Raw genomic sequence first — 144179 nt, forward strand, 5'->3', positions numbered from 1 at the left:
ATCAGCATATTAGAATGATTTCTGAAAGATCATGTGACACTGAAGACTGGAGTAATGATGCTGAAAATTCAGCTTTGATCACATTTTAACATACAGTACAGTCCCAAAAGTTTGGAACCACTAAGATTTTTAATGTTTTTAAAAGAAGTTTCGTCTGCTCACCAAGGCTACATTTATTTAATTAAAAATACAGTAAAAAACAGTAATATTGTGAAATATTATTACAATTTAAAATAACTGTGTACTATTTAAATATATTTGACAAAGTAATTTATTCCTGTGATCAAAGCTGAATTTTCAGCATCGTTACTCCAGTCTTCAGTGTCACATGATCCTTCAGAAATCATTCTAATATGCTGATTTGCTGCTCAATAAACATTTATGATTATTTTCAATGTTGAAAACAGTTGTGCACTTTTTTTTCAGGATTCCTTGATGAATAGAAAGTTCAAAAGAACAGCATTTATCTGAAATACAAAGCTTCTGTAGCATTATACACTACCGTTCAAAAGTTTGGGGTCAGTAAGAATTTTTATTTTTATTTTTTTGAAAAGAAATTAAAAAAATGAATACTTTTATTCAGCAAGGATGCATTAAATCAATCAAAAGTGGCAGTAAAGACATTTATAATGTTACAAAAGATTAGATTTCAGATAAACACTGTTCTTTTGAACTTTCTATTCATCAAATAATCCTGAAAAAAAATATTGTACACAAATATTTCGTACAATTGTACACATTAAATGTTTCTTGAGCAGCAGATCAGCATATTAGAATGATTTCTGAAGGATCATGTGACACTGAAGACTGGAGTAATGATGCTGAAAATTCAGCTTTGATCACAGGAATAAATTACTTTGTGAAATATATTCAAATAGAAAACAGTTATTTTAAATTGTAATAATATTTCACAATATTACTGTTTTTTACTGTATTTTTAATTAAATAAATGTAGCCTTGGTGAGCAGACGAAACTTCTTTTAAAAACATTAAACAATCTTAGTGGTTCCAAACTTTTGGACTGTACTGTATATTCACACACAAAGCAGTTATTTTACAGAATTTTTGATTAAATAAATGCAGCCTTGGTGAGCAGAAGAGACTCAAAAACATTATATATATATATTCCCCAAGTTAAACTTCTCTATGCGTGAGCTGCTGTTCAAATGTTTGTAGTTATGAACTGTCAGACTATACGGTTCTGTGGAAGAAGGGTGCGGAATAGAAAATGATAAATAAAACATCCATGTTTCACTTCCTATATCCTGTTTAAAATGACTAAGGAAAAAATAGATCTGCAAGAGAAACGGCAGTGGACAGAAGAGAGATTCATTCATTCACTCAGCGCCGGTAGACACATGGCCGGAGCGTTTAATAACATCTCGGCCTTCACAGGTCGGTGTCAGTAAACAGGCCGAGATCCTCGAGATCCAAACTTCTGCAGACCTGCAGTCTGATGAAATCACACCGTCTAAAAGAGCAAAGAATAGGGAGACTCACTGTATATATGACAGTGTGACCCTCTGGTGCTGTTTGGTCATTTTTGACCGAAAAATGTCAGGTTTTGTTTTTTTAGAATCAGAAACTTGGTAAAGGTTTTGGCACTTGCTATGTGAAAAAAAATCATGGACATGATTCGAAAAGGTTAAATGATTCGAAAAAATTTATTGAATGAATGGAAGATGAATTTCACGTAGTGGAAACCTTTGGTACTGCGGCAAAACAAAATCTTACTTAAAGCTAATTTCTTGATATATTAACCTCAAATTTTTTCTATAGCAGTTTTAGAGTAAGAAGTGTTTTGGAAAATATATATTTCATATCAAATTTAAAAATAGTCAAGTATTTTTGTGCATTTTTCATAATAATAATCAATTTTTAAGTAATAATCTGCCAAGTGTCTTCTTTAAAAAGAGACTAAATTAAAGGCACAATATGTACGATTTTTGGTGCGCCAAAAAAACAAAACAACGACTTATATAGTTATGGCCGATTATAAAACACTGCTTCAGGAAGCTTCGGAGCATTATGAATCTTTTGTGTCACGTGATTTCAGCAGTTTGGCGGTTTGACACGCGATCTGAATCATGATTCGACACAAAAGATTCATAACGCTCCGAATCTTCCTGAAGCAGTGTTTTATAATCGGCCATCACTATATAAGTCGTTATTTTGGTTTTTTGGCGCACCAAAAATATTCTTGTCGCTTTATAATATTAATATTGAACCACTGTACTCACATGAGCTGATTTAAATATGTTTTTAGTACATTAATGGATCTTGAGAGAGGAAATGTCATTGCTCAGGCCTCACTGATCCATCGGATTTCAACAAAAATATCTTAATTTGTGTTCCGAAGATTAACGAAGGTCTTACGGGTGTGGAACGTCATGAGGGTGAGTAATAAATGCCATTATTTTTATTTTTGGGTGAACTAACCCTTTAAACTGGAAATTCAATTTTCAGGTCTATGCTCAAAAAGTGGTTAAAAGGCTAATAAATGGATCATAACTTTTCCACAAATATAATTTATTACCATAAAATCCTCTAAAAATACAATATTAAATTAAAAAAACATGATCAAACCTAACCCATGAGAGCAGCATCAAAGGGTTAAATCAGTGTTTATTTATTTGCTCTTAAAAAGTAGTAAAGGTTCAAGTTAGAGCTAAAATGGGTTTAATAGCTGGATATAGCTGAAGCTTTTAAAGATCTAATTCTTCAGAAAATCAGTATTGACCCAGAAACCAACACACTAGCTTTACCCCGGGCCATCGTCGTTTTAAACCCCGCTTTTAACCCTGTGTAAAGGAACGTTTCACACAAAAAATGTAAAATGGTGACAGAAAACGTGATTATTGGAGTAAAGAAGATTTTTCATTCTTGCCTTTATATTACGAAAAGTCCATTCAGTATATGCTAGAGCTTTTATGTTGGTCTAGGTTGCGTGCTGCGTTCATTCAATCAATGACGCCGACACCACAAATATGCAAATAAGGACGTTAACCCAGGGTTTAGGAATTTACAGTGTGAGACTGCATCATATGAATACCTTGATAACCCGGGGAAATTATGAGCAATGTGAAACGTGAAGCAAGATAGCCCAGGATTCAGTTCAGAATGACCCAGGGTTAACTAGCCTATTTCAAAAGTGAAATCTCTAAATTGAAGAATAAATAAAGTATTAATTAGCCTATTAATGATATTAATCTTTAACAATGTTTAGTATTGTAAGAAATTATATTCATTATTAACATTTCTCTCACCTTGTCCACCATTTAAACTGATTTTTTTTTTTTTTCACAATGATGCGTTGCATGAGTTGAAATGCATTCTGGGATTGCCACCTTTATGCACAGGTTGTTTGTCTTCAGAGTAGGTTAAATAATGGGGCGAAATGCATGTAAATAGCCAGAAAGATGACATTTTATCCTATTATAATCAGTAGAAAATGTGGTCAAGAAGGAGAAAATGCTGCATCTCAGAATGTGCAAAATAAAAAGCTGAAAATGATTAAGTGTCCTATTTATAAACTTCATTAGGAAATATTAAATATAAACTATTTGTTCCAAAGTCATAATAAGAGGGAAAAATCTCCCAACCCACTTTCACCCAAACAGTTCCACCCAGTTGAATTTTTACTCTACTCTACAGTAAATACCAAGAAGAAGTATTAAAACGTCTCAGATGTCTTTGGCTCGCTTTAATCTCTCATTCCACGTGCCTGAGAATGTTTCATCCCACATCTACACTTCAATAATGCCTTCATTCCCGTTTAAACATTTCAACTGATAGCTCATTTGAACTTTACTGTATTGAATGCACCCGTGATTTAATGAAGAAGGAGTTTAGAAAAGAACCACAATCCATTTTCTGTATTACATTCTCTCCATTTTTGTTTATTGCATATCAAGCCACAAACGACTTCGTCCATCCAAGTCCGGGATTCATGGAAAGATTCTTATAATCATGGCAAAGAAGCAGCAAAGCTTTTCAAGATGTTTAAGACACTGCACTGAAATATGGGCGGACACCTGGAAAACCAAACCTTCTGAATATTTCAAGTGTATATCTTACACTAGTGGTCTGCGCTGGAGGAAAACACTCAACCACTATGAATTCACCATCTAATAACAAAACGTCCCTCGATATGAACTTAGATGCTTATATTTTTTATACATAATCTATGTAATAAATACAAACACTAAAAAGCAACATACTAATCTAGTCATTTAAAATAAATGTTCTATTAAAATGCAAACATCACAAAAACAATGACTTAAAAATTGCAACTGTACGTTTTCCCACTTGCACTAGGGCAAGACATCAAACTCATCTAAAATAGATACAGTACGTTTGTCATTAAATATTATTCCAACAACTATAAGGAATGTTTCAAGTTACTGATAAAGCTTTAAATTAAATAATTTTTTATAATTAAACCTATTATATAGGCCTTTAAAAATCAACTTGTTAACCCGACCCAGGGACTTTAACTCCTGTGGAAGCAGGAAGAAACAAAGAGTGGATTATTGCTCTGATTACAATATGCAGAATGTGCAGAAAATCAATAAAAACACATTTCCTCACCCAGTTATGATGCAGTTTCTTGTTTGGATGTAAATGCCCGTGTAAACGACCTCACATCGCACAACGTTATTGGAGAAGTCCGACTCGGGCACCAGGAAGTCTGGATTGACAGTGACCTGCACAGGAAAACGAGACAGCATCCGTTTTAGAAAGCCATTATGTCAGCATCGTCTCCACACCGAGAAACCTTCTCGAAACCCCATCATACCTTAAGAATGTAGTTCCCAGGGGCCACGTCTGTGATGTCGATCCACTGGCAGTCGATGTTGGCAGCGTATGTGTCGTGGCAGCCTGGGCTCAAGCCCTGAAAATACATCAGAAACCGAAACACTAAATATGGCAGAAACGTTTGCAATAGTTTTAGTTTTAGTTCATCAGTGCGTTCGTACCTGTGTGTGTGCGGTGCACGCGTATCTGCGGTGAAATCCAGGATCGCAGCCAGTATCTTCCAGACAGAAACTGGCCTTGTGTCCCTCAGCGACCTTCCGTCCGGTGTTGATGTCCAGGAGATCGTAGTGACTAAATGCATCCATGCTGTGATAGTGCCTGCATGTGGGATTCCACACAGTTCGGACGGATGAGTCTCATAATGCACTTTACATGTGTTTTGATAAGCACTACTATTGCTATTGCTCGTACTTATGCATAATGATTTGAACAAACACCCCGAGCAACTGAAATGCATCACTCACACGCTGTAAAAATGATCACATTTTTTCTTTTGTAAAATCAACTTAATAATAATTAATGTGGTTTAGATAACATAATTGATTAAATCAATCGCCTTCATTGCATTAACTCAAATTTTTAATTTCAATGAACTCAAAATTTTAAGGCAATCGTAACTTACTTTTTAAAGTTTTTTTTACCTATCATACATTTTATAAAACAGATAGTTACGATTCTAAATTCTAACTGCATGAGACGTGGTGTGAAATGAACTATCTTATATTAATGTTTATTTTTTAATACTAATAAACAACTTTTTATTGAACTTTTAATGTATTTTATAATATTGCTGTTCCTCCCACTTTATAAATGCAAGAGGCATGAGCTGCAGTGATTGTACCACAGTAAAGTATCATCATTTATAAAAAATAATATTTAGCAAGGCATTTAAATGCATCACATAAAATTCATAAATCAAATAGTTCTGAATCAAAATTCTAATTGCATCAACTGTGGTGTGAAATGAACTATTACATGGCAGAAGCACTGTTTATTCTGATTTTTAATACTAAGAAATATTGAAAATTACTGTATTTTATAATATTGCTGTTGCTCCAGATTTATGAAAGCAAGTGGCATGAATTGCAGTGATTTTATTACAGTAAAGGAGGTTTTAGTACTATAATTTCATCATAATTTATAAAAATAATAATTAGCAAGCCATTGAAATGCATCACAACATTTATAAATCAAATAGTTCTGTTTCTAAATTCTGATTGCATGAACCGTGGAGTGAAATGAATTATATTACATGGTGGAAGATCTGCTGATTTTTTTAAAAATTGTTTTTAATACTAATAAATGTAACTTTGTTATTGATCATAATATTGCTGTTGCTTCCACTTTATAAAAGCAAGATGCATGAAATGCAGTACAGTAAAGGGGATTTAAGTATAATTTTATCATAATTTATAATAAAAATTAATGATAAAATTAGGAACTACATTTTTTTAACTGTGACTAAAGTGTCTAAATACTTTCTGAGGTGGATAAATCTGATTCTAAATTCTAATTGCATCAGCTGTGTTGTGAAATGAACGATATTACATGACAGAAGCACTGTTTATTCTAATTTTTAATACTAAGAAATATTCAAATTTACAGTATTTTATAATATTGCCTTTGCTCCAGCTTTATGAAAGCAAGAGGCACGAACTGCAGTGATTGTTCCACAGTAAAGTATAATAATTTCATCATAATTTATAAAATACAATATTTTGCAAGCCATTTAAATGCATCACATAAAATTCATAAATAATATAGTTCTGATTCAAAATTCTAATTGCATCAGCTGTGGTGTGAAATGAACAATATTACATGGCAGAAGCACTGTTTATTCTGATTATTAACACTAAGAAATATTGTAAATTACTGTATTTTAGAATATTGCTGTTGCTCCATCTTTATGAAAGCAAGTGGCATGAATTGCAGTGATTGTTTTACAGTAAAAGTGTTTGTAGTACTACAATTTTTATCATAAATTATAATTAATATATTAATTCTAACAGTAAACTCAGACTCACTGATGACAGCTGTGCCACTCCCACTGATGTCTGGGTTTGACCGGCAGAAAGTCAGTCGTCCCCATGTTTCTGACTTTCTGTGGGAACCGAAGGAGAACCCTGAAGTCCAGGTCTCTGACCGTGGGTCTGTACGCAGATCTGAGAGACGAAAGACAGCGGAGGATGAGCTCATGGATCACAGGGTCACAAGAGGTCATGCAACCACCAATACTGATGACCCCACCTCACAAAATAAGTTTGGATATATTTGTACACTATAAAAATGATTTTCATGATTTATCACAACATCTTCTCTTTTGCCAAATCAACTTAAATAATTATTGTGTTCAGATAACATAATATGCATTAACTCAAATGTTTAATTTCAATGAACTCAAAATTAAGGCAACCAGGTAACTTACTTTTTTATTTATTTATTTATTTTATTTATTTTTTAAAAGTTAAACCAACAGTGTAGTATAATAGACCAGACCACATAAAAAGCTCTCACTAATATTCAAACTATGCAACATTTATTTTCAGGCTACACTGAGCTATTTAACATGATAAGAAAGATACAAATAATGCATTATAGGTAAGAAAATCGACATTGAGACATTTTTAAGTGCGAGTTAAGCATTTAAATACTTTTTGGGGACGCTGTAAATCTACACAGATAATAATTCATAAGAAAATCTGTATTTACGCACCGCGCCAGGCAGTTCTCCTCCGCCGCGCATCGGAGCGCGTACATCTGGACGCGCTGGATGTATGAGCCCGCCTGGATGGAATATGGATCTGGCACAAGGTCCGGAAGACCTGCACAACACGATCATACTGAAAACACGCCTTTTAAATAAATACCGCACATTGCCACATATGTTGAGGTTAAATTCGTGCTTTACGCACAGCTCACCGTTCTGGAAATACCTGGTGCCATACCCGGTGCCAGGCGGCGGTCGGCGGGGGATGAGCGTCCTGCCGCCGGGTGGATAGACGTTGTAGAAGACCGTATTCCTGTTTCGTGGATCATCTCCTGCCATACTTTCAGACGTTGTTCCCTGCTCGACTGGGACATTCGGAGCTTGCGCTCTGGGGAGAGCCGCTTCATTATAGCTTCCATGATCTGAACTTAAGGTGTTTGAATTCTCCGTGGGCGCGGTCAGCTGTTGGAAATTGGCAACCGCTGGCGCCCTCCGTGCGTTATTCCCCCCCTGTGCCGGGGTCCTTCCACCGCCTGAGTATTCAGACAGGACGGTGCTGTTAGATCTGGTTCCGGGAGGACCTCTGAGCCTCTGGCGCACCTGCATTTGTCTGGCACCAGGTGCGCGGCTGTTGGCCACTATATACTGCATGCGGTCGGGGCCCAAAAGCGCGGTGCTGCTGTCCGGTACGCTGTTAGTGGGTCTCTCAACCGCTTCCACTCGAATTCGCATGGCCCTGTCCCGGGCAGCATCTCTGCTGCTGCTCATGTAAACCCTGGACTGTCTTCTGGACACCACCGGTGCGTGATACTCTGAGCCAGTGCTCATTAAACTGAACACCTGGCCGTTATTCACCCACTGGATCCGGTTCCTCCAGGGCGCGGAACTTTGCGCGCTGATAAAGTTATTCAGTCCTTGAAGTAAATATAAAGCCAAAATCAAATTTAGCATCTTGAGACACATTTTAAAGCTGGACAGTCACTGATATGGTTTCCCAGCACAGATGTTCCTCTGCGAGCGGATGTGGGACTCTGGAGTGCGTAAACGGCATAGTCCGAATCTTCCGCGAGCCAATGGAAACGGACAGAAGAGCAGCGGACAGACATTGATCAAACTGTGGGAGTTCACGCGCGCATGCACAGTCAGCAACACTCGCTCTTAACTCTTTCCTCGCCGAACACATTGGTGTCTCGATACTTTTGTTCAAGCACTGCAGGCAAAACTCCAGGCGCTTTGGAGAGAGTTACACCTTTGATTAATACATCTACATAAAATGCATAAATGTTTCAAACACATCAATGTAGCCTGGGGTGAAAATCTTTTATTTAAGTCTGTTTCATAAACAGAAAGTTTCAGGATTTTGGTAAAAGACAGATTTAAACCCATGTGCTGTGTTTAAAATCCTAATTTAGTGCTCTTTTAAATTGCTTGTAAATCTCTCATTAAGCTATATTATCATCAAATAGTGAATTCAGTCCTTTTTGCCATCTTGTGGCAAAATCTTTCAGTTAGCACAGGTTTTGTATTTATTTTTGGAACTGATTGATCACAGGCCTCACTGATCTGACACAGGTTCCCTGAAGAGAAACATGGATTGTGAAGCTGTTGAGCATTGTACTGTAATGTCCACAAGATGGCAGTGTGCGCTAACAGAAACACACACAGGCTGATTTAGATTCACGTCATCAAAATTCCCAGTTTATTTCTCTTGCAGTGATTTTGGATGTTGGTTCCAATTGCAATAACAACACATGGACATGCATTGAGAAGAAAATAATGAACTTGGAAAAACCTTGAACTGTTTTTTTCATGACAAGAGTATTTTTCACAAATGTCAAAACAATGGTCAAAAGAAAAAAATTTGTCTTCAAAGAAATTCACTTTCAAGGTCACACACACACACACACACACACACACACACACACACACACACACACACACACACACACATATATATATATATATATATATATATATATATATATATATATATATATATGTTCAGATTCAACCCTAATCCAACACTTGTTTGTAATTATCAAGTGCTCCTGAAGATCTTAAAGGGTTAGTTCACCCAAAAATGAAAATTCTGTAATTTATTACTCACCCTCATGTCATTCTACAGCTGTAAGACCTTCATTCATCTTCCGAACACAAATTAAGATATTGTTGATGAAATCCGATGACTCAGTGAGGCTTGCATTGAGAGCAAAGCCATTCAAACTCTCAAGGTCCATAAAAACATATTTGAATCAGTTCATGTGAGTTCAGTGGTTCTATCTTAATATTATAAAGCGACAAGAATACTTTTGTGTGCCAAAAAAGCAAAATAAAGACTTTTCAACAATATCTATATGGGCCGATTTCAAAACACTGCTTCATGACGCTTCTGAGCTTTATGAATCTTTTGTTTTGAATCAGTGATTCGGATCTCCTATCAAACGGCTAAACTGCTGAAGTCACGTGACTTTGGCGCTCCGATTCACTGATTCGATTCGTAAAACTCCGAAGCAGTGTTTTGAAATTGGCCCATATAGATATTGTTGAAAAGTCTTTATTTTGTTTTTTTGGCGCACAAAAAGTATTCTTGTTGCTTTATAATATTAAGATAGAACCACTGAACTCACATGAACTGATTTAAATATGTTTTTAGAACCTTTATGGACCTTGAGACCTTGAATGGCTTTTCTCTCAATAGAGGCCTCAATATGAGCCATCAGATTTCATCAACAATATCTTAATTTGTGTTCTGAAGATGAATGAAGGTCTTACAGCTGTAGAATGACATGAGGGTGAGTAATAAATGACATTATTTTCATTTTTGGGTGAACTAACCCTTTAATTAGCTGGTTCAGTTGTGTTTGATCAGAGTTGGAGCTGAACTTTGCAGGAAGGTAGATCTCCATGAACAGGATATATATATATATATATATATATATACAGGTGCTGGTCATATAATTAGAATATCATCAAAAAGTTGATTTATTTCACTAATTCCATTCAAAAAGTGAAACTTGTATATTATATTCATTCATTACACACAGACTGATATATTTCAAATGTTTATTTCTTTTAATTTTGATGATTATAACTGACAACTAAGGAAAATCCCAAATTCAGTATCTCAGAAAATTAGAATATTACTTAAGACCAATACAAAGAAAGGATTTTTAGAAATCTTGGCCAACTGAAATGTATGAACATGAAAAGTATGAGCATGTACAGCACTCAATACTTAGTCGGGGCTCCTTTTGCCTGAATTACTGCAGCAATGCGGCGTGGCATGGAGTCGATCAGTCTGTGGCACTGCTCAGGTGTAATGAGAGCCCAGGTTGCTCTGATAGTGGCCTTCAGCTCTTCTGCATTGTTGGGTCTGGCATATCACATCTTCCTCTTCACAATACCCCATAGATTTTCTATGGGGTTAAGGTCAGGCGAGTTTGCTGGCCAATTAAGAACAGGGATACCATGGTCCTTAAACCAGGTACTGGTAGCTTTGGCACTGTGTGCAGGTGCCAAGTCCTGTTGGAAAATGAAATCTGCATCTCCATAAAGTTGGTCAGCAGCAGGAAGCATGAAGTGCTCTAAAACTTCCTGGTATACGGCTGCGTTGACCTTGGACCTCAGAAAACACAGTGGACCAGCACCAGCAGATGACATGGCACCCCAAACCATCACTGACTGTGGAAACTTTACACTGGACCTCAAACAACGTGGATTGTGTGCCTCTCCTCTCTTCCTCCAGACTCTGGGACCCTGATTTCCAAAGGAAATGCAAAATTTACTTTCATCAGAGAACATAACTTTGGACCTTTTTGTCTTTAGCCACTTCTGACGCTGTCTGTTGTTCAAGAGTGGCTTGACACAAGGAATGCGACAGCTGAAACCCATGTCTTGCATACATCTGTGCGTAGTGGTTCTTGAAGCACTGACTCCAGCTGCAGTCCACTCTTTGTAAATCTCCCCCACATTTTTGAATGGGTTTTGTTTCACAATCCTCTCCAGGGTGTGGTTATCCCTATTGCTTGTACACTTTTTTCTACCACATCTTTTCCTTCCCTTCGCCTCTCTATTAATGTGCTTGGACACAGAGCTCTGTGAGCAGCCAGCCTCCTTTGCAATGACCTTTTGTGTCTTGCCCTCCTTGTGCAAGGTGTCAATGGTCGTCTTTTGGACAACTGTCAAGTCAGCAGTCTTCCCCATGATTGTGTAGCCTACAGAACTAGACTGAGAGACCATTTAAAGGCCTTTGAAGGTGCTTTGAGTTAATTAGCTGATTACAGCGTGTCACCAGGTGTCTTCAATATTGAACCTTTTCACAATATTCTAATTTTCTGAGATACTGAATTTGGGATTTTCCTTAGTTGTCAGTTATAATCATCAAAATTAAAAGAAATAAACATTTGAAATATATCAGTCTGTGTGTAATGAATGAATATAATATACAAGTTTCACTTTTTGAATGGAATTAGTGAAATAAATCAACTTTTTGATGATATTCTAATTATATGACCAGCACCTGTACATATACACACACAATCATATATACTTATATATAAACATACATATGCACTCACACACACACTTTTTTAAATAAAGGTCAGTTATCAAATACAAATGAGCTGGATGTTATATTCTCTCTCTGTCTGTATATATATGCACTACTATATATACTGAATATAACCAATCTTAAATGGATCAGCAGTTAATTCATAATAACACATTTCAGACCATAGGGGTGATAGTCGTATGTGTCACTGAGTCGCGGGGAATCACAGCGAGGACCAAATATGGCAAGAGCTGCTGAGAGTAACGTGACACTCCACCAGAAATAGACGAGAAGAGACGCGGAAACACCCCTGAGCACCTCCATAAGAGCCCGGTCCGACAGCAGCGCAGACACTCACACTCCCTCAGCAGAAGATACTAAGATACAGTTTAGACTACAGTAAGTATCAAACATTACATTGAGTCTTTACTTGTGTGTCTAAAAGTGCAAAATGTGTAAAACAAATCACAAGCAGAAGCGTTGCTTTCCACCAGGTTTGGACATTGTATGTAAGAGAGCGAATAGCAAATAAAATCTCAGTGTCTTTGGCGCTCCTGGTTGTTTCACTGTTGGGTTTGTTGAATAAAATCTTCCCCGTGTTTCCTCCCGACATCAAACTAATGCTGCTACGCTTTGAAATTATTTCATTCGTAAATCTAGGTGTCCAGAGCTGCTCTGATCTTTGTGTGATTTTACGAAGATGGTCTTTAATGGTTTGAGCACAAGATTTCCCAAAAGGAATATATTTCCACACACCTGATGCCACGTACAGAAACATTATTCTTCTTCAAGGAATTGCCATCTAAATGATAGTGCCTAAAATAAGGGCTGAAGGTCACCTTTAATTTACTGCTGGAAACAGGTGAGAAAATGCATTTTTGCCTTTCAAGGAGCTTTCCATCATAAACGAGCTCTTGGGCTTTTGTGGATCATGGAATATGTCACTTATACTGGGGAGAAATTTCGACACGGACCGCCAGAATGGATATACATCAATACTGATCTATAATTCAATAAACAAAATGCCTCATTCTGTAATATCAAATGTGCGCGTAAAGCGCGCGTCTCCAAATGCGCACTATTAATTTGTTGCGCTCGAGCGCGCTGCGAAAATGATAACATACTGAAACTGGAATTGTACGAATAACTGCATCTGTTATATATATATATTGCTAGGAGAATTTCAATAGAATTTACAATTAAAGTCTAATAAACAACTGTCCCAGCTGGGTAAAAAAAAAGGAAATACCCTTTCTCAGTATCATTATCTTAGTACCATTTCTTAGTAAGGCGTTTGTAAGGAATTTGATCTTGACTTGAACTAGTAATGATGGTCATAAAGCGATATTACTGATTTCACTTTGTGTTTTATGATCGAGATATGGAACACGTGTCCTTGCGCTCGTGTTCACAAAAACTCGCACATGACCGAAATTCCCGCTGACACTGGTCTCCTGAAGGATAATGTCCTTCAATTTCAACACCCAAACTTGTTAATGTGCATATTCCCTAATTTAACATGGGATTCGTGGATGTGTCGTTGAGTCACGCGTTATGGAGATCCATATGTCTGTGGTAATAAACCCGAGACGCCTATCTAAAAATAAAGTGTGCTGCCCAGCTAGAAACGGAGAAGGATATGTTCTGTGTCTGCTGGAAAAAGAAACCCAGTTTGAATTGCTTGCTGGTTCAGAATGGCTCATACCCACTGACCTGTCGGTGAAGCAGACAGGCCATTCTGATCGATTAAGCTGGTCTTGCTAGTTAAACTAGTGAACTTTGGTCTGTGATTAAACAGCCTGGTTGGAAGAAACCAACACAACACCACCTAGTGTCCAAAACTCAACATAAAACGTTTTATTGGCTCATCAGCATGGAAATCCATTTATTCATATCTTTCATTATAAAGTAGAATATAAAGTATTCAACATTTGCCTATTTATATTTAATTAGAATACATAAAGATTTAAGTTTAAACATTTAGACAGATAATTAAAAAAATATATATCTACAAAATTATTAATAATAGCCTATATCAGATTTCCACTGAATCTTTGAAAAAACTCTGGACAAGAAAATTTTTGCTTATTTTTTGGAGCTTTGGTGTGCCAACTTTTTTCCTGTTTTTATAATAATCCAGGACACAAATAAAACATTAAATAATAAGAGAACATTATATTTTTTATGCGAATATAAATTATGAAACATTTGCCTATTTATAATTATGAATTTACGTAAAGGTATACAATGTAACTGTAATGATTTCCACAAGTTCCATAAAGTATTTATTTTAGTAAATGTATTTACATTATTTTGTTGTTATTTGCAAAAACCAAAAAATAAAAATAACAAACTGAGTCAAGATGCAGTTAATTAGTAAAATATATTATATTTATATATAAAATATTTACATTTATATATAATATACTTTATATACTGTGTGTATATATATATATATATATATATATATATATATATATTCATGTAAATATTTCTTAAATATATGTACATGTATCTGTGTGTATTTATATATACATCATAAATATGCACAATACACACATGTATATTATGTAAACACTGGATGCGATTAATCGCGATTAATATATATATATATATATATATATATATATATATATATATATATATATATATATATATATATATATATATATACACTACACACATACATACACACACTCACTCACTCACTCACTCACTCACTCACTCACTCACTCACTCACTCACTCACACACACACACACACACACACACACACACACACACACACACACACCAGTATTTGGAATATACTCAAGAATGCAAATGCTAGTAGCTCCTAATAATCCAAGAAAAAACAACAACAACATTAACCAATAAAAAAAAATAAAATAATAATTTTCATTGTTTGAGAGCTTAAGGCTCTATTAATAGACCTTTGACCAAACACAAAAAAATGAGGCTGTCATCTGGCATATGAGTGAAATGTCCCTCACACATGTACAGCTGCTGACGGGACGGCAGCTGCCGCTCTTCAGCTATCTCAGATATGAGGGTGTGTGGCAACAATTTCAGCCCACAAAAAGTCCCTCGCACACATGCATCACTTCCTGCAGGGTCACAGAGCGGCAGTTTTATGATTCAGCGACCTTAAAGAGTATTCGGACACTTGAATCCGTGAGAGAAAAGGATATGAACTTCAAGTCTCGACTTCTTCGCATTTAAACTAAAATAGGCCAAAATTTGATCTGCATCTCTGCAACTTTTTGAGGTCTTCGTGACAAACCATGACGTTGGAGACGTTCTCACCTTTCCCCCAGCCAGACCTCGTGGTCCAGGCACTTGGCTGAAGGTGTGACATCGCGACACGGGGTCACATGGCTGCGATCGAGGGGACGAACCGGTTCAAGATCAGAGCATGCGCTTCTATTTACATCTCACATAGGTCCTTCTCTCCTGACACTGAAGGCATGCAGCCTAAATTTAACACCTCACACATGTAACCGCGCTCTCAGTGCATCATGCAGGACTGAAATGAGATTAAATGGACAGCAAACAGACTCCTGCCAGATGTTTTGCATGAGAAAAAGACCACAGAAATATCAGTTATCTTCAGAAAATTGTGCTCAGATTTGCTAAGACAACAAATTGCCATTCAAAAGTCAGAGATCTCAGTATGAACTTTTGAGCTTCCGCAAAAACCAATGAGGTTCACTCATAAAAATGATTTTTTGATGCCGGTCACTTTATTTAAACAACTTATTTTGATTCAACATGTTTAATTGACTTGAAACGATTACTTTTTGACTTAACTTGATGTTTTCATATTAAAATAACATGATTAAATAAAATAAACCCGACCAGGACTCAATCAAACAGGACTTTCACTTGCCATCAGGGGCTGATCTGGGAGTGTAAATGTTGAAATAAAGTGTTATTTTAAGCAGTTTTAAAGCAAGATGAGAAAATTGAGAGACTTTTTAATGTTTACTTTCTATTATGTTGGTATTTAAAAGTTCCTGTTACGTTAATAGTTTTGGGGTTACCATTGTAGTGAAGTGTTGAACTTGTGCTTGGTTTGAGGACCTGCTAACAACAATTAAAGTTGTTTTAATAATGAAAAACAACATGCCACAGATGTAACAAAACCATTTTCTGGCTAACACCTTACAATAAACGTCTTTACAGTGTAAAGATTTTGTTACAGTATTATTCTAACTTTTGTAAAAGTTGTGAAATTTGTTCTTGAATGCATTCACTAAATGATCAATTAAACTGGATTACTTATTTTAATTTTTGTTTGATATTAATATAGTTTTGGACAAATTAAGAATGTTAACCTGATTGGAATAAATGGCATTGAATTGGCCTTATATAATAAACTTAAGTTTACTGAAATAAAGTTAATTAAATGCAACATAATCCTGTTATGTGGAACCTGTTGACATAAAAAAGTTATCATTTTTTCAAGTGTTTGTTTTCGTGTTATTTGAGCTGGTTTGGTTGAGTTTCTGTTTATGTTTGCTGATCAATGATATATGTGAATAAAAGCCTAAATTCAATCTGTTCATCATATAAAGTGATCGTGTCTCTTCGGAAAATTTGGACTTAACTGCTAAATTCATACGGATTAGTTTTACGATCCATATGAACTTTTTGAAGCATTAACGTGGTAGTTGTATGGACTGTCAATGGAGGGACAGAAATATCTTCACTTGTGTTTTGAAGATCTTACGGGTTTGGGATGAAATGAGGGTGAGTAAATGATGGTCTTCATGCCCACCTGAACACGTTGGTCAAACTCCGGAAGTGTGTCATGTGAGTTGACAAGTGCAAAGACCACAAGTGTGGGTATTCGGACAGGCCTAAAGCGTCCATTGTATGTGTGCTTCAAAATCTCGCCGGGAGAAGTAGGTCATCCGGGTACTTATTGCCTACTCTTTTATGAATACTGTGAATTCAGACATACTTGTCAAATAATGTTTCAACTATATAGAGAAGGGAATTATAGAGAAAATAATTCACTGTGCCATTCTGCTTTAGTATTTCTTGCAATAACACTCAAAAAAATGATTCTAGCTGCTTGTTCAGTTTATTTAAATAAAATAAGCTGAACCAACACAAATCTTTAGTTTTTTACTTAATTGGCATTTGCACTCAATTGTATTATGTTAAATGAAATTAAATTTGCAAAATGTTAGGTTAACCTAAACCATTTGTGTTGGGATGACATGAATCATTTATGTTGCATTGATTGAAACTGGGCAGTGGATTTCTAGTTCCCAGCATGCTTTGCGTAGGGAAAGATCAGGACAGTAAATGTTGAACTTAAGTGCTGTTTAATGTGTTTTTAGTAAAGGGAAATACCTTTTAAAGTTTGATGTTCAGTTATATTTGACATTTAAAAGAGTTTGTTATGTCGATTTTTTTGAGGTTACCATTATGCTGAAGTGTAGACCTTGTGGTTAGGCTATGGGTGGCTGCATGAAATAAATCTATGTTGTTCTCAACAAGCTTTAACTGTGCTAAAGCCAGTGATGAGAAGTTCTTTACCTGATCATTACTTGCATGCTATAAATGTTACTTAGCATATGAAAAAGTGATATTTTAGTTTAGTTTTTATAGAAATATAAATAAATTAGTTTGAGGGCCAGCACATAATTTACACAGTCTATATATGGTCATCAGCTTTATCCCTCTCAATGGTCATGAAACATGTATGTCTGTGTACAACAGCTATTCACAACCTAAGCACAAGCGCACATCTTCACCATGATGGTAACAACATTTTTTTTATATATATACGCTACAAACTCTTTTAAATGTTCAAAATAACTAAACATTAAACACTTAAACACTAACAGGTCTTTCCATTTCCTTAAAAGTGCAGAAAACTTGAGCAACACTGCACAAGGGCACCAGTCTGAATTGCAATAGCACTGGTTGGATCAACAAGAATGAATTATGTTCAGGAAACATTCACAGAATATGTCAAATGAAACTGGTGTGATCTCATTCAATTAGCATGAATTTTACTCATCAGTACAATTAACCTATCTTAAGTTCAAATAAATCAGTTCAACTGTGTGGAAATAGGTGTCATAATTGAATTAAGTTAGACCAACAAGTTATTTTTTTGAGTGAATGCATGAACATGCATGTTCATATTCCATTAAGCTAGTCTAGTTACTTGATGTTCAGATGATAAGGGGGGTTGTTGATTGTTTGTGTGCACTGAAAGTACTTCAATAAAATTAGCATTGACATTTCATATGAGTGTGGCAAACTATATATTACAGAAATGACCTTGTGTCTGAGTGCCGGTTATGTGTTTGCTTTCCTGTTTAATGGCAATGACTTTGAATAAATGTCTGATTAAACATAAAACCAGACCAACATTGCTGGAACACTGTGTAGAACATTTTACCTGAGCAGTTTTTGATATAATAGATACTGAGCCAATTAAATAAGCATATCATGAAATGATCAAATAAATAATGTTATTAGCAGTGTTGGGTTATAATTACTAGCTACTAATTACGTCTTAACTTAGATTACTTCACAAATTACTCTCTCTAAAAAGTATTATTTATTACAAATTACTTTCTAAATCCCATATCAGCCTCGACCAGTTGAACAATGCAAGGATAGATACGAAACGGCTCTTTTAATTCTTTCAAATAAATGATTTAAAATGGCAGAAATTATTCATAAAGTATTGAAAGGCAGAAGGTTACATTATTAGATGTTAAAGCCACTATTGTTTTATATAGCATTATTAATGCAATTTATATACTTTACTATTTTCAAGGGAAATGTGATGTATTACACCCAACACTGTATATTAGCATAAAAAAAACAAAGGCAAAATGAAATATTACACAAAATATGACATGAAATTTGGCATATTGGAAAAGCTAAATAAATTACAATGTATCATCAAAATTGAAATCAATGAATAAAAGTGCGACATGTATGCATAAATAAAATGAAGAATGACACAAAATATTACATGAAATTTGATATTCTGAACAAAATTAAATGAATAAATAATAATAAATCATGAAATGCTGTAATAAAAAAAATTCTGTATTTTTTATTTCGTGATTTCAACATTTTGTATTTAATGAATTCAATAAATATTCCACATTTTGCCCTTATATTTTGCAGTTGTAATGGTAAAGATTGTTTACATGTGTTGAGAAAGAAAACACAACACTGAAAGGGTTCAAATGAAGAGCTTCAGATACAGTAAAATGAAAACACATTCATATATACTGTTCATCTCTGGACAGCCCAGAGAGCAATGCTTGTTTTTAATAAAACAAAAGTTACATAGATACAGTAATATAAAATAATAGGCTCCTGCCATCAGTTTTAAAATAAGTTAGTACTTCATTATGTTATTTACAAAATTCGTCTAGTGGCTGAAGCCATATCCACGTATGATGCTATTTACAATTCTATACACACACATCTTCATTCCAACTGGAGATGCTGCAAAGAGAAAGAGGAAACGACTGATAAGAAAAACATCTTCATAATGAGGTAGGTCATGCTTATGTTTATAAAAGGATAGAGATTCTTACCTATAAGGCATTATTCAGCAGTGAGTTCTGAATGTCTTCATAAACTTGGTTATAGAGCTCCTCTTTCGATCTCATCCCATCCAGATATTCTGCAGATACAATCGTGCATGTGAGTTACAGATTACAGAAGTGAAATGTGTCGTGAATGCCATTTCGCCACTAGTCTAAGACTTACGGATATATAAGCTGCTGTTTTCCATCTCTATCCTGTGTTTCAAGTACATGGGCCACACGTGGCCATCAAACAGGCCAGGAGGGTCAGGAACGGTGTACGATCTTGTACTGAAAGGGAGGAGATGGATTTGTTAGAAAAATCATTGACCAAACCATCTGCAAACATCAGAAATAACCCTCACCTTCTTCTCCTTTTGCACTCCTCATATGGAATGGTGACATAGAAGCACTTGTTGTAGACATCAAGCAAAGGCCTGGAGGTGGAAACGAAACGATTAACGGTCAAATCTTTATGTTTAGCAAGTCAATAAGGCTTCAGTCAGAATCACCTACTTGTAGTTATAGAGAAGAAATCCCTCTACAATGAGTATGTGGATCTCGCGCTCCGGGTCCGAGCCTTCGGATGCGGCGGAAACGGTCACGCCATGGGAGCGAGCAAACTTCACCGGGTTCTCCATCCATCCTTTAATCGTGTTCACCATCGCATCCATGTCCAAGGAGGTAATCACTGCACACGGGAGACAAAAAAGAGAGGGCGTGTCTCACATGCTAGGATAATGGAAACATTAAAGTAATGAAATAAAAATGTTTTCTCTTCTTTTAAATTATTGTCCTTTCTCCTTTTTAGGGATGTTAATAATTAATATTATAGCTGTGAGTCAAATTTACACTAGCAGCCTAAGGTTTGGACACACTTATTCTTCTTAGTCTGTTTATAAAATGCTTTTTAAGAGTACACTCTTGTTAAAAACAACCCAAGTTGGGTTAAATGTTTGCCCAATGTGCTGGGCAGTTCTATTGTTTAAAAATGACTATATGTCTGGCTTAAAATGAACCCAAAATGAACATTTATTAATAAGCAATGTTTAATTATTATTCACTAAACTTATTAATAAATGTTCATTTATTAAACATATTAATAAATGTTAATTTCCAACATACTTTGGGTTCATTTTAAGCAAGACATACAGTAATTTTTAAACAATAGTTGAGTTAAATAAAACCACGTAGCAAATTTGACCCAACTGCTGGGTTTGTAAATTTTCAACCCAACTTGGGTTGTTTTTAACCCAGCATTTTTTAGAGTGTTTGATAAAACATAACTTTGGTTAATAAATGTTCAAAATGGGCTCTTAAAAATAAAGGCTCTTTATTGGCATTATTAGTTCCAAAAAGAACTTTTAACATCAACGGAACCTTTTTAACGCACAAAAGGTTCTTTATAGTGGAAAAATGTTCTTAAAGTTTTTCATCTAAGAAAAAATGGTTCTTTTAAAAACTGTTCACTGAAAGTTCTTACGGAACCATAAATGGAACCTTCATTTCTAAGAGTGTATCTGCTCCAATCTTAGTTTATATCGTCCAACAAAACTCATTTCAAGCGGACGTTTTTAGGTGTGTCCAAACTTTTGACGTGCAATGTAAGACAAAGAGCTCTGCTGGGTTTTAGGTTTATGTTACAGAAAAGCAAACAGATCAGAATGTTTATGGAAAGGTGGGAATACATTACTGTTTCTCTTCCCACAGCGAAAGCCACTCTTACCATCCCATTGTTTAAAGCCGTCCTCCCCGAACTCTATTTGATCTTGGGGCTGCAATAACAGTGACCAATAAAACAAAAAGGTGTAGATCGCTCAGGCAGTGCTGGTCCCACCTGGACATGTGACGCCAAGCACTCAGGCTATAACTTGAGGGGGCATAATTAACTTAATTTGGTTGCAATGCACTAAATGTGCACTTATGCATTCGTTGGGCTGAATTATCTTAATAATGCGATTCTTGAGAGGCTCCTTAGTGTAGAAGAGCCTCTAATGACAGTTAGGAATGTGTGATGCACTTAAGAGGTGTTACAAAATATTTCGATATGGGCGCTTGGAGAGCGTTTGGTGTGGTGAAGGCTTGCCAGATCCTCTTGCATGCCAATGCATGACCAAGAGAATGATATTAGTGCTGCAAATGAATGCCTGCTCAGCTGTACACCTCAAACGGCATTCATTTGTTGTGTCTTTGAGGTTGGCTGTCCAGGAGAACACCAGCATATGGAACCAACAATACGGACAATGGATCCATAAATACAATATATGATTAAGTCCTATGTCTTTACCTTTTCCGTCCCTTGTCATTAATTCTATTTTATGGTGGTCTATAGTCTAAATCTACACAATAAATATAAAGTATTTGGACACTTAAATCAAACTTAAAATGCATGAAACTAATTGCATTTGATACGTTGCAATGCAATAACATTCATGCATTCTTAAGTGTGGCATAAATGTCCAAATATTTCTAGGGGCCACATAGGCTATATATACTAAGTAGTAGTAAAAAGTGTAATTTAACAACTCCATACCTTGAAAAAATCATCTTGATGTACCACACAACAGTTTGGTAAGTTCTTTATGAGTCTTCCAGTCAAAGTTGTCTTGCCTCCATTGGTCACACTGTAATAAACACATTAAACACATATTAAACGACAAGAACACACAATAGATGGTCAATATAAGGATATAGTGGATTACTCACCCCCCTATTCCAATAATAAACTTCATTCTGATGCTTTTTGTTCTTGGTCTTCGCGGTAGGACACTAGCAAAGGAATCGCTTCCTTTAATTGCCAATACGGTCGGGAATGCTTTCAATCTATCTCCTTCCCCTCTCTCTCCCAGAATCTCCCTCTCTTTACTATTTCATTGATGGACTAGGCTTTCGCCTTCGTTATATAGGCGGCTCGGCTTTGCGTCACGGAGACGCGGATCGCTTGCGCTCTCTGGGAACCAATCAGCGATTGAGTCGTCTTGCTAATTTGCATACTGGCACCGTTCCACTGCCTCACCTGTCGCTCTTCGTCTGTCAGCAGGTCGCGCGCGCGGTGGGGGCAGATCGAGCTTTGCGCGGCTCCGAGTGGCAATTAAAGAGTGGAAATATACCACGAAATCACGCCAACTAACACACTTTGTGTTTAACACACATGACCACCGAAATGATAACGTGGATAAACACAGGTAAAGGAATAAACACTTAATTTACACAACGAACCGTTTACAGAGTAGTCACAATGTAACACAGTTGACATAAACTCATTTCTTGTGGATACAATGAAAGTTTTATAGTCACAATGTAATAATAAAGACTAAAGGAGTAAATTAAAGCGATTTTACAGTAATTTCACTTGTTACTTCACAGGTTAACCATGGTTTTACTATATACATTACACTGTGGTACAAACTAAAGTATACTACAGTATTTATTACAGTTTATCAGTTCACTATAGTTAATACTACAGTATGCTGTAGCATTCATTAACAAAGTGTTAATATATACATTAGGCCTATACTACAATTTACTATAGTATGGTTCAAAAACATTATAGTATTTACTATAAATTACTATGGTTTTACTACACTCACCATAGTTTAACCATGGTAGCTTGTTTGTCGTAAAACTGGTTATACTATACCCAATAGTTGTAGAAAACTTAGTACAGTATTGGATAAAGTAATTTGTTTATATTACTATAGTTGTTAAATTACCACAGCAACTATAGAATTACCACAACAAATTAATTCAAATACTTTACTATAGTATTTACTCTAAATTACTATAGTATTTTTTCATGTAGTAACCATGGTAGTGGAAAACTGACAAAAACACAAGGTTTTCTCGTCAATAGGCTAAATACTATAGTGTTTTTGAATCATACTATAGTAAATTGTAGTATATGCCTAATGTATATATTAACATATTGTTAATGAATGCTGCAGCATACTGTAGTATTAACTATAGTGAACTGATAAACTGTAATAAATACTGTAGTATAATTTAGTTTTTACTACAGTAAACTGTAGTATAATATACCCTAAAGTTGTAGAAACCTTAGTACAGTATTAAGTAATTAAGTATTAAGTACAGGATAAAGTAATTTGTTTATATTACTATAGTTGTTATATCACCACAGCAACTATAGAATTACCACAACAAATTAATTAAAGTACTTTACTATAGTATTTACTCTAAATTACTAGTGGAAAACTGACAAAAACACAAGGTTTTCCCATCAATATGCTAAATACTATAGTGTTTTTGAACCATACTATAGTAAATTGTAGTATAGGCCTAGGTAACACTTTATTTTACAGTGCCATAGTTACACGTTACTACATGTAAGCCTACTTACTATAGTAATAACAGTAAATTATGCATAATTACAAGTAACTAACCTTAAATCAAACCCTAACCCAAACTGTAACCCTATATGTAGTTAATTAATAGTACTCAGTACTTATTTGAGTAATTACAATGTAACTACGGCACTGTAAAATAAAGTGTAACCTAGGCCTACTGTATATATTAACACTTTGTTAATGAATGCTACAGCATACTGTAGTATTAACTGTAGTGAACTGATTAACTGTAATAAATACTGTAGTATACTTTAGTTTTTACTACAGTAAACTGTAGTATAATATACCATATAGTTGTAGAAAACTTGGATAAAGTCATTTGTTTATATTACTATAGTTGTTATATTACCACAGCAACTATAGAATTACCACAACAAATTAATTCAAGTACTTTACTATAGTATTTACTCTAAATGACTATAGTATTTTTTCATGTAGTAACCATAGTACAGTAGTGGAAAACTGACAAAAACACAAGGTTTTCCTGTCAATAGGCTTAAGAATTGTGGATTTTGGGTCAAAAATGAATGCATACTGTTAATGTAATTGATTATTAAATTAATGCAGTCAATTGCTATTATTAAACCCCTATTAAAACAGGCTACCAATAAAATAAAAAACCCATTAAAAACAATTACACTGAAAATTGATAATTTTTATCACTGATAATTGTTTATTATTATTTACGATATGTAGCCAGAACACCCAATAGTATGCAGTATATCTTCAGTATGTGTACTTTTGTCTTTATGCTCATCTTCTCACATCATTTCAGCTCATTTTACTCGGTGAACTCCAGTCTGGCCAGAATCTCACACGTGATCATTCAATTTCAACATCAAGAAATGATTGATCCTGAGAGTGCTGACTTTTGTTAAGATCGTTTTATGATTGATTTATATTTGCTAGTATGCATTTAGTTTGGATGCTTGTTAATTATTACGGTCACACACCCTCCACATGAATGGAAGCGAGATCACAGAGCCAAATGTTAAATAAAGACAGACAGGCGCGTGGTATCAGAGCATGTTTCCTCTAATGATACTTGACCATCCCGATTAAACTGTTTCCAATTACTTGACTTGTCTTCTTGGCACAGCGTGAGGGAACTTTTCTCCCCGCGTGAGGTGAAGCTCTCAGTGGACGAGGCCACGGCGCTATATTTGGCATGATGTCTATGTGACCATTCATCACGGTACAAATGCCTCTGACGCAACAAACATAAATACCAGACCATCAGATCAATAGCAATAGTTCTGTTCCAGTCCTTATCTAGGCAGCATCAAAATGCATAATAAAGCTGCCTATTATTTTAGCCAAATATAATGCACCATATCACACATATCCTCTGCATATATATAAAAAAAAAAAAGGCATCAAAGCAGGTTACTTGGTTTTGGAACCAAAACTGTGTCATTATTCATTGTCTTGATCTTAATAAAACTAAATTATGTTCAGAGTCCAAGTGTCCACGATGATACTAACATTTCACTTCCTTTTATGACTATTGCAACATTTAATATTCTAACAATGTATTCAAGTTACACTGCTTTATCTTTCAGTCATTCATCTGAGCTGAACTTCAGATTTTATCATCGTAAAACTCATATCTGTCATCCTGCTGAGAATTATAAACACAAATATAAAACACTTTGAACCTTTGGTTTTATGATTCAATAAATGACACAAGTCACATGTTTCCTTTTATGTCAGTAAACAAACATGTGAAGGTGTACAGCGTGTACTGATAACAATAATCACGTTCAGCAGTATAAAGACCTTGAGTAGATATGTACTTTAATACTATACTTCAGAAACATTTTGAGAAGTTTGTATTTTAAACTGAATATTTCCAATGCAAAAATCATGCTTTTTACTCTTGACTGCTAATATATATATATATATATATATATATATATATATATATATATATATATATATATATATATATATATATATATATACATACACACACACACACACACACACATATATATATATATATATATATATATATATATATATATATAGTTCTTAAACATGAGATATAATTCATTTTGGGTGCATAAAACGGGCAATCTTTGGTTGCATTAATTAATTTTAATATTGGGCTGTGTTAAATTTAATAATTTAATATTAAGGCTATATTTCCTTTAGAGCACTGCTTTTGTATGTTTGACTGAATTGTGCAATTTTGTTTATTTCCTGTTGTCATTTGTAATGGCTATTGTTGTCAATTTAAATATTGTTGTTCAATAAATATTATTTTATATAAATGATATGTTGTATTTGGTATTGAGAAAGGCTCCATTAATGTGTAATATGGATTGAGTGGCAAACTTGTGAATATATATATATATATATATATATATATATATATAGTAGTTTTTGTAGTGTTTAAATTTAGGTATTGGGTAGGATTAAGGGATGTAGAATAAGGTCATGCAGAATAAGGCATTAAATACTGTAGTGTTATTGAACCATACTATAGTAAATTGTAGTGTACTGAAAATATTATAGCATTTACAACACTTTGTTAATGAATGCTACAGCATACTGTGCTTTATAAGTACTAATAAACAGCCAATATAATAGTAATATGCAAACTAATAAGCAACTAGTTAAAAGTGAGAATTGAATCCTTAAATAAAGTGTTACCATATCTATTTTTTTTAAATAAAGAATAATAAGTACTGTAACTAATGTATTGCTCACTGTTAGTTAATGCATTAATGACACATTATTGTAAAGTGTTCCTCAAATGTGTTTCTTTGACTAAAAACATTGACACAACATCTATTCTTTTACCAATTTTGTGTACTTTCTACGGCTCAGCGTGGATAGAGATGAACAGGAAACAGCTAACAGCCGTTGTTAACTAGGTCAAAGGCATATAGCTTTGAAAATGATGAGTTCTTCCAAGATGACATGAGATTACAGACTCTGTGAGGTCAGGTTGCATTTGTTTATGATGTTTTGTTTCTGACATTCAGACATCAGATACATTACGAGTCATTCCAGAATCTCATGACTCACCTCATTCCTGACCCATGAACAGTTCACAACAGAGGCCTGCTGGGACACGCGTGACTGTCCGATACAAGATACAAGTTATTGAATTAAACACCAAATCCTGCTCGTCTATATCTGGCCTGAGAGCAATGCAAGCGGAAACTGGAAAATACAAGACTTGACAGTTATATTTACCTTTTATTAGTCATCACATTATCAATGTTAGCACTTATTGCACATCATATGATACAAATGATTTACACACAGTACACTGTTAAACAGTCTGATTATGTACATTATACAATAATGTGGCTGAAATGATCCCATCAAAATGCATTATGAGCACTTAGAAAATGGACTGTTCCAGTCCTGCATGCTGATTGGTCAATCCAGTGGAATGATGACACTAAATGAATGTGCTTTTATTGTCAATGTGAAATTATCAGGTAACACTTTAAAATAAGGTCCCGTTCATTTAACTAACATTAAAAGTGCAATTCATTTGTTATAATATTTATTAATCTTTGTTAATGTTAGTTAATCAAAACAACTATTAGTTCATGTCAGCTCAAGTCCATTAAATAAGATTAACAGATAGCGCTTTTGATTTAATAATGTATTAGTAAATGTTGAAATTAACTAAGATTAATAAATGCTTTAGACGTGTTGTTGTATCTGATATGACAGAGTACCCATAAGGCATTATGAAGGGAGGGATAACAAGCTCCGCCTCTCGTGATGTCATCACGGGACGTCAGTGTTGGAAGCGCACAGAGTCTATGTACATGGATAACTTGCAATGAATACAGACGGCTCACTAGGATCACCGCTCATGTGTTCTGAGAATCCTCCTATCATATTTCTACAGTATGCATATTGTGCACTGAATTTATTGCATACTGTGAATGAATACTGTATTCCACAATGCAATGCACTCAACTTGACCTTGATGCATGAAAAGAAAATCATGTCGGCCATGATTTTTATCATCATCTTGACTCTCAAAAGTTAAAACAGCATTAAAATGAGATTATAACTGGATGCTATTTGCAGAATAAAACATGCAATGCACTGCAAAATGATTTTCTTCCTCAGTATTTCAGTCTTGTTTTCCAGTACAAATATAAACATTCTTGAATCAAGATGCATTTACTGAAAAAGCAAAATGACTTGAGATATTAAGTCGTGGTTTCTAAAAAAATGTATCAAAATGTAGTAAGTTTACGCTTAAAACAAAGAAGAAATATCTGTCAATGGGCGCAGAAAAATAAACTTATTTTTCTGATCCCATTGGCAGATTTTTTTAAAGCATAAACTCACTTCATTTTCACTTTTCAGAATGCAATACTGAATAAGTCATTTTGCTTCTCCAGTAAATGTCTTGATTTAAGAATGTTTTGGGGTCAAAGATGCATCATAAGTGAATTGTTGTTGTTTTTCAATACATCAGAATGGGTCCTGTTTAATTTGTTTGTTTTTTTCTGAGCAAAAATTAGATGTTTACCATGATTTACAGAAGACACCCACTAAAATGTTATTCAGCGTAACAATCTTATCAGGGATATTTACAACAAAAATCTATTTATGCCATAAAAAGACTAATTACTTTTACCCCAAATGCTAATTACTAAGCTTTGCCACTATCCTAGGTTTTGCCCATTTGTCAGCAAGAATTTTTTACTCATTTAAAATGCAATAAAATTTAGTATGCTCACAAGTATGTTGTTTCAATTTTTACATAAATATGTGTTACAATGAATGACAATGGAACATTATTTCACCCACATTTTGACATTTGATTCTCCCAAAACTTATTTGAAGTCTTAAAAGTATATGTTTTACTTGCATTTAAAGGGTTAGTTCACCCAAAAATGAAAATTCAGTCATTAATTACTCGTCCTCATGTCGTTCCACACCTGTAAGACTTCGTTCGTCTTCAGAACACAAATTAAGATAATCCAAGGGTATCTGATCCAGACATACGTAGCAACATCATTGCACCTTATGACATCCAGAGAGGTAGTTGAAAACATGGTTAAAATAGTTAATGTGACTACAGTGGTTCAACCTTAATGTTATGAAGCAACGATAATACTTTTTGTGTGCAAAAACAAAACAAATCGGTTCAAATTGTTCAATAAAGTCATTATTTTTGTTTTGTTTTTGCACACAAAAAGTATTCTCATCGCTTCATAACATTAAGGTTGAACCATGTTGACTATTTTAACCATTTCTGGACGTCAAAAGGTGCAATGATGTTGCTGCCTATGTGTGGATCAGATACCCTTGGATTTCATCAAAAATATCTTAATTTGTGTTCTGAAGATGAACGAAGGTGTGGAATGACATGAGGGTGAGTAATTAATGACAGAAATTTCATTTTTGTGTGAACTAACCCTTTAATGTGCTATGTATATAAAATCACTTTTGTAAATTTATATTGATGCAGACATTGAAATGTCTTGGACCTTTAGATATTTGTTCTGAAAAACAAGACAAAAATTCTGATTAAGAAAATCATTGTGTGCGGTCATGTGACAACAATGTAGCAGTATGAAGTGTTTATTTTTGCATACTGTTTCAAATACTGTTTAAAATATGTTCTAAGAAGTTAAGTTCTGAAAGTTCACGAAAAGTCCAGTTTTGTAAAAAAGTTTGTAGGTTACGTGAACATTCCATTTTATCATTCTTCAAACATTCTGAAAATGTTACTTTTGAATGTTCTCTGAACATTCCGAAACAAGTAGTAACATTTAAAAAATGTTGGATGAACAAAAGCGTTCCATGAACGATGTATAAATGATGTTTTGAGAACATTATTGAAGACCAGATAACTTTGTTCATAACATTGAGAGAACCTTGCCTGAACGTTCCCTGTTAGCAGGGCAGCGGTATGTTAGTATTGCATTCTGAATCCTTATTAAAGACATTGATTACAGTCGCAGTGAACATGATGCCCAACGTGACCTGCTGCACACTTTACGAGGACACAACCTTCACATTGTCTGTTTATGTGCTTTACGTTTACTCAGATATGTTTGAAAGTCAACATGAATGTCAAGTTCATGTAAACAAATCCTTATTATTGCTGAGAACTTTATTACATCAGTGTTAACACTGACTGGATTTTAGAAAGGATGAATTAGCGCAGCCTTAAACAATGACTGGATAATTATTTGGTGATTGGTTAACATGATAAATAAGGTTGTTTTCAATGACAGTATGATTTCATGTTGACTTCAAACCTGTAAACTGCTGCATTATGTAACGGGCAGAATAGTTTTCCCATTGTGGAAGCGGTTGGCAGCTGTACATGGTTAAACTGCCAAGTCACGATATAATCCTGCTGGTATAAAACACACATCTGTACAACACAATGACTGATACACAAGATGTTTGAGTTTGCACAGATGTTCAGAAACTAAACAGGTATTAGAAAAGAGAGTCCGTGAGTGTTTGTTTTCTCTCTCGTTCACACTTACTCAGCTGCGGTCCGGTCGTGAAGTGATCCAGGTCAAAGGTCAGGGGGAATGAGTGGGAAAACTTCACTTGAGACTGAACTTCAAAAACATCATCATGGTTCTGCAGTGTTGATCAATCATGATTGTTCTTTAAAGGATCATCTTTGGAAAATGACATGCACAGATGAATCCCTGACTTCAGCTGTATCTGAGAATGAGAAGATAATATAATTCATGATCAGTGCATTCATAATTATCACCTCTTTTAGATTTTAGGATTATTTTCTTTTCTTTTTAATCAGCAGTTTTGCTTTCTAATCATGTGAATGCGTGAATCTCACAAATGTCCATCTATCTATCTATCTATCTATCTATCTATCTATCTATCTATCTATCTATCTATCTATCTATCTATCTATCTACCCACCCATCCATCGTTCTTTCTACTTTTCGTTCTATCTATCTATCTATCTATCTATCTATCTATCTATCTATCTATCTATCTATCTATCGTTCTTTCTACTTTCGTTCTATCTATCTATCTATCTATCTATCTATCTATCTATCTATCTATCTATCTATCTATCTATCTATCTATCTATCTATCTATCCATCCATCCATCGTTCTTTCTATCTATCTATCTATCTATCTATCTATCTATCTATCTATCTATCACCCATCCATCCATCGTTCTTTCTACTTTTTGTTCTATCTATCTATCTATCTATCTATCTATCTATCTATCCATCGTTCTTTCTACTTTTTGTTCGTTCTATCTATCTATCTATCTATCTATCTATCTATCTATCTATCTATCTATCTATCTATCTATCTATCTATCTATCGTTCTTTCTACTTACGTTCTATCTATCTATCTATCTATCTATCTATCTATCTATCTATCGTTCTTTCTACTTTCGTTCTATCTATCTATCTATCTATCTATCTATCTATCTATCGTTCTTTCTATCTATCTATCTATCTATCTATCTATCTATATATCTATCTATCTATCCACCCATCCATCCATCGTTCTTTCTACTTTTTGTTCTATCTATCTATCTATCTATCTATCTATCTATCTATCTATCTATCTATCTATCTATCTATCTATCTATCTATCTATCTATCCACCTATCCATCCATCGTTCTTTCTACTTTTTGTTCTATCTATCTATCTATCTATCTATCTATCTATCTATCTATCTATCTATCTATCTATCTATCTATCTATCTATCTATCTATCTATCTATCTATCCATCCATCGTTCTTTCTACTTTATCTATCTATCTATCTATCTATCTATCTATCTATCTATCTATCTATCTATCTATCTATCTATCTATCTATCTATCTATCTATCCATCCATCGTTCTATCTATCTATCTATCTATCTATCTATCTATCTATCTATCTATCTATCTATCTATCTATCTATCTATCTATCTATCTATCTATCTATCTATCTATCTATCTATCTATCTATCTATCTATCTATCATCTATCTATCTATCTATCTATCTATCTATCTATCTATCTATCTATCTATCTATCTATCTATCTATCCACCCATCCATCGTTCTTTCTATTTTCGTTCTATCTATCTATCTATCTATCTATCTATCTATCTATCTATCTATCTATCCACCCATCCATCGTTCTTTCTATCTATCTATCTATCTATCTATCTATCTATCTATCTATCTATCTATCATATTCATTCATATATATATATATATATATATATATATATATATATATATATATATATATTGTTTTGGGGTGAAGTGTTCATGTTCATTACAGTTTTTGTGAGATTCCTGTATTATCTATGACAAACAATTTAAATGATACTGATGACATAAAACAGATCAACATCTTGTGCATCATCATCATCATCATCATCACCACAGTGATTAATTAAACAAAAAACGACATCTCATTAATGGGCTACAACACTAGTTGTGCATTTGTTTCCTCTGCAGCGTTTGATTGGTCAAGCAGACGGTGGAACGGGAGAATATGCCATCTGCACATACTAGACATATCAGACGAGTCACAGGGGCACAGAGTGAAGTGCCACCCTTCACAGCGGGTACAGCGAGATATACGGCTGACCTGTGAGAGTGACAGGAGACGGGGCCAAAAATAAATCAGAGCGGATGGAGGAGAGATGAGTAGGTGAGAGAGAGAGAGAGAGAGAGTTAACATTACAAGAAAAAGGGAGAAAGTCAGTGTTGGGGAGGCTATTTAAAACTAGTCCCATTGTAGTTAAACTACACTATAAATGTAGCTAGCTATACTGAAGCTGTTTTAAGGCTTACATCTTTGTAAATAAATGCATTTTTCACACTAAGAGCATTTTTCTGGTACAAAAACACTAAGGTCATTCATATTCATGAATGCAAATATTTTTAACGACGCAGATCTATTTTAAGCTTGTCATGTTTTGAGAATCAGAAAGTATTACTAATGCATAAAGTATGTGTTGCATTCTCAGTGTTGTCATAGGGGGCGCTACAGGAGCCAGTAGTGTTAACTGTCTTCTTCTATTGTCAGTTTTATTATATATATATATATATATATATATATATATATATATATTTTTTTTTTTTTTATTTTTTTTTTATATGAAATATAAAAAATATATTAAACATTATACATAATAATTTTAATTATATATAAAATTATTATTAAACATAATAAAATTATATATTAAATATTGATCAAATATTTCAATATTTAATATATTTACATTTCAAGTCATCTGAGTTTATACAAAAAAGCTTCAGAAGAATTGACAGAAATTTAAGTCATTATTAACTGAAAATCTTCCTTTTTACTGTCGCTCTCAAATCAAACATGGCCGATACAATTCATGTCACGTCAGAGTGGACGTCAATGACACCATCATTGGTCTTCGCAGGTCTCATGACCAAACCTGACATAAATTTCAGTCTGAATCATATGGACTACCTTTATGGTGTTTGTCCTTGACACTGATGGTTGCAAACAATTGTGGATTATATGGAAATGAGCTTCAAGATTAAAAGAGTAAGAGTAAATAATTACAAAATTTTAATTTTTGGGTCAACTATCCCTTTCAGTTACTCCCCAACACTGAAGAAAGATGCACACCAGTGCCCCATGGGATATGGCCCTTGCACCGGTCAGTAGTCTGGTCAAAAATAGCAGTGATCGGGGCAGGGTCGGTGCGGCTGCTGTTCTGACGAGCGCAGCAGATGTGTTTTATGTAACAAGTGGCGCAACGGAGCTTTTGAAATGTTCCGACCCGGAGAGACGAGATGCTACTGCTCTCGCCATTCAAAGACGGTCTGGAGTTCCCCAAATATGGCATATCATCCAGAGGGAAATAAACCCTCCCGGCCGGCTACTGTTACTGTTACAGTCAGCTGTTTGCTCTCTTACCCAATGAGACGCGTCAGGGACAGGCCTCCGCAGCCACTGAGGGCGGCCTGCCAAATAATACACCAATCAGAATCAGACTCAAAACAAATACTGTAAATGCACATTAAACAATCACAGCAGATTCCTTTGCATTTGACATCAGCAACAAATTTTTACTTCCATAATTGTAAAAAAAAAGGGAAAAATAACTGGCAACAATGATTTGTGAGCAATCAGACCATGGACGTGCATTAAAGAAGTAAAGTAATATTTTGATTGCATCTTGACTTTAACACTGAATTCATGTTCATGTGCTCTAAAAAATATAAATGCATGATGCATTCTCAATAAGCTTTTGCAGTAACCTTGAAATATAAGTCTCTCTGATACAGGCAGATCGTGTGACGGCTGCATCCCAATTTGCACACTATCCATCATAATTAGTATGCGAGATAAAAATCAATCATGTTGAAAATGTCAAAGGTGCTCAGGCGGTTAACTATTTGCAGTGAAATCTTTGTGTGCATCCATCAATGTTTTTTTGAACTAATATTACCCATAATCTCTTGCACTGACAATTCTGGTTTCTGATGACCCTCCTTTTCAATTTTAAGAAATGGCAAAGAATGTGAAGATCAATACTTAAGTCTGAACTCAAAAATTGAATAATAATGAGGTTTAGGTAATTAATTTAATTTCTAACTCATACATGCATACAGTATTTGACAATGTGGGTCTGTAGTATGTAATAAGATCGTTATTATATAATTATTATATATTACTTATTATATAAGTAATTATATGTATATAATACAATCTTACACTTTTGTTCAAAAGCTTTAAGGGGGGGAAGAGTTTTTAATGTTTTTGAAAGAAGTCTCTATTTGGTCAAAATGCAGTAAAAAGGGTTAAATATTACAATTTAAAATACCCATTTTCTAAGTTTTCTAATTTTCTATATGTTAAGATGTAATTTATATCCTGTGATCAAAGCTGAATTTTCAGCATCATTACTCCAGTCTTCAGTGTCACATGATCCTTCAGAAATCATTCTAATATGCTGATTTGCTGCTCAAGAAACATTTCTGATTATTATCAATATTGAAAACAGTTCATATTTTTGTGGAAACCGTCATACATTTTATTTTTCAGGATTATTTGATTAATAGAAAGTTCAAAAGAACAGCATTTATTTGAAATAGAACCTTTTGTAACATTATAAATGTCTTTACTGTCACTTTTGATCAATTTCATGCTTCCTTTTGTTAAATTCTTACTGACCAGTGAAATATATACTTAATACGCAGTATGCAAATTGAGATGTAGCCTGTGACTCCAGACAGAAACTACTGCAATGTCACATACATCAAACACACCTCTCTGATGTCTTGTTCAGTTGTTCAAGCCTGTGAAGTTATAATCAAAGTAACATATTAATGCACAATCAAAGGCTGACATATATGAGCACATACTGTAATGTTTTGGGACTGACAACTTCATTCAAAGGCATGCATATATTCTTAGTATGCACATTTATGGATTATTAATCATCTATAAAACAGATTGCATGTGTGTGTGTGTGTGTGTGTATGGGTCAGACTGTAAGAGGAACTGCCCTGCTGTGGCCTATTTAACGTTTGAACCATGTAAAGGCCAAAGTATACTCGAGATCACCTAATGCCATACCATCCCACAAACCCTTGCAGTTTTACCTTTCTCTCTGCGCTTTGATTCGCTCCTCTTCACATCTACAGAAAGAAGAGAACAGAAACTCTGTTATCACACTGTCACACATTATAAACACTGTGCATTTCCGAAATCCGAAACTTTCAACACAGTGAAATCTACGACTGTGTTCGGAATTTCAAACTGCCATGGCACTCGTACTATTTTTATAGTATGCATAATATGCACAAGATGTAAATGGAATAGACAGATTATATACACATATTGCATAGTTTTTCTTTTCCAAAGGTTCAATAAACTGCTCCATTAAAAAAAGATTTTTCTGACTGTTATTTCATTTGTCAGGCTTTGCAAGGTTAATAATCATGCAACGAAAATGCAAAAATAATGTAGCATAATACTATTTGAAATGTTCATTTCTGCATAATGCATATTGTTTTTAACAAAAATCTATCCTCAATTAATGTGTAATTTAGTTTTCATGTACAAATGAAGCGACTGTAAAACAAAAGATGTCCCGATGTCTCCTCCTGCTGGTGACGTTCACTTACTGCAGCACACACTCGGGGATCTGCACATGCTCCATGGGAACAATCTGAGCCAGTTCCTCCAGACTCTGGACGTAACGGATCTTATCCATAAATTTCACACTGGAGAGAAATTAAAATGTATTAAAAACACATTCTACAAACTATTGAGTGATATTAGATGTCTGATGTTTTTTTTACCTGATAAAGGGCCGTGAGATGGCCAGAACTGTACGGATGAACCAGGAGGGATGCGCAATGATCAGACATTTGAGATTCTTTCTTAACCTGGATGAATAAAGAAACAGAAAATTATGACACTTAAAGAAGTAATGTGAACTCCCTCCCTTACCTTTTTCAAGGGTTATTCGTAATATGGGTTCTCAGCAATGTTTTCAGCTTTGTCTCAGCTTAAGTATCAATGTTATTCATGCATATATGATCTGTGAGTACCGTCTTTCTATCATCTGGTAGCATCTCTTGAGCCAGCTGATGCCTGGCATTCTCCTGCGTGGCGTGGCTCCGTTCAGATAGATGATCATGTAGTCTTCAGCTACCAGCAGCTCCAAACTACTGATCACGTACCTGCAGAGATAATAAAATAAAGCATTCAGATTAAATTCCAGAAAATATGCGTATTAGAGATTTGGAGGAAACTGAAAGTTGTGTGTATGTATATACATAAGTGCTGTCAAATCGATTAATTGCAATTAATCGCATCTAACAAAAGTTTGTGTGTATTAGTTCTGTCAAATTCATTAATTGCGATTAATTGGATCTAACAAAAGTTTGTGTATATGTATATATAAGTTCTGTCAAATCGATTAATTGCAATTAATCGCACCTAACATAAAAGTTTGTGTGTATGTTTATATATATAAGTGCTGTCAAATCGATTAATTGCAATTAATCGCACCTAACATAAAAGTTTGTGTGTATGTTTATATATATAAGTGCTGTCAAATCGATTAATTGCAATTAATCGCACCTAACATAAAAGTTTGTGTGTATGTTTATATATATAAGTGCTGTCAAATCGATTAATTGTAATTAATCGCATCTAACAAAAGTTTGTGTGTATGTACATATTAGTGCTGTCAAATCAATTAATTGCAATTAATCGCACCTAACATAAAAGTTTGTGTGTATGTTTATATATATAAGTGCTGTCAAATCGATTAATTGCAATTAATCGCACCTAACATAAAAGTTTGTGTGTATGTTTATATATATAAGTGCTGTCAAATCGATTAATTGGATCTAACAAAAGTTTGTGTGTATGTATATATAAGTTCTGTCAAATCGATTAATTGCAATTAATCGCATCTAACATAACAGTTTGTAAATATATATGTGCTGTCAAATTGATTAATTGTAATTAATCGCATCTAACAAAAGTTTGTGTGTATGTATATATTAGTGCTGTCAAATCAATTAATTGCAATTAATCGCATCTAACAAAAGTTTGTGTGTATTAGTTCTGTCAAATTCATTAATTGAGATTAATTGGATCTAACAAAAGTTTGTGTATATGTATATATAAGTTCTGTCAAATTGATTAATTGCAATTAATCGCACCTAACATAAAAGTTTGTGTGTATGTTTATATATATAAGTGCTGTCAAATCGATTAATTGGATCTTACAAAAGTTTGTGTATATGTATATATAAGTTCTGTCAAATCGATTAATTGCAATTAATCGCACCTAACATAAAAGTTTGTGTGTATGTTTATATATATAAGTGCTGTCAAATCGATTAATTGTAATTAATCGCATCTAACAAAAGTTTGTGTATGTATATATTAGTGCTGTCAAATCAATTAATTGCAATTAATCGCGTCTAACAAAAGTTTGTGTGTATGTTTATATATATAAGTGCTGTCAAATCGATTAATTGCAATTAATCGCATCTAACATAACAGTTTGTAAATATATATGTGCTGGCAAATCGATTAATTGTAATTAATCGCATCTAACAAAAGTTTGTGTGTATGTATATATTAGTGCTGTCAAATCAATTAATTGCAATTAATTGCATCTAACAAAAGTTTGTGTGTATGTATATATTAGTGCTGTCAAATTCATTAATTGCGAATAATTGGATCTAACAAAAGTTTGTGTATATGTATATATAAGTTCTGTCAAATTGATTAATTGCAATTAATCGCACCTAACATAAAAGTTTGTGTGTATGTTTATATATATAAGTGCTGTCAAATTGATTAATTGCAATTAATCGCACCTAACATAAAAGTTTGTGTGCATGTTTATATATATAAGTGCTGACAAATAGATTAATTGGATCTAACAAAAGTTTGTGTATATGTATATATAAGTTCTGTCAAATCGATTAATTGCAATTAATCGCACCTAACATAAAAGTTTTTGTGTATGTTTATATATATAAGTGCTGTCAAATCGATTAATTGTAATTAATCGCATCTAACAAAAGTTTGTGTGTATGTATATATTAGTGCTGTCAAATCAATTAATTGCAATCAATCGCATCTAATATAAAAGTTTGTGTGTGTATTTAGTAGTGCTGCCAAATTCATTAATTGTGATTAATCACATCAAACTTAAAAGTTTTTAAATATATATAAGTGCTGTCAAATCGATTAATTGCAATTAATCGCACCTAACATAAAAGTTTGTGTGTATGTATATATTAGTTCTGTCCAATCGATTAATCGCGATTAATCACATCTAACACAAACGTTCGCAAGTGTGTGTGTGTGTGTGTGTGTGTGTGTGTGTGTATACTGTATGTATATATTATACAAGCTTTTACGTTAGATGCAAATGCGATTAATTGCGATTAATCGATTTGAAAGCACTTCTTTCCATAAACCCAAAAGTTAGTTTGTGTTTATCTATAAAAATAAATTGCACTGACTAAAATGTGTGTTTGTGTCTTACAGGAAGAGGTTCTCCATGATGTAATTGTAGTCGGCACAGCCGCTGTCGGGCAGGTAACACGCAGCAAAAACGATAATAGCGTTCAGTCCTTCACCGTAGTAACCTGTGGAATATAAGAGTGTTGTTGGACTATTGAAAGTCAAGTTTAATAGTATGTGTAAAATGGCCTTGCACCAAAATACCTGTCACTATAAGGTCTTTTTAATAAAACAGGTCAAAAATTTAATCTCAAGATTTAGACCTTTCTAACTGCAGTTTTCAGTAAAATAAAATTATTAGTATTTTGGTGCATTTAAATCGCAATTTTTAACCAGAAAAATCACAAATACCTCCCCCCCCCCCAATTGTGCATCTTTCCCTTAAGTTCGCTTGCTATTTGCAACAAGAAACAAGAAATATTTGTCATTTAGTATGTCTATTTCCTTAAACAGTGTAGTTTTACCCTATATGTTCAGATGAATGTGAAGTTCATGAAGACTGACCTCCATGCGTGACGACGCGCAGGTACGGCCTGATCACCTGCATGTCTATCCTGTGTTCCTGATCGCCGATGATCACCGTCCTCCACAGATGACCCGTGCCGTCCCCATCACCACCACCCGGACCCTTCGCACTGGCCACTGGAGTGTCATCTGGAAAAAACAAGAGCTTCTGACTATGACAAAAAGTCTCCTGAGTCATAAAAGAGCAACATCTGAGAAGTTATTTGCATTTGATTTGGCAAACTGACTGACCTTCCCATTCCAGCTCGGTGCCATTGTTGATGGACCCGAGAGAGTCATCATCTGGCGTGTCCATGTCGTCCACGTTTATGTCCAGGTCGTCTGGTGTTTCCAGGAAGTCGTCAGAAAGGACTGAACCTTCACTTTTGTCCAGCGACAGGTTAATATCCGGAGCGACCAGTGTGCGGCGCTTTTGTCGGACAGATTCCACATGATCAGCCGTGAGAGCGGCATGATGAGCTGCAGAGAAAATTGAACAGTTACGAAAGAAGCTGTCAGACATCTAAAAGAAACTCCAGATAATGTTTCTCATGTATATACAGGGCCTAAAACTAACTTTTTTGACACACCTGTCAATGGCAGGTGAGAAAAACCAAAAAATTTTTTGATTATTTTTCAAAAATAAATAATGAGATTAATTCTCATTAAAGTTGCAAAAGTAATTCAGTCTAGAACAGTGAGTGATTTTTCTTTGTCTTTTGTTGTTTAAAACACAGACAGCAGCAGGAATATTAGGCTGCTGTCACTTTAAGAGCTAATGCACGGATTCAATATACTGTTACACATGCGTTTTCTTTCTCAACTGTTTACGTTCACTCAAGACATTATTTGCCAAGACGGGCATTTTAACAATTTTGTTTGAATATCTGTTCAAGTGCAAGAAGATGTGAAAAAGAACTCAATTCAGTATTCGCGCGCTGTCTTTCCCACACAGTGAATAATTAATTGAGTTCTCTTTCATGTCTTCTTGCACTTGAATATTTAAATAGGAAAGGCTTAAATTTTCGTGACGATGCAGCACATTTTTATCTCACAATTCTGACTTTATTACTCGCAATAATGACTTTTTATCACACAGTTCTGACTTTATAATTCTGACTTTATTACTCGCAATTCTGACTTTATATCTCGCAATTCTGACTTTATAACATGCAGTTCTGACTTTATATCACGCAATTCTGACTTTATAACATGCAGTTCTGACTTTATATCACGCAATTCTGACTTTATATCTCGCAATTCTGACTTTATAACATGCAGTTCTGACTTTATATCACGCAATTCTGACTTTATATCTCGCAATTCTGACTTTATAACATGCAATTCTGACTTTATATCACACAATTCTGACTTTATAACTTGTGATTCTGACTTTATTACTCGCAATTCTGACTTTATATCACACAATTCTGACTTTATAACTTGTGATTCTGACTTTATTACTCGCAATTCTGACTTTTTATCACACAATTCTTGAATATTTAAATAGGAAAGGCTTAAATTTTCGTGACGATGCAGCACATTTTTATCTCACAATTCTGACTTTATTACTCGCAATAATGACTTTTATCACACAGTTCTGACTTTATAATTCTGACTTTATTACTCGCAATTCTGACTTTATATCTCGCAATTCTGACTTTATAACATGCAGTTCTGACTTTATATCACGCAATTCTGACTTTATAACATGCAGTTCTGACTTTATATCACGCAATTCTGACTTTATATCTCGCAATTCTGACTTTATAACATGCAGTTCTGACTTTATATCACGCAATTCTGACTTTATATCTCTCAATTCTGACTTTATAACATGCAATTCTGACTTTATATCACACAATTCTGACTTTATAACTTGTGATTCTGACTTTATTACTCGCAATTCTGACTTTATATCACACAATTCTGACTTTATAACTCGTGATTCTGACTATATAACTTGCAATTCTGACTTTTTATCACACAATTCTTGAATATTTAAATAGGAAAGGCTTAAATTTTCGTGACGATGCAGCACATTTTTATCTCACAATTCTGACTTTATTACTCGCAATAATGACTTTTTATCACACAGTTCTGACTTTATAATTCTGACTTTATTACTCGCAATTCTGACTTTATATCTCGCAATTCTGACTTTATAACATGCAGTTCTGACTTTATATCACGCAATTCTGACTTTATAACATGCAGTTCTGACTTTATATCACGCAATTCTGACTTTATATCTCGCAATTCTGACTTTATAACATGCAGTTCTGACTTTATATCACGCAATTCTGACTTTATAACATGCAGTTCTGACTTTATATCACGCAATTCTGACTTTATATCTCGCAATTCTGACTTTATAACATGCAGTTCTGACTTTATATCACGCAATTCTGACTTTATATCACGCAATTCTGACTTTATATCTCTCAATTCTGACTTTATATCACGCAATTCTGACTTTATATCTCTCAATTCTGACTTTATAACATGCAATTCTGACTTTATATCTCTCAATTCTGACTTTATAACATGCAATTCTGACTTTATATCTCACAATTCTGACTTTATATCTCTCAATTCCGACTTTATAACATGCAATTCTGACTTTATATCACACAATTCTGACTTTATAACTTGTGATTCTGACTTTATTACTCGCAATTCTGACTTTATATCACACAATTCTGACTTTATAACTCGTGATTCTGACTATATAACTTGCAATTCTGACTTTATATCACACAATTCTGACTTTATATCACACAATTCTGACTTTTTATCACACAATTCTGACTTTATAACTTGTGATTCTGACTTTATTACTCGCAATTCTGACTTTATATCACACAATTCTGACTTTATAACTCGTGATTCTGACTATATAACTTGCAATTCTGACTTTATATCACACAATTCTGACTTTTTAATCACACAATTCTGACTTTATATCACACAATTCTGACTTTTTATCACACAATTCTGACTTTATAACTTGTGATTCTAACTTTATTACTCGCAATTCTGACTTTATATCACACAATTCTGACTTTATAACTCGTGATTCTGACTATAACTCGTAATTCTGATTTTATATCCCCCAAAACATTAAAAAACAGAAAAAAACAGCCCAAGAACACGGTTCAGCTTTCAACTTGACCTAGTCTCATCTTCATCTAATCTCATCTAATAAATTCTGTGGATCATCAGTGTTTTCATAAACATTTCAATACAGTTTCCGCAGTGAAAAACACAAGGATCAGATGCACTGAGATGCATTTAGAGAACTTACAAGTGTTGTCAGTGAGTCCATCTAAATCACCATCTTCAGGAAGAGGCCTGTGAATGAACCCAGAGACATTATAAATTCAACCACAACACCAAAATACACACATTTCTTCTGTCATTTATAGAGGCACTTCTTAAATTCACAGTAATGACACAAGTGAACATCAATGATAATTGGATGTTCAGTTATTTAATGTTTTCTCTATTTATTTTTTATTGTGAATTGTATGTAACAGTATTGCATTTTTTCTGCATTTTAGTGTTTTGGGTATAAGAAAGCTGCATTATGAATAAAATGTATTATTATTATTATTATTATTATTATTAAGGTGGTGATGAGGGTGTTCTGGGTGTTTTTAAGTGGATGCTTATTAGTCAACTGAAAAAAAGTAATGCATCCTCAATTCCCTGTGACAATTATATTTATTTGACCACAAACTACAACCTCATGATCATGATCATTATTTAAAGTTGGTTTCAGCTCTCACAAAGGTCACTGGTAAACCGCACACATAAATGATCCAGAATGCACATCTGTGTCGAACGACAAACAATAGCGGTTTCGAAACAATGTGTTTCACCAGGAGCAAAGGCAACATTTATCCCATCACTCATGGCATTTTGTTCAGGAGTGTTTGTGCATCCCGGAATGGAACGGGTGGTAGTCTAGCTGACAAACTAAACCCAACACGGCTCTTTGAACAAACACACACAGTGTGTAATTACCCAGCAGTCTGTGCAGTGTCAGGGACGTGCTGTTTAATAAGAGAGTGCGGCAGGAGAAATAATGAGGGTCTTCTGCACTGATATCTGTGTAAACGATTATCACCAGTATGGGGTAGTGTGAGCAAGCATTTACTTGTCTCACTTGCACAAAAACAGTATTCCTCAATATGAATAAAAACAGTGAAATGCAAACTCATGATTTAATTTGCAAACCTGCAATAATTCAATATGTTAAATTATACAAATATACTTTATAAACTACTATATTTAGATATGTACTCTCACTTTAATAACCAATGTCTTTGCTGCTGAGCTTCGATGATCCACTTCGACTTCACTTTTTACACGTACGGGAGGGTCAGCGTACAGTGCGCGTGACTCGAATTTCATCACTGTACACACACCGCCAGATTTTTGTAACCGCATGTGCTAATTAAATGCGCGGGTCGCACATGCGCATTTAATTTTTTTGCAGTAATTACTTTATCCACAAGGTGGCAACCATGTGGGCCGTTGATTAGGTAGTCGATGAAAAACTGCATAAACAGAACAGACAGGAACACATGCAAGCTACAGCGACAATGGAGGCCTACATAGACGAGAGATTGTGCAAAGTGGTTAGAAAAAGTACCCTCATCTGTACAACTCTAGCATGAAAGAATACAAAGATGTTTACATGGGTAACTCGTGGCAAGCGATTACTTAAAACTGCGCATGCGTTGAATGCCTGTGTATGCGCATGAGTCAAATAAAGTATTCTTTGCAAGGCTGTGCCTTCAACTGTGCGCATACGATCATGTACGCTTAAAAAACGAAGTATACTTTGGGCTTGAGGCTTATTCATTTCACTTGAGGTGTGAAAGGGCTTTTACATTTGCCAAAAATACAACTTATTTTTGTTATTATTAAAAAACAAACAAGCAAGCCCAGCCCAGGTGAGAAAAAGTCATGCAAAAGTAACATAACACATTGCTTTCCGTAAAAGTAACTAATGCAAGCAATTACTTTTTTAGGGAGTAACATAAGACTGTAACACATACTTTTAAAGGTTACTTTCCCCAACACTGATTATCACAAAGTAAGTTTTAGGGCCCTATTTTAATGATCTAAGCACATGGTCTGAAGCACATGGCAGAGCACAGGGCGTGTCCGAATCATCTTTTGTTAGCTTAATGTCGGAAAAAATGGTCGCCGCACCAGGTGCATGGTCCAAAAGGGTTGTACCTAGTCTCTTAATGAGTCATGTGTGTGTTTTGGGCATAATGTGCAAGAAACCAATCAGAGACTCGTCTCCCATTCCCTTTAAAAGCCAGGAGACCTTGCACCATGGCAGATTTGCTATTTACATGGCGGAATTTGCAAGCAGAAAAACTGAAGAGGAATCCTTTTATTTTTAATATTTATAAATGTTTCTGCTGCTGTGCGTCCCTGTGTGTGTAACAAGCAGAGTGTACGCACATTGTGCACCCGCCTAATAGGCGCATATTACTAATGCACCCTTTAAATAACAAACAAAAAAATAAATAAAATTGAAAAAAATACTGCGGCACTGACTTTAGACCAGGTTTTTGTTGGTCAATGGCGCAGTTGTTTTCAGTTGCCTCACAATAGCAATACGCCAACAATGCACCTGAACACACCTCATTTTCAGACCAGCACGCCAATGGGTGAACAGATGGACGCGAGTGCATTTGCTATTTAAACAACGAGGCGCCTTGGACGTGAAAATGATAACTGCGTCGAACAGAAACTAGCAAAAAACACTTGTGTTGTGCCTGGCGTCGCATTGCACCGGGTGTATGATAGGGCACTAATAAGACACTAATAAAAAAAGTACAATTTTTTGCACATTGTTTGAAATGCCTTTTAATTATAGTACATTAATATGGTAATCTTTCAGCACACTGAAAGTTGTTATTTTAACTATTTATTTGAACTGATCTGAGCCTTAAAGTAACCTTTCATAATCTAATGACTGATTAAATTTACATTTGCATTTATGCATTCGCCAGATGTTTTAATTCAAAGTGACTACACTGCATTCAAGGTCAGTTTGTCAGTTCATGCATTCCTTGGGAATCGAACCCATGACCTTGGTGTTGCTAGTGCCATGCTCTACTGCTTCAGCAACAGGAATACAATAAAATATTTGATATTATTTATATATTATTTTTGACTTGCACAAAACCAGTTACCATGTGAAGCATGTGTTTAGTTCACCTGACAGTACATTTCTTTTTACAGTGTACCATCAGTATATCAAAATACTGTGACATTTATCATAAGATCTCATGATGAATTAGGTTAATTTCATCAGAAACTGTGAGTAAAAGCTTAAATTATCAATAAATGCTAAAACATAATAAGGTTCATATGAGAAACATGTTATGCAGTACATGATGATAATTAAAAAACTTTTGTTCAGCACGGTTTTATAAGATAATGTGCTCTAGCACAGCGTTGCACACTCACACAATCAATTATTCACCACCCTGTATCTTTTACTACCCTCATTGTCATGGCAACACAGATGACCTCATATTTGCCCATAAATGGTAATGCATTATGATGTAAGAGGGGTGGGTCTGTGCTCTTTATGTCATCATGTAAAGTATATTGACCCACATGCATCACATCAAACACACCTGAAGAGTGAACTTGGACTGATTATGCCATGATTCACCTTCATTTCTCCTTCAAGCACAGCCCTCAGCTCCACATACTCTGTGGTCTAATATTGATCACACATTATTGATCAGATATCAAAGACGTCTGCACTGTGGATGAAAATAACTGATGCATAACAAGCCCCATGGGTACCATACATGTACATAGGGTTACATGGACATCGTCGTGCACAGTCAGCCGAGGAGTTAGTCTGCTTATTAGCAACCTCTGACTGCTCTGATAATACATGCCTCTAATGGGGCATGTAGTAAAATCGTTATAAATATGAACAATATATGGATCAATATATAGATCTATTCATATACGGTGCACAAGTATGCATACTGCAGGCATAGTATGAGTAGTATGGTAGTATGTTATTCTCAACCCAGCCACTGACACCAAATCAATGCTCATTTTTCACTCTAGAGCAGCTGAAGGTTAGTCAGACAGCAGGCTGAAGGGCTTACCGTGGGAAATCATCGTCCTGCCACTCATCTTTTACTTCCATGTTCTCCATGCGTAAAGTGGCTTCAGTGGTTCCCATCCTCTGCTCCCGATCACACTGATCAACAGAACCAATTACAGAAGATTAACACATTTAGAAGTGGCTATATAGACAAAAAAATACATTTCTTATTTCTTATTGAAAACATTTTTAAATAAGCAATTGGCATAAGTCATTCTCCTCAAGAGGACACATGATTTGAGGAAGACACATGATATTGAGCTAAATATTTAGATTCAATGATTTAAAGGGTTAGTTCACCAAAAAATGAAAATTACCCCGTGTTTTACTCACCCTCAAGCCAGGTGTATATGACTATCTTCTTTCAGATGAATACAATCGGAAATATATTTAAAAATATATTGGCTCTTCCAACCTATTATGCCCCTTTTAAAATATGTAATGTGTCTCCAGAATGTGTCTGTGAAGTTTCAGCTCAAAATCCCCCACAGATCATTTATTATAGCTTGTCAAATTTGCCCCTATTTGGGTGTGAGTAAAAACACGCCGTTTTTGTGTGTGTCCCTTTAAATGCAAATGAGCTGCTTCTCCAGAAGAGGGCGGAGCTTTAACAGCTCAACAACAACAAAGCTGGAGAATCTCACGCAGCCAAAATGAGGAAAGTGTTCAGCCTTACATTGTTCAAACCGGAGTCGACACTGATGGAGAGACTCAGGAAGAAGTTACAACTTTTAGACGTTTCTGAATGGTTAGTGGATAAATTGATGTAGTTGCTGTGGAGTTGATTCAACTCATCCACTAGCATGTGCCGTCATGTTCATCTTTTGTGTTGAATTGACCCTCGTTTGTGAAGCAGTCCGGCGTAAAATGACGGCATGACAACAACACTCTACTACAACAACTCTTCCTCTTCTCTAAAGCAGCCCGACATGGCCCCGCCCCCTTTGTTGTGTGTTCTTGGGGGCGGGGTTTATGTAAATTGTAGGGTTAGTGATGTCACTGACCCAGGAAGAAGCTCGTTGTAGTCCCTACCAGCCGTTTGTTGTAGTCCTTAAACAGAGATTTCTTTAAAAGAAAATATCTCTCTTTGCATTGAACTTTGAGCGTCGTAACTTTGAAGATGTTGTTTATGATCAAACAGCAACATTACACACTAACTAAAGTTAAAAAAGTGAAATCATAATCAACTTAATTTGTCTTTGAATCATTCAAAAGATTCGTTCAGAAACAATGATTTATCCAGTAATGAAACAAGTGAAGTATTTACGACGAGTGAGTCGTTGAATTATTCACTCAAACCATTTTTTTTTTAAATAATTCATTCAGATTAATTAAACATATTAAATCAACTTTAGCAATTAACATTCTGTCATAACCTCTAGTAAATTACACGTTTTTTTGTTTAGTTGTCTGTTCAGAATTGGGGAAGAATCGTGATCTCTATTTAAAACAAACAAACAAACAAACAAACAAACAAAAGAATCGTGATTATCAATTTATCCAGAATCGTGCAGCTCTAATTTCAGATAGTGGCCAGAAAAACATTTCTCATTTTCAATAAGTTTAAACTGATGTACTAAAATAACAACATACAAAAAATAAAAACTAATTCAAATGAATGAAAAAAGATGGATGCTACATCTAGACAGACACAGACATGTACAGACGGATGGATGGATCTGTAATATTTCATCAAAATATAGTAACTTTTGTTTTTATTTTTCACTGACATCATCTAATTAGCCCCTCCCCTCCAACCACCTGTCACATACAAACACTTGTCAGGATCCAATCAGTTCCACATGGAAAAAATCAACATTTTTCTCACTAAATGTCCCGTTTACTCAGATAATACTCACAACAGAAGAGAGTTTTCTGCGCAGGCTTTGATGTCTCTGTGTTCACCTTCAGGTCTGTCGATTTCTCAGCTCTTGATTACATCCATAGTGATTATCTTAGATGAGGATGTTCAAATCAAACTCTGTCATTCAGTGTAGACGTCTGTGGTTCTCCTCAGACAAAGAGAGGGCGTCTGGCAGTGCCACACCTGGGCGGGCGGATGATTTCAGGACAGTCCCCGAAAGAAGGTCTCAGTATCTTTGCACTGCCATTATTATCCAGAACTGATGACATACAGGTTCCCGTTGTGCAGCTATCAGGATTTTATTATTCATCCCTGAATCTCACAGAAGACCACCACATAATCCCGGTCCAGATTACGTAACATCACCTGGAGTCTCCGCCCCTTCTTTCCGTCGTTCTCTTTCTGTATCTCTCCCTGGAAACGCATTTATTTCCCTCCGTCATGAATTGAAATGCTTTCCCTCTGCTTTTGCTCTATGTGGAACAAGCTGCAAAAGATGGACGTCTCCTCACTGTTCCCTAGCAACAGCATCCCAGCCTCTCCATCCCTGTACGACACAGTCTCTCCTCTGTAAATTCCTCCCTCCTGTCATTCTCTCTCACAGCTGCTCGGCGCTCTGGACTGCGTCTGTGAACAGAGGCTCGTCCCTCTGTCTCCTGGAGCTCTGTGATTGGTGGAGACACATTTCCTGCTGCTCTCTGATTGGCTCGGGGTCTGTTTGATGATGTCATCTGTTTAGTACTCAGGAGGCTTGTGTATCATGACTCGCAGGCTTTGTGAAGTGCATGTACGTGCTTAGTGCATGTAATATGACATTTGCAATCTATATAGGCCAGAAAATTAGTCATGCGATGTTTCTTTACATAATAGTTAATAAAAGGAAACAGTAGAGGTTAAGCAAATATATATATATATATATTAAAAAATGTATTTTAAAAACTGCATCAGTTATTTTTATTTCATTGGTAAATTTAATACCAGTTATTTATAAATTGCATCTATTTTAAACCTGTAAAACAAAGGCAAATTCACTCCCAAAATAAGTGGCAAAATAAAAGGGTCAGTCTTTGTCATTTTTCCTATATTTTATTGCATACATTTTAACATTGGACCCCCAAATCTTTTTGAATGTAACATCATAATAAATTTATAATTTATTTAATATTTATATAATAATTTGTATAATAATAAAATATAATTAAAAGAGTAAATATTAAAATAATAGCTATAATGACAATAATTATTATTAAAATTAAATTTATATAATAATTATTATAATATTAGAACTAAAAATAATAATGATAATAATAAATAATAATATAATTACAATTACAATTATTTATTATTAATATTATTAATAAAATAATAAAAATATATAATTAATAACAATTACTATCATATAAAAAAACAATGCTGTTAACAATAATAATTAATAATAACATAATTACAATAATAATTATTTAATTTATTAATAATACCAATAATAATAATGACAACAATAATTATTATTATCATTACCACTAAGAATATAATATTTAAAATATACAAATAAAATAAGAACAATAACAATTATTAAAATTATTTATTTAATTAATTTTATTATTTAAATAATAATTATTATTAACATTATTATTATTAACAATAATAATTATTATCATTACTGATAATAAAATAAATGTAAATTAAAACGACAGTTATTATAATATTATAATGAAATAATAATGTTAATAATAATAATTACAATAATAATTATTTAATTTATTATTACTATTATTATTATTAATAATAATAATGATAACAATAATTATTATGATCATCACTACTAAGAATATATTTAAAATATATAATTAAAATAAGAACAATAACAATTATTAAAATTATTTATTTAATTAATTGTATTATTTAAATAATTATTATTAACATTATTATTATTAACAATAATAATTATTATCATTACTGATAATAAAATAAATGTAAAATTAAAATGACAATTACTATAAAATTATAAAACAGTAATGTTAATAATAATAATTAATAATAATAATTATAATAATAATTTTTAATTTATTATTACTATTATTATTAATAATAATAATAATAATAATGATAACAATAATTATTATGATCATCACTACTAAGTAGTGATATAATATTTAAAATGTATAATTAAAATAAGAACAATAACAATTATTAAAATTATTTATTATTATTATTAACAACAATAATAATTACTATAATATTAATACTATAATATAATTAAAAACAATAATGTTAATAATAATTAATAATATTAATTATAATAATTAATTATTTAATTTATTATTATTATTAAAAAATTACAACAACAACAACAATTATTATCATTACTACTAAGAATATACTATTTAAAATATATAATTAAAATAACAACAATAACAATTAATAAAATTATTAGTAGTATTAATATAACAATTATAATTAAAATAACAATTAATAAAAAATAACTATAATAATAATAATAATTTATTAGAATTAATGATCATCATTAACATTTAATATAAAAAATAATAATAATATATTACAATAATAATAATAATTATTATTATTTGTAACATTATGATCATTATTGAGGCTAAAATAATGCAGCGGTTTGGGGTTAGGCTTTGCAAGGCCATTAAAACACATCCACCCAGAATTTAAAAGTGCTTGTGGGGTTTGACGTGCTCTTCTGTACCGACTCAGAAAACGTCTGTCGATTGTATACAGCCATAAACATCATAAACTCTTTTTAAAATGGTCCTCAAATGGTTTTGTCAATCACTGAGAATACTTCATAATGGACGAGAGTGAATTTAGAGAGATGTTGTCTGTTAGAGACGGAGCCTGGGGTTTTCCTGTCAGGACAAACACTGACCTGAAACCTCAAAGACATCCATTAATATCCTCTCAATCATTTCAGGACGGGCAGCCATGTGGAATTCAGCACTGAGTGCTTTCTTAGTGTGTTTTAGCCTCTCATAGTTCATAAAATGTATGCAGTGATTCTTAAAATCAAAATGTTTATCTCAATGCTAGAAGTATTTTAAGTGCACACTATATACCAGCTGTGAAATTCTAAATTCTAAATTAATTCAACATCAGATCCCTTCTGCTACATGTTGTTTTCTTCAGAATGATGAACCTGATGTTCAGCTGTAGAGACTCAGTGCTGTACTTCACTATACTCACCACAAGATGGAGCTGGAGCTTAAATAATCCTCCATGAGGTTCCTGTCAACAGGCAGCAGAGCAGGAACAACTCCATCTTCTTGACTGATTAAAGAAAGAGAGAAAAAAAAAAAAGTTTTTCAACTTTATATTTATACTTCACATAGAGAAGAGTAGGGTAAGAAATAGCCAAACTTTACTTTCCTCTAATCAGTGTGAAATGAGGTTAAATTATACTGACAAAAACTGAAGTTGCGTCCCAAATTATGTACTTATACACTATTAACTCATCTGTAGTCAGTGATGGGTAGTAACTGATCACATGTAATCTAGATTACGTAATCAGATTCCAAATATTAAGTACTTGTAATTAGATTATATTACGTTTTAAAATACTCATAATCATGATTACATGTTATTCTCATAATGGCAGTAAGACTTTGAAAGACTTATAAACACATTAAAATGCACAAATTCACATCATTTCATATTTACATGCAATGCAGGTCTTTTTTGTCAAATCTATTTCCTTGAAGTTCCTCCTGAGATTTTAAGTTAAAAAGTTAGGTCAATAATAAAAGTCGTCAATAATAATAATAATAATGAATACAATTACACTCTAAAAAATGCTGGGTTAAAAACAACCCAAGTTGGGTTGAAAATGGACAAACCCAGCGATTGGGTTGTTTTAACCCAGCGGTAGGGTTAAATGTTTGCCCAACCTGCTGGGTAGTTTTATTTAACTCAACTATTGTTTAAAAATTACTGTATTGCTTAATTAAAATTAACCCAAAGTATGTTGGAAATGAACATTTATTAATGTTCAATGAATAATTATTAAACAATAAACATTTATTAAATTGCTTATTAATAAATTTATATTAATAAACTATTAAACTATTAAATTTATATTAATAAAATATTAAAGCTTATTAATAAACATTCACCTTTTGTCTATTATTGTTGCCTCTAATTGCATCTGGTTTTTAATTTCCCAACTATTTTGGGTTCATTTTAAGCTAGCCATATAGCAATTTTTACACAATAGTTGGTTTAAATAAAACTACCCAGCAGGTTGGGCAAACATTTAACCCAACCGCTGGGTTTGTCCATTTTCAACCCAACTTGGGTTGTTTTTAACCCAGCATTTTTTAGAGTGTAAGTTCACTGTTCTCTTGGTTAATGGTCACATTTCATGCAGGTAAACCAATAAAATGTGTTTTATTTTGATTGTTTTTTTATTATTAAAACTATTTTTAATGTTATATTTGTTGAGCTTCAAGTTGTTGATAAAGAATAGAATATATTTTATTTCTCTTTGTATTTTTATATCAATATTATACGATAACTTTTTTTTGTTGTGTGATATATTGTCCCAGAAATAATTGCAATAAACAATATTGTCATTTTAAGATCATTTTATGCCACTGAATATATAATCACAATATAACAGCATAATAAAGCAACAAATGACAATAACAGAGGTGTAAAGTACTCAAGTAAATGTAATTAGTTACTGTACTTAAGTATCTTTTTGGCTACTTTGTAGTTGTACTGAAAGATATTGGCAACTTTTACTCTCTACTCGTCTACATTTTTGAGCAAGTAAATGTACTTTTTACTCCACTACATTTGGGATGAGTAATGCAATTACAGATTACATTTTTCATGACACCTAACTTTTTCTGCAGCAGTTTATTTCTCCTATAAAGAAGCGATATCGCCATCTAAGGTCATTGAAGGTATTACATCTTGTGCATTTTGCCTTTACTCACCCAAAACTTGTCAACAAGGTTACTTTAAATGAATGTGAATGCATTAGCAGGTAGTTTCTGATCGCAGGTGTTTGATTTATTAGATGAGGAAATGACTGCAGCTGGTGATGAGGCTCAAACCAGCATGTACAGACTTTGACTATTTCATTTTACTTAACATTGTTTTATTTATCTGCTATATTGACAGGATATTGGTTTACTTATGGCCTTTCTGTGCACTTGAGCTCAACTGAGACTTAAATGGTTGTTGTGTCGACTTTGATTTATTGCATTATTGACGTGTTCAGTTTTATTTTGATTTTAGAAAATAAACTTGATTTCTTACAAATCAATTGTTTCTTATTTTCACTGGCATGTCTCTCAGGACATCTCTGAGCCTACATTCAGCACGAGTAAAATACTTAAGTACTGTTAAAATCACATACTTTAAGACTTTTACTCAAGTCGTATTGGAGTTGGTTACTTGTAACTTGTAGTGGAGTCATTTTCGATGCACTTTTACTCAAGTATGGTTTTCAGGTACTCTTTACACCTCTGGACAATAACCTTTAATTCTTTAGACCATAGAAATGAAATATCCTAAATAAAAAAACTTGAATAAATAGTAAATAAACAATTAAAAAAAAGTGCAAAATAACAAGTAGAAAAAAAGGCACACTTGCAAATGGACAAAAGGCACTTATGGAGACTTTAGATTTACAGATTTTCCCTTGTCTGTAAAGTAAGGATGCACACTATTGCTGTAAAAACAAACCTTACTTAGCAGTCAGATGTCCATACGAACAAATGAAGGCCATATCTGCTGTTAAAACTATTTTAGTCGCACCATTTTGCGCTGTGACGTTTATATTTGAATCAGAACAGTGGATTACGGCTTTGACATAACAGGCGATATATTGCATCACCAAAAATAATTGAGGTCATGTACATATATTGTGCGATAAGTCGATATATTGATTATTGCGACAGGGCTAGTACAATCAATCCTATTCAAATCAATGTGATAAACGAGTTAGGTGAAAAGTAATCTATCATTATCTTAACTTTAAATGTGCAATGTAATGGACTGCGTTACTAACTACAATTTTTGTCATGTAATTTGAAATCAAACTACAATTTGTAAGTAATCTCCAGCATTGCATGTAGTGCATGCATTATTTTATAAGGAGTCTGAAGCCCCGCCCCCTCTAAGGAAAGCTGCAACAATTAATTTGCAATTTTAATCAGGTTAATTAAGTATATCATAAAGGTATTTAAACTGCACTTTTTCTTTTTGCAATTTTCAGTGTGAACACACTCTTATACTACAAAACGTCATAGAAAAGAGCACAAGTATGCAAAAATTGGGACGCACATCATGTCTTTTAAAGGTGCACTAGTCATTTTCATTTGCTGATATGACAGTAGATTAGAAATACTCTATTCACAGGCATGTGTCACTCATTATTCATTTATTCTTCAACAGAAAGAGGGTCAGTAGAGGGTCAGGGTCAGTAAAGTCAGTATATCCCGCTGCCAGTCATGTGATCTCAACCTAATGTAGAATAAAACAGAACTTTGATTTTATCATTATGCCAAAAGTTTAATTTTGTGCACAAACCGCATGCCCACAAATACGAAATCCTAGTAAATAAATAAACGGATAGACATGTCGTTCAGAAACACCATATTGGTCTTGAGCTCAGGAGAGATGGAGTCTAATTTAAGAACAGGCGAACAGACGGGGGTCTTAATCTGAAGAGTGAGATTATGAAGATCTCACCTCCATGTCTCTGTCCAGAAGTTTGAGACCACAATGAAAATCTGGATTGTTTTCCTCCCCATTTAAACCTGGAAATAAACAAAGTTGTAAAGTTTTGGAAGACAAAATTATGGTACAAAGACATTTATGTGCACTAATTAAATGTATGTAAATGAGTGTCACTGACGTGATCTCTTTATACAGGTGCTCAGATTTTCTTCATCCACTGAAGCTCAAGATGCTCTTTAGACCTCAAATCATGCTGGAGATCATGATCATCAGGGTTTGTTCATGTAGTATCAGTTCTGCTGTCAATAAAGCAAAAGAGACTCACACCAATATTAAGACATTCACAATTTCACGTCAGTGATATATAGAGTTATTTATATACTATTACTATATATATATTATTTCATAATTTTTTATTAGCTTTTTTTAATGTTGCTTTGCATTTCATTTTTTTTTATTATTTTTAATATTTTTATTTTGCTTTAAATTATATTTATTTCAATTTGAGTACTTTAATTCAGTTAGTGAATTAAAATTTCATTTGAAAAATAATTAACTAAATAATTTTTCATTCAAATATTTATATTTTATTTCAGCTCTATTTCAATTTAGCTAAAATGATTTTATATAGTTTTTAGTCAACAATTTTATAATTTTAAAAATAATCAACTAAATAATTATTTTTCATTCAAATATTTGTATTTTATTTCAGCTCTATTTCAATTTAGCTAAAAAGATTTTTATAGTTTTTAGTCAACAATTTTATAATTTTAAAAATAATTAACTAAATAATAATTATTTTTCATTCAAATATTTATTTTTTTGCAGATTTATTTCAATTAGTGAAAACGATTTTTAATAGTTTTTTTAGTTAGCAACAATTTTATAATTGTAAAAATAATTATTATTTTTCATAAATTTTTATATTTTATTTCAGATTTATTTCAATTAATTAAAATGATTTTTAATAGTTTTAGTTAACAATTTTAAATTTTAAAAATAATTAACAAATGAATTTTATTTTCACAACAAAATATTTTTAATAGTTTTTAGTCAACACTGATCCAAGTTCATGTTTCAATTTAGCGTTTTACAACAATTTTATAATTTTAAAAATAATTAACAAACATTCAAATATTTATATTTTATTTCAGTATTTGTGGTTAAAAATGTGTATTAAAAAGGCATTTTCACTAGTTGTCTCAGACTTTTGGATGATACTGTACATCTTTTCTGTTAATAAAAGGAAGCAACACCAGCCACTAAAAAAAAAAAGATGTAGGATTTACTTTGAAACAATTTTCACTCAGAAATCACTGGTAAATTTCAAAAACACAGCAAGTAGCATTGAATTAAATGTGAAATTTGTAAGTATGAAAAACTGAAATGCCATTTTCTTGTAACACATACACCAATAATCTTTGCTTTATCATTATTTACTTTAAAAATCATTTTTTTCCTTTTAGAATATATTAATTAAGAGCACATTTCAGATCGCCAGTATTATGTGAGCTGCTGTAAGAGTATCAATAGCCGCGCCGTCCTTGGCCCAAGGTGAGGCCAACACAGGTTTTGATGGGGTTTTATAATAAGCTAATCTCTTGAGCCGTTTTCATCACACCCTCATCTTCACCTCAACAACAGGTGCCAAATCTGAAACTACACCTCTATTGTCTTCATATTCTTATTGTTGCTCCAAAATATAAGCTATAAATAGCGTCAACGCCTGCATTACTGAACTGGAAAGGTTACTTCTGGAAAGCTGTGGGTCAAATACATGAACTAACTCCACAAATTAAGTCAATATTGGATAGTTAATCTATTCTTCAGGTCTAAAAGCAGAGAAGATGGCATTCCTCCTGCAGCAGATGTTGGGGGACAAACTGAAGAACATGACAGGAGGAGCCGAGGCTGCAGACGTGGCCGGGGAGGAGAAAGAGACGGCGGCGTCTAAAGGAATGAGCCGGGAAGAGTTCGAGGAGTATCAGAAACAGCTCATCGAGGAGAAGTGAGTGAAACTTTCCATGCATGAGAGCGACCGCCGTATCATGCATTAGTTGTCATTTTGATGCCGAAACTGCAGATTTAACATTTTCTGATCCATTTTAATGATGTCAAACTGTGAGTTTACGAGTAAAACGTGACAACCTTGACCACACAATGTCCTAATCAAAATAAGCAACAAGCAAAGAACATTTTGTCATTGCTTGGTTTATATTTTAGTTGCTTACAATGAATCTAATTGGTGCACAATACGTAACTTTTGGCCCTCTAGTGGTTAAAAAGCAAAACTGCATGCATTTTCTGGAAGAACATTGTTTTGGTTGTGCTTTGGCTCTGTGTGACTGTAACAGAAATGTGCTCCGACTTGCTCTGATGTCATGTTGACGTATATCGACGACTCTCACGACGGCGTGGCGGCTGTGCGGGATTACGCAGTCGGGAGCAGTTGCTTTCAATGGGAAAAGACTTTCTGACGACGACACAGCTTAATGCGAATTGGTTTAAACAATCGTGATGTATTGTTCTCTTCTAAAATGTTTGAGTTTGAATACTCTGATATCTTGTTTTTAATGTGTATAAGTTAATTGCTGAGCGTGAATTCCTGTGCGACGCTTTAGTTTGCGGTCATAAAATGCGAGATATGATGTAAGTAGCTAAACTACACATTTCTTGATAACCGTTTCATGCTTGAATAAACTTCAAAGATAAAGAGACTGAGAGGAATGAAGAATGGAGATGGATTTTAAAGCTATTATTGTCCAATTTTTTGGCCTTCAAACATCTTAAAATCCACATATGTAGATCAGAGAAATCTAAATTTTAAGAAGTTAATATTGTGTTATTTTAAACTTCACTCCTGAATGAATCAGCTGTTGGAATGAAAATCAGTTTTAGTTTCTTATTTAGAGTATAATTTCATTTAAAAATAATATCATAATTCCATATTAATAAAAAAAAATATATATATATTTTAGTTTACACAAAAAAATTAAAATTCAGTCATCATTTACTCAACCTCATGGTTCAAAGGTTTGCGTAATAAATTCTATGTTGAATCAGATAAATATATTTCTTTCTGAATCCTCTTTTTGTAATGTTTATTTGATGCTTTACACAATATGACTTCAAATAATCTTTTGGGATAATTTCTCAGCCAAATTTGATGTGCGATTAATTTGCGATTAATCTAATCATGTAATTAATTAGATAAAAAAAATTATACATATATATTTACAAACTTTTATGTTAGATGCGATTAATCGCGATTATTGTTTTGACAGTATAAATGATGTGTGACTATTCATAAAGTCCCTGACAGTGCAATCTCTCTATGGGATATGTGATTGTTGTCATATTTCAAAAAAAAAAAAAATCAAAAATACATCTGTATTAAAGTAAAAATGGATGGGAAAACACGTCTTTTTGGTAAAATTAAACAACAAGTAGGCTACTTTGGATTTCAACAGGCCAAAACGTGATTTTCCCCTAAATATACAAATGCATCTGCTTTTTGCAACTGACTGATCACAACAATATCTGTACGGAAGAGGATTAAAGTTGAAAAAACTCATTATATTTCGAGAAAAAACTCGTTAAATTTCGAGAAAAAAGTCAAAATAAAATGTTGAGAATAAAGTCATTAAATTGCGAAAAGAAAGTCGTTATATTATGAGAATAAACTCATTAAATTATGAGAAAAAAGTCGTAAATTACGAGAAAAAAGTCAAGATAAAATGTTGAGAATAAAGTCATTAAATTATGAGAAAAAAGTCGTTGAATTACGAGAAAAAAGTCGAGATAAAATGTTGAGAATAAAGTCATTAAATTATGAGAAAAAAGTCGTTGAATTACGAGAAAAAAGTCGAGATAAAATGTTGAGAATAAAGTCATTAAATTATGAGAAAAAAGTCGTAAATTACGAGAAAAAAGTCGAGATAAAATGTTGAGAATAAAGTCATTAAATTATGAGAAAAAAGTCGTAAATTACAAGAAAAAAGTCAAGATAAAATGTTGAGAATAAAGTCATTAAATTATGAGAAAAAAGTCGTTGAATTACGAGAAAAAAGTCGAGATAAAATGTTGAGAATAAACGCATTAAATTATGAGAAAAAAGTCGTAAATTACGAGAAAAAAGTCGAGATAAAATGTTGAGATAAAGTCATTAAATTATGAGAAAAAAGTTGTTGAATTACGAGAAAAAAGTCAAGATAAAATGTTGAGAATAAAGTCATTAAATTATGAGAAAAAAGTCGTTGAATTACGAGAAAAAAGTCGAGATAAAATGTTGAGGATAAACTCATTAAATTATGAGAAAAAAGTCGTAAATTACGAGAAAAAAGTCGAGATAAAATGTTGAGAATAAACTCATTAAATTATGAGAAAAAAGTCGTAAATTACGAGAAAAAAGTCGAGATAAAATGTTGAGAATAAAGTCATTAAATTATGAGAAAAAAGTCGTTGAATTACGAGAAAAAAGTCGAGATAAAATGTTGAGGATAAACTCATTAAATTATGAGAACAAAGTCGTAAATTACGAGAAAAAAGTCGAGATAAAATGTTGAGAATAAAGTCATTAAATTATGAGAAAAAAGTCGTTGAATTACGAGAAAAAAGTCGAGATAAAATGTTGAGGATAAACTCATTAAATTATGAGAAAAAAGTCGTTGAATTACGAGAAAAAAGTCGAGATAAAATGTTGAGAATAAACTCATTAAATTATGAGAAAAAAGTCGTAAATTACGAGAAAAAAGTCGAGATAAAATGTTGAGAATAAACTCATTAAATTATGAGAAAAAAGTCGTTGAATTACGAGAAAAAAGTCGAGATAAAATGTTGAGGATAAACTCATTAAATTATGAGAAAAAGTCGTAAATTACGAGAAAAAAGTCGAGATAAAATGTTGAGAATAAAGTCATTAAATTATGAGAAAAAAGTCGTTGAATTACGAGAAAAAAGTCGAGATAAAATGTTGAGATAAACTCATTAAATTATGAGAAAAAAGTCGTTAAATTACGAGAAAAAAGTCGAGATAAAATGTTGAGAATAAACATTAAATTATGAGAAAAAGTCGTAAATTACGAGAAAAAAGTCGAGATAAAATGTTGAGAATAAACTCATTAAATTATGAGAAAAAAGTCGTTGAATTACGAGAAAAAAGTCGAGATAAAATGTTGAGATAAACTCATTAAATTATGAGAAAAAAGTCGTTGAATTACGAGAAAAAAGTCGAGATAAAATGTTGAGAATAAAGTCATTAAATTATGAGAAAAAGTCGTAAATTACGAGAAAAAAGTCGGATAAAATGTTGAGAATAAACTCATTAAATTATGAGAAAAAAGTCGTTGAATTACGAGAAAAAGTCGAGATAAAATGTTGAGGATAAACTCATTAAAATGAGAAAAAAGTCGTAAATTACGAGAAAAAAGTCGAGATAAAATGTTGAGAATAAACTCATTAAATTATGAGAAAAAAGTCTAAATAAAATGTTGAGAATAAACTCATTAAATTATGAGAAAAAAGTCGTAAATTACGAGAAAAAAGTCGAGATAAAATGTTGAGAATAAAGTCATTAAATTCTGAGAAAAAAGTCGTTGAATTACGAGAAAAAAGTCGAGATAAAATGTTGAGAATAAAGTCATTAAATTATGAGAAAAAGTCGTAAATTACGAGAAAAAAGTCAAGATAAAATGTTGAGAATAAAGTCATTAAATTATGAGAAAAAAGTCGTTGAATTACGAGAAAAAAGTCGAGATAAAATGTTGAGGATAAACTCATTAAATGAGAAAAAAGTCGTAAATTACGAGAAAAAAGTCGAGATAAAATGTTGAGAATAAACTCATTAAATTATGAGAAAAAAGTCTAAATAAAATGTTGAGAATAAACTCATTAAATTATGAGAAAAAAGTCGTAAATTACGAGAAAAAAGTCGAGATAAAATGTTGAGAATAAACTCATTAAATTATGAGAACAAAGTCGTAAATTACGAGAAAAAAGTCGAGATAAAATGTTGAGAATAAAGTCATTAAATTATGAGAAAAAAGTCGTTGAATTACGAGAAAAAAGTCGAGATAAAATGTTGAGAATAAACGCATTAAATTATGAGAAAAAAGTCGTAAATTACGAGAAAAAAGTCGAGATAAAATGTTGAGGATAAAGTCATTAAATTATGAGAAAAAAGTTGTTGAATTACGAGAAAAAAGTCAAGATAAAATGTTGAGAATAAAGTCATTAAATTATGAGAAAAAAGTCGTTGAATTACGAGAAAAAAGTCGAGATAAAATGTTGAGGATAAACTCATTAAATTATGAGAAAAAAGTCGTAAATTACGAGAAAAAAGTCGAGATAAAATGTTGAGAATAAACTCATTAAATTATGAGAAAAAAGTCGTAAATTACGAGAAAAAAGTCGAGATAAAATGTTGAGAATAAAGTCATTAAATTATGAGAAAAAAGTCGTTGAATTACGAGAAAAAAGTCGAGATAAAATGTTGAGGATAAACTCATTAAATTATGAGAAAAAAGTCGTAAATTACGAGAAAAAAGTCGAGATAAAATGTTGAGAATAAAGTCATTAAATTATGAGAAAAAAGTCGTTGAATTACGAGAAAAAAGTCGAGATAAAATGTTGAGGATAAACTCATTAAATTATGAGAAAAAAGTCGTTGAATTACGAGAAAAAAGTCGAGATAAAATGTTGAGAATAAACTCATTAAATTATGAGAAAAAAGTCGTAAATTACGAGAAAAAAGTCGAGATAAAATGTTGAGAATAAACTCATTAAATTATGAGAAAAAAGTCGTTGAATTACGAGAAAAAAGTCGAGATAAAATGTTGAGGATAAACTCATTAAATTATGAGAAAAAGTCGTAAATTACGAGAAAAAAGTCGAGATAAAATGTTGAGAATAAAGTCATTAAATTATGAGAAAAAAGTCGTTGAATTACGAGAAAAAAGTCGAGATAAAATGTTGAGGATAAACTCATTAAATTATGAGAAAAAAGTCGTTAAATTACGAGAAAAAAGTCGAGATAAAATGTTGAGAATAAACATTAAATTATGAGAAAAAGTCGTAAATTACGAGAAAAAAGTCGAGATAAAATGTTGAGAATAAACTCATTAAATTATGAGAAAAAAGTCGTTGAATTACGAGAAAAAAGTCGAGATAAAATGTTGAGATAAACTCATTAAATTATGAGAACAAAGTCGTAAATTACGAGAAAAAAGTCGAGATAAAATGTTGAGAATAAAGTCATTAAATTCTGAGAAAAAAGTCGTTGAATTACGAGAAAAAAGTCGAGATAAAATGTTGAGAATAAAGTCATTAAATTATGAGAACAAAGTCGTAAATTACGAGAAAAAAGTCGGATAAAATGTTGAGAATAAACTCATTAAATTATGAGAAAAAAGTCGTTGAATTACGAGAAAAAAGTCGAGATAAAATGTTGAGGATAAACTCATTAAATTATGAGAAAAAAGTCGTAAATTACGAGAAAAAAGTCGAGATAAAATGTTGAGAATAAACTCATTAAATTATGAGAAAAAAGTCGTAAATTACGAGAAAAAAGTCGAGATAAAATGTTGAGAATAAAGTCATTAAATTATGAGAAAAAAGTCGTTGAATTACGAGAAAAAAGTCGAGATAAAATGTTGAGGATAAACTCATTAAATTATGAGAAAAAAGTCGTTGAATTACGAGAAAAAAGTCGAGATAAAATGTTGAGAATAAACTCATTAAATTATGAGAAAAAAGTCGTAAATTACGAGAAAAAAGTCGAGATAAAATGTTGAGAATAAACTCATTAAATTATGAGAAAAAAGTCGTTGAATTACGAGAAAAAAGTCGAGATAAAATGTTGAGGATAAACTCATTAAATTATGAGAAAAAGTCGTAAATTACGAGAAAAAAGTCGAGATAAAATGTTGAGAATAAACTCATTAAATTATGAGAAAAAAGTCGTTGAATTACGAGAAAAAAGTCGAGATAAAATGTTGAGGATAAACTCATTAAATTATGAGAAAAAAGTCGTTAAATTACGAGAAAAAAGTCGAGATAAAATGTTGAGAATAAACATTAAATTATGAGAAAAAGTCGTAAATTACGAGAAAAAAGTCGAGATAAAATGTTGAGAATAAACTCATTAAATTATGAGAAAAAAGTCGTTGAATTACGAGAAAAAAGTCGAGATAAAATGTTGAGGATAAACTCATTAAATTATGAGAAAAAGTCGTAAATTACGAGAAAAAAGTCGAGATAAAATGTTGAGAATAAAGTCATTAAATTCTGAGAAAAAAGTCGTTGAATTACGAGAAAAAAGTCGAGATAAAATGTTGAGAATAAAGTCATTAAATTATGAGAACAAAGTCGTAAATTACGAGAAAAAAGTCGAGATAAAATGTTGAGAATAAACTCATTAAATTATGAGAAAAAAGTCGTAATTACGAGAAAAAAGTCGAGATAAAATGTTGAGGATAAACTCATTAAAATACGAGAAAAAGTCGTAAATTACGAGAAAAAAGTCGAGATAAAATGTTGAGAATAAACTCATTAAATTATGAGAAAAAAGTCTAAATAAAATGTTGAGAATAAACTCATTAAATTATGAGAAAAAAGTCGTAAATTACGAGAAAAAAGTCGAGATAAAATGTTGAGAATAAACTCATTAAATTATGAGAAAAAAGTCGTAAATTACGAGAAAAAAGTCGAGATAAAATGTTGAGAATAAAGTCATTAAATTATGAGAAAAAAGTCGTTGAATTACGAGAAAAAAGTCGAGATAAAATGTTGAGAATAAAGTCATTAAATTATGAGAAAAAAGTCGTAAATTACGAGAAAAAAGTCGAGATAAAATGTTGAGGATAAAGTCATTAAATTATGAGAAAAAAGTTGTTGAATTACGAGAAAAAAGTCGAGATAAAATGTTGAGAATAAAGTCATTAAATTATGAGAAAAAAGTCGTTGAATTACGAGAAAAAAGTCGAGATAAAATGTTGAGATAAACTCATTAAATTATGAGAAAAAAGTCGTAAATTACGAGAAAAAAGTCGAGATAAAATGTTGAGAATAAACTCATTAAATTATGAGAAAAAAGTCGTAAATTACGAGAAAAAAGTCGAGATAAAATGTTGAGAATAAAGTCATTAAATTATGAGAAAAAAGTCGTTGAATTACGAGAAAAAAGTCGAGATAAAATGTTGAGGATAAACTCATTAAATTATGAGAAAAAAGTCGTAAATTACGAGAAAAAAGTCGAGATAAAATGTTGAGAATAAAGTCATTAAATTATGAGAAAAAAGTCGTTGAATTACGAGAAAAAAGTCGAGATAAAATGTTGAGGATAAACTCATTAAATTATGAGAAAAAAGTCGTTGAATTACGAGAAAAAAGTCGAGATAAAATGTTGAGAATAAACTCATTAAATTATGAGAAAAAAGTCGTAAATTACGAGAAAAAAGTCGAGATAAAATGTTGAGAATAAACTCATTAAATTATGAGAAAAAAGTCGTTGAATTACGAGAAAAAAGTCGAGATAAAATGTTGAGGATAAACTCATTAAATTATGAGAAAAAGTCGTAAATTACGAGAAAAAAGTCGAGATAAAATGTTGAGAATAAACTCATTAAATTATGAGAAAAAAGTCGTTGAATTACGAGAAAAAAGTCGAGATAAAATGTTGAGGATAAACTCATTAAATTATGAGAAAAAAGTCGTTAAATTACGAGAAAAAAGTCGAGATAAAATGTTGAGAATAAACATTAAATTATGAGAAAAAGTCGTAAATTACGAGAAAAAAGTCGAGATAAAATGTTGAGAATAAACTCATTAAATTATGAGAAAAAAGTCGTTGAATTACGAGAAAAAAGTCGAGATAAAATGTTGAGGATAAACTCATTAAATTATGAGAACAAAGTCGTAAATTACGAGAAAAAAGTCGAGATAAAATGTTGAGAATAAAGTCATTAAATTCTGAGAAAAAAGTCGTTGAATTACGAGAAAAAAGTCGAGATAAAATGTTGAGAATAAAGTCATTAAATTATGAGAACAAAGTCGTAAATTACGAGAAAAAAGTCGGGATAAAATGTTGAGAATAAACTCATTAAATTATGAGAAAAAAGTCGTTGAATTACGAGAAAAAAGTCGAGATAAAATGTTGAGGATAAACTCATTAAAATACGAGAAAAAAGTCGTAAATTACGAGAAAAAAGTCGAGATAAAATGTTGAGAATAAACTCATTAAATTATGAGAAAAAAGTCTAAATAAAATGTTGAGAATAAACTCATTAAATTATGAGAAAAAAGTCGTAAATTACGAGAAAAAAGTCGAGATAAAATGTTGAGAATAAACTCATTAAATTATGAGAACAAAGTCGTAAATTACGAGAAAAAAGTCGAGATAAAATGTTGAGAATAAACTCATTAAATTATGAGAAAAAAGTCGTTGAATTACGAGAAAAAAGTCAAGATAAAATGTTGAGAATAAACTCATTAAATTATGAGAAAAAAGTCGTTGAATTACGAGAAAAAAGTCGAGATAAAATGTTGAGAATAAACTCATTAAATTATGAGAAAAAAGTCGTAAATTACGAGAAAAAAGTCGAGATAAAATGTTGAGGATAAACTCATTAAATTATGAGAAAAAAGTCGTAAATTATGAGAAAAAAGTCGTTGAATTACGAGAAAAAAGTCGAGATAAAATGTTGAGAATAAACTCATTAAATTATGAGAAAAAAGTCGTTAAATTACGAGAAAAAAGTCGAGATAAAATGTTGAGGATAAACTCATTAAATTATGAGAAAAAAGTCGTAAATTATGAGAAAAAAGTCGAGATAAAATGTTGAGAATAAACTCATTAAATTATGAGAAAAAAGTCGTAAATTACGAGAAAAAAGTCGAGATAAAATGTTGAGAATAAACTCATTAAATTATGAGAAAAAAGTCGTAAATTACGAGAAAAAAGTCGAGATAAAATGTTGAGGATAAAGTCATTAAATTATGAGAAAAAAGTTGTTGAATTACGAGAAAAAAGTCGAGATAAAATGTTGAGAATAAACTCATTAAATTATGAGAAAAAAGTCGTTGAATTACGAGAAAAAAGTCGAGATAAAATGTTGAGGATAAACTCATTAAATTATGAGAAAAAAGTCGTAAATTACGAGAAAAAAGTCGAGATAAAATGTTGAGAATAAACTCATTAAATTATGAGAAAAAAGTCGTAAATTACGAGAAAAAAGTCGAGATAAAATGTTGAGAATAAACTCATTAAATTATGAGAAAAAAGTCGTTGAATTACGAGAAAAAAGTCGAGATAAAATGTTGAGGATAAACTCATTAAATTATGAGAAAAAAGTCGTAAATTACGAGAAAAAAGTCGAGATAAAATGTTGAGAATAAAGTCATTAAATTATGAGAAAAAAGTCGTTGAATTACGAGAAAAAAGTCGAGATAAAATGTTGAGGATAAACTCATTAAATTATGAGAAAAAAGTCGTAAATTACGAGAAAAAAGTCGAGATAAAATGTTGAGAATAAAGTCATTAAATTATGAGAAAAAAGTCGTTGAATTACGAGAAAAAAGTCGAGATAAAATGTTGAGGATAAACTCATTAAATTATGAGAAAAAAGTCGTTGAATTACGAGAAAAAAGTCGAGATAAAATGTTGAGAATTAACTCATTAAATTATGAGAAAAAAGTCGTAAATTACGAGAAAAAAGTCGAGATAAAATGTTGAGAATAAACTCATTAAATTATGAGAAAAAAGTCGTTGAATTACGAGAAAAAAGTCGAGATAAAATGTTGAGGATAAACTCATTAAATTATGAGAACAAAGTCGTAAATTACGAGAAAAAAGTCGAGATAAAATGTTGAGAATAAAGTCATTAAATTATGAGAAAAAAGTCGTTGAATTACGAGAAAAAAGTCGAGATAAAATGTTGAGGATAAACTCATTAAATTATGAGAAAAAAGTCGTTAAATTACGAGAAAAAAGTCGAGATAAAATGTTGAGAATAAACTCATTAAATTATGAGAAAAAAGTCGTAAATTACGAGAAAAAAGTCGAGATAAAATGTTGAGAATAAACTCATTAAATTATGAGAAAAAAGTCGTTGAATTACGAGAAAAAAGTCGAGATAAAATGTTGAGGATAAACTCATTAAATTATGAGAACAAAGTCGTAAATTACGAGAAAAAAGTCGAGATAAAATGTTGAGAATAAAGTCATTAAATTCTGAGAAAAAAGTCGTTGAATTACGAGAAAAAAGTCGAGATAAAATGTTGAGAATAAAGTCATTAAATTATGAGAACAAAGTCGTAAATTACGAGAAAAAAGTCGAGATAAAAAGTCTAAATAAAATGTTGAGAATAAAATGTTGAGAATAAACTCATTAAATTATGAGAAAAAAGTCGTAAATTACGAGAAAAAAGTCGAGATAAAATGTTGAGAATAAACTCATTAAATTATGAGAACAAAGTCGTAAATTACGAGAAAAAAGTCGAGATAAAATGTTGAGAATAAACTCATTAAATTATGAGAAAAAAGTCGTTGAATTACGAGAAAAAAGTCAAGATAAAATGTTGAGAATAAACTCATTAAATTATGAGAAAAAAGTCGTTGAATTACGAGAAAAAAGTCGAGATAAAATGTTGAGAATAAACTCATTAAATTATGAGAAAAAAGTCGTTAAAAAAAAATCGAGATAAAATGTTGAGAATAAACTCATTAAATTATGAGAAAAAAGTCGAGATAAAATGTTGAGGATAAACTCATTAAATTATGAGAAAAAAGTCGTAAATTACGAGAAAAAAGTCGAGATAAAATGTTGAGAATAAACTCATTAAATTATGAGAAAAAAGTCTAAATAAAATGTTGAGAATAAACTCATTAAATTATGAGAAAAAAGTCGTTAAATTACGAGAAAAAAGTCGAGATAAAATGTTGAGAATAAACTCATTAAATTATGAGAAAAAAGTCGTTAAATTACGAGAAAAAAGTCGAGATAAAATGTTGAGAATAAACGCATTAAATTATGAGAAAAAAGTCGTTAAATTACGAGAAAAAAGTCTAAATAAAATGTTGAGAATAAACATTAAATTATGAGAAAAAAGTTGTTAAATTATGAGAACAAATTCAGAATTTAACTTATTTGTTCTCGTAATTTAACAACTTTTTTCTCATAATTTAATGAGTTTATTCTCAACATTTTATTTAGACTTTTTTCTCGAAATTTAACAACTTTAATCTCGAGATGGTTTTATTTTTTTATTATTGCCTGGCCCTAATCCTCTTCCGTATATCTGGAAGTTGCAGGTTACAGTTTTTCTTAACAAAAAGCTGCTGAGCAAAAACTAAAACAGATCACTTCATACATAGTACAGTAAATGAAATATTTCTTCTTTTGGGAGCCTGAGCATCATAAAAACAAGCATAAGAATGAGAACGCATACTGTATGATTTGTGCATTGAAGATCACTGAAATTGCGATTTATTTTTTGCCAATCTCGATATCCGCTTCTGTAATTACACATTATCTGTTAAAAAACCCATATAAATGTATCATTTTATAATTGTAAAATAATTAACCAAATTGTCAATTAAATACAAAACAATTAATAAAAAATTAACTATAATTGTAAAAATATTTCTAAATTAATAACTATAGTAAATGTGATATTTTGGCAGGACCATTGTATTTTTTTGTATAAAACTTAATTAAGTACAAAAATAATCAATGAAAAATAATTAAATAATTATCATTTCAAAATAATTAATAATAACTAACTATGGTAACTGTAGTATTTTGGCAAGAAATACAGTTATTATAGTAACATAGTACAGTATTTTACCAACAATAAATAATAGTATAAATAAAATATATATATATATATATATATAAAACTATAATTGAGATAATATCACTAAAGATATTAAAGACAGTGATGATAGCTTTTATTTAAATCCTTTATAGGTAATAATATTAATATAATATAGGTTTCAATACCACTCAACCCACAGTGATGTTCATAAACATAATGAAATCGTCTTAGTCTGTAATTATTGTCTTATCCTAATTCCCATTTCCTGTAGCCTGCCAGCCAAAAGTGGGATCAGTCCGTTATAGCCGTCATTGCTGATCTGAGGTCGACTGGTGTCAGAGATGCACAACAGCATATATGAGGATGTGATATTATTTAAAACATAAATCTAGTGTGTCATTTATACAATGATGAAAATAAATAACGAGGCTAAACTCTGCCTGGCTAGACCGTAAGACTTCAGCCGGATATCCGAAGATCAACAGTGAAATGAGAAACCGCTCAGTGTGAAAGCTACTGTGACGTCTCGGAAAAAAGACTACACACACATTGCCGTAATGTTGCTATGCACTATACCTTATCTCTTTATATAACTCCCGATGGCATTAAGTCCAGAACTGGGTCACGAGAGGCCTTATCGGGTCAAATGCCGCGGCCTTTAGTGTGATCCAACCACAACAACTACTAACTGTCCAGAAGTCAGATGCATCAGAAAACGATCACAGATTTAGGTACAACTATCTGAAATGCTCATGCAATACATCTGCTATACTGTATGTTGTTTAACAGCTCAAGTAAGTATTACAGCGTTTACCTCGTTTGACTCTAGATATAGAGCCACCTGCTCCATATTTTACCCATAAACCCGTTTAACCTTCTTAGGCTCCTCCATCCTGCTGCCAGGGTCAGCAAGTACCTGGGCTATTATTTATTTCTGTATAAGGAACAGTCTGTATATACGTATGAACGATCGCTAATCTCCGTGGGTCAGAGTAATACGATTGTGAGGGTTAGAAAGACGGTCAGATTGATTGGTTTCATGTAAAACCACTAAACGGCATGTAAATAATTGTGTAAATGAGGCTAATCATGTCAGTTCAGCTGAGGTGAGTCCCACTAAAACATCCAGATGAATAAAATAAAATAAAAATAAATAAAATATGTTTTTAATAAGATCAATTAAGCCAACTTTTGTACCATTTCTATATATATCAGGCATAACATTATGAGCACTGATCATCTCTTCATCACGGCACCTGTTAGTGGGTGGATATATTAGGCAGCAAGTGAACATTTAGTCCTCAAAGTTGATGTGTTAGAAGCAGGAAAAATGGTCAAGCGTAAGGATTTGAGCGAGTTTGGGCCAAATTGTGATGGCTAGACGACTGGGTCAGAGCATCTCCAAAACTGCAGCTCTTGTGGGGTGTTCCCGGTCTGCAGTGGTCAGTATCTATCAAAAGTGCTCCAAGGAAGGAACAGCATCAGTTTGTTGCGTATGGAGCTGCAGACCAGTCAGGGTGCCCATGCTGACCCCTGTCCACCGCCAAAAGAGCCAACAGTGGACACGAGAGCATCAGAACTGGACCACGGAGCAATGGAAGAAGGTGGCCTGGTCTGAGGAATCACGTACCACCTACCTAAGCATTGTTGCAGACCATGTACATTCCCTGGTGGCTGTGGCCTCTTTCAGCAGGATTGAAAAAGCAAAAATGCTTCAGGAATGGTTTGAGGAGCACAACAACGAGTTTGAGGTGTTGACTTGGCCTCCAAATTCCCCAGATCTCAATCCAATCGAGCATCTGTGGGATGTGCTGAACAAACAAGTCCGATCCATGGAGGACCCACCTCACAACTTACAGGACTTAAAGGATCTGCTGCTAACATCTTGGTGTCAGATACCACAGCACACCTTCAGGGGTCTAGAGGAGTCCATGCCTCCACGGGTCAGGGCTGTTTTGGCAGCAACACAATATCAGGAAGGTGGAAATAATGTTATGCCTGAACGGTGTATATTTATTAATTAGATGATTGCCATTAGATTCACATATTTCTTCTATATTAATCAACATAAATTCTCATTAATATAATGCATATCAAAGTTTTACTTTTGACGTTTTTTTTTTTTTTAAATGATTACCATTAGATTCTCAGAATATTAATTGTAATTATACTGTGTATAATTGTACTGTAATATTTTTGTTTTTAATCAATATAAATTCTCATTAATATAATGCACATGGATATTTTACTTTTGAAGATTTTTACTAAATAATTACAATTAGATTCTGATAATTCTTCTGTTGCTTTATTCATTTAATCAGCACAATTCTCATTAATATAATGCATATCAAAGTTTTACTTTTGACGTTTGTTTTTTAAATGATTGCCATAAGATTCTCATAATTGCACTATATATTTATTTAATCATTAATATAATATAAATGCATATATGGATGCTTTACTTTTGATGTTTTTATTAAATGATTGCCATTCGATTTTCATAATTGTACTGTAATATTTTTGTTTTTAATCAATATAAATTCTCATTAATATAATGCACATGGATATTTTACTTTTGGAGATTTTTACTAAATAATTACATTTAGATTCTGATAATTCTTCTGTTGCTTTATTCATTTAATCAGCACAATTCTCATTAATATAATGCATATCAAAGTTTTACTTTTGACGTTTGTTTTTTAAATGATTGCCATTAGATTCTCATAATTGCACTATATATTTATTTAATCATTAATATAATATAAATGCATATATGGATGCTTTACTTTTGATGTTTTTATTAAATGATTGCCATTCGATTTTCATAATTGTACTGTAATATTTTTGTTTTTAATCAATATATTAATGAGAATTTATAATGCACATGGATATTTTACTTTTGAAGATTTTTACTAAATAATTACAATTAGATTCTGATAATTCTGTTCTTTATTCATTTAATCTGATGATTCTGTTGCTTTATTCATTTAATCAACACAATTCTCATTAATATAATGCATACTGAAGTTTTATTTATTTAGCTTTTTATTAAATGATTAAATTCTCATAATTGTACTGTAATACAATTTTTTTTCTTTTTATATTCAGTGCAACTAATACTACCTTGATTTAGCCTATAAACACTTTACAATTTAAATAATATATCGTTATTTTATTTTCACATTACAGTAATGAGAAGTTGCATAAGAATTTGCTTAATTTTCATGAAAATAATGCAAAAATGCAATGCAAAAAATTCAATTTCTTATTTCTATCATGTGAGATTTACCCAGCTGTTTCCTCGTAACATATTCCAGATCCATTTATCCATTTGATAGAGCAGAATGAAACTGATTACTGAAGGCTAAAAGTCCTAAGCAAGTAGTAAAACCCCACAATGCTGTTTCATTATCTCATATTGTTAGCCAGAGCCAGTTAACTGCGGTCTAACATGAACTAAACCTGCTGTAATAAAGAAACATGAACAATGCATGTTTTGTTGACAGGATCGCCAGGGACAAGGAGTTTGCCACGAAAAAAGCAGAGAGAGCAAACTTACGAGTGCTTCTACGTGACAAATACAGACTACCACAGGTAACAGATCACAGCTTTATCAATTAGCTTGCAGATATTTTCATTAATAATATAACATATGCTGGGTTAATCAACATGTCCAGATCAAGCAAGTAAAAGACCTTTTAGTATAAATGTAAAAACGCTTTTTTTTTTTTATGTGAAGCAAACATAAGAATAACTTTTATATTGTCAGATGAACACTTACTCTACTGAAGGAACTTAAGTTTATTTGATTATCCAAACTCAATGTATCCATATTTAATGGATCCATTCCAAAACTGCAGTATTATTTGATATGTCAGGCTTCAAAGGGTTAAAAACACTTATAGATGTTGTAATATGTCTGGTCTTCACACTTGCAACTGTTTGTAAACAGAGCGCACAAGACGACGCCACCGTCCAGATGGCCGGAGATGACCTGGACATTCCCGAGGAGCTGGCGAAGATGGTGGACGAAGACGAGGAGGAGGAAGAGATAAACGATTCTTTTATGGGAAAACTCCAGAACATGGACGTGGACTTTGATTCAATCAAGGCTAAAGCTCAGAGCACGATGACGGAGGTCAAACAGGCGGCAGAAGACAAATGTGTCATGATGTGATTGTGCGGTTAAACGTACAGTAAACCGCCCATCATCAACATGTATGGATTTGGAAAATTTTTTACTTTGTTTCTTCATTTAATGATTAATGATAAAACAATAATATTTGTCATTTTCAAATGAAAAGGCAGAAGTTTTATTTTCAAGTGGACTGTCCCTTTAAGAGGATAACAGTGCAATAGACTACAGAGGCTCACAACATGCTTTAGACAAATAGGACAAGTTCTTGGATTTACATCCTCTGCTTTAAAATCAAACATACATAGTCCAAACTTGCATGAGAGGGAAATAAAATAACAAATACCGATGTTGTTCAAACTCAGTCCTGTGCTGAATATTAAAATCTGATTGGTTGAACTAGGATCACGTCCTACCTGGGTGAATCATGTCAAGCAATGCAAAGCTGTGCACATCTGCTGTTTTTCTGAAAAACAATGAAAAATCAATCATTAAACATCTTAAAATAACATTTCTTCATCTGAAGTAAACATTAAAATCAGTTACATAAATATATTTTTACACATTACAAAAAAGAGAAGAAGCATAAGAAAGAGCTTAATTTTCATGAAAATAACGCAATTATTAGGATAATTTCTATCTCATAATATATCCTGTTTCCTTATCAAATATTGATTGGTTGAAGTCCATAATTTGTTTGGGAATTGTTTTATATATGTCTTATCTATTTCTTTCTTTATGTTTCTAGTCAGTTTAATTTGATATGCTTTATTGTATTATGTTATTGTTGTAAGCATGAATTCAAAATAAAGCATTTGGCATCTTTCCATAAAAAATGAGACCAAGTGAGTGTTGCACCTTGGGTAACATTTTACAATAACGTTTCATCTGTTAAAATGAGTTACTACATTAGTTAACATGAACTAACAATAAACAATACTTCTACAGCATTTAATCTCAACATTTACTAATACATTTTTAAGATCAAAAGTTAACATTAGTTAATGCACTGTGAACTAACAATTTAAGTAACATGGACAAAGGTTAATAAATGCTGTAAATATATATTGCTCATTGTTAGTTCATGTTAATGCATTAACTAATGTTATTGTAAAGTAAGATTAACAACACTATAATAAACATGTTTAATTCAGCTTCTGATTACAGTTTAGTTGGATTCATTGATCAATCCTTGTTGGTTTTACATGCATAAAGATGCACATGTAACTCTTTTAAAGCATTATTTAACCACTATTAGAACTTACCCAGAAAGTCTTTTTTTATATTCTACATAAATATATTTACTAAATCTTGAATGTCACTTACATTTTTGATTATGGTTAACCATTGTTTCCAGACTTAACCTTTACCTAATTCCAAGCCTGACACCAAACATTAACCCTTTAATGAAGTAACCATTAGAGCCTGACGACAATCTCAATGTGAAGAAGGGAAAACTGGGACAACACCTTCAGCTAATTAACCTTCATTACAAAGCAACACTAATTAAACTGCCATTGTGATAAACAATAACAACTGCAGTCAAAGAGTAAACTTTTGGAGGAGTAAGAATAACTAGGAATATATAGTACACAAATCGTATGGACACTTATAGTGCTTTTTTAATCATTTTTGGAGCATGGTCAGAATGAGTAAATGATGATAGAGTTAGTAGGCCTATTTGTGAATGAACATCCCTTTAAGATCAATCCACTACTAGTTTAAAATGATAGTTGATAGGGCTGTAACGATATGCGATATGAAACCGAAATCGCGATACGCAGTTCCACGAACCTGTATCGCGATGTGAGAAGGCAGAATCGCGACACACCCCTTCCAACTCCCAGAGTTATCCTTCCTGTCCAGATCCAATGCTACCACATTTTTAAATTACTATAAGTATTAGGGGTGTAACGATTTATCGTAGATGGCGTGTCTCAATCAGCTCTCTAGTTCAGTAAGTGTTTCGGGCACACATTGAATCTTGCAAGCAGGTTTAAACGTTTCTCATGTCAGTCTCTTGCATGGTCGCGTGAGAAAAGTCGTGGCTTTCTTTCACCGCAGTGCACAGCAACAGCTGTGCTCACAGAAAAGCAAAAGACGCTTGCGATGCTTTGCTTTAAGTTAGGGGCCGTTCACATATTGCGTCTTTTCCGCGTGCAAGTCAGTTATTATTTTCAAATGTAGCCGGGCGGCAGGCGCGCTCATAATGGGATCAACGCGGTCGCGACGCGCATGCAATTCTCAACTTCTCAGAATGCCGCAAGCGCACCGCAGGTCGTGTGACAAGAATCAACCGATCAGCTATGGCCTTTCCGTAACAAAACATCAAAAGCTCAGCCGAACAGCTGATCATAGCTGATCATAGCTGTTCATGGTGGTTTTATATCTTATCTCCATCAATATATCTCGTAGTAAAACTAATGCAAGGGCTAGAAATCATTTATCCTTTGCAGAAACATCCTGATCCTCTTGGAGAGCTCAGTTCATGGTTGCATAGCAACGACCGACGCCACAGGAGCGCAAGCGCTTTGGAAAGAAGGAGAAGCGGTGCGGCCGCGCCTTCCACGCGTTTTTAGACGCGATATGTGAACGGCCCCTATTCATAATTCTAAGTTCATGTTAAATTTAACATTTTTTTTCAGTGACAGACAGCCCTATTCAACTGTTAATTTGAATACAGAAGGTTTTTATTAAAATTTTATATTTATTTATTTTATTGAAATGTGATCTTGTATGTACAACAAGGAAAATTATTGAAATTTGTTCATGTTTTTTTAATAAATCTTGTTTGAATTTCAGTTTCATTTTGTTCAAAATATCGTGATACGTATCGTATCGTGAACTCTGTATCGAGATACTTACCGTATCGTGACCTGAGCGTATCGTTACACCCCTAATAGTTGAATGTTAAAAGAGCACTGTAGGGTTTACTTCAGGAATACCTTGACCTTTTCTTCATCCTTAAATGTTAGAATGATGAACAAGAGTCTCTTCTTCACATCGGACAGCAGATTATCTGTTCTATCCCTTCTCTGCACCTGCAATCACAACACAGCCTAAGAATAGATAACCACAGACTCTGGATTGCTTACTTAGCATTGCTTCATAAACTTCCTATAGATAAAGCATTGGTTCTGTGAATAGACAGGAGAAGCTTACTTAGCAGGGTGTTTCTACAGATAAAGACTTGTTTTGGTATCAAATACCAGCTGCTCCAAATCATTCATGTGAAAAGCTCATTAAACATTGAAAGAAAGGCTACAGCCAAAATTATGTTTAAACAAGAAGAATAAGGTATTACTGTTTTTTTTTTTTTTTTTTTGGAAAAGTATGATGGTAATGCCATGCTTTTCATACTAAGTACCTTGGAGCAACCATGCAAATGATATGGTAATTTTAAAAGTCAATATAAAACGTTCACAACCCGTTTTACTTCAATAAGGAGAAACATTTACAAATTAAACAGATTATTCAACAAAAAATACTGTAATAAAAAAAATGGACTCCGCTGTCACTTTCATGCATGAAACAAACAAATGTAATCTCTGAGAGCAGAAAGACAAAAAGGGCGTTCATACAAGTAAAATAAGGTATTACCATGTTTTTTTGGACAAGGGGAGTGATGATAATACCATGCTTTTCATTTAACCCTCTGGAGTCTGAGGCTGATTTGGGGCCTGGAGAAGTTTTGACATGCCCTGACATTTGTGCTTTTTTCAGTTGTTCATAAACACATTAATGACAAAAGTGTCATTACACTGTATTCAGCACAAACTAGGCTACCATAATATGTGAGGAACATGTATGTACATGTTTGTGTTTTTGAAGGAATAACGTTTATGCGTGGTTATTGAAAAAACAAAAAACTTAAGTCACTGAAATAAGGCCAAAAAAAGTATATTAAATTTGTGTTCATAAGACTTCTGGGTATTGGAGGTTGTAGACTAGAGTTTTTGCTTCAGAATTATGTAAAAATTATGCTGCCTACTCTTTCATATAAAACAATAGAGAGATTTAAATTTTCTAAAACATCTTTGGTCAAGAAACACAGTATGCGTGGAGGCGTGAATCATCATGAATAACGGGTGATTCTCACCTGAGAAGACAAAAGAACCGCATAATAATGACCTGAAATGACTTGCATATTAATGAGGCCTTTCAGTCAGGTAGGCTGTGAAAAAACCCTCTGTGATCATGTCTCAGCTCAATTTAAAATAATGGTATTCTATTATATTCTTTAAAATATAATGTATTTCTGTGATGCAAAGTGTCTGAACAATTATGTTTTCATACAGATTACATAAACACAGAATGTTTGTTTTCGATTTGACTTGCACGATTTAAAACCTGACATTTCAACGTTTCTTTAGACATAAGTCTAATGTTTTGTCATTAGTATCCACTAAGTTACAGTTCATTTTCTGAGAACTATCAGATTGGACTTCGTTCAGAGGGAGACGAGAAATCACGCATCATGTTAGTTTTCTTTATTTTACAAAAAGCACAACATTTTGTTTTGACTCTGAGTGTACACAAATGAAAGAAGATATTCAACAGATTAAAATGGTGTATAATTCTTAATTCTATGTGCAACATTGACAGAGTATTTTGAGTCTCTTTCACACTGGTAAGAAAAAAAACGCGGTGGTATCGCCGGCGATACCTCAGACCTCAGAGTGTTAAGTAGCCTACCTTGGGGTAGGCCTACCATGCAAATGTTATGGCAACTATAAAACGTTCACAACCATTTTACTTTCATAATAAGAAATATTTGTCTCATTTACTTCTATAACGACACATATTTGCGAATGCACCAGATTATTTGCGTCGGATAAAAGGGGCTATATGTAGAATTCAGAATCCCTTGTTATTAGTGACACCGGTGGCCATTAAGTGAACTGCAGCCAGCGAATTATTGCTCGTGCTTAGTAAAAAGAAGTTGGAAATACCTTTGCAGCGATATACGAACATCCCGACGCCGTTCACACTGCTGAGAGTGACGTTTAGATGAATATGTAAATATGTGCTGCGTGCATTCCTGTCAATAACAAAATAAAAACACAACAAAAATGAAGAGTGGTGAGAAAACAGCATTTAAGAAAGCATCTGATTATAACGATGAATCATAACAATTCACCGTCATCATGCTTACAGATGAGGTAATTCAAATTACACTGTTATGATAGTTGATTATAAAGTAGGCTATATTTTAGACCAATGTTTCTCAAACTGGGGTACGTGAGGTGACAAAAGGGGGTATGCGAAACAAAATGCGGAGTAGTTAATTTAACTCTACCATACCTTAAATTAATATTAAAACCGAGCATGTATTTCTAACTGGCAAAATGCCGTAAATCCATTACGTTTAATCAAATTACCTCATGTTTTGCAGTCTAAAATGACTGCATCCACACAGCAGCATGCATATGATAGATTGCGTGCCGAATCTGCTGCCTTAAATCGCGCTAAATTACTGCCGTTCTCGACAATTCACCTTTGTAAAAGTGGGGAACTTATAGTGAAAATATCTGTGAAAATATAGACACAGATAGTGGATTTATATCAATTTAAAACTCAAACTTTCTTCAATACAAAAACATACCTTGTGTGAGTTCTTGTATTTAATGTTGATAACGAGGAAGAATGCAATTGTACCCAAATATCCACATGACTGCAAACGTGCATTATTATACAACAGAACTACAACACACAAATGCGGCTTTGAACGAATCGTGAGAGTCAATGATTCAATGATTCATTCAGAGCCACTTGCTTCATTACTGAATGAATGACTCGATGACTCACTCACAAAAACAGTGACTTGCTGCCACCTACTGGCAGTTTTAGTTTAATATTTTAAAGTATCACTTCGTTTTACCATCATTGCATATTTCTCTATTAAGCATTTTTTATTTAAAACATTATTTATTTTATAAAGTTATTCATAAACGTAAAAATATGCACTGGAAAATCAATTTAGGGGGCAAATATTGTCCCTTAATGGAAAAGGTGTGACTGCAGTCGAAGTGGAAGAGAGGGGGTACGCTAAAAAGTTTGAGAACTACTGTTTTAGACTATAGACTGTATAGATCTAACTACTGTATGTGAGACAATAGTTTAAATTAATCCCTTTTCTTTACATGACACATTGACATTACAGTACAGAATAGCTCTTTCAGCATTATCCTGAACATTAGCATTCGTATCAGGTGGAAGAGAGGCTCTCGGGAGCACGCATAACTGTCACATCATTTTCCCGGCAAAATCGTCCCGAGTACTTCACATAAAAATCAAACTGAATTCTGACCCGCATACTTGTATAATACTCTTACCACTTTTACCATCTCTTTCTATGGCAGAAATAGTAAGACTGATATGCTTGTATGCGGTTTACAGTCTACAGACTATTGGAAGTCAAAGAAGGTCTCGTTTTTTTAAGTTTTGTTACAAACTGTTCACACATTGCCAACAAAAAAGTGATATGAATTCTTATAATAGACCCTTTAAAGCATCTGCCAAATGCATAAATGTGTTCAACAAGAAATACTGTAATCTCAGGAAGCAGAAAGACAAAAAGGGATGTTCATACAAGAAGAAGGTATAACCCTGCATGAAAAATTACTATAGTCATTTATAGTAAATACTATAGTGTTTTTGAACCATACTATAGTAAATTGTAGTATACTGTATATAGAATTTACAACACTTTGTTAATGAATGCTACAGCATACTGTAGTATTAACTATAGTGAACTGATAAACTGTAATAAATACTGTAGTATACTTTAGTTTTTACTACAGTAAACTGTGGTGTAATGTAGTACAAACCCGATTCCAAAAAAGTTGGGACACTGTACAAATTGTGAATAAAAACAGAATGCAATGATGTGGAAGTTTCAAATTTCAATATTTTATTCAGAATACAACATAGATGACATATCAAATGTTTAAACTGAGAAAATGTATCATTTTAAGGGAAAAATACGTTGATTTTAAATTTCATGGCATCAACACATCTCAAAAAAGTTGGGACAAGGCCATGTTTACCACTGTGTGGCATCCCCTCTTCTTTTTATAACAGTCTGCAAACGTCTGGGGACTGAGGAGACAAGTTGCTCAAGTTTAGGAATAGGAATGTTGTCCCATTCTTGTCTAATACAGGCTTCTAGCTGCTCAACTGTCTTAGGTCTTCTTTGTCGCATCTTCCTCTTTATGATGTGCCAAATGTTTTCCATGGGTGAATGATCTGGACTGCAGGCTGGCCATTTCAGTACCCGGATCCTTCTTCTATGCAGCCATGATGTTGTAATTGATGCAGTATGTGGTCTGGCATTGTCATGTTGGAAAATGCAAGGTCTTCCCTGAAAGAGACGACGTCTGGATGGGAGCATATGTTGTTCTAGAGCTTGGATATACCTTTCAGCATTGATGGTGCCTTTCCAGATGTGTAAGCTGCCACACACACTCATGCAACCCCATACCATCAGAGATGCAGGCTTCTCTGATGGTACTGAGCGCTGATAACAACTTGGGTTGTCCTTGTCCTCTTTAGTCCGGATGACATGGCGTCCCAGTTTTCCAAAAAGAACTTCAAATTTTGATTCGTCTGACCACAGAACAGTTTTCCACTTTGCCACAGTCCATTTTAAATGAGCCTTGGCCCAGAGAAAACGCCTGCGCTTCTGGATCATGTTTAGATATGGCTTCTTTTTTGACCTATAGAGTTTTAGCCGGCAACGGCGAATGGCACGGTGGATTGTGTTCACCGACAAAGTTTTCTGGAAGTATTCCTGAGCCCATGTTGTGATTTCCATTACAGTAGCATTCCTGTATGTGATGCAGTGCCGTCTAAGGGCCCGAAGATCACGGGCATCCAGTATGGTTTTCCGGCCTTGACCCTTACGCACAGAGATTGTTCCAGATTCTCTGAATCTTTGGATGATATTATGCACTGTAGATGATGAACTTCAAACTCTTTCCAATTTTTCTCTGAGAAACTCCTTTCTTTCACTATTTTTGGCCGCAGCATTGGGGGAATTGGTGATCCTCTGCCCATCTTGACTTCTGAGAGACACTGCCACTCTGAGAGGCTCTTTTTATACCCAATAATGTTGCCAGTTGACCTAATAAGTTGCAAATTGGTCCTCCAGCTGTTCCTTATATGTACATTTAACTTTTCCGGCCTCTTACTGCTACCTGTCCCAACTTTTTTGGAATGTGTAGCTCTCATGAAATCCAAAATGAGCCAATATTTGGCATGACATTTCAAAATGTCTCACTTTCAACATTTGATATGTTATCAATATTCTATTGTGAATAAATTATAAGTTTATGAGATTTGTAAATTATTGCATTCCTTTTTTATTCACAATTTGTACAGTGTCCTAACTTTTTTGGAATCGGGTTTGTATAATATACCCTATAGTTGTAGAAAACTTAGTACAGTATTGGGTAAAGTAATTTGTTTATATTATTATAGTTATTATATTACCACAGCAACTATAGAATATATATATATATATATATATATATATATATATATATATATATTTTTTTTGTAGGCTAAATTATGATGGCAATACCATGCTTTTCATATAAGTACCTTGGAGCACCATGCAAATGATATGGTAACTATAAAAGTCAACATAAACGTTCACAAACCATTTTACTTCCATAATAAGAAATATATGTGAATGCAACAGATTGTTCACTTTAATTATTAATGTCTCATTTACTTCTATAATGAGACACATTTGCGAATGCTCCAGATTATTTTCTTTGCCGCTAAATGCATAAATGTATTCAACAAGAAATAGGCCTACTGTAAATATTGTATTTAAACATTTGTCACTGTCACTTTCATTCATGAAATGAACAGATGTAATCTCCGAGAGCAGTGGGTGTATGGAAGGATGGAGTAGGCGGAGTTAATTAGCACATAAAGACTAAGCAGTACTAGATTAATCCTACTGTAACACCAAAGCATGTCAGTGTCTCACTGGGACTTGACGTCATCAACAACCTAAAATTACACACAAAATCCATTTGACAGGCATTAACAAAGCTACTTGACAGGAAATACCCCACTAAAAAAATAAATCATCAAAAGCATGTGTGTAATTTAAATGTATCAAAGGTTGAAGGCATGAGTTGCCTCTTGGTTTAATTTGATTTTCAGCCATAACAGGATTAGTTACCTGTTTTCATTCTCGTCCTTGGTGTCAACAAAAGCAAACAAACTTCGACAGATCTAAAGGTGTTATGTAAAACTGAGACATCGGCCTTATGTTTGGAATGAAACACTTACTGCATACTGCACACTATGTAGGCTACTGGGTACAATTATTTTAAGTAGTATGTGAAACACACACATTATGTAACATTTCAAAAAGTATGTTACATTAGAAGCGAGTTGCGTTCACATTGTTAAAAATGATCTTGTTTTCCAGTATAAATATCTAAACATTCTTAAATCAAGATATATTTACATGAGAAGCAAAATGACGTAAGATACTAAGTCTTTTTTTCTGAAAAACTGATCAAAATGAAGTGAGTTTATGCTTAAAACAACAAATATCTGCCAATGAGGTTAGAAAAATAATCTTGTTTTCCATTTGAATTAAGATTATTTTTCTGACCCCACTGGATGCTCTTGTTTTAAGCATAAACTCACTTTATTTTGATGGATTTTTTACCAGAAAGGAAAAATACTGAGGAAGAAATTCTTTTTTTTTTTTTTTTTGGAATTTTGGAAACAAAAATGGTTGCTTTACATTATTAATTCAGTTTTGTGCCAATGTCAACATCAACTCATGAAAGTCAAGTCAATTTTTATTTACTGCAAAATTAAGGTCAAGTTGAGCATATTGCATTATGGGAAGCAGTATCCTACACACTGAGCTCTGGATGCACATCTTGACCGAGATACACAGCACAAAATGTTTTTCGAAGCTCTAAATAAAAAGATTACTGGAGTATGTTTTACAGTAAAATACAACTTCAGTCTTCAAAATTTCACACTTGATTCAATGTGTTACTTGGCATTTCTGTGTAATTATTTGAGCAATTTCTAAGTGAAAACTGTCTAAAGTAAATCCTACACCAGATATTTTTTGCTCAACCATGTAAATACATGAAGTTTGCATATAGTGCACAGCATCTATCTTTCCATTCCCCCTGTCCTAGCGTGGTAAGCTGACACAGCTCCTTCAAGCGTTATCTGCTTTGTCACTAATAGGATCTGCGAGGCTTAAATTGTCTTCTGATAAAACTAAGGAGCTTGATAGCTACACTGCACCTCTTAGCTAATTTGCTCTCAATTAGGATAATGAGGAAACAAGCAAAGAAGGGCAGCCTTAATATTTTAACGTGATAAAATGATTATTAGCCTCTTCATTCGGTTAGCTAAGCCAACTGTCGATCGCGATTGGCACTGTGATTTTCGATGTTAATGTTGACAGATAATTAAATAATGCAGAAAAGAGTGTACTATTTATACTATGTACTAAAAGATATTAGTTGAAGTGCATATGAGATGCAGTCTTTAATTCTGGGTCAGTGACATGATTTAATTGAATCTGTTGTAAAAATGAATAAATTAAAATACATTACTGAAGAGTCACACACACATATCAACTAAGCTTCAATCTACACTGCAGTTGTTTTTGTCTTGATTGCAAATCTCTAAAAAATCTTAAATCAAGATGCATTTACTTGAGATGCAAAATTGCTTATGATATTAAGTAAAATCATCAAAGTTAAAAAGGTGGTTGATTATGATTACACTTTTTTAACTTTAGTTAGTGTGTAATGTTGCTGTTTGAGCATAAACAACATCTGCAAAGTTACGACGCTCAAAGTTCAATGCAAAGGGAGATATTTTGCTTTATTTTAAGGACTACAACAAACTGCTGTTAGGGACTACAACGAGCTTCTTACTGGGTTGGTGACATTACTAACCCTAAAATTTACATAAACTCCGCCCCCGAGAACAACACGCAACAAAGGGGGCGGGGCCATGTCGGGCTGCTTTAGAGAAGAGGAAGAGTTGTTGTAGTAGAATGTTGTTGTCATGCCGTCATTTTACGCCGGACTGCTTCACAAACGAGGGTCAATTCATCACAAAAGATGAACATGACGGCACATGCTAGTGGATGAGTTGAATCAACTCCACAGCAACTACATAAATTTATCCACTAACCATTCAGAAACATCTAAAAGTTGTAACTTCTTCCTGAGTCTCTCCATCAGTGTCGACTCCGGTTTGAACAATGTAAGGCTGAACACCGTTACTGACAATCCTCATTTTGGCTGCGTGAGATTCTCCAGCTTTGTTGTTGTTGAGCTGTTAAAGCTCCGCCCTCTTCTGGAAAGGGGGCGGGAGCAGCAGCTCATTTGCATTTAAAGGGACACACACAAAAACGGCGTGTTTTTACTCACACCCAAACGGGCAAATTTGAAAAGCTATAATAAATGATCTGTGGGGTATTTTGAGCTGAAACTTCACAGACACATTCTGGAGACACCAGAGACTTATATTACATCTTGTGAAAAGGGCATTATAGGTCCCCTTTTAAATATAACTCTGACTGTGTTAGTTTGAAAGAATTAAGTCAGTAAGAGTCAGTAAATCATGGGATAATTTTCATTTTTTGGTGAACTATCCATTAAATTCAACATCAGCAAATACAATAAAATGAAGGATAAAACTAAAACATACATTTGCACAAATTAACTAAAGCGAGCGCTTCCCCACAGGTTCTCACTTCCTTTAAGGTCGTGCCCTCTCGGCTAAAACAGGAAATATAAAACCCCACGTAAATACTATAGAATGCATAAGAACAGTAAGAACACTGTGATGGAAAACAACTTCAAGGTCTCTCCATCACTACAAGGTTCATATAGGTCACCATCATTTGATTTAAGGTTTGTGGATGTGATTGGATTATCTACAGGGTAAATTTAACAGGCCTGACTCGTGCGTCACGTCCAAACGCCTGTAGGCGGCTCCTCATTAACACAGGTCAGATAATTGATAATGATTGTGTGAGAAGATTAGATATACTCTATACGTTTACTAAGACGATTAGAAATGTAGTTCAATCATATGCAAAACTTCAACTAAATGAAAATTAAATAGAAACGCAGAATTGTCAATTACATTTGAATATCCTGAAGGAAACAGCAGTTTTGCAATGAAGCAAAAGAAGTGCTAATGTAAGAAGTGATTAAGAAAGAAAAGGCCAAATTAATGCAAAACACAATTCAGTTGGTAAATATTACACCGATTAAATGTGCAGTTTAAAAATGCATACCATGGATCATTTTAAAAATATTTTCTTCTAGAAGAAAATATAAAAATAAAATCTCTAGAAGACTTTGTAGTCTCGTTAAGACGAGGGTTGATCTCTGTGCCAGTCAGTCTCAGGAGCATTAACCTGGTCAACTGGCTTTAAAGAAACCATTGCAGCCGAGACTTTCTCGTACTGAACTAGCACAAGCCGCCATTGACATGGGAAAGCCACATTTAAAACAATTAATAAAGAGTCTGAGCAGTTTGTTTAAGGTGGAGTGTGGCTTCGTTTGATGAGGTCAGTTCTGAGTCTAATGGGCGATTTCAAAACACTGCTTCATGAAGCTTTACGAATCTTTGTGGTTCGAGCGTGTATCAATCTGGCAAAGTTACGTGATTTCAGTAAACGAGGCTTCGTTATGTCATAAGCATTTCAAAACATTTCAAAATTTCAATGTGACTTTGGCAGTTTGATACACGCTCTGAACCACTGATTCAAAACAAAAGATACGTAAAGCTTCGAAGCTTCATGAAGCAGTGTTTTGAAATCGCCCATCACTAGATATTGTCGAACGTTTTTTTACAAGATGTAATATAAGTCTAAGGTGTCTCCTGAATGTGTCTGTGAAGTTTCAGCTCAAAATACCCCATAGATTTTTTTAAATTAATTTTTTTAACTGCCTATTTTGGGGCATCATTAAATATGTGCCGATTCAGGCTGCGGCCCCTTTAAATGCTCGCGCTCTCCGCCCCCTGAGCTCGCGCTTGCCTTAAACAGTGGATAAACAAAGTTCACACAGCTAATATAATCCTCAAAATGGATCTTTACAAAGTGTTCGTCATGCATACTGCATGCATGCGTCGGATCATGTGAGTATAGTATTTATTTGGATGTTTACATTTGATTCTGAATGAGTTTGATAGTGCTCCGTGGCTAAAGTTAACATTACACACTGTTGGAGAGATTTATAAAGAATTTGTTTATGAATTATACAGACTGCAAGTGTTTAAAAATGAAAATAGCGACGGCTCTTGTCTCCGTGAATACAGTAAGAAACGATGGTAACTTTAACCACATTTAACAGTACATTAGCAACATGCTAACGAAACATTTAGAAAGGCAATTTACAAATATCACTAAAAATATCATGATATCATGGATCATGTCAGTTATTATTGCTCCAACTGCCATTTTTCGCTGTTGTTCTTGCTTGCTTACCTAGTCTGATGATTCAGCTGTGCACAGATCCAGACGTTAATACTGGCTGCCCTTGTCTAATGCCTTGAACATGAGCTGGCATATGCAAATATTGGGGGCGTACATATTAATGATCCCGACTGTTACGTAACAGTCGGTGTTATGTTGAGATTCGCTTGTTCTTCGGATGTCTTTCAAACAAATGAGATTTATATAAGAAGGAGGAAACAATGGAGTTTGAGACTCACTGTATGTCATTTCCATGTACTGAACTCTTGTTATTCAACTATGCCAAGGTAAATTCAATTTTTAATTCTAGGGCACCTTTGAATAAAGGTTTTTTTTTTTGGCGCACAAAAAATATTCTCGTCGCTTAATAACATTAAGGTTGAACCACTGTAGTCACATTAACTGATTTAAATATGTCTTTAGTAGCTTTCTGGGCATCTGAAAGTGTTAATTATCTTGTTGGCTATGCAGGCCATCAGATTTCATCAAAAATATCTTCTTTTGTGTTCCAAAGATGAACGAAGGTCTTACAAGTGTGGAATGACATGAAAGTGAGTAATTAATGACAGATTTTTCATTTTTGGGTGAACTAACCCTTCAATGTTTGCTTGGTAGCCTATATCACAGCCTTTACTTGCTTTGGATAAAAGCATCTGCCTCATGCAAAAATGTAAACAATACAATATTGAATGAACAAATCAATTTGTTATCAGCTGAAATGCTGTAACTTCCTTTTCTTCATGTGTAGTTTGGCATTAGGGGCCTTTCACTGATGACCAGATGGCCCAAAAGCCTCTTTTATAAGAAAAATCCCACCCCAAGAGACCTATTGGGGCTTGATAGAAAATCCTACAGTTTATCAGTCTGTAATTGGCTCGTCTGGATAATTATTTGGCCCTACAAATCACACTGACTCCTGACACAATCACTTGAAGTCGGACTGTTTTTTGTTTAGACTCGAGCACTGGAACGGAAATAAACCATTCTTGTCTTTTGCCTCCTGTTTTTTAAGCTGAGGTCAAACTGACAACAGGCTGAGGGTCCATTAAGTGGGCGCTGTCAATGTGTGTTATCACTGACCGTCCTGCACACAATCACAAAACCTGTGCAAGCACATGCCCAAATCACAATCTAAATGTACAGTAGCGGTGATGGCCAGAGGGGATATTCGTTTTTAATGACCCTAAAAGCTTGATTAAACTATCAAAATATGAGGAAAATATTTAATATGTATTTAAGTATGAGGGAAGAAACACTAAACTTGGCTAAATTATTTATCTGACAAAATTATTTGTCAAAAAAGGCAAACTACAGCTACAGGTTTTAATTTACTATGCAAAAAAATGCATAGAAAAACAAAAAGCTCACAGGAAAAAGCATAAATTTACTATATTATCATCATTTTGTTGGTTCTCTCGTTTTTGCATGTGTTCATAATTTCTTTGTATGACAATTTTCATTGTTCATGTATATAAAAACATGAGACGACTTACTCTGACCAGAAATTTATGATTTCTGATCAAATCTACCTATATTATTTAGTGATTCTTACCTTAATATACATCAGTGTGGTTTTATATTATGCACTGCCAGCTATATCTGTAATAAAATCACATATATAATAACATACCCCGCTAGAAATTTTACATTCCCAGAACATTCTCAGAACGTCCCCACTGGTGTAAAGGACGTTGTCTAGTAACGTTCCCAGAACGTTCAGAGACAGTTACAATGTGGAGTTCTTTTAAGGTTTGGGGGACGTTATTTGGCGGACCTTCACAGAACATTCAGGACGTTCTCTGAATGTTTAGGGAACCATATTTTATTTGGAAATGTTCTCAGAACGTCCCTGCTGCCCTCGTCAAAAAACTTTAATTGACTAATAAAAGTAGCTGTTCAAACAAAAAATATTTTTTATTAAATATCTTACAAAAGACAAAAAACAACAGCACATGCATGACGTATACATAACGTTACAAAGAGGACATTTGGGAAGTTATCAGAACGTCCTATAGTAATAGTCCCCTAAACATTCCCAGAACGTCCTGAATGTTCCCTGAAGGTCCACCAAATAACGTTCCCCAAACCTTAAAAGAACTCCACATTGTGACCGTCTCTAAACGTTCTGGGAACGTTACTAGACAACGTCCTTTACACCAGTGGACGTTCTGAGAATGTTCTGGGAACGTAAAATTTCAATCAGGGTAACCTGTCACCTAGTAACGTTCCCAGTGCGTTCAGAGACGATCACAATGTGGAGTTCTTTTAAGGTTTGGGGAACGTTATTTGGTGGACCTTCAGGGAACATTCAGGACGTTCTGGGAATGTTTATGGGACTATTACTATAGGACGTTCTGATAACTTCCCAAATGTCCCCTTTGTAACGTTCTTGCATGACCATAAAATAACCAAAACAGAACGTCCCCCTAAACTCATATTGGGAACGTTATTAAATGACCAACGGAGGACCGTGTGGCAACGTTCTGTTAATGTCCCAAATATCCTCTTTGTAACGTTCTTTTTTTGACCATAAAATAACCAAAATGGAACATCCTCCTAAAGTAATATAAGGAACCTTGAACTGCAGCACTTTTATTACCAAAAGAGGATGTTTTAGGAACATCCCGAATGTTTTGTAAAGGTTCAGAATTTTCGTCACCTTTAGAGAACTTTTAGGGAACGTTGCGCAAGGTCCTGAGAATGTCGCCTTCCATGTGGGTATATTCATATAAACACTCAGAATCAATATACATACAGTCAAATTCATTTTGCACCATGAAGAGTCCCAGCCTGCTGAAAATACTCACAGATATTAATTAATGAAGGGAAGGTATTAATAATTCAAGGGAAAATATTATCACTTCCTTCATTCTAGAGATCCTAATTGGTCATCTAAGGCTTCTTAAACTTATCGTTAGATTTCATTAAGGCTGGGGAAAATCTCTAGAAGATTTTGTAGTCTCATTAAGACGAGGGTTGATCTCTGTGCCAGTCAGTCTCAGGAGCATTAACCTGGTCAACTGGCTTTAAAGAAACCATTGCAGCCGAGACTTTCTCGTACTGAACTAGCACAAGCCGCCATTGACATGGGAAAGCCACATTTAAAACAATTAAAAAAGAGTCTGAGCAGTTTGTTTAAGGTAAAGTGTGGCATCGTTTGATGAGGTCAGTTCTGAGTCTAATGGGCTACATGAGGTCAATTTAGAGTAATTAAGGCCAGGTAAAGCCATCTGAGATCTGGGGAATTTGGAGGCCAGGGCAACACCTTGAAAGGGTCATGAAGGACTGTCATGAAGGGATGAACCTGGTCTGCAACAGTGTTGAGGTAGTGGCACATGTCAAATTTACATCCACATGAATGGCTGTTCCCAGGGTTGTTGTTGTCCCACAGTGACCCTGGTGCATCACTTCCGAGTAAACGCTGCACACGTACACAGTGGGACCATTGGACCGTTGCTCCAAGATCCAGTTTGCCCATTGTAGGGGCTTTCGATGGTGGATAGGGGTCATCATAGAGTGCAATGCACACATTCCTCCCATTAAAATTCTGTGTGACTTGTTCCACAGTATAGACTTTCTGTTGGCTCGGATCAGATGGGACAGCCTTCGTTGCCCTCGTGCATCGATGGCAACGATGTCCCTCCCCGGACCACTGTTGGTAAATTCTCACCAGGAGACCAGGAGAAACACACAACCCTTGCTGTTTCAGAGATACTCTGTCCCAGTCACCTTGCCATAACAATTTGGCCCTTGTGAAAATTGCTCAGACCCATTTCTGCTGCATCCAACACGATAATTACGAGAACTGATTTTTTGCTATCCAGACCTTAATATGTAGCCTTGTTAGGAGATGATCGATAATATTCATTTTACCTGTGACTGGTTATAATGATTTGGCTCATATATATAATTTTTGCCACATTTAGATGATAATTTTTTGTTTTTTTTATTCATATGTAAATGTATAAAAATGTATAATATATAATATATATATATATATATATTGCAATAAAATAATTTATATATAAAATTGTGAGTGTGTATGTACACACACACACACACACACACACACACACACACACACACACACACACACACACACATATATATAATTTTATTACAAGAAAGATATATTATATATTTTTTGCCACATTAAATAAGTAAAATGCATATATAAATATATTTATAATATATATAATATAATAATATATAATATAAATAATATAAATATAAATATATTATATATATAAAATTATATTTATATATATAAAATTTATTTATTTATTTAATTTATTGCAATATTTATTATATACAGATTATATATATTGCAATAAAATAATTTATAAAATTGTGTGTGTGTGTATGTGTGTGTGTATATATATATATATTTTAAAAAATATATTTTATTGCAAGAAAGGCACTTGTTTGAATTACGTGTGTGTATTATATATATATATATATATATATATATATATATATATACTGACATACAATTATAATTTTTTGCCACTTTTAGATGATAACAAATAAAATGCATATATAAATATATAAGATTATATATATTGCAATAAAATAATTTAGATATAAAATTGTGTGTGTATACTGCATATAAAATGATATATATTAAAACAAATTTTTTATTTTATTGCAAGAAAGTGTATATATATATATATATAAAATGCTTTTTTTAAATACAATTTAACTTTATTGCAAGAAAGACACTTTTTGATTATGTGTGTGCGTATATATATATATATACACATTTGATTTGATTGCAAAAAGGACACTTGTTTGATTGCCACATTGAATTACATTATATTTGATAAGATATGTTTGTCACTACGTTATGCACATAGCAAACAAAATAGCAATAATAAAACTACAATGACTTGCTGCATTGTTTTAAAAAGTGACCTGTTCGGGTTGTCAGCAGTACAACACTTTGTCTCCATGTACGCCTGTTTATGTTGACCATTTTTGTGAAGCACTGAAGGCATTTGGCTGCACAAGAAAAACACATCTTAATACATGGTGTGTTGTCTTTGTTAAGTTGGGGATTAAAGGACACTTTCAGTAGGTCACCATTATCATTTAGACAAAAGAGTGTTGAAAGGACATTCTGTCGGTGCTTCATTAGCGCAGGCCTCCCTCTGTGGCCAAACCACAGCCAGCGTTTAGTGCAATTACCCCAGCAGAGAACAACTGTCAATCATCCTTAAAGGGGAAGGATTCCCATTATTAAACCTCTTAAGTCTTTTCCTCTTGCCACCGGCTCTCTGCACGTCAGGCCAGTTTTCATGGCTTCATCCTAAAGATCAAGACCTCCATATGCTCTGGGAATGGGATATATCTGAGTGCTTCGGAATTTTCGCTCACTTTTGGGACTTTTGGGAGTCGTTAACTGTCATTTTACATTTTACGTCACCATCTTAACAAGGTGCACTGTGGGTAAAAAGTTGTGGTCTATCTTTTGCGGGGATGCTTGGAAGCAACAACCTTGTGTGACTCTGATGAGCCATAAAGTTGAAGAAAAAGGTACGTTTTTCTGATTTTAAAGCTTCCTTGATTCATTTAGATTTAATTTACTTTTAAAATGCATCATTATTAGGTGAAACTAGACAAATAAGACTTGATTATTTACTTGTATTTGTATATTTAAAGCATATACATTTTAACATCCTACATACAGTACTTGGTTGATTGCACTGATTTATCCGAGTTAATTATCCACTGGTTGAAAGTCTATATGCATATACAGTAGGTAGAAACTAAATAAAATATTGCATATTAAATAGCATTACTGCCCACAAACTTTTTAGAAATGTCTAAAATTCTACAAAATTCTAAAACTTGCCAATGCAGCTCATTAACAAGATGACAACCAGGCCTGTATGATTCTGATTAACCAAGATGTTGATGGAAAAAAGTGTGTGAAGTTTAGTCTTCTATTAAATGACTTTTATTTTGTAAACTTCTGATTCAAAATTAAAATAAAAAAATAAAAGTAACATCACTACATCACAGAAACTAAACAAATGTGATTGAATTTGTATTTGTATATATAAAGCACATGATACATGCTTTCGGTTGATGGCAAAGAATAACTTTATTAAATCTTTTAAATACTGATTGAACATTTACATTGCATAGGCTGAAACATAATTAAAGAACCTATAGTTTGCAGAACTTGTGAAAAAAAAAAAAAAAACACACACGAATGTGCCGACACAGGTCTGAAATGAGGATTCACTGTTAATAAAGTTGGGATGGATGGGAATAAAGGGATCATACTGACAGTTAAGAACAGATAAAGACAACTGATCTCATGCACAATGTGTATTTGTCATATTTTATGTATATCAATCATTCACTAACATTCAGTGCAGGAGAATAAAGCGCCTTAGTCGTCTTTTAATCAAAACTAATAAGGCATGTAAAGCATAAATAGTCAGAGCTGCAGATTTATCAAGTTTAACATGACAAATTTAATGCGCCAGTTTTGGTCCAATGTAAAGATGCAAAAGATGCAGGAATATAACTGGGTTTGGATAACTATAAGCATTATTTTTCTATTTGTAGTAAATATAAAAGAAGCTCAGAAGAAACATCTATGAAACAGGATAATTCTCCATGCAGACTATGAGAAACAACTGAGATATTAAAGAGATCTCGGTCACACTTTAGTTTAGGATCCAATTACCTATTAACTACGACTTTTGCATCAGTATAATATGCTTATTATTAGATAGTAAAGTAGCATTTAAGTTTGGGTATTAGGTAGGATTAGGGATGTAAAATATAGTCATGCTGAATAAGGCATTAATATGTGCTAATAAACAGACAATATCCTAATATTATGCATGCTAATAAGCAATTAGTTAATAGTGAGAATTTGTGATTTCTCATTTGTGATTTTTTCCTGTCGATCTATCATATATATTATATGTTATGTTACTATTTTTTAATACAGAATCTGACCTTTAATAACAATAGTTTAACACATGATTTTGTCAAAAAACTATTGAGCGATGCATTGACCACGTCTTAACTAAAAGTCTTATTAACCCCTGCTGTTCTTCAACAGATCTTTGAAAGAGAATCTCTACCACAAACTGGAACCTGATCCTCTTTTGGACATTATTTGCATGCTGTTTCCACGAGGAGACTTACTTTAAGGGCAGATTGGATGCATTTGTCACTGGATATGATGAACATGGTGGATGATGGCTGCCTCTCAACGGACAACTATCATGACCTGGGTAAAGGTGGCGCCCCGGGCATGGGAGGCCGCGTTCACAGCATCGATGTGATTCTGGGCTTCAGTAAGGACCAGGATCCTCTGCTCAACCCGGTCGGGCCTGTTGACACACACAAAGTGGACGGAGCGGACCTGGGAGAACAGGAGAAGCAAGTGAACTCTGACCCCTACGGTCACCTGCAAAGTCTTCCGGACAGCTCACAGCAGTCAGCATATCACGGTGAGAATATATTGGTTTACTAAATTACATCTCATTTTATGCAAAGTGACAGAATCAGAAGTAGTTGCACAAAAATATCACACTCTTAGGTTCTGTATAGATTCTTCATATATACTGTAGGGATTCCCATTATGGGATCATTTTATGGATATAGTTTTAATTAATTATTTTTTTTAAATTCATTTTTAATTACATTTTAGTTTTTATGAATTAAAAACAGCTTGTAAACAAATTCAAATAACCCGTTATTATGCAAACATTTAAGACATTTCTCCTTATATACAACTTTTTGGCATAAAGAGTTCTTTAAAATTGAGTCAAGAACCCTAGATTTCTATATAGAACCCCAATTCAATTCAATTTTCTTTTCTTTTTTTTTTCTAAGAATAAGAGTGGCTGGATGCAAAATGTTCTGATTTTGGGATTACAACTTGTACATTTCAAAACACATAATTCTAGTTATTTGTTAACTTTACTGCTATGAAAAAGAGTTTGCATTTGTGTGCATAAAGAAGACAATATTTTCTGAATAAAAAAGCTAGTGTTCTGGGGGTTCTTACTGTTTTGCATGGAAAAAAGTCCTGCAAGTCTCTGTGATCAAGTCACTTTTCAAGGCTCCAGTCACTTTTCAATGTAAGTCTATTGGCTTTTTTCATCTGTTTTAAATCTGATGACTTAGTAATGTAACAGCACATCTCTCCATAACAAGACATGTGAAGTGCACACTAAAATTTAATGCTTAGGGAGGTTTGTTCATATCCTAAAAACATGCAATAATGATGCATGACTTGGAAAACACCACTAGTTAATAAATTAAGAGGAATATTTTCGGACCACTTGGATTATTGTCAAACATGTTGATAAAAATCAGTTATAAATTGTTCTGGTCTTAATATTTTGCCTAATTACATTTGCACAGATAAATAATAGCAAACACTGTAAATAGTGTAAGCAGTTAGTAGTGTTGCAATCTGTGGTCGTTTGCATAAACTCCTTACAAGTTAAATCTAACTTATAACTTTTAAAAGTCAGTTACATAAAAAGGTCTAACATAAAATTTAGTATACATAAAAATTGGTCTAATTTGAATCAGAAAAGTAAGAATCCTAACTATCTGCTGGTTAGACTAGTTCTTAAGACGGTCTTAACATAGTGGCTGTTTATGCAATTGGACTCTGCAACCTGATTTAATAAATAATATTCCATTAATTATTCCACATCCCTCTTTCCTGGTTTATTTCTTGTGAAAACACAGTAGAATTTTCATAGCATTGCATAGGTGCTAAGCCTGATTAACAGTAATAATAATAATGATGTCAAAATGTTGTCAAGTGGCATTTTGTGAAACAACTATGTGCACCCATATGGCTGGTTCAGTTCCTCGCCAAGAAGAGGGATGCATATTATCTTCCAATCTATATTGTCATTTTACTCTGGTGTTGTGTTTAAATTTCACAGGCTTAATATCAAATAATGAAAAAAGTTACAAAACGATTCTAATTAAACCTCATAATCATTACCACTGCAACTGGTGTACAGTGCATGAATGTTGTGTACAGCACAACGTTTAACACTTGTGCTGCCGCAGGCGAACATTGAACTAATGATCTGACTCTAATCCTGCCGAACTTAATTAGATTCAATCTGGATCTGCCCCACCTCAACATGTGGCTCGGTTTGCTCTTAGCTGTTTCTGCGAAATGAAAATCTCTGCTGTTGTCAGGCCGGTTGGTCCCTCTTGGTCAAAACGCTGCGGTACTGAGTGAACCTCTTAACGGTTGGATTAGCAGTCTTGGCCACATGAGGTCTACAGGTTTAACCGGTGACATCTGCGTGCTTGGATTACAGGGAAGACTTACTTACCATGACAGAAGTGATGGAACTTCCAAATCTCTTATTTTATAGGCATTCATAAAATCGAAAGGTTAACATCTGACTCCATCACTGTACCAATTTTTAAAGAACATAAAAATAGCTTTGTTCTTGCATTATTAATGGTGCTTGTTAAGGCAATGTATGTTCCTCATCCTATGCCATTTGTGCAACAGACATGAATGATCCTATTGTTGAGGAGAGGTGTGCTGTTACTTTATAAGTGATCAGATGCATCATTTTTACCTGTTGGACAATAAAACAGTTGGAAAATATCCCACAGGCTTATATTGAAGGAGAGACCTGAGCCTCATCAGAGACAAGAACATTACAGAAATTTCTTAGCAACACCCTAGCCACCCTCTAGAACTCTCAAGCAACTTCTTAGCAACCACCTAGAACACCTTAGCGGCCACCAAGAAACACCCCAGAAACAACCCAAAACATTCTCAGCACTGCCCTAGCAACCACCTTAAACACCCTTGCAATTACCTAGCAGCACATTAGAAACCACCTAGAACACCCTAGCAACCCCATAGCAACCACTCATAGCATCCTAGAAACTTCCTAGCAATGCTGTAGCAACCACTCATAAAACTCCATAAATTTCCTTGCAACGCCCTAGCAACCACCCAAAACACTCAATCAACCACTTTGCAATGCTGTAGTAACCACCCAGAAAAACCTAGCAACTTTGCAATGCCCTAACAACCACTCAGAACACCCTGGAAACGTCTTAGCAAAGCTGTAGTAATCACCCAGAAAATTCTAGCAACTTATTAGCAACACTCTAGCAACCCCCTAGAACACCATAGCATCCCAAATAGCAACCACTCATAACATCCTAGAAACGCTGTAGCAACCACCCAGAAAACTCTAGCAACTTATTAGCAGCCTAGCAACCACCCAGAACACCCTAACAAATATCCTAGCAGTAACCTAGCAACCATTTAGAACACCATAAAAACTTTTTGGCTTTTATGCAATGCCATAGCAATCACCCAGAAAACCCTAACAACTTCTTAGAAACACCTAAGCAACCAGACAAAACCGAGTAGCAACCACTCAAAACACTCTAGAAAGTTTTTTTTTTTTTTTTTTATCAATCTATAGCAATAACCCAGAAAAAACTGGAAACTTCTTTGCAGCACCCTAGCAACCAGCCAGAATGGACTAGCAACAACAATTCTGTAGCAACTACACAGAAAATTCAAGCACTTAGCAATGCTTTAGCAACCACCCAAAAGACAGTTGCAACCACTTAGCAAAGCTGTAGTAGCCACTCAAAAACCCTAGCAACTTCTTAGCAACGCCCCTGGTAACCATCCAGAACACCTTAGCAACGTCCTAGAAATGTAATAACTACCCAGAAAACTCTTTTCTTAGCAACCACCCAAAACACCCTAACAACCACCTAGCAATGTTGTAGTAACACCCAGAAAACCCTAGCAACGTATTATCAACACCCTAGCAACCATCCAGAACACCTTAGCAACATCCATACATTTTAAGAAACTACCCAGAAAACTCTAGCAGTTTCTTAGCAACCACCCAAAACACCATAAGAACTACCTAGCAATGTTACAGTAGCCACACAGAAAACCCAAGCAACTTCTTAGCAACGCCCTAACAACCATACAGAACACCTTAGCAACATCCTAGAAATTCCATAACATCTACCCAGAAAACTAGCAATTTCTTAGGAACCACCCAAAACACCCAAACTAACCACCCAGCAATGCTGTAGTAGCCACTCAGAAAACCCTAGCAACTTTTTAGCAACACCCTAGCAACCATCCAGAACACTTCAGCAACATTATAGAAATAACGTAACAACTACCCAGAAAACTCTACAAATTTCTTAGCAACCACCCAAAAAACCCTAACAACCACCCAGTAATGCTGTAATAGCCACTCAGAAAACCCTAGCAACTTCCTAGCAACACCCATGGTAACCATCCAGAACACCTTAGCAACGTCCTAGAAATGTAATAACTACCCAGAAAGCTCTAGCAATTTCTTAGCAACCACCCAAAACACCCAAACAGCCACCTAGCAATGCTGTAGTAACACCCAGAAAACCCTAGCAACGTATTAGCAACACCCTAGCAACCATCCAGAACACCTTAGCAACATCCTAGAAATTCCATGACTACCCAGAAAACTCTAGCAATTTCTTAGCAACCACCAAACACCCTAACAGCCACCTAGCAATGCTGTAGTACTACCCAGAAAATCCTAGCAACTTCTTAGCAACACCCTAGCAACCATCCAGAACACTTTAGCAACATTCTAGAAATAACGTAACAACTACCCAGAAAACTCTACAAATTTCTTAGCAACCACCCAAAAAACCCTAACAACCACCCAGTAATGCTGTAGTAGCCACTCAGAAAACCCTAGCAACTTCTTAGCAACGTCCCTGGTAACCATCCAGAACACCTTAGCAACGTCCTAGAAATGTAATAACTACCCAGAAAACTCTAGCAATTTCTTAGCAACCACCCAAAACACCCAAACAACCACCTAGCAATGCTGTAGTAACACCCAGAAAACCCTATCAACTATGTAGAAATGCCCTAGCAACCACCCAGGACACACTGACAATGCCTTAACAACCACTCAGGATGCCCTAGCAACCACATAAAAACACATTAAAACCCATTAGCAACACACTAATTCTTTAATGGACTTTACAAGAGTACCTGAGAAATAAAGAGCAGTCCGTCTATCTGTTCTGTGCTGCAGATACTGGGCTTTTCTCCACGGAGAAGTGTGACACAGATTTGGGAGATCCACGGAGCAATGTGGAGAGTGACAGCCGTTCCCCGGATGCTCCCGATGAGGATCAACCTAAAAAGAAACACAGACGCAACAGAACCACCTTCACGACCTATCAGCTGCACGAGCTCGAGCGCGCCTTTGAGAAGTCCCACTACCCGGATGTGTACAGTCGAGAAGAGCTGGCGATGAAAGTCAACCTCCCAGAAGTTCGAGTTCAGGTAAGCTTTGGACCATACAAGCTGGGACACTTAATGCTATTAGATAGACTGTAGAGGCGTAGTGATCAATGTAATTGTAATTTCATTACAACCTTGACTTTGGGGTTATCTGTAATGGACTTAGTTTGATAGGGCATTACAGGGTGAGGTTGTTTATTGATTCAATGAAGAGAATCTTGTAGAAAACAAAAGACGAAGCTTTGTTATATTGACAGTCCTGTTAAATAATTAGAGGATTATCTTAATTGCTGTGTCAGTTACTAAAACTGAAGATGAGGAATATTCAGGGTTACATAAAACAATAAAAAGTTAACATGAGATCCTATTTACTTTTCAAGACATATAATCGATCTTATACATCAGTGCACATTATTCCAAAGATACAACCTTTAAATAAGCCATAGAATGGCTTATTTACAGGTTGTATCTTTGGAATATCTTTGGAATAATGTGCACTGGAACTTGGAATAATTTGGAATAATGGAATAATTTGGAATAATGTGCACTGGAACTTTTCACAAACCAATGAATAGAAAAAATTAAAGTCTAATTACAGTAGTAAAATGGTATTGCAAATGTCTTTTCATGACTGATGTCTTGTGCATTTTCCATCATGCTCTGTTTTATCCATCAATAAAATATTGTAACACTTTTACTTAATAGATTTATTTAATAGATATTTTTTGATCTCCATGACTTTGCCATGTTAGACATGTTCCTGGATCAACAGATTTTGACATTCCTGTCCAAAAGCATAACCATAACTTATCCCTAAAATCAGAAGGAAATGATTGGTGAATAACACTGATGTAGAAGCACCTGACCCTGGTTGTAAGCCTAAACTTGACATTAAATGTAAACTTTTCCATCAAATCTGACTGGTTGATTGGAATGCTGTTCCAGGATCGACAAAGATGTTGATGCAGGGATATGCTTGAAATCACGTTCACTATAAGTTGCAGGATCTTAGCTTTTCATTTTCATTCTGCTCTCATCCAATTTAATGAACAACATCCCAAGAATTTTTCCACATTTCTGTCTCTCCTGGTTCATCTTCATTTTCTGCCATTTTCTTCACTTTTAATCCCTATTAGCATCTTGTACTGTGCAAAGTTGGGAAACACACATATTTTCAGTAATGCATTTGCAATATAAGTCTACGAGGTATTAAGGGTTTCCACCTAGATGCATTTTGGTCGATTGGATCACAAGTGGATGACGCTAAATACAGGTGTAAACAGGGTCTAAAATGTTTTAAGCATTCGACCGTATTGCTTTTGAAGTATAAATGCTGCCTACTCTCCACCTACTGATTTAATGCATAAACATTATTTGAAGCATGCTAGCCAGGCGGGATTTTAAACTTTGTCGGCTGAAGACCCAAGTTTGGTTTGAAGACAAAAAACGTACCAAGCACAATGTTCTCTCACCATTCTTGATTTCTAACACAGACACACAGCTTTCGGCTGGTCTTGCACCTGTCAGAGCAGAAACGAAAGCTGATGCTCTCTGTCTCCGGTCATGTTCATATGTAAATTGCATGAGCTTATTTTGTCCATTAGATCAAAAGATCTGAAAAAAACATGCATTTACCTGCCCATAGACCCTCCCCTCTAAGAAATCAGGACAGAAGTGGTTAAAAGTGGACAAAAGAGACAGATTAAAATACCAGGTGCAAACGGGTATATGTCTCCCTTGTCCACTTGTAATCCAATCGACCAAAACGCTGTAAACAGAGCCTTAGACTTCTGCGGACAGACGAGTCAAAAACAGTTTCTGTGCCAGGGTTTGATGCCTATAGTCTAAACAGTTCTTGACTTTGTCCCATCATATAGGTGTGGTTCCAGAACCGGCGTGCAAAATGGCGGCGACAAGAAAAAATAGACACGGGCAGCATGAAGCTCCACGACTCTCCCATGCTGTCCTTCAACCGACCGACTATGGCGCCCAACGTGGGGCCCATGACTAATTCTCTACCCCTGGACCCCTGGTTGTCCTCCCCGCTCTCCAGTGCCACTCCTATGCACAGCATCCCGGGCTTCATGGGACCAAGCCAAAGCCTCCAGCCTGCCTATACGGGTCACCCTGGCTTTCTGAACTCTTCTCCAGGCATGGTACAGGGAATGCAACCAATGCCACCTCCTCCTTACCAGTGTCCCCCAGCATTTAATGATAAATACCCATTGGAAGACGTAGACCGCAGCTCTAGCATTGCAGCTTTTGAGGATGAAGGCCAAGGAGCACATTCAGTCCATGGACAAAACCTGGCAACCCATGTAACGGGAAAATGTTACAATATTTCATTGGGATCTCATTGGATGCATTTTTAAAAATGACCTGCATCCATTAGGAATAGGGTTCCTCCAAATGCCATTGAAGCAACCTGGAAACATGAAGATCTCTTGTACTCGTTTCATATCATCTTTGAATTGTCTGGAAAATAAAACTAAACAATTTTAAGGACCTCATCATTTGAGGATATCTTCATAACATACGATACCCGGAGTTACGTCGATGGTCAAACCTGCTTGGCATGTTGGATTTGAAATTTTTGCAACATATCACAGGACAGTTTGGGATTGTAGAATCTACAGTAAGGCGTTTCTTAATTCTTACCAGCAGATGTTGATCTCCTTAGGATTTTGGGTTTCAGCCGGTGCCAAGCTTCTCTGCTCATCATTGGGCCAGGTTAAGGACTCGCAAAAGCAAGTTTGGCACGTTGGCTAACTGCAGCTCAGGACAACTGATACCTCAATGCCTGTTCAGAGGTTAAATTCATATCCTACCATGTAGACATGAGGGTGGATTAGAAGAAATCACTTGACTTTGATTTAAAAGGAGTGACTCTTAATGACTTCAGTCAAATTAACTGAAACCTAGGAACATAATGTCTTTTATTGAATTGTTCTTTATATGTGTAGTTGCATTATCAAGCCATGGTGTGAAGACCGTTTCTAAATCACTAGCATATAGTTCAACAGTGCCACAATCCTCTTTGCCATTCGACACGATCATATAATCATATAAAACGAGTCTGAGGTTTAACGTTTCAGTGTCTGTGGGGTCTGTTTCAAGCAATGAATATCTCAAAGGGTGAATTTCATGAAGAAAGTTTGAGCTTTATTTCACCCCCAAAACAAGAGAACCTAATAAGAAATTATAATTTGCACAGTGAAAATTTAGGCTTATTTTATTATGTATTTTTCCCTAATTGTGCTGTCAAATCGAATAATCATGATTAATTGAATCTAACAAAAAAGTTTATAAATATATATGTGTGTTTGTATGTATATGTGTGTGTGTGTGTGTGTGTGTGTGTGTGTGTGTATATATATATATATATATATATATATATATATATATATATAGATGCACAAACTACGGAAGAGGATTAGGGCCAAGCAATAATAAAAAAACAAAACCATCTCGAGATTAAAGTTGTTAAATTTCGCGAAAAAACTCGTTAATTTCGAGAAAAAAGTCGACATAAAATGTTGAGAATAAACTTGTTAAATTACGAGAAAAAACTCGTTCATTTCGAGAAAAAAGTCGTGATAAAATGTTGAGAATAAACTTGTTAAATTACGAAAAAAACTCGTTAAATTTCGAGAAAAAAGTCGTGATAAAATGTTGAGAATAAACTTGTTAAATTATGAGAAATAAGTCGTTAAATTACGAGAACAAATTCGTTAAATTATGAGAAAAAATGTAGTTAAATTTCGAGAAAAAAGTCGAGATAAAATGTTGAGAATAAAGTCATTAAAATATGAGAAAAAAGTTGATAAATTACGAGAACAAATTCGTTAAATTCTGAGAAAAATGTCGTTAAATTTCGAGAAAAAAGTCGAGATAAAATGTTGAGAATAAAGTCATTAAATTATGAGAAAAAAGTTGTTAAATTACGAGAACAAATTTGTTAAATTATGAGAAAAATGTCATTAAATTTCGAGAAAAAAGTCGAGATAAAATGTTGAGAATAAAGTCATTAAATTATGAGAAAAAAGTCGTTCAATTATGAGAACAAATTCGTTAAATTACGAATTTGTTCTCATAATTTAATGACTTTTTTCTTGTAATTTAACAAATTTGTTCTCGTAATTTAACGACTTTTTTCTCGTAATTTAACAAATTTGTTCGCGTAATTTAACGACTTTATTCTCAACATTTTATCTCGACTTTTTCTTGAAATTTAACAGGTTTTTTCTCGTAATTTAATGACTTTATTCTCAACATTTTATCTCGACTTTTTTCTCGAAATTTAACGAGTTTTTTCTTGAAATTTAACAACTTTAATCTTGAGATGGTTTTATTTTTTTATTATTGCTTGGCCCTAATCCTCTTCCGTAACCAAACAGACATTATATATTTACAAACTTTTATGTTAGATGCGATTAATCGGTTTGACAGCACTTACTGTATATATAATATTAAAAAAATCATTTAAATAAAATAAATGTAAATAATACATCATTCTTTTTTACATTAGCTTTCTAAATAATTTCTAATCATTTTAATTTCAGTTTTCTTCTTTTGTTTTTGGGTTGAAATATGACCTTGGTACTTGACAGTTGATTTTCACTTTACATAATATGATGTCTTAAAGATGTTAGTTTTATGAAATTGAAAATATCTCCATTATTTAAATCAAAGTGTCATAGCTTACTATAGCAAAACACACATCCATAGAAACATATTGAATTGTAATTTGGTCCAGATATCAACGGCTTTGGCACTATCCACTTTAAGCAGTGTTGAGAGAACATGGCCTGAAAAGAAAGTAAGTATGACAGCGAACGTATGAAAGCAAAACTGCTTAGCAGAGGCATTTGCAATGCTTTCGGATAGTTTTCTGGACAGAAGTCACACTGAAAACAAATGTAATCGCATTAGATAAGTAAAAATCAATGCAATTGTCATTTATGTTTAATAAACATAGCCATGCACACCTTTACAGCAAATCATTTGACAAAAACAAGTTAGATCTAGTGAAAATGACGACTAAAAATCACTAAAACACCAGTTGATCAAAAGCCACAGAACACAAACGATGAAAAAGAAGTGTAGACAATTTATAAGCAAGGGAAAAAGTACCTTCAAGAACCACTTTACAGTTTGACATACTGTCTAAGCACTGATTTCTCAGAAACTTTGTGAGGTCATTAGCGGATTGTGTTGCTGTCATAGCAGGTGTGTGTGAGGACGCGGAATGAGCGGCTCCCCAGCGGGACTCTTCATTGTTTGAGATTATCGATTGCCCCTCTGCTCTGAACTAATGGGCGTCCCAGCCAGGTGTCAGAACTGTATGCACGTCATTTAAATGTGCACACCATGTCCAGTGAATCGATCAAACAACTCTGAAAAACAAGCTGTGTCTTATCATAATCCTTTTCACTTCTCTTAGAAGTTGATGGCATAAAACTAACTATCATTTTAATACTTTGTGGACACTGTAACTATGCAAAGAGAAAAAAATACATATCATGATCCATTTTATGCACTGTGTGAACTAAAATGTTGATGCAAATGGTACAAAACAAAAGCTTGATGCAAAATAAATATAATTCATTTTACAGTATGTTTGACATATTGTTTATTTTATAGGTGTGCATTGAAGAAGAGTCTCATTAATACAATAGAGTTCTTATAAAAGCACGGTTTATGTGAACTACGATGAAGCCAAAGAAGATAGTGTTTTCTTTAAAGATCTGTACACTTAGACGAGTGGATTTTGTCACAATTGTTGCAGCTTTATCATTGTACGACATGAATATTAACTGTCATTATGTTTGTTATGGTGTTTTTGTGGGGTGGGATATTTGGACGTGATTGAACATGTCTTTAGATTATTATTTTTTTTTTTTGGAGATCTTTTTTTTTTGCACTAACAACTGGAATAAAGATGAATGATAAAAATGCATGACTGGTTAACTTTTATAATTCCAGAGAATATACGCTGACAGGAAGTTCATTCAAAACGTAATTTAATTACAATTAAATGTAGATCTAAACATACTACGCTGTGAATTTTTTTGTTAGTTAACCTAAAAAAGTACTACATTTGGTCATGTGTAAATTAACTGGTTTTGTTCAAAAATATTTAATATATCCTAACAATTTTTAAAATGATAAATCAAATATTATATCATTGCTCACATAAAATTGTAAATCACATGCTCAAATGCAACGTAATTTGGTTACAATGAACTGAAACTAAAAGAAAAGCAAATATCAAACACGTATGAGATTGCATTTTTATAAATAAATGAAATTGCTGAAAAAATATCTGTAAAAAAAGGAAGTTTCTGGAATCTGGAAACTGTGGCTCTTTTTTTCTACATCAAAAAAAACTTGCGACTCGGACGAAACACAGTAAACACTGTCATGTGATCTTGCCGTTCGGATGCTGGTGTTTGGGAACACAATCATGTGAGACGCTTCTGGAGGGAATTAAACCATATCATTCTGATGACAGACTTTCAGGCATTTTAAAATGACCAAACCAACATTTGAGATGCTGTGATGCGATTGGTCCACTGGTTAGTCCAGTTATCCAATCACATCCAAGTCTAAATGTGTTTCCATCGTAGCTTATGTGCATGTCTTCTTATCGGATAAAAAATTATCCACCTCATTTGAGCACATACCTCATTTTTTATGCTCATTTTTAGAATTTTTGCACATTTTGGCGTTTGCATCAAGCATTTTTTTTAATGCAATGTTCCAAAATGCGCATAAAAATAGGTGAATGTAAAATATAATGCAATGCTCATTTGATAAATCATATTACTGAGCAGTATTTCTGGACATTTGATTGATTATTTGACCATTTTTATTCACACACACATAAGACACTGTAGCTCAACTAGTGACTGAAAGAGTTTTCCCCTCATTAGTGAGCGTGTTCAGTGGCCCTGACTAGGTTGTGGGTGTAGTGACCTGTCCTCGCCTGCCCTTGCAGGTTAACGGCACCAAGCCAGCCTGTTAAGAAGATGAGCCGGCCGTCCATCAGCCCTCCACAGGGGACAGAGCGAGGGGGGGCGGCTCTCCGCACCTACGACCGCTCCTAATTGCCCCACGTCCCGCTGCTGGTTTCCATGCTTCACTGACACAAAACACACACACAAACATACAGTCCTCTTAAATCAAATGACATAACATGACAAGAGTTTGAAGCATAGTATTAATGCATTTTCTAATTACAAATGTACTGCCATCTTGTTATCCATTTCCTCTCAAACATCCTATTTTGAAGGATAGAATAATAGTAAAATATAACTGTGTGAATTATGTAGTGAGCACATGCCAATGTTAGTTACACCGCAAAAAAAGAAATAAATAAATAAAATCTTAAAAAAAAAAAAAAAAAAAAAAAAAAAAAAAAAAAAATATATATATATATATATATATATATATATATATATATATATATAAAAAAATAAAAAAAAATTCTCTTCCAGTATTTTTGACTTGTTTTCCGGTACAAATAGCTAAAATTCATTAAATCAAGATATATTTACTTTAGAAGAAAAATGGCTTGAGATATTAAAGGTATGTAACTTTTGTCCCTCTAGTGGTTAAAAAACAAAACTGCATGCATTTTGTAGAAGAACATTGATCTTCTACAAAATGCATGCATTTGCTTTGGCTCTTTGTGATGGTGTGGATGAATATGATTATCCTACTACTCATAAGACATGTGTCGTCACGAGCCGCAGAGTTTAATTTGGATTTGTCTGTTGTGTTTTTTTTACTCTTATAGATGGAGTTCCCATTTACACGCATTATTCGGCTGACAGACCGCAACGGTCGGAGTTAAAAATCATAATTTGTGTTCTACTGAAGAAACAAAGTCACCTACATCTTGATGCCTGGGGGTAAGCAGATAAACATAAAATTTTCATTTTTGGGTGAACTATCCTTTAAAGGTGCTTAATTGTTTTTTTACTGTACTAAAGCATAAAAATACCATAATATGTTTGCAGATATTTCCACTTTGAGAATGTGTGTTCCATGGTGGAATATCTGTTTTGTTTTGTTTTTTGGTCGGTTTGATCCCGCCCACTACCAGTTTACCCAACAGTATTTCAAAATTAGTTGGCATTTTGAAGAAAACGGCCTTTAAAGATATGTACTGTAATTGAAATCTACAGATGCAAATAGATAAAGTGCTATAAAAGATACACTTAAAAGTGTATTTTGGATGTTTTCTTTCCACTTAGTCTGAAAAAAAAAAACACTTTATGAAAATCTCAAAATTGACAGATGTATCAAAAAAAACTGTGTTTTTGCCTTAAAATGGGTGATTCCCCAGAGGTTGGAGATTAATCTGCTCCATATCAACCTTTCTCACTCATTGTGACAACTAAACTAGACATACATTTACTTGAGAAGCAAAATGACTCAAGATATTAAGTTTTGTTTTCTGAAAAAAAAAAAAAATCATCAAAATGAATTGAGTTTAAGCTTAAAATAAGAACAAATATCTGCCAGCGAGGTCAGAAAAATAATCTTAACTCAAACTGAAAACAAGTTTATTTTTCTGACCCCATTGGCAGATGTTAGTTTTTGTTTTAAGCTTAAACTCACTTAAAGGCACACTATGTATATTTTCACCACTAGAGGTCGCTTATTCAAAACAAAGGTGTAGCTTGATGATGCCTTGAATTCGCGGAATCATGTGAGGAGTTGTCTTCATGTCTACAGCCGGTGGAAAAGAATCGGGATGGGACTCGGGCAGAAATCATGTTCATGGATGAGATTATTAACATTATTTTAGCATGAAGCAGAGCAGAATCGAGTGCGGTTGGAGCGGAACGAGGCGCTGAAGCAATTGCTAATGAGAGACGAGTGCGATACAAGGCTCGAGAGCAGCGGGACTTTTATTATGCCACAGTCGCCGCTTCCGCTTCTTCCGGTCAAGCGTATGTGGGGTAACACAGCGCTGTTTATCATATTAGATACATTTGTGTGTGTTGAAAATTGTTATAATGCTACTCTGCGTTCACTTGGCGGCTGCTATGAGACATTTGTTGCACAATGCAATAATCTAGATCGATATTAGACATGGTAAAACATGGTACTCGTGGTAAATCAAGAAAACAATAAGACTTACTGTGTTGAGCTGTGTTGAACATGATTGGAAACATTTAGGATAATGTAAGTCCACAAGTCAACAAAATATATAACATTGTTCTAGTATTTTTTGTATATTTTAAAAGTGCCCTAGAACCAGTTTTTACAAGATGTAATATAAGTCTAAGGTGTCCCCTGAATGTGTCTGTGAAGTTTCAGCTCAAAATACCCCATAGATTTTTTTAAATAAATTTTTTTAACTGCCTATTTTGGGGCATCATTAACTATGCAACGATTCAGGCTGCGGCCCCTTTAAATCTTTCGCTCCCTGCCCCCCGAGCTCTCGACTATAATACAGTGCATAAACAAAGTTCACACAGCTAATATAACCTTCAAATGGATCTTTACAAGATGTCCGTCATGCATACTACATGCATGTGTCAGATCATGTGAGTATAGTATTTATTTAGATGTTTACATTTGATTCTGAATGAGTTTGATAGTGCTCCGTGGCTAAAGCTAACATTACACACGGCTGGAGAGATTTATAAAGAATGAAGATTGTGTTTATGAATTATACAGACTGCAAGTGTTTAAAAATGAAAAAGCGACGGCTCTCTTGTCTCCGTGAATACAGTAATTAACGATGGTAACTTTAAACACATTTAACAGTACATTAGCAACATGCTAACAAAACATTTAGAAAGACAATTTACAAATATCACTAAAAATATCATGGATCATGTCAGTTATTATCGCTCCATCTGCCATTTTTCGCTATTGTTCTTGCTTGCTTACCTAGTCTGATGATTCAGCTGTGCACAGATCCAGACGTTAATACTGGCTGCCCTTGTCTAATGCTTGAACATGAGCTGGCATATGCAAATATTGGGGTCGTACATATTAATGATCCCGACTGTTACGTAACAGTCGGTGTTATGTTGAGATTCGCCTGTTCTTTCTGGAGGTCTTTTAAACAAATGAGATTTACATAAGAAGGAGGAAACAATGGAGTTTGAGACTCACTGTATGTCATTTCCATGTACTGAACATCTTGTTATTCAACTATGCCAAGGTAAATTCAATTTTTAATTCTAGGGCACCTTTAATCCAAATATCTTACATATTGTGCCTTTAATTTTTATACTTTTTCATGAAACAAGACTTAATATCTGAAGTCATTTTGCTTCTCAAGTAACTTGATTTAAGAACTTTTTAGATATAAAAATATGTAAGAAAATCACGTTAATGTTAATAATAGTTATAATTTTAAAAAATATAAGAATCTTGCAAATAAACTGAGTGATGTGATGTTGTGACGTGCTTTAATTGGCTGTCAAGGAGTCCCATGACATGACATGACCTGTGACGAGTGTCGGCAGACAAATGTGAAGTAAAGGCCAGAGAAGAGGTCAGAGGTCAAGACGCCGACCGGTGCTCATTTTGACAATGTTGTCAGTTTAGGGATTTCTACATGGATGCTGCTGGCTGGTTTAATTAAAGGAAATTGAGCATTAGTTAACAACAAGTGACAGGTGACTAAAATGAAACAACTTTATTTATCTGACCTGCATCTCCAGAATGGGTAAAAATGCTAAAATTAGACTTTTACATTTTGACGAGAAAACATGAGGTAATCATCCATGAAAAATGCACCGCCATGATGTTAGATTATGTATCTTAATTTAAGAATGTTTAGATATTTGTACTGGAAAATAAGACAAAAATACTGAGTAGGAAAATCACTTTTGCACCCTACTCTCTAAAATTTGGCATTGGCTTTTGTGAAAAAACTTCTGTCTTCCTCAGGTATAGCGCCGAAAAATATACTCTTAAAACTGTTCAGAAGAGCTCGTCCACCACAACTGCAACACTGACCGTGTGATTCACAGCTAAATGTATAGTGCTTGTGCTTTATTTTCCTCGCTCGGGTGAGAGTCTGATAATAATGAATTGATTGTGTGTTTTTTTTTTCGGTCCTCACGCTGTGCAGGGATCTGGAACTTGGGATGTAGTTAACTCTCTGATTAGAGGAACATGTTCTATGGTGCAAATAATAAGGGAAGCAAGCGGAATTAATTGGGTTTGATTTCTACAGCTTTTCTATGTCCTCTTCACAATGCCATAATGAGACGGTTTGGCATGGCGACAGGAGGGGGAGCGAGAACGTGCTTGACCGTTGTTTTCCCTTTTTTTGTATCTTTTAAGGACATGTGGTACGTTTGGAATCGCATGTTGCAATTCTACTTTTTGCAGCATGCGCTATGTACTCATGCACTGCATACCTGGATGACCTACTACATGTTAATAAAGAACACAGAGTTGAAATACTGGAGTCAACTTGACCTTCCAGAGTGACAAATGAACTGAAAGCAAAATCAAATTTATTTCGATAGTCCACTTTTGACATATTTTGAGGAAAACATTCCAGGATTTTTCTCCATATAGTGGACTTCACTGGGGTTCAACAGGTTGAAGGTCCAAATGTCAGTTTCAGTGCAGCTTCAAAGAGCTCTACATGATCATCCCCAGACGAGGAATAAGAGTCTTATCTAGCGAAACCATCACTCATTTTCTAAAAAAATAAAATGTATATACTTTTTAACCACAAATGCTCGTCTTGCACTGCTCTGCGAATGCTCCACGCATTACGTAATCACGTTGGAAAGGTGAGGTGGTAAACTCGGTAAGGTGAAAAACTCATTTTCTCCTTCAACTTCAAAATCATCCGACATCACTGTTTTACCTTTTTTTTTTTGTAAAGGCCGTTTGACTTAGTCTTTGCACGTTCGCGTCGTCACGCATGAATGAATAAGTTACATTCAGTAGAATGTCTATTGGGGAGCATCAAAATAAAGTGTTATGCAGACAGTCTACTAACACTCTAATGACTGCTAGTTAACGTAGTTGCAAAGTTACTTATAGTTAGAAGAATGTCTAAAGTGGACTATCTAAAATAGTCCTTCTAAAATCAGTATTTGATCAGACTGAAAACTGGATTTAAAAAGCAAAACAACTGTATTTATTCCTAAAATAATAACCACACTCACTGAATTGAACATGCAATATAGTCTCATGAAACAATTAGTAAAGAGAAAGTGTATAATATAATTTAAAACTTAATAAAAGTGACAATACATTGCTCACACATCATCATTATTGTATTTTGAATGAAGAAAGCTCCACATACCTGTTGCCATCAGTATTACCAGTAGCCATGCTTTAGTTTTTCTTGGCATTATTCAGGAAGTTGCCCACAGAGTCACAGCGCCACCTAGAGCTGCTCAATTGAACTTCACTAACAAATTCTCAATTGCTCAAGATCCATGAATTCCCAGTATGTCAACATAAACTACTCTAACGACATTTGCAAGTTTACTTCTGCAGTGTGATACATTTATATATATATATACTGTACATTGTATATTTTATACTGTATATTCATATGGGTCAAAGACATTTAGATGTCCGCATCAACAGAAATTTACAAAAGTTATTTTATATACATAGAAAGCACATTAAATGCAAGTAAAACATCTACTTTTAAGGTTTCAAATAAGTTTGGGGAGAATAAAATGTCAAAATGTGGGTGAAATAATGTTCCATTGTCATTCAGTGTAACACTTATATTTATGTAAAATTAAAACAACATACTTATTCTGACCTGTACGTATTAAAATATATATGATATAAGTGAGCATACTAAATTTTATTGCATTTTAAATTAGTAAAAAAATCTTGTTGACAAATGGGCAAAACCTAGGATAGTGGCAAAGTTTAAAAATGTAAAATTACAAGCAATTAGCATTTGGAGTAGAAGTAATTAGTCTTTAATATGGCATAAATAGATTTTTGTTGTAAATATGCCTGACAAGATTGTTACACTGAATGACATTTTAGTGGGTGTCTTCTGTAAATCATGGTAAAAATGTATGATATCTGATGTCATTTTTGCTTAGAAATATACAAACAAATTAAACAGGACCCATTCTGATGTATTTAATAACAACAATTCAATGCTGTATTATATTAATTGTTTTGATGCTTGAAAACCCTTTTTCATATACATACTGTATCATTTCTGTAGTATTAACTCTTTCGCGTCATTTATACAGTGGCATTGCAGTTTCAACTTCCAATCAGTTATCAACTTTTAAGTATTGTCAGGTGTATTTGTCATGATTATTATTATTCTGCAACTGAAAGTGCCTGATAATATGACGCTTACCAGGATAATAAAGTGTAAGGAAACTCTGAAGTTTGTCAGATGACTACATTACGGTAATGTTCCTCCATCTATCCTGTTTCTGGAGGCCCTGCACATTAGTATTAGATAATTTGCAGCGTGCATGCTTAATATGCTAATAATGACCACATGATTTTGTGACCGTTTGCATAGGTTTGTTTTCAGTAAAAAGCTCAAACACTAATGGCAAATTAAAGGATTAGTTCACTTTCAAATAAAATTTTCCTGATAATTTCCTCACCCCCATGTCATCCAAGATGTTCATGTCTTTCTTTCTTCAGTTGAAAAGAAATTAAGGTTTTTGATGAAAACATTCCAGGATTTTTCTCCATATAATGGACTTCAATGGCCTCCAGATGGTTGAAGGTCAAAATTACAGTTTCAGTGCAGCTTCAAAGCACTTCTACACGATCTCAGACAAAGAATAAGAGTCTTATCTAGAGAAACCATCCACTTATTTTTTTTAAAAATTTAAAATTTTATACATTTTAACCATAAATGCTCATCTTAAACTAGCTCTCTTCTTCTTCTTTATTACAATTCCAGCAGTGTAGACACTGCTAAGTGTATTACTGCCCTCCACAGGTCAAAGTTTGAGCTAAATTATCATATACAATGTGCTAGTGCAAGTATATAACAATTTAGTTCAAACTTTGACCTGTGGAGGGCAGTAATACACTTAGCAGCGTCTACACTGCCGGAATCCAAATAGAGAAGAAGAAGAGAGCTAGTTCAAGATGAGCATTTATGGTTAAAATGTATAAAATTTTATTTTATTTTTTTTAGAAAATGAGTGATGGTTTCTCTAGATAAGACTCTTATTCCTCGTCTGGTATCGTTTAAAGCCCTTTGAAGCTGCACTGAAACTGTAATTTTGACCTTCAACCATCTGGAGGCCATTGAAGTCCACTATATGGAGAAAAATCCTGGAATGCTTTCCTCAGAAACCTTCATTTCTTTTCAACTGAAGAAAGAAGGACATGGACATCTTGGATGACATGGGGGTGAGGAAATTATCAGGACATTTTAATTTGAAAGTGAACTAATCCTTTAACCATAACAAACATATGGAGTGTATATCTTTAGTAGCCTATTTTAAAGGCTTCTGTTTTTTTATATGGTTCCATTAAGTTATCTTATATATATATATATATATATATATATATATATATATATATATATATATATATATATATAGTCTTATTTTGTTTAATCTTGAGCCTAATGGACTATATCACATGGTTTGAAGTAATTGTTTGGGTTTGTATCTTTACACAAGTTCTCTTAAAACACAATAGGCATTGTATTGTCTTGTACAGTTTCATCATATCAAAGTCTACAGATAAAACACAGAAGAGTAGGCTGTATTTAGAGGAAAACACACCCCCATATTTATTTAAGCACCGTTTTCCGCGTACACGTCTTGGCCGGTCGAGTGAGATTCTCACAGTCAAACCCCGCTGCTGTCGTCCTAGAAACTGATCCTGAGTCTGTACTGTCCTGTCATATGACGAGACCGCAGGTCATCGTGTACAGTAACAACTGGTCGGAGAACAGCACAAGAGGCGGATACAATATCCGGTGTGAAGGCGAGCCATTCACTTCGTGGTCTCTTGTGATTGGTCGAGGGCGTCAGCTGTGGACCAATGAACGGCAGACATCTGTGCAGCCACGCGCTTCTCCAGAGACACGGATAAACCCCGAGAGCAGCAGAGCGCGAGCACGAGAGGGAGAGAGGGAGTGTGCGGGCTTAATTCCACAAATTAACAAAATGCAAATTATTACATTATTCCACTTTGTTTCTGCTGCATTATTGGCATTGGCAGCCAATGCAGAGGTGTACTTTAAAGAGCAGTTTCTGGATGGGGGTGAGTGAATCGATAACTTGCATGTCATGGTTGAATTGTAGGTCACAACATTAATCAGTGACATTAAAATGGGTTGTTGAATGAAAAATTAATAGATTATGATGTTTAATTATACTTTTGTTATGCTAGGAAAGTCAATCCTATTACTTATTAGCATTATTGGTTCATGCATAGTTTGCCAGAGCAAAAATGAAACCTTGAAAAATTCTTTCTTTCTTTCTTTCAGTACTGAAGAAGTGCATTATAGTAGATGGGTTGTTAATTTACTTTTAAGAAAATAAAATCAATATTTTAGGTTAAAATATACAGTTTATATATTAAATGTAACTAGTTATCATGTAGTTGGTTGTATTTCCTCGTAAAATCAAGAATTATGTTAGCTTTGAGCTCATCTATATGCCCAATATACTCCTAAAAAGTTGACAAAATAAGCATTTTGCAGATATACACATTTTTATATCCCGCTACAATGGACCAAAGGTTCTGATGACTCGTCTTGCACCCAGGGGCGTATCCAAATGGCCAATAAAAAGGTCTCTTGAATGAGAAGGCCACACCCACTGAGGCCCCCTGCAGCCGGACAGCAATAGAAAGTATCAAATTATGTTCAAATTATGTAGTATCAAATTATGCACACTGCATTTAATAGGTCATCATCATTCAAGGCCTTGTCAAATTGCTTAATTAAACAAATTTTATTCCAGTATATCAGGATTTGCTAGTGAAAATGAAAGCAAAACTTGCATTTGGACATGCAAACTGTCTGTCTATCAAATGGGTTTGCAAGAACAGCCAACTTCCTTAAATATCATTCATTAAATGCGTGAGGAATGTGCCACCCGCATAAACTCCTCATTTCCTCTTCAAGCTCATAGATAAAGAGCTAGATGAATGCCTTCTTGTACAATTTGGGTTGGGTAAGTTAGTTGGCGATGAGATGAAATCTCCTTTTTTGAATGGAAATCATGTTCCCAACTCATCCTTGGTCACAGTTGCGTTACTTGGTGTTGTTTTTTTGTGTTTCTAACTTTATTATCTGAATTCTCAGATGCCTGGAAGAGTCGATGGGTGAACTCGGAGCACAAGTCTGACTACGGGCAGTTTAAACTGACCGCTGGAAACTTCTACGGAGATGCTGAGAAAGACAAGGGTAAGAGTTTGCATGTGATTCACTCGACCTCTAAAAACGACTACTTTGGTTCAGTAAAGATGATATTAATTATGAGTTTGCTTCACCAACAGGGCTGCAGACCAGTCAGGATGCCCGTTTCTACGCCACCTCAGCCCGCTTTGACTCCTTTAGCAATGAGGACAAACCTCTGGTGATCCAATTTACCGTCAAACACGAGCAGAAGATCGACTGCGGAGGTGGATACGTTAAAGTCTTCCCATCTGATCTCAACCAGGCTGACATGCACGGAGACTCCCAGTATTACCTCATGTTCGGTACGTCGACCAAGATTCTCTAGTTAACGCCTATGCATTCATGTGTCTGTGAAAGTATATAGTCTTAATTAATTTATTTAATCATCTCAACAGGGCCTGATATCTGCGGCTACAGCACCAAGAAAGTTCACGTCATCTTCAACTACAAAGGCAAGAACCACCTCATCAAGAAAGAGATCAAATGCAAGGTGAGTTAGAGATATTAAATCCAGAATAGTCAAGGGTTTGTATGACAATTCATATTCAGTAATATTATCACTTAATGCACTGGCACTATCAGATGATAACAACATTTGAACTGAATTGATCTAGATAATGACACCAACTTTGCAACATTGACATGGTTATTGAACTAAATTGAGCTGAATAATGTGACTGTAGATCTGCTTATATCTGACATTGAATTTATCTTCGCATTAGATATTCTAATAGAGACAATTTGGTTGCGTATGTTGGAGATCCATGTATGGATTTATTACAGTTCATCACCGAAGGTTTGAAGGCAGATCTTAGTCACACAAGCAACTCGTGAAGAAATAGTATTGTCTTGAATGAAATATTAAATCGTGTGCATGTTTTATAAATCGAGGGAACGAAATAGTAAATGAAGGGAACGAAAGGGAACGAAGGGAATCGAGGGAACGAAATAGTAAATCGTGTGCATGTTTTATAAATCGAGGGAACGAAATAGTAAATTTAACGCATAATTTAGCAAATTGAGGGAACGAAATAGTAAATTGAACGCATAATTTAGCAAATTGAGGGAACGAAATAGTAAATTGAACGCATAATTTAGCAAATCAAGGTAACAAAATAGTAAATCGAGTTCACGATTTAGCAAATCCAGGGAACGAAATAGTAAATCGTGTGCATGTTTTATAAATCGAGGGAACGAAATAGTAAATTGAGCGCATGTTTTATAAATCGAGGGAACGAAATAGTAAATTGAGCGCATAATTTAACAAATTGAGGGAACGAAATAGTAAATCGTGTGCATGTTTTATAAATCGAGGGAACGAAATAGTAAATCGTGTGCATGTTTTATAAATCGAGGGAACGAAATAGTAAACCGTGTGCATGTTTTATAAATCGAGGGAACGAAATAGTAAATCGTGTGCATGTTTTATAAATCGAGGGAACGAAATAGTAAATCGTGTGCATGTTTTATAAATCGAGGGAACGAAATAGTAAATCGTGTGCATGTTTTATAAATCGAGGGAATGAAATAGTAAATCGTGTGCATGTTTTATAAATCGAGGGAACGAAATAGTAAATTGAGCGCATAATTTAGCAAATTGAGGGAACGAAATAGTTAATCGTGTGCATGTTTTATAAATCGAGGGAACGAAATAGTAAATTGAGCGCATAATTTAGCAAATTGAGGGAACGAAATAGTAAATCATGTGCATGTTTTATAAATCGAGGGAGCGAAATAGTAAATCGTGTGCATGTTTTATAAATCGAGGGAACGAAATAGTAAATTGAGCGCATAATTTAGCAAATTGAGGGAACGAAATAGTAAATCGTGTGCATGTTTTATAAATTGAGGGAACGAAATAGTAAATCGTGTGCATGTTTTATAAATCGAGGGAGCGAAATAGTAAATCGTGTGCATGTTTTATAAATCGAGGGAACGAAATAGTAAATTGAACGCATAATTTAGCAAATCAAGGTAACAAAATAGTAAATCGAGTTCACGATTTAGCAAATCGAGGGAATGAAATAGTAAATCATGTGCATGTTTTATAAATCAAGGGAACATAATAGTATAATTGTGCACATAATTTAGCAAATAGTAAGTCGAGCTCACGATTTAGCAAATTGAGGAAACAAAATTGTAATTCGTACGCACAATTTACTTTTTTTTTTTCCCTGCATGTCATGTGCGGGGCTCCAATTTTCAGATCATCAGTGTGTGTTTTTTTGAGAGTGCATGCACGTGTTTGCCAGATTGCAAAGATTAAGTAAAACACGGGCAGAAATGTATCCTTTTTAAGAGAAAAGCTCTGTTTGGTAGATTTAAGATCTTGACATCTGGCAACCTCAAGCATAAAAACTATTGCAGGCTTGGATCAAATAAAAAACAGGAATTTCAGTGTAAATACTGTGTTAATACACAATGGTTATTTTTAATTAATCATGAGAAGCGTAAATTATCACGATTAAAATATGATTAATCGTGCAGCCCTGTGTCATAGAATGAAATTTACATTTGAAATCGTTTTTAAAACAAGCTCCCTAAACTAACTCCATCTTTCTCTCCAGGATGATGAATTGACTCACTTGTACACATTGATCCTGAATCCGGATCAGACGTACGAAGTGAAGATCGACAATGAGAAGGTGGAGTCCGGCTCTCTGGAGGAGGACTGGGACTTCCTACCCCCAAAGAAGATCAAGGACCCTGAAGCCAAGAAACCTGAGGACTGGGACGACCGCGCGAAGATCGACGACGAGACGGACACCAAACCTGAGGTTTGATTGTGTTTAATGCTCCTGCTTCATATCACCAATGACACACAGCCTGGTCAGTTTCATGAACTCCGCTGTCTGATGTTGTCAGGACTGGGATAAGCCCGAGAATATTCCCGATCCTGATGCCAAGAAGCCAGAGGACTGGGATGAGGATATGGATGGAGAGTGGGAACCTGCCATGATCCCAAACCCGGAGTACAAGGTTCAGATTTACATACTAAAAGATGCTCCAAACGGGATTTCTGCTCTGTAAACTGTTGTTACTTCCTAATGTTTTAGGCCTCTGATTGTAATTTATCATTCTGTTATGGTGCAGGGTGAGTGGAAACCCAAGCAGATCGACAACCCGAACTATAAGGGCGTCTGGGTGCATCCTGAAATCGACAACCCTGAATACTCTCCTGACTCCCAGATCTACAAATTCGACAACATTGGCGTACTTGGGCTGGATCTCTGGCAGGTAGGAGAGTTTCCTTAGTGTTTCCATGAAATGGCCACTATTTTCTTAATCATGAGAGTTTTTGCTGTATCTTACTAACATTATAAGTGCACCTCAGGAAACTTTATAACATAAAATGCAATTCATGACTCCTTTTAAAGTCCTTTTTAAGGAATGCATTCATTCGATTTATACGTGATTTACTGAATGTTCACTATATTTTCAGTGATTTTGACAAGCAAATTGTGTATATTGTGTTGAGCTTAATGTGCTGTTTTTATTATATATTTACTGCTTTTGAACTGTGGCACCAGTTGCCAGTTAACTTGATTCTTACTGAATTGTAATTCTTGAATGAAACATTTTCTGACTATTTTGCATCATTGACTAAAAACAAAATTAAATACTAAGGAAACATTTCTCATTTCCATTTAGTTTAATTTCATGTATTAAAATGACTAAAATGTAAACATAAAAAATTTAGAGATATGAAAAAAACCTAATAAAAATGACAAAAATGGACGAACATAAAAAAAATTAACTAAAAATTAAACATTGTTGCAAGTGTGTTACGGAAAAGGAAATCCATTTTAAAAGTGTTATTATGACTGTTAATCAGGACATGCCAACGTGTCAATGTGTTTGTGAAGTACGTCATCATGCTTAAAGGAATAGTTCAGCCAAAAATGAAACTGATCCCATAATTTAATCACCCTCAAGCCATCCTAGGTGTGTGTATGACTTTCTTCTTTCAGCTGAACACAATCAGAGTTATATTTAATAATATCCTGGCTCTTCCCAGCTTTGTAATGGCAGTGAATAGTTTTTGAAGCTCCAAAAATGGCATAAAAGACTCCAGCGGGTTAATAAAGGCCTTCTGAAGAGAAGCGATGGGCTTTTGTAAGAAAAATATCCATATTTAAAACTTATAAACTATATTCACTGGCTTCCATCGGAAGGTTTTTTTTTTTCTTTTCTTTTTTCTCTCATTTCTAGTTTTAGACTTCTAATTTATGGCTGCTGTTTTGTTTTGCTCTATGCTCTGCGCTTCCACGTTCATCAATCCTCACCTAAGCTTACACTACGCCTAGATCCTACGTCGGGTCAGAGGTCACTCTTCCGTCGGAACTTGACTCTCATGAACGCGCCTACGGCCAATGCTGGAAACCAGTAATTATAGTTTATAAAGTTATAAATATGGATATTTTTCTCACAAAAACCCATGGCTTTGCTTCAGAAGGCGTTTATTAAGTCATATGGATTACTTTTATAATGGATAGATGTGCTTTTTTGGACTTCAAATACTCTGGCACCATTCACTACCATTATGAAGCTTAGAAGATCCAGGGTATTATTTAATATATTTCCGATTGTGTTCGGGCTGAAAGAAGATGGTCATATACACCTAGGATGGCTTGAGGGTGAGTAAATCACAGGATCATTTTCATTTTTGGTTGAACTATCCCTTTAACACCATGTTTGTGCATTGAACCACTTAGGGGCTGTTTACACGACACCGTTTTTATGCGTTTTGGCCGTTCATTTAGATCACAGCGGCGTGTTGGTGGCCTGAAAACGCAAACTTTTGAATCAAAGTGCAAGTTTTTGAAAACCATACCGTTGTCATCTCCATGTAAACTGCAAAAACGCGAATCTGTGAAAACGGTGATGGCATGCATATGCGTATTACGTGTTTAGTCTATCCACCTCTGTCAGCACGGAATTAAGGTATTTCTGTGAATGTTTGAGACTTCCGATTAATTAGCCGCTATAGGGAAATAATGAGAAGAATATTAAAGTGCATTAAACTCTAAAAATTAAGTGGACAGGCATGCACGTTTGGTAATGCGTAATCTTTCTTTACAAAGTGACTTCGCCACCTACTTGTCTGGCATGAGTAATACAGCGTTTTTAGTCATTTTGGCTGATCTGCGTGAACGGGGATAGTTTTGATAACGTTGTCATCTGTACTAAGAAAAAACGTTTGTGTTTTTAGTACATCGTTGTCGTGTAAACTGTACCCTAAGAGGCACTTTTCACCCTCCCTCAAATTCAAGTCAATTTGTATAGCGCTTTTCAAGTAAAACACAATGAATGTGTTAGGCAGCAATTACAACTGAATTAAAAGATGTTACAATGTTATTACAGTTGGTTCAATTTAGAACTGTATGTATACAAAGCACTTGTTAATCATGTTTTGTTTCTGTTTTGTCGATCCAGGTGAAGTCTGGCACTATTTTTGACAACTTCCTCATCACCGATGATGTGAAGGAAGCAGAGGATTTCGGAAATGAAACATGGGGCGCTACAAAGGTTTGAGATGCATGCACACAAGACTATCAGTAAAAGCATTAAGATTTAGAAAAAATAATTCTCTGTTCCAAACCTAGTGAGGTGTCAAAATTGGCGGCTACTTTGATTGATTTGAAACACTATAGATTCGCAAATGATTGCAAAAGAGTTTGATTTTTGCATGTCGCTAAATTAGTGAACTGTCTGTCGTGCCACAGGGTCCCGAGAAGAAAATGAAGGAGGAACAGGATGAGAAGAAACGCAAAGAGGAGGAGGAGAAGAACAAGGAGCAGAGCACAGAAGCAGATGAGGATGAGGATGATGAAGGAGAGGGAGAAGAGGAGGAGGACGAGACAGACGAGCCTCCAGAGGAGGAGGAGGGAGAGGAGGACACGCTTCCTAAAGACGAACTGTAAAACGGGAAGCAGATTACCGTCCACATTCCGTGGTTGCCAGGGAAACGACTGCAGTGCATTCATTCTAAACGTGTCGCTCTTAGAGACGGAACTCATGATGTCATACAGGGTCAAAAGGGCGACTGGATGTTCTCAACCCATACATTTAATTTGCGACCATTAATGAGCCAATTAAATCTGTTTTTGTTTGTTTGTTTGTTTTAAGAACTGTCTTTTCTTCTATGGTACCAGGAGTCTGATGTGTGTAACATCTTTGAGTGCTGATCTATGATCAGTTTATTGTGCCTTTCATGTTTGCAAAATCGATGCCCAATATTAGTTCATGGTGTTGATGTCAGTTATATTCAGTTGATTTGAAGGAATTGGACTGAATTCATGAAGTTTACATGAATAACAATTATAGTAAATAATGTTACTGGGATGTTACACAGTTCACAGTTGCAAAAATGTGATGAACACAAAGTGCAATGAAACGGAATAGAAGAGGATGGTGATTTTTCGCCCTATTTTTATGGATAAGAGATTAATTTGATCACAGGCTGGGTTCCAAACAGTGGACCTTGTTTCTGAAACATAAGCAGAACAAAATAGTGTAAATTGTTGCAGAATGAGTTTCTAAACAATATTTATGAACAATCTACATTAATTCATTTTGCTTGTTTTTCATGAATAAGGACCAATGAATGTTTGTACTGTAGTGCAAAAGAAATTTACAATGGCATAATGTTCCTTTGGCACTGATGATTTTGTTCTTTTGTTTTCTGTTACCACAGAATATGTGCTGTGGATGTTATTAATCTCCTAAACAAGATATTCAGTAAAATTCCTTTTATTTTCCAGCTCTATTTATTACAACAGGAAGGTCTTGCAGTTTGAGCTTGTTTTACCTTAGATTTTCAGTGGCAGTAACATTTGTAGCTGATGTAAATCTTTTTGTTTTGTTTAAAAAAAAAAAAAAAAAAATCAACAACCTTTTGTTACTTGAAACTAAATTAGCTACAATAAGGGATGTGGTAATATTTGCAGCGATTTCAAGACCGCGTTAAAATAAACTAGTTGTCTACACACTGTGATGTTTGAATTGGATTAGTACTGAAAATCCTGTTTAGTGATGTTAAACCACCTTTTTACATGTTGAGAGTTGTAATTAATGCCAAAGTTTTAATAAATAACTTTATTGTACATGCAGTTGTAATATTTTGTGAGATTGAGACTCCAGAACTTTTGATGTATTTCAAGTTGGTTATTCGCACTGAAGAAAGAGATGAAGATGATATCAGAACATTTGTCCATGGTTACGCTAACACATATTTCTCATATGCCTTTTTGTGAATTTATCAGCTTCTTGAATGTTGGTTATCTGTAGCTTTACTCTAAATATTTGTGGTTCATAATATGAGTTGCATTTAAAAAATGTTAAGCTTTACGAGAAAATGTTCCTGTTTCAAACCAACACAAACTCCTGTAAGAGGATTTGAAGCAGTGCGGGAGGTTGATATCTGCTTAGAGACTGTATGGTTTGTGAACATCTCACTAAAGTGAAGTAAATAGAGGGTTTCACAGATGTTTCAAAACATTATTCAAACCCCTTTTTCATCATTTGAATTGCACCAAAGCTGGTAAAATAGGCAGTAACAGACTAATACATGTTTAGGTTGTTGCTTGCATTACAACCCAAATTCCGGAAAAGTTGGGACGTTTTTTTTTTTTTATTTGAAAAAAATGAAAATGAAAAAACTTTCAAATCACATGAGCCAATGTTTTATTCACAATAGAACATAGATAACAAAACAAATGTTTAAACTGAGAAATTTTACACTTTTATCCACTACATGAGCTCATTTCAAATTTGATGCCTGCTACAGGTCTCAAAAAAGTTGACATGGGGGCAACGAATGGCTGAAAAAGCAAGAAATTTTGAAAAGATTCAGCTGGGAGAACATCTAGCAACTAATTAAGTTAATTGATATCAGGTCTGTAACATGATTAGCTATAAAAGGGAAACACAATCCGCCGTGCCATCTGCAGATGCCAACTAAAGCTCTATCATGCAAAAAGGAAGCCATATGTGAACATGGTCCAGAAGCGGCGTTGTGTCCTGTGGGCCAAGGCTCATTTAAAATGGACTGTTTCAAACTGGAAAAATGTTCTATGGTCAGACGAGTCCAAATTTGACATTCTTTTTGGAAATCATATATGATTAGGGTATGATTAGGTATGGAGGTTCATAAGTGCATATGGTATGGGCAGCTTGCATGTTTTGGAAGGCACTATGAATGCTGAAAGGTATATAAAGGTTTCCAGACGACATCTATTTCAGGGAAGGCCTTGTGTATTTCAGCAGGACAATGCAAAACCACATACTGCAGCTATTTCAACAGCATGGCTTCATCGTAGAAGAGTCCATGTGCTGAATTGGCCTGCCTGCAGTCCAGATCTTTCACCTATAGAGAACATTTGGCACATCATTAAACGAAAAATACGTCAAAGTCGACCACAAAATGTTTAAATTTGAAATGAGCTTATTTTGTGCATAAAATTGCAAAATTGATCTGTTTAAACATTTGTTATCCATGTTCTATTGTGAATAAAATATTGGCTCATGTGATTTGAAAGTCTTTTAGTTTGCATTTTATTCAAATTTAAAAAACGTCCCAACTTTTCCGGAATTCAGGTTGTATTTTCACACCACATGTTTTCCATAATGGCAAAATCACATCATTTTTTCCCCCCAAGATGTCTTGCATTTCCAAAACTGATTCACAAGATGGAGACATTTTACAGCAGAAGTGAACTGGTTTGACGGGACTATATCTTAAGTAATGGGCAGCACTTCTGATACTTCTGGTACTGAATTTTCTTTTCCTAAAAAAAGGAAATTATTATAAAAACTAAACTAATTACTATAAAACCTAAACTAAACTTCATTTAAGTAAAACTGTGAACTATACGGTTGGTAAACTTAACACATTCTTCCATAGCACACTTTTACATAATAGTTTAAAACTACATCGATTATTTTCAAAGATATTTTCTGTTCAGTTCTGCATTATGTTTTATCTACTTGCTTCTTTATCTGATTATTACTTTTTTTTTTTTTACCTGTTGAAATATTCGTTCGTTTTAGAATAACTTATTTTATTAAAGTTAATATTAATTTAGTGAAATAAACCACCCATGTCATAACAATGATATAATCTTTAACCAATTATTAACTTTAATAAATTATTATTATTATTTTTTTTTTTTTCACGATTTGACATTGTCTGTACGCGCTCACGAGACTCCCGTGCGCGTCCTTGTGAATCAGGAAATATGGCGGCGCTCACTCCACTCAGTCAGGTAATGACTTTAAAAGTTTGATTAAAATCAAAATGTAAAATACATTTTCAGAGGGTTTATTTAACGTATGTTCTCTGGTTGTATAAAAGACCGTTACGATTAGTTTAAGTTCAAACGCGTGAACGCTGGCTTCTCATATGAAGCGCGCGCAATTATCGATTGTCGTTAGCCAATATTTCTTATTTATTTTTTCAATTTTGTCTAGTAATATATTTTAACGATGTCCAGTGATTGACCACTGACCGATTTGCGCTTTCAAGGACGCTGTTTTGCAACTTTTTGACTTGCTTTATGCCATGACAGCTGTAACATACGAAACTGATACGAAACTGCTCAATGTTTATGTGATTATATTCAGTGACAGCGGTGAATTGTTCAGAATTTTGTTCAAAAACATTAGTCTGGTGTGTTATGTCAGCAGTCCGTTTGTTTACAGTTTCTTTAAAGAGAGAAAGCTGTGTTTTCATCTTGTGACGTCATCATTGCCCTGCCCTTCCATTACTGTAATATCAAAAAAGTATTCATATATAATTTATACATTATGCTATTTATTGCAAAAATCACATGACTGTGATCTATTGAGAATAATCAATGTGAATAATAATAATTGCAATCAAAATCAATAGTTGCAGTAATCAGTAATGTGCTCTTTTTTTTATAAATTTAAAAAATAATGCCTCAATAAAAATATAAATGGTTCTTAATTATATACAAATACACTTTTCCTCCCTTTTTTTTGACAAGCTTTATGCTATTCACCCAAACTGGCAAGTTCATTATATTGGTAACACTTTACCAACACTTTTCTCACCCAAAAATGAAAATAATGTAATTAATTACTCACCCTCATGGCGTTCCACACCCGTAAGACCTTCGTTAATCTTCAGAACACAAATTAAGATATTTTTGATGAAATCCGATGGTTCAGTGAGGCCTGCATAGCCAGTAATGACATTTCCTCTCTCAAGATCCATTAACTAAAACATTGTACTAAAAACATATTTAAATCAGTTCATGTGAGTACAGTGGTTCAATATTAATATTATAAAGCGACGAGAATATTTTTGGTGCGGCAAAAAAACAAAATAACGACTTATATAGTGATGGCCGATTTCAAAACACTGCTTCAGGAAGATTCGGAGCGTTATGAATCAGCGTATCGAATCATGATTCGGATCGCGCGTCAAACCGCCAAAGTGCTGAAATCACGTGACTTTGGCGTTTCGAACCGCTGATTCGACACACTGATTCATAACGCTCTGAAGCTTCCTGAAGCAGTGTTTTGAAATTGGCCATCACTAAATAATTCGTTATTTTGTTTTTTTTTGGCACACCAAAAATATTCTCGTCACTTTATAATATTAATATTGAACCACTGTACTCACATGAACTGATTTAAATATGATTTTAGTACCTTTATGTATCTTGAGAGAGGAAATGTAATTGCTCAGGCCTCCCTGAGTCATCGGATTTCAACAAAAATATCTCAATTTGCATTCCAAAGATTAACGAAGGTCTTACGGGTATGGAACGACATGAGGATGAGTAATAAATGACAGAATTTTCATTTTTGGGTGAACTAACACTTTAAAGTTAGTTAATGCATTAAATAATGAGCAAAACATTTGTTACGTACAGTATTTATTAATCCTTGACAGCTGTTCATTGTTAGCTCATGTCAGCTCAGGTCCATTAAATAATATTAATAGATATCATTTTTGATTTTAATAGTCTATTAGTAAACACAGAAATTAACATTAATGGGATAGTTCACCCAAAAATTAAATTTCTGTCATCATTTACTCACCCGTAGATTGTTTCAAACCGGAATAAATTTCTTTGTTTTGTTGAAAACAAAGGAAGATATTTTAAAGAAAGTTTGTAACCCGGCCGCTTTGGGCCACCATTGACTACCATAGTATATTTTTTCCTACTATGGAAGTCAATGGTGGCCCAAAGCAGCCTGGTTACAAACTTTCTTCAAAATATCTTCTTTTGCATTTAGCAGTACAAAGAAATATATACATGTTTGGAATAACCTGAGGCTGAATAAATGATGACAGAATTTTCATTTTTGGGTGAACTATCCCTTTAAGTAACAATGAAAATATGTATAAAGCCTTTATTAATCTTAGTTAATGATGTTTTTAACAAATGGAACCTTATTGTAAAGTGTTACCATATATTTTGCATTAAATTTTCATTCATATTTTTGCAGCTATCAAGTGGAAACGCTGCATATGAGAGCTTCTACAGACAGGTAAATTCATTAAACTTCCTGAAAGGGATGAACCTGTATAGAAATTTCAGGAAATTACAAATGCTTTTTAAAATGGAATCAATAATATTATGTGCTCCCAACTTTGGTAATCAGTATAATGTCAATATATTGGCTGATGATATTGATATTGTGTATCTTTATTTCCTGACATTGTAAGTGACCCTGATGGCCTGTCGTGTTTGTTGCAGGTGGATCCAGGAAACACAGGGAAAGTGGGCGCTGCAGATGCCGCTCAGTTCTTGAAGAAATCGGGGCTCTCAGACAGCACATTGGGTCAGGTGAGAGAAAATAATCACATCACTGAATGTCTTGAGATGCAGCGCTGGAGCTGTTGGTAGGAAATGACTGTGTGTCTTTGCCTCTCTTTGCAGATCTGGGATCTGTCAGACCCTGAGAGAAAAGGTTACTTGGATAAAAAGGTAAATAACATTTTTTTTTCTTGTCAGAATAGGCGTTTGCAAATGGTCTGGGAAAATGTGTTGGCTATGGAAATGAAAGCATTTGCTGAATTAAAAAAGCATCACAAGTTGGCTTTAATGGACATAAGTTATTTAAATTTGTAGCAAATAAATTCACATCCAAAATATTCTCAGGCTCTGCCTTCATTATTAGTTGGAGATGAAGCTATCTGTATGAATGCAGTTGATTTGTGGCGTTTTGAGTTTAACTGCAATCTCTATTAAGGGTTTCTTTACTGCACTGAGGCTGGTGGCTTCTGCTCAAGGAGGAAGTGATGTCAGTCTAAACAGTGTAAGCCAGAACGCACCCATCCCGAAATTTGTGAGTGTTGGCACTTTGGATATCTGAAATGAAATTCAGTGATGCACATTTGTTCATCGGTAGATTTGATCGGAATAGCATGTGTAAAATGTAAGATGTTTGAACATATGCTAAATCAAAGCATGTAAATGTCCGTGTTGCTGTGTGTGATTTGCAGAGAGACACCGGCAGCCCGTCCCTGAACATCACAACCTCTGCGGCTGATTCCAGCTGGACGTTGAAGGTGCAGAATTACTGGAATAAAATGAAATTTGTGATGCAAAACTCATTTATGCGGTCGCAGATTCTCTCACCATTCTTCATTGTCTCTTCTCCATTGTGTTTGGCTTCACCAGCCGGAAGATAAAGCAAAGTATGATGGGATATTTGAGAGTCTCTCTCCAGTTGGTGGGCTGCTGTCAGGTGATAAAGTGAAACCGGTCCTCATGAACTCAAACCTGCCTCTCGATGTGCTTGGAAAGGTGAATGTCTGCATTACTTTGTAATAGGCCTGCATTTTAGACCAATAGCCTCTGATATTGTACTGATATTATGGCCATTGTTTTAGAAGTCTTGTTGGTTTAGTTAGAAACTGTAAATGCTGTTTATAAATCTAGAATTGGATTCAAGTGAAATCAGGCATATCAAAATATCCAGTACAAAAGATAAGGGTAACTGTTTAGAAAAAAAATCACTTTTTACTTTAAAAACATACATTAAAGTTGAAAAGTGATTTTTTTTTTTTTTTTTTTTTGAAAGAAAAAATATTTTATGAATATATGCATTACATTGATCAAAAGTGACAGTAAAGACATTTATAATGTTAAATCCTGAAAAAAATGTATCATGGTTTCAAAATTGAAAACTGTTTTCAAAATTAATATTAATCGGAAATGTTTCTTGAGCATCAAATCAGCATATTAGAATAATTTCGGAAGGATCATGTGACACTGACGTTTAAACTGTAGTGTGTATATACATAAATAAAAGTATATTAATAAAAGGTCTGATTGTTTGTTCCAAAAATAAACAATTCAGACCTATGCAGAATTTAAACATGCTAATATTGCTAATATTTGAAATACTTTATAATGTTGTTTAGATCTTAAGTATATTAGTGAATGTTTTGTGAACTTTTATGTCTCTGTTTTGTAGATTTGGGATCTCAGTGACATTGACAAAGATGGGCACTTGGATAAAGATGAGTTTTCAGTGGTGAGTCAAATGATGCATCAAAAAAATTACATTTATTAGTAGTACTTTAGGGTTAGTGAAGTGATCAAACCTTTAACACCAAATATTAAAGTTCAGTGTTTGCATCGTCCTGCAGCGTTTGAGTTGAGGAGAGCTGTGCTGTTACTTTACTAAACCAATTTTTATATCATGCACTCTGCTCAATATGCAATATATATGTCTTAAAGTAGAGTATTTGTGGATATTATAATCTGTGACAAGAGGAAACCGGCCACTTGTTGAAAAATCAGAAAGAGAAATTCCAATGCTTTTTTTGTCAACTGGAAGAAAAAAAGCTCACATCATTTGCTTTTTGCAGGCGATGCATCTGGTTTATGCAGCCAGAGAGAAGGAGCCTATGCCATCCACCCTCCCTACAACTCTCATCCCTCCATCCAAACGTAAGAAGATTCCAGGCGCTCTCCCGGGATCAGTTCCTGTTCTTCCCTCTAGTCCGTTCCTCCTGATGGAGAACCTGCGACCCGTGCCGTCGCTTTCCAAGAGTCCTCTGGGCAGCAGCACAAATCTGTCTCCATCAAACTCGTTCAAGCGCTCCACTCCGACACCACCGCAGCCTCAAACGCTCACACAGGTGAACACCAAGGCGGATGTGCTTGTGTAACACAACATACCTGTCCAACCACATTATTAGCAGCTCCTAGAGAGTAGAGTTTACTACAAGATAATGCACAGATTTTAAAAGTGAAAGTTTGGTTGTGCTTGATTTGCTACATTTTTTAGAAACCGTAAACAACCTACAGTTTCACCAAGTGCGTTAATTTCACAGTGACTAAACCTGTACCAGAACCCAAGATATAATCTCAAACGTTCTCATTCACATGACTTTGTGTTTAAACTTCATGAGCTGCCAGGTACCAAAAAATAGTGAACCATTTGAGATTTATAGACTGTGAAGAGTTTGTCTTCAAGCCATTTGTGCAAAAGTGTGCATGTGTTTTGAAAGGAATATTCGTGTATTGCATGTACTTTTAAAATAATAGTTTGTGAAGCAGCCTTGATATCAATTGGCGTAACAACGTTGTATGTTTAATTTAGCAATTATTAAAGAAGACGATGCACATATATAAAAATCAGTGGGAGGAATCAAAATAGCAGCTGTAGTTAACACATTATTATAGAGATATGACCTGATTATTTACTTTAAATAGGCGCTGTGTTACCAAAATGCAGGCCGTATTTAGTATTTTAAATACTAATTTATTATCTTATTGCATTTTTGTTGAGTTTATGAACCGAAATAAATATTAATAGAAGTCTCATTAAATTATGGTTAATAAAGAGCCTATTTTTCTTGTGCATGTGGTATTTTCCTAGGAAAATTATTAACTGCGCTATATATTGCACTATTACCCTAGTGAAAAATAAACATACTAAAATGTATTTAAAATATGTTTATTTCATGCTAATCATACTACAAATACATTTAAATATTTATGTACTTAAAAATACCCTAATAATAATTTTTGTTTAATGCACTTTAATTGTACAGAAGTAGTGCTGAGGTTCAAATAAAGATATACTGAAGTATATTTGATTGTGCTAAAGTGGAACTATTAAATATACACTTTAAATATCTTGCATTTAAAGATTTTATTCAAAGATCATACAATACTTATCAATGGTGACATAAACACACATTTTAGGCTTAATATTAAGAAATGTGCATTGTCCACAATAATTATTAAAAATGATTATAAAGTTTAATTATAATTTTTATATCAGTAAATCTCAAGCGATATGTCAGTAAATATGTAAATAAACTTTATTTATTATAATTATATTGGTAACACTTTACAATAAGGTTCATTAGTTAAACATTAGTTAATGTATTAACTAACATGAACTGACTATGAGCGATACATTTGTTACTGTATTTACTAATCTTCGTTAGCGTTAGTTAATGAAAATACAGTTGTTCATTGTTTGATCACATTAGTTCACAGTGCATTAACTAATGTTAACAAGATTTTAATAATGTATTAGTAAATATTGAAATTAACAAAGATTAATAAATGCTGTATAAGTGCAGTTCATGTTAACTAATGTAGTTAACTAATGTTAAATAATGAAACTTTTTGTAAAGTGTTACCAGTATATTTTAATTATATTACTTTTTTACCCGGGACATGATTGACTTCAAAACCAAAACTAGATTTAACGTTTGACAGTATGATATGACATTGTTCCACCTAAATACTTCTCACCACTACTTTCAATTGGTTTAGACTAGAGGATTCTTTCTTCAAATAACCCCCTTTCAGAATCCCTGTTTCAGAAAATAGTAAAACGGAGAGCATCAACTATAAACACATCTGAGGTGTATGTCAGCGGACGGTCATGGTGCGAAAGTGAAAAGTCTTGAGTCAGCGCACGAGCGGCGCATTGAGTTCTTTTTCGCAGCATATTGCGCTTAATAGTGTTCTGTGCTTTTTCTCATTCATGCATGTTTCTTTATCACTCTAGTGTGTCAGACTTTAAGCAGTAGCTACTTGTATTTGCACAACCCAATATGCATTAAATGGCTGTCGTTTTGTCACCATGAAAGCTGCAGCGCATATAATTGGGGAAAAAAGTGTGCCTGCAGAGAGTGGAAGCAGAGCGCTGCAATATTACACACAACAAACTTTCACTTCACATAAACAAATAGCTCCGTCTCACACACATGCAAAACTGTTGCACTGTACAACCCTGAAATTGACTGACTGCATTACCAAAAAGATCTTTGATTGTATAAATAAATCTAGTTATTTAGCATTTTTATCTATATTTTGCATCAAAATAATTGCATATTAATGCCATTTCATTCAACGTAGTTGAAGCGAATGGCACATTCAAGTGCTACTGGGAAGTTTGTACTTATGAGTTGGGAAGTCATAATTACGATATTAGATGTGTTAAAATTACTTTGGTTGGAGCATGATGGTACCTTTTTCTAAAATTCAACAAGATTTTTTAATTCTACATCTACAAAATGATAAATAATGCACATTGGGTGTTTTTACTTTTATAAATTAGTGTAAATTGAATATATTCTATCATAATTGTACAATACTATGGTAGTTTGTACATGCAACTCAGATAGTTTTATTGTAAATCAAAAAATAATAATTTATTTAACAAATTTATCATTAATACTGATGCATTCCGACATGTTTTCTCATTGACAAACCCAACTTGGAAACTTCCAGCGTTTCCCACTCGTAATTACGACTGTGTGGGGACATACATGCAGTAGACATTCAGTTCGTAATTACAATCTTTCTGATGCGACTTGAACGCACCCAAAGGACATTGCATTGTATAATACAAATTTTGGCTGATGAATATAGAAAATTCACATAATGCACATTGCAAAAAATAAGATGAATCAAATGCGATTCTAAACATTTCATAAATGTGTTTTGCAGCCATCCTCAGATCACTGGGTGGTGCCGGCGGATGATAGAGAGCAGTACGAGGAGATCTTTGATCTGGCAGACTCTGATTTTGATGGGATGGTTGGAGGAGGTGAGGTGAAGGATATCTTCATGAACTCTCGGCTGCCTCAGAGCGTCCTGGCACACATATGGTGAGATTAAACAGTGAAATGCAATGGTATTTCTAAGTAAAGTCACCCACAGCCTTTTTAAAACCATGCTTGAGCTTGCAAAATGAACCTTTTGTGTTCTTCCATTAGTCCAACAGCTGTAGGATTTATGATAATATCTGTCTTTTATGTTTGTGTTCATACAGTAGAAGCATACATTGTCTGTTGTTTTGGTCTGCAGGTCGCTGGCGGACACTCAGCGTACCGGCAAACTCACCAAAGAGCAGTTCTGTCTGGCGATGCACCTGATTCAGGAGAAAGTTAAAGGAGTGGACCCTCCTCAGAGTCTGACCCCTGACATGATACCACCGTCAGAGAGAGGCGCCACCAGCACACCTGTGAGTGGACAAAACGCACACATGCATCCTCTCACGTTGCATGTATATGAATCAAAAGCAGCATCCCTTCAGCCTCAAGCGCTCCTCGTTTGTTATAATAATATTTTTCTAACACTCACAAAAGCTGCGTTTCCATTACCCTTCAAATTGCACAAATTGAAAATACGCCCAATTTCACGAAAACTCCCATATATTTCAAAAAAGTTTTTACGCTCTCATGAGGTGGTTTTTCAGGCAATTCTAAAAAGGAATATTTCACAAAACTGCAACTGTTTTTTCGCATGGTGTACTTAAAAGTCATGAACATTTGGCAAAGCAATGTACTGTTTCATAAGTTTGGTGCATATAGCCTGGCATACACCATACACACACCTGTGGACTGGTTTTGCTAACCCCAAATGTCTCAGCCACTGCCCTGTACTCTGCACAGGTAGCCAGTTTATAAAAGGCAATGGCTATGCGTTTATTTGTAGAAACTGGCTCCCTTATGCATGATGCATGATGCAGCAGGTGCTACTAGAGGCCCTATTTGCATTGCACAACTCAAAAAAGGTTGATCTGTTCATTCGGATGTTCTGAATCCACAGTTCCTCTGTGATATCGCGTACAATAACCTCCCAGAAACACCTCATACATGGTCGCTCCCAAGTAAGGGGCTTTCCTTCACATCAATGCTTGGATAACACACCTACGTCTCCTTTGATTAAAAGTAACGGCTAGTGCGGTGGCTGCGATTTATGTAAACCTACCAACATCCGTCGCCATGATTTTTGAAAATATATATATATATTTTTTTAAATCATTTATTGCATAACGTGAAAATGTTACATTTTACATAAATTTTGAAACATTTTACATTTTTAAAATATTTATAGCATAACGTGATAATGCACATTTTTGATAATCCAGATTATTCAATGCTTTACAAATGAATTTTTTTAATTTTTAATTTTTATTTTTTACTTTATGATCCAGATCCTCTCTGGATTCACACCGTCAGTCATGTCCGAATTGACCCCGTTGACCAGTCTGGGAAGGGTAAGTAAGTCAGACACATCTGTGATGCGTTTCCTGTGGGTAGAAGCTTTATTGATTGACATGCATGAAAAGCTGTGAGAATAAATTGTGTTGTTAGGTTCCTTTTAACTTAATAATCAGATTTGATTTCTGATGACACATTTGCATTTCTCAATCCCATTCTTCCTCTCTCTCTACATTCCTGTCAGCTTCATACTGTCCCATTAATCGAGGCAAAAACACACTGTTAATATATTTTATGTTTTTCAAATTACAACAGAATATGTTTTATCCAATAGGATTTGAATGGTTCATGAAAAGTGGGCTGTAATATTACTGGTTTATATTATTTTTCCTTGCCTGCATGGTCTTGGTTGCATCTTTAGAAAATAAATTTTAAAAATATTATACAAACAAATTTTAATTTTCTTTAAAGTCACATGCGCTGACACATCAATTTACAGACCAAAAACATTTATTCAGAAGGTAAATTAAGTCTTTATGTTGCTGTGAGGTTTGTCTTTATGTTCAGGCAATGAGAACGCCATCTAGTGCTCATGGATGAGCACTGCATAATTACACACAGTCAAACACTAGATGACAGAATATGACTGTCTCTTACATAACATGATTTTTCCAGGACAGCAGCAGTTCTGTTGGGTTGGTTGAGCTGACGGGAAACAAGGATCTTGATGACATCAACCAGGAAATCTCCCAGCTGCAGAGGTCAGAGAGTTTATAGATGGAGAATTATATGCTACACATAACCACATATCTTGCATTCTGCTAATTACTTATTATGTTTTACTCTTTTTGCTTTTTACTATTTTCATTTTTTTTTTTTTGTGCATTTTGTGCATAGTGAGAAACGCTTATTAGAGACAGAAATCAGACAGAAAGAGGAAGTCCTGCGACAGAAGAACAGTGAAGTCCAGGTAAGGCTGGTCTGTACATTGTACATATTTTTATTTTTACATACAACAAATAACATTGTACAGTTATAATTACGACAATATGTTAAAATGATATGATAACAAATACCACTTTGCAATATGTTTTTATACAGCTAAAATAACTAAGTGAATGACAACCTAAACCTCATACATTCAGGTTACAAATAGCTCTTACCAGGGGCGATTCTAGGATTTTGATTTTAGGGGGGCTCAGCCCCCAATAAGGGTATGATTAAAAAAAATATTATTTGACTATTAGGGTAGGGTGGTATGCTACTAACCTTACTGCAGTCCACTATTCCATTGTATTCCCTGTATTTCATATATGGGAGTAGGAGTACTGACTGAGCCATATACAACACTGTAATAAAAAAATAATTATTGGATGTGACCACTAGAAAATAGGGAATGTTGATTTTTTTTTTTTTTTTTTTTTTTTTTTTACAATGAAGACCTCCTGATTCATTCACTGTACAAACACACTAATAATTTCTTGTTGAGTGTCAATAATGTCAGGAGTCAGGACATTTGTGTTTATCCTTTGACGATACCACTGCTTTTTCTTATAAAATGTACAGGGAAATTGGCAGACAATTAAAACAATGTCAGGGTTCAATGACTGAAATGAATCTTGGGAACACAGTGGTATTGTGTGTGTGAGAGGCTGTCTACGTTCTATTCTCACCTGACTGTTGCTCATTTGCAGACCTACTCCCGCACGACAAGAAAAATGTTGTATATCCATCTACAATGAAATATAAATTATTTTAGTTTTTTAGCTTTTTAGCCTTTATAATCAACAATACGGTTGGATATTCATAAAGTCACCCCATGAAAATTGATGTCATTTTAAGTATTTTAACTAACCAGCTAATATTCATTAAGAATATAGACAAACCATGTATTAATGTAATTGTCTATTGGCAATATGATTAATCTGTTCTATATTTATTTCTATTTATTAAAAATAACAACATGAATTATCAATTTGCCACTTCTATAAATCAAGTACAAATCTAGTATAAATAGTATAAATCAAGAAAATCAAAAATCCCTTTACTCTACGCTTACTCTAATTTATGTATCATGACACTCCTCCTGATTCATTATTACTTAATACAAAACTATATTTAATAATACAAAACAAAATAACTCCACATTCTCTCTCTGGGCCATCTAGTGCTTTCAGACAATGATGTGTGTCATTTCTGTGCATGGCTGCATATTGCATAATGTAATGTCAAAATACATTATAATATGTCTGTAATTGTAAAAAGTAAATTAAAATAAATCATGATCGTTTTCTGAATCTAAAGTATGTTTTCATGGGTGTTAATCACTTCATTTTTGTAGGAATAAAAAACAACTATCACACAAGGGCTGAAGGTGAACGCAGCGAAACGTATTGGTATTGGATGAGAAACCGAGCCGTCCCGTGTGCTCCCAATGCTCCAGTAACATTACATTATGTAAACTGCAATGCATTTATGACAAAGAACTGCACCGATGCAGATGTAATATCATAGCATTAGCAATCTATCAATAAATGCACGCACACACGACACACACCTTGTGCTCTCTGATGTTCGCTCTGCTCGGCGCCCCTGCAGATTGAAAAATGCGCTAAATCCAAGCAGACTCAGATAAGGGGAGGAGCCGAAACTTGACGCAGCTTGCCGCCGTTTCAAATGAGTTTTTTTAAAGGGGACTGAAGCGATCAAAAATTTATTAATCAAATATTTTTTTTAGGGGGGCTGGGCTGAAGCCCCCCTAAAAAGGGCCTAGTGACGCCCCTGGCTCTTACGTTAAAAATAAGGTGGATAAAATAATGGTTCTGTGTAGGAGGTGCAAAGAGACCTGGAGCGTGAAAATGTCGGTCTTCAGGAGTTGGAGCACCAGAAACGGGGCGCTCAGGATCGACTCAGTGAGATGGAGCAACAGAGAGCCAAGCTGGAAACAACGCTGGACGAGACCAAGAACAAATGGCAGGAGGAGAACGCTAAGGTGAGTCTCGCTCTGATTTTAATTGACATAGAAGACAGTCATTAGCAGATATACTGTAATGTTGATGCATATTCGATATAATCTAAATTAACATAAAAAAAAAGTACACTGTCAATCAGACGGCTTATTGATTTGACCACACTCACACTGCTGGATGAGAGCAAAACTAAAGCTTTGGCGGGACAATTGGGAGCCAAAATATTTTCAATATCTATAGACTTGACTAGACAGTCTAAGTCTAGAAGTTTATCAGTTTATGACGTGAACCACATTTTATGCTGAAAATCCAAAGTCTGACTCTGACTCTGAAACTTGCATGATGATTCTTTTATATAAATGACTGAATAATTGTCATCTTTTTACTCTGTGTGTGTGTAGATCACATCGTTGCAGACTCAGATCTTGTCTCAGGAGTCAGACATGCAGACGCAGGAGAAGGAGATGAGCAGAACGAAGACGGACCTGTACTGTCTTGAACAAGAGGAGCAGCGTCTGGAAGAGAGTCTGCTTGCTGGAAAAGCCAAGCTAGACAGCATCCTCAAACTGCTCAAAACATCTCAGGACGAGATTGACCAGGTCACAAACACCACCATGTATCCGTTGCATATTTATCAAGTTGTTTTTACTAGGTGCCGTTTAGGTCATTCAAGGTTTACATGTGAGTTGCGTCTAGGGATGCACCGATTCCATTTTTTTTAGAACCCATCCGATGCCAAAAATTCTGAGTTCCGATACCAGCAAATTTTTTTTTTTTTTTGTTAAATCAGTGTAGAATTTCTATATCTCTGATAATCACTGTTAAACACAATGTCATTATAAAGAAAAACAACAAATGAAAATCATAATCTATGACAAAAGTACTATTAAACTAAGTTAGTGGGTAATTCAGCAGGAAAAGTTACTGTAGAAAAATCATGAGTGCACAATAATTGTATAAAATGTAAACATTTAGTGAATAAAAACATTATTTAGTGGGGAACAACTAAAAGTGAATGTGTAGCACTAAATCTGGTAAAATGTTACACATTGCTCTTTGTATTGTTGAAAAATACATTCATGAAAAACAAGTAAATACATGTTTATATAATATACTAAATACTATAAAATAGGGGTGTAACGATACGCTCAGGTCACGATACGGTACGTATCTCGATACGGAGTTCACGATACGATACGTATCACGATATTTTGAACAAAATGAAACTGAAATTCAAACAAGATTTATTCAAAAAAAACATGAACAAATTTCAATAATTTTCCTTGTACATACAAGATCACATTTCAATAAAATAAATAAATAAAATTTCAATAAAACAAATAAAAATAAAATTTTAATAAAAACCTTCTGTATTCAAATTAACAGTTGAATAGGGCTGTCTGTCACTGAAAAACTGAACTTAGAATTATGAATAGGGGCCGTTCACATATCGGCGTCTAAAAACGCGTGGAAGGTGCGGCCGCACCGCTTCTCCTTCTTTCCAAAGCGCTTGCACTCCCGTGGCGTCGGTCGTTGCTATGCAACCATGAACTGACCTCTACATTTGAAAAAAATAACTGACTTGCATGCGGAAAAGACGCAATATGTGAACGGCCCCACAGAACTTCTTAAAGCAAAGCATCGCAAGCGTCTTTTGCTTTTCTGTGAGCACAGCTGTTGCTGTGGCACTGCGGTGAAAGAAAGCCACGACTTTTCTCACGTGACCATGCAAGAGACTGACATGAGAAACGTTTAAACCTGCTTGCAAGATTCAATGTGTGCCCGAAACACTTACTGAACTAGAGAGCTGATTGAGACACACCATTTATATGCGGTGACAACCGGCTTCTCTCACTGCCACCTTGCAGCGTAGGTCACGTTGGCAGCTCAACCAATAAGATTAAACTGCCGTCATATCGTAAAAGTATCGCCATCACTCTACGATGCATATCGTACCATGTTTGCATTGCGAAATATCGTACCACGATAAATCGTCCACCCCTACTATACAATACTATAAAAAAAAAGTATCACCTGAATGTGTTTTAGAATTAATTTTTGTCCCATATCTGCTTATCAAAATACACCTTGCATTGCATGGTGTAAAAATTCCCTATCAGTGAAATCTGAACAACATAATTTTTGCTACCCCAGGACCTAGAGACATGTGATTTACTGATGTGTGTGTAATGTTCTAAACTTCTTATTGGCAGTACATGACATTTCAGTTGTGATCATGTTCCCTCAGACACGCAGTGAGCTCAGCGAGATACAGGATACCCAGCGGGAACTTAATAAGACAATCGAGGGCTACAGCAAAGCTCTCAACGAAAGCGTGACCAGCCTGGCCGAGCTGGACCAGCTCATCGCTGAGGAGAGCGCCAGCATCGATGGCAAGGTCAGGAGTCACGGCACGTTTCAGAAATGTCTTGATCGTGTTGTCGTGTGGTTTTTAGGTGCACCTGATTTTGAGAGATACAGGTGTGCAGATTTAAAGTAGATTTTCAAGGTTGTTTCAACTTCAGATTGTCTCCCCCTGTTGGTCTTGAACCAGGTTTTTTTTTTGTTTTTTTTTTGCTGGTCGTGAAATTAGTTTAAAGGGGTGAAATCACATTTTTCCTTGATCTTTTGACATATAAGAGGTCTTTGTATCATTAAAACATCCTGTAAGTTTCAGAGCTTAAAATGTCCTCCTCATTATAATCAAAGCATTTATTTAAACAAGCTCCAAAAATGGCCCGTTTTGATATTGGGTGACATTTGACGTCACACGGGCAAATGCATTCCAGAGCAAGACATCAACGAATAGTTTTACATCATTGCATCATAGGCCCCGCCCCCTGGCATTTTATATATGCTGTTTTCATTATAATTTTTAAGTATCTTTCACTTATTTTTATTTCAGGATTAGTAATTTTATTGTTTAAACTTCATCTTATTTCATTTAAGTTAGTTGCCGAGGCAATATTTCTGATTTTGTAAAAAAAGAAAAAAAAAAAAAAAAAGAGAGTTTTTCATCTAATATTTATATTTTATTTTATTTCCGCTCTTTTTCAACTAATGAAAATGATTTTTAATAGTTTTAGTTAACAATATCAACACTGCCGTTGACTAAAATGATATGCCATTTTGGAATAAATGTAATGAATAATGAAGAAAATGGAAAAAATATCATGGAAAACCTAGAATTTTTAAATTGTGATTGACAAGAAACGTGAAAAATGTAATCAGGAAAACTATAAAATATCTAATTGGCTAAAAATCTCTTTGTAAAATGATTTTTCCTCATCCGCTAATAATTAATGGCTGGTAAAGTCATAGTCAAAAGGTTTGGAAACTTGGAAAAGGTTTGGTTTGTTTATCTGTGTATGTACTGTAAACACATTTCTCGTTTGTTTTTACAAATCGAGGGGTAAAAACACACAAAAAGTCATTTACTAAGTGCCTTGGTAAAAACAAAGGCTAAATAGGCTTTGCAAGTTGTATTAAGCCTTGAATAATCTTTAAATTATGAAAAAAGTCCATTCATTTAAAGTAACTTTAGCTTGGACTTCCATCGAAAGGTTAAAGTGGAACCATGTGACACCGCGCACACATCCGTCAGAGTGCCTTTACTCTTGTTATTGTTAACGTAATTATGCCACACACTAGCCCCCTGTCAAACAGTCAAACAGCTCACTCTTTCCTCAAAAGAGGGCCGTCTCTGACGTCTGACATCAGAAGATCCAGGACAGGAAATGAGGACGCGGCCCAGTGGCCTACAGAGCTGAACGATGCCCTCTTCATACTCATTACAATGATAATATTTTCCCCGCAGTCAGAGGAGGAGAGCAAACATGAGCTGAATGCTGTGTGTGTTTCAGGAGGATTCGTTGGTTAAGTCCAGGATGGCCATGTTTAACAGTTCCACCTCTCAAGGCCTGAACGCAGACCCCTTCCAGAGCGAAGACCCCTTCAAAAGTGACCCCTTCAGTAAAGGTGGGCTTTTCTCTACCTTAATACATCTAGCAATTCAGTGCACACTCAGTGTGTGCTATATTCAGTGTTCAGTAGTTTCTATTTCTAACTTAACTAGATAGACTTTTTTTTTTTCATATGGTTCATTTAATTCAACAAGTTCCCAAATGATTGACTGATTTATTGAAAGTGTTCCTTGAAGTGTCTGTGTAGCATTTTATTTATTTTCTGAAACAAAGTGTTTAATTAAATCCTGCTGTTTTAAAATGATATTTTATACACTTAAATAACAAACTTCTTTCATTCATTTATTCATATATTTATTCATTCATATATTTATCTTTAATAATTTAAATAATTTTTAATTAATTTATTTATTACTAATATTTATTTTTATTTATTTTTTTATAATTTATTAATAATAATTTGATTTCTTTTAAATATATATTTTTAATGAATTAATGTATTATTGATAAATAAATTTATTTATAATGAATTAATTTAATTTATTATTTATTTAATTTTATACAGTTAAATGACAAACTTATTTATTCATTCATATATTTATTTAATCATTAATATATTTATATTTAATAATTGTATTTATTTTTAATGAATTCATTTATTTATTATTGATAATTTAATTTATTTAATGAATTAATTCATTTATTATTTAGTTATTTTACACAGTTAAATAACAAACAAACATATTTATTTATTCATATATTTATTTATTCATTAATATATTTATAATTATTTTAATGTATTATTATTTATTTTTATAATTAGATTATTTTTTTATTTAATTATTAATAATTTATTTATAATTAATTCATTAATTTATTATTTATTTATTATTTAGTTATTTTATACAGTTAAATGACAAACTTATTTATTCATTCATATATTTATTTAATCATTAATATATTTATATTTAATAATTTTATTTATTTTTAATAAATTCATTTATTTATTATTGATAATTTAATTTATGTATAATGAATGAATTAATTTATTTATTATTTAGTTATTTTATACAGTTAAATAACAAACAAACTATATTTATTTATTCATTCATATATTTATAATTATTTTAATGTATTATTATTTATTTTTATAATTAGATTAATTTTTTATTTAATTAATAATTAAAAATTTAATTACAATTAATTCATTAATTTATTATTATTTATTTATTTATAATTAGTAGTGTTTGCTAAGACAATCATCTCTATTACTATAATTTAGACTTATGGATTTGAACAAATCCCTCATCCATAATAATAAACTGCTAGCATAATTTGCTCTAGCATTATTTGTTTGCAGATTGAACTTGCTTTGATATTTTATCTAAATGCAATGACAGACATTTCAGCATGACTTGCCTTGTTTAGGCCACTGGATGTAAAAAAGAAGTACTTAAGAAATGACTTCTGAATTATTAAAAAAAAGTTGTAGGGTTTCTGTTTTTTGACATTTGTGTGAATTATTGTTCTCTAGCTGATCCGTTTGGAGGAGATCCATTCCAACAGAACGACCCCTTCAAAGACCCGTTCGCTAACTCTGATCCCTTTGGTGAAAGTTCCTCAAGCCAATTCAAGGTATTGAATTTTTTTTTTTTTTTTTTTTTTTTTTAACATGCCCCTAAATAAAAAGTACAAATCCTAAAATGTTAGGGTTTTTTTGCATTTAAAAATTAAATAGTTCCCAGAGTAAATCATATCCTGGAGAGCTGACATGTGGCAGCATGTGAGCTGATATTTTGGGTAATGTGGTGAGAAGCATGTCATGTTGTATTTTGCCAGATACTTTACATCTTACAGTTAGTGCTCTGTCATTCCCATAATGCCCTGTGGTTTCTATCTCACTCTTTCTCTCTTCCCCACAGGCCAGTCCCTTCAGCAGAAGAATCAGCCAGAAGTCAAAGAGTCCCAAACCTAAAGATTCAGGTACGGTATGGTGTTCGTTCGGTTGGTTCTGGATGTTCAGCCAGATCTTCCATCCTTCATCAAACAGATCACAGTGTTCAAGAAGTCAGATTACCAATGGATTAATTATAGATGACTCATTAAACTAGACTAGTATTAAAACTAGTGGTCAAAAGTTTGGAAAAAAAATATTTTTTAATGGTTTTGAAAGAAGTCTCTTATGTTCACCAACACTATATTTATTTGATCAAAAATACAGTAAAAATTCTCTTTGAATATATTTTAAAATATGATTTATTCCTGTGATCAAAGCTGAATGTGACACTGAAGACTGGAGTAAAGATGCTGAAAATTCAGCTTTGATCACTGAAATAAATTACATTTTACAATATATTTACATAGAAAACAGTTATTTCAAATTGTAATAATATTTCACAATTTTTATTGTATTTTTGATCAAATAAATACAAGCCTTGGTGAGCAGAAGAGACTTCTTAAAAAAAAAAACTTTTTTGTCCAGTAGTATCAAAATGTTATTTGAAGCAATAACAAATTATGGATCTGTTTTAGAGATAAAATATTGTAAGTGGAAATGTTGCGCCACATCTCTTTTGTTGTTTGTTGTTGTTCATCTTCTCCTTATCTTTTTATCTTCATCGGTTAAAGGAAGCTAGCAGGTCTTCTTAGTAATGGAGTGATGCATGTTTCAGTGAGTAGATCAAAGATAGAGCTGTAAGAACATGCAAAAACACAAATGCTTTAGTAATGCTAAAGTAAATGAAGACGATAAACTAATTCTGTCTGTGCATTCCTAATTATGACCATACAGTGTCATGATGTACCTTTAACTGAGTCCTGCCAGTTTTTAACAACAAACGATAAAGCCGCTTTCTGATTGGACACTGAAATAACTGTTACATTCAGAGGGATCGTGGCAGTAAAAGCTCTTACATTTACACTGAAGGCTTTACTAAACCATACAGAATGTTTTAACTAATGAAAAACAGCTACATGTTTCATAATTTTATTTTTAAAAGGTAGCGGTCAGCGTTTTTGTTTTTATTTTGAGGCACTAGGAGTGATTCTATTAATAGCTCGTTTACGTACATGTTTAGCTACAGGCATTCCGAAAATAGTCCCGTCCGAACAGGGAATGCTTTGTTTGCTGAATGTAACGGAAAAGTCCGAGTGTCAGGACGGTGCTGCTGGAATCAGACAGCGGTCTTCTCTCTCTCTCTCTCTCTCTCTCTCTCTCTCTGTGTTTCTCTATGCCCTGGTCTTGTTTTTCTCACGTCCACCTCACACGGTGAACAGGTAAGCTCTTTCTGCGCGTCCCGTTGGAGGAAGCGGGGTTCATTTATGGGAAACACGCAGACTGACGTGCTCCTGAAATAACTCTTTTTACGGGAACACTAGAGAGTGTGTTCTAAGCTGTTAGTGGTCTCACACTTACAGATGCATGCAGGAAACTCACAC

At 34.0% G+C, this 144179-nt stretch overlaps 7 protein-coding genes and 1 long non-coding RNA gene across 24 annotated transcripts in view; 5 read left to right on the forward strand and 3 right to left on the reverse strand.

The window, feature by feature from the left end:
- Positions 1 to 3878: 3878 nt before the first annotated feature.
- Positions 3879 to 8689, reverse strand: loxl5b (lysyl oxidase-like 5b). Its single transcript, XM_048163445.1, has 7 exons — positions 7738 to 8689; positions 7532 to 7640; positions 6843 to 6980; positions 4980 to 5136; positions 4799 to 4894; positions 4591 to 4706; positions 3879 to 4499 (listed from the first exon to the last, which is right to left on the reverse strand). The coding sequence occupies exons 1-7, from the start codon at positions 8486 to 8488 to the stop codon at positions 4493 to 4495; spliced, it is 1374 nt and encodes a 457-aa protein (XP_048019402.1). The 5' UTR covers positions 8489 to 8689; the 3' UTR covers positions 3879 to 4492.
- Positions 8690 to 12387: 3698 nt separating this feature from the next.
- On the forward strand, positions 12388 to 13320 carry LOC125250717. Its single transcript, XR_007180850.1, has 2 exons — positions 12388 to 12473; positions 12735 to 13320. It is a non-coding gene; the product is annotated as an uncharacterized LOC125250717 (long non-coding RNA).
- A 5826-nt stretch (positions 13321 to 19146) lies between these two features.
- Positions 19147 to 22532, reverse strand: nmrk2 (nicotinamide riboside kinase 2). Of its 2 annotated transcripts, XM_048163446.1 has the most exons (8): positions 22357 to 22532; positions 22184 to 22274; positions 21377 to 21425; positions 20167 to 20341; positions 20016 to 20087; positions 19835 to 19941; positions 19660 to 19748; positions 19147 to 19567 (listed from the first exon to the last, which is right to left on the reverse strand). In XM_048163446.1, the coding sequence occupies exons 1-7, from the start codon at positions 22380 to 22382 to the stop codon at positions 19660 to 19662; spliced, it is 609 nt and encodes a 202-aa protein (XP_048019403.1). In that variant the 5' UTR covers positions 22383 to 22532; the 3' UTR covers positions 19147 to 19567. The 2 variants fall into 2 exon arrangements, with proteins under 2 accessions (XP_048019403.1, XP_048019404.1); XM_048163447.1 differs by lacking the exon at positions 21377 to 21425 and having other exon boundaries at positions 22357 to 22526.
- Positions 22533 to 29342: 6810 nt separating this feature from the next.
- Positions 29343 to 78301, reverse strand: atcayb (ATCAY kinesin light chain interacting caytaxin b). Of its 4 annotated transcripts, none has more exons than XM_048163996.1 (19): positions 78153 to 78301; positions 76146 to 76241; positions 73617 to 73666; positions 55432 to 55552; positions 55266 to 55333; positions 51750 to 51833; positions 48538 to 49256; positions 46680 to 46774; positions 42821 to 42867; positions 39766 to 39993; positions 39514 to 39663; positions 39032 to 39134; positions 36564 to 36695; positions 36312 to 36398; positions 36135 to 36233; positions 35610 to 35645; positions 35263 to 35303; positions 33919 to 33965; positions 29343 to 30695 (listed from the first exon to the last, which is right to left on the reverse strand). In XM_048163996.1, the coding sequence occupies exons 8-17, from the start codon at positions 46754 to 46756 to the stop codon at positions 35264 to 35266; spliced, it is 999 nt and encodes a 332-aa protein (XP_048019953.1). In that variant the 5' UTR covers positions 46757 to 46774; positions 48538 to 49256; positions 51750 to 51833; positions 55266 to 55333; positions 55432 to 55552; positions 73617 to 73666; positions 76146 to 76241; positions 78153 to 78301; the 3' UTR covers positions 29343 to 30695; positions 33919 to 33965; position 35263. The 4 variants fall into 4 exon arrangements, with proteins under 4 accessions (XP_048019953.1, XP_048019951.1, XP_048019950.1 ...); XM_048163994.1 differs by having other exon boundaries at positions 35274 to 35303; positions 55432 to 55549; positions 78153 to 78299; XM_048163993.1 differs by having other exon boundaries at positions 35274 to 35303; positions 78153 to 78299.
- Positions 56978 to 74002, forward strand: cplx4c (complexin 4c). The gene is made up of 3 exons (XM_048163997.1): positions 56978 to 57261; positions 72572 to 72659; positions 73018 to 74002. Exons 1-3 carry the CDS (start codon positions 57101 to 57103, stop codon positions 73240 to 73242), a joined length of 474 nt encoding a protein of 157 aa, XP_048019954.1. The 5' UTR covers positions 56978 to 57100; the 3' UTR covers positions 73243 to 74002.
- A 15386-nt stretch (positions 78302 to 93687) lies between the features above and the next one.
- rx2 (retinal homeobox gene 2) lies at positions 93688 to 101690 on the forward strand. The gene is given in 4 exon segments (XM_048164936.1): positions 93688 to 94179; positions 98800 to 99053; positions 100889 to 101272; positions 101274 to 101690. Coding segments are annotated over 4 exon segments (990 nt in total). The 5' UTR covers positions 93688 to 93887; the 3' UTR covers positions 101334 to 101690.
- Positions 101691 to 114046: 12356 nt separating this feature from the next.
- On the forward strand, positions 114047 to 122489 carry calr3b (calreticulin 3b). Its single transcript, XM_048163403.1, has 9 exons — positions 114047 to 114239; positions 115288 to 115389; positions 115482 to 115685; positions 115779 to 115873; positions 117951 to 118160; positions 118249 to 118362; positions 118477 to 118620; positions 120820 to 120912; positions 121110 to 122489. Exons 1-9 carry the CDS (start codon positions 114143 to 114145, stop codon positions 121305 to 121307), a joined length of 1257 nt encoding a protein of 418 aa, XP_048019360.1. The 5' UTR covers positions 114047 to 114142; the 3' UTR covers positions 121308 to 122489.
- Positions 122490 to 124537: 2048 nt separating this feature from the next.
- Positions 124538 to 144179, forward strand: part of eps15l1b (epidermal growth factor receptor pathway substrate 15-like 1b) — a 41281-nt gene continuing 21639 nt past the window's right edge. For 12 of the 13 annotated variants that reach the window (XR_007180732.1, XR_007180734.1, XR_007180736.1 and 9 more), the window contains exons 1-20: positions 124538 to 124649; positions 126868 to 126909; positions 127119 to 127208; positions 127302 to 127349; positions 127615 to 127710; positions 127868 to 127933; positions 128046 to 128171; positions 128845 to 128904; positions 129242 to 129514; positions 132351 to 132511; positions 132711 to 132867; positions 133843 to 133905; positions 134525 to 134610; positions 134747 to 134819; positions 136680 to 136841; positions 137220 to 137417; positions 139067 to 139216; positions 140682 to 140796; positions 142276 to 142376; positions 142664 to 142724. Coding sequence is in view for 9 of the 13 variants with exons in the window: in XM_048162544.1 (XP_048018501.1) it covers positions 124623 to 124649; positions 126868 to 126909; positions 127119 to 127208; positions 127302 to 127349; positions 127615 to 127710; positions 127868 to 127933; positions 128046 to 128171; positions 128845 to 128904; positions 129242 to 129514; positions 132351 to 132511; positions 132711 to 132867; positions 133843 to 133905; positions 134525 to 134610; positions 134747 to 134819; positions 136680 to 136841; positions 137220 to 137417; positions 139067 to 139216; positions 140682 to 140796; positions 142276 to 142376; positions 142664 to 142724 (2155 nt within the window). In the remaining 4 variants the exon portion in view is untranslated. The remainder of the gene's footprint in view (positions 124650 to 126867; positions 126910 to 127118; positions 127209 to 127301; positions 127350 to 127614; positions 127711 to 127867; positions 127934 to 128045; positions 128172 to 128844; positions 128905 to 129241; positions 129515 to 132350; positions 132512 to 132710; positions 132868 to 133842; positions 133906 to 134524; positions 134611 to 134746; positions 134820 to 136679; positions 136842 to 137219; positions 137418 to 139066; positions 139217 to 140681; positions 140797 to 142275; positions 142377 to 142663; positions 142725 to 144179) is intronic. The other variant, XM_048162545.1, reaches the window with a different exon arrangement.

The sequence above is a fragment of the Megalobrama amblycephala genome, linkage group LG17, assembly GCF_018812025.1.
Source record: "Megalobrama amblycephala isolate DHTTF-2021 linkage group LG17, ASM1881202v1, whole genome shotgun sequence".
Classification (NCBI taxonomy): domain Eukaryota; kingdom Metazoa; phylum Chordata; class Actinopteri; order Cypriniformes; family Xenocyprididae; genus Megalobrama; species Megalobrama amblycephala.

What these genes read in the sequence shown, in the direction of transcription:
- loxl5b (XM_048163445.1), bottom strand. Translation starts at nt 8,488, where the DNA reads ATGTGTCTCAAGATGCTAAATTTGATTTTGGCTTTATATTTACTTCAA. An exon ending in GAGGAGAACTGCCTGGCGCG is followed by an intron (nt 6,981 to 7,531) that starts GTGCGTAAATAC and finishes TTCGTCTCTCAG; the next exon opens with ATCTGCGTACAGACCCACGG. An exon ending in CTGGGAACTACATTCTTAAG is followed by an intron (nt 4,707 to 4,798) that starts GTATGATGGGGT and finishes TTTCCTGTGCAG; the next exon opens with GTCACTGTCAATCCAGACTT.
- nmrk2 (XM_048163446.1), bottom strand. Translation starts at nt 22,382, where the DNA reads ATGAAGTTTATTATTGGAATAGGGGG. An exon ending in TTTATTATTGGAATAGGGGG is followed by an intron (nt 22,275 to 22,356) that starts GTGAGTAATCCA and finishes TGTTTATTACAG; the next exon opens with TGTGACCAATGGAGGCAAGA. An exon ending in TTTCTTCTCTATAACTACAA is followed by an intron (nt 20,088 to 20,166) that starts GTAGGTGATTCT and finishes TTCCACCTCCAG; the next exon opens with GCCTTTGCTTGATGTCTACA.
- atcayb (XM_048163995.1), bottom strand. Translation starts at nt 46,756, where the DNA reads ATGGGAACCACTGAAGCCACTTTACGCATGGAGAACATGGAAGTAAAA. An exon ending in GCGCGTCGTCACGCATGGAG is followed by an intron (nt 39,135 to 39,513) that starts GTCAGTCTTCAT and finishes TATATTCCACAG; the next exon opens with GTTACTACGGTGAAGGACTG. An exon ending in CTGAACAAGACATCAGAGAG is followed by an intron (nt 33,966 to 35,273) that starts GTGTGTTTGATG and finishes ATTATTTGGCAG; the next exon opens with GCCGCCCTCAGTGGCTGCGG.
- cplx4c (XM_048163997.1), top strand. Translation starts at nt 57,101, where the DNA reads ATGGCATTCCTCCTGCAGCAGATGTTGGGGGACAAACTGAAGAACATG. An exon ending in AAACAGCTCATCGAGGAGAA is followed by an intron (nt 57,262 to 72,571) that starts GTGAGTGAAACT and finishes TTTTGTTGACAG; the next exon opens with GATCGCCAGGGACAAGGAGT. An exon ending in ACAAATACAGACTACCACAG is followed by an intron (nt 72,660 to 73,017) that starts GTAACAGATCAC and finishes GTTTGTAAACAG; the next exon opens with AGCGCACAAGACGACGCCAC.
- calr3b (XM_048163403.1), top strand. Translation starts at nt 114,143, where the DNA reads ATGCAAATTATTACATTATTCCACTTTGTTTCTGCTGCATTATTGGCA. An exon ending in TCCCAAACCCGGAGTACAAG is followed by an intron (nt 118,363 to 118,476) that starts GTTCAGATTTAC and finishes GTTATGGTGCAG; the next exon opens with GGTGAGTGGAAACCCAAGCA. An exon ending in TTGGGCTGGATCTCTGGCAG is followed by an intron (nt 118,621 to 120,819) that starts GTAGGAGAGTTT and finishes TTGTCGATCCAG; the next exon opens with GTGAAGTCTGGCACTATTTT.